General features: G+C 34.6%; 12 protein-coding genes, 2 long non-coding RNA genes and 1 other non-coding gene across 48 annotated transcripts in view; 12 read left to right on the forward strand and 3 right to left on the reverse strand.

Annotated features, from left to right (window-relative positions):
- Nucleotides 1-5,090: 5,090 nt before the first annotated feature.
- Nucleotides 5,091-5,531, forward strand: LOC107174335 (zinc finger BED domain-containing protein RICESLEEPER 3-like). Its single transcript, XM_015525131.1, has one exon. The coding sequence runs from the start codon at nt 5,091-5,093 to the stop codon at nt 5,529-5,531; it is 441 nt and encodes a 146-aa protein (XP_015380617.1).
- Nucleotides 5,532-7,043: 1,512 nt separating this feature from the next.
- LOC127900421 (uncharacterized) lies at nt 7,044-7,675 on the forward strand. Its single transcript, XR_008052525.1, has 3 exons — nt 7,044-7,192; nt 7,280-7,362; nt 7,462-7,675. It is a non-coding gene; the product is annotated as an uncharacterized LOC127900421 (long non-coding RNA).
- Nucleotides 7,676-10,646: 2,971 nt separating this feature from the next.
- Nucleotides 10,647-12,659, forward strand: LOC102631439 (heat stress transcription factor A-4b-like). Its single transcript, XM_006492194.4, has 2 exons — nt 10,647-11,166; nt 11,462-12,659. The coding sequence occupies exons 1-2, from the start codon at nt 10,945-10,947 to the stop codon at nt 12,476-12,478; spliced, it is 1,239 nt and encodes a 412-aa protein (XP_006492257.1). The 5' UTR covers nt 10,647-10,944; the 3' UTR covers nt 12,479-12,659.
- A 6,173-nt stretch (nt 12,660-18,832) lies between these two features.
- On the forward strand, nt 18,833-68,387 carry LOC102606833 (probable sugar phosphate/phosphate translocator At1g06470). Of its 20 annotated transcripts, none has more exons than XM_052434777.1 (13): nt 18,833-19,050; nt 19,357-19,981; nt 20,080-20,249; nt 21,040-21,125; nt 21,248-21,297; nt 22,950-23,017; nt 23,738-23,838; nt 23,980-23,992; nt 65,521-65,705; nt 65,837-65,923; nt 66,542-66,636; nt 67,669-67,830; nt 67,957-68,387. In XM_052434777.1, the coding sequence occupies exons 2-12, from the start codon at nt 19,716-19,718 to the stop codon at nt 67,787-67,789; spliced, it is 1,242 nt and encodes a 413-aa protein (XP_052290737.1). In that variant the 5' UTR covers nt 18,833-19,050; nt 19,357-19,715; the 3' UTR covers nt 67,790-67,830; nt 67,957-68,387. The 20 variants fall into 20 exon arrangements, 14 of the variants coding, with proteins under 14 accessions (XP_052290737.1, XP_052290736.1, XP_052290740.1 ...); XM_052434776.1 differs by lacking the exons at nt 65,521-65,705; nt 65,837-65,923 and adding exons at nt 46,681-46,865; nt 47,068-47,154 and having other exon boundaries at nt 18,834-19,050; XR_008052303.1 differs by lacking the exons at nt 65,521-65,705; nt 65,837-65,923; nt 66,542-66,636; nt 67,669-67,830; nt 67,957-68,387 and adding exons at nt 46,681-46,865; nt 47,068-47,154; nt 47,780-47,874; nt 48,904-49,134; nt 49,215-49,634 and having other exon boundaries at nt 18,835-19,050.
- On the forward strand, nt 29,829-33,071 carry LOC127900239 (uncharacterized). Its single transcript, XR_008052308.1, has 5 exons — nt 29,829-30,058; nt 31,621-31,714; nt 31,837-31,882; nt 32,037-32,245; nt 32,755-33,071. It is a non-coding gene; the product is annotated as an uncharacterized LOC127900239 (long non-coding RNA).
- Nucleotides 41,958-46,076, forward strand: LOC102609162 (G-type lectin S-receptor-like serine/threonine-protein kinase SD2-5). Of its 14 annotated transcripts, none has more exons than XR_008052294.1 (4): nt 41,958-44,685; nt 44,843-44,897; nt 44,987-45,308; nt 45,976-46,076. XR_008052294.1 is itself a non-coding variant. In XM_006492205.4 (2 exons), exon 1 carries the CDS (start codon nt 42,134-42,136, stop codon nt 44,669-44,671), a length of 2,538 nt encoding a protein of 845 aa, XP_006492268.2. In that variant the 5' UTR covers nt 41,958-42,133; the 3' UTR covers nt 44,672-44,685; nt 45,976-46,076. The 14 variants fall into 14 exon arrangements, 2 of the variants coding, with proteins under 2 accessions (XP_006492268.2, XP_052290725.1); XR_008052295.1 differs by having other exon boundaries at nt 45,031-45,308; XR_008052298.1 differs by having other exon boundaries at nt 45,092-45,308.
- On the forward strand, nt 50,103-52,816 carry LOC102608576 (G-type lectin S-receptor-like serine/threonine-protein kinase SD2-5). Its single transcript, XM_052434766.1, has 2 exons — nt 50,103-50,308; nt 50,486-52,816. Exons 1-2 carry the CDS (start codon nt 50,162-50,164, stop codon nt 52,697-52,699), a joined length of 2,361 nt encoding a protein of 786 aa, XP_052290726.1. The 5' UTR covers nt 50,103-50,161; the 3' UTR covers nt 52,700-52,816.
- A 124-nt stretch (nt 68,388-68,511) lies between the features above and the next one.
- LOC102607322 (G-type lectin S-receptor-like serine/threonine-protein kinase SD2-5) lies at nt 68,512-71,529 on the forward strand. Its single transcript, XM_052434767.1, has one exon. The coding sequence runs from the start codon at nt 68,938-68,940 to the stop codon at nt 71,473-71,475; it is 2,538 nt and encodes an 845-aa protein (XP_052290727.1). The 5' UTR covers nt 68,512-68,937; the 3' UTR covers nt 71,476-71,529.
- Nucleotides 71,530-80,276: 8,747 nt separating this feature from the next.
- LOC102610546 (EP1-like glycoprotein 2) lies at nt 80,277-81,909 on the forward strand. The gene has a single exon (XM_025092993.2). It carries the CDS (start codon nt 80,379-80,381, stop codon nt 81,750-81,752), a length of 1,374 nt encoding a protein of 457 aa, XP_024948761.1. The 5' UTR covers nt 80,277-80,378; the 3' UTR covers nt 81,753-81,909.
- Nucleotides 81,910-92,101: 10,192 nt separating this feature from the next.
- On the reverse strand, nt 92,102-96,028 carry LOC102610853 (NADH dehydrogenase [ubiquinone] 1 beta subcomplex subunit 7). Of its 2 annotated transcripts, none has more exons than XM_006492209.4 (2): nt 95,527-96,028; nt 92,102-92,257 (listed from the first exon to the last, which is right to left on the reverse strand). In XM_006492209.4, the coding sequence occupies exon 1, from the start codon at nt 95,869-95,871 to the stop codon at nt 95,560-95,562; it is 312 nt and encodes a 103-aa protein (XP_006492272.1). In that variant the 5' UTR covers nt 95,872-96,028; the 3' UTR covers nt 92,102-92,257; nt 95,527-95,559. The 2 variants fall into 2 exon arrangements, with proteins under 2 accessions (XP_006492272.1, XP_006492271.1); XM_006492208.4 differs by having other exon boundaries at nt 92,102-92,260; nt 95,527-96,026.
- A 270-nt stretch (nt 96,029-96,298) lies between these two features.
- LOC102611447 (short-chain dehydrogenase reductase ATA1) lies at nt 96,299-97,663 on the forward strand. The gene is made up of 2 exons (XM_025093033.2): nt 96,299-96,462; nt 96,546-97,663. The coding sequence occupies exons 1-2, from the start codon at nt 96,422-96,424 to the stop codon at nt 97,339-97,341; spliced, it is 837 nt and encodes a 278-aa protein (XP_024948801.2). The 5' UTR covers nt 96,299-96,421; the 3' UTR covers nt 97,342-97,663.
- Nucleotides 97,664-103,669: 6,006 nt separating this feature from the next.
- LOC107174342 (cell division control protein 2 homolog) lies at nt 103,670-107,357 on the reverse strand. Its single transcript, XM_052434412.1, has 8 exons — nt 107,093-107,357; nt 106,424-106,636; nt 105,959-106,076; nt 105,320-105,493; nt 104,715-104,875; nt 104,544-104,631; nt 104,404-104,457; nt 103,670-104,194 (listed from the first exon to the last, which is right to left on the reverse strand). Exons 2-8 carry the CDS (start codon nt 106,630-106,632, stop codon nt 103,985-103,987), a joined length of 1,014 nt encoding a protein of 337 aa, XP_052290372.1. The 5' UTR covers nt 106,633-106,636; nt 107,093-107,357; the 3' UTR covers nt 103,670-103,984.
- Nucleotides 107,358-107,577: 220 nt separating this feature from the next.
- LOC102611745 (protein NRT1/ PTR FAMILY 8.3) lies at nt 107,578-112,485 on the forward strand. Its single transcript, XM_006492211.4, has 5 exons — nt 107,578-107,745; nt 109,404-109,509; nt 109,584-109,801; nt 109,901-110,457; nt 111,481-112,485. The coding sequence occupies exons 1-5, from the start codon at nt 107,695-107,697 to the stop codon at nt 112,301-112,303; spliced, it is 1,755 nt and encodes a 584-aa protein (XP_006492274.1). The 5' UTR covers nt 107,578-107,694; the 3' UTR covers nt 112,304-112,485.
- Nucleotides 112,486-118,718: 6,233 nt separating this feature from the next.
- On the reverse strand, nt 118,719-118,822 carry LOC127900505 (small nucleolar RNA R71). The gene has a single exon (XR_008052688.1). It is a non-coding gene; the product is annotated as a small nucleolar RNA R71 (small nucleolar RNA).
- A 20,176-nt stretch (nt 118,823-138,998) lies between these two features.
- The window catches only part of LOC102612031 (eukaryotic translation initiation factor 3 subunit I), a 3,990-nt gene continuing 3 nt past the window's right edge, over nt 138,999-142,985 (forward strand). Inside the window, exons 1-8 of the mRNA XM_006492212.4 lie at nt 138,999-139,337; nt 139,469-139,684; nt 139,945-140,072; nt 140,255-140,374; nt 140,504-140,593; nt 141,876-141,962; nt 142,057-142,136; nt 142,763-142,985. The exon at nt 142,763-142,985 is cut by the window's right edge and continues 3 nt beyond it. Of these exons, the coding sequence (XP_006492275.1) occupies nt 139,154-139,337; nt 139,469-139,684; nt 139,945-140,072; nt 140,255-140,374; nt 140,504-140,593; nt 141,876-141,962; nt 142,057-142,136; nt 142,763-142,838 (981 nt within the window). The 5' untranslated portion in view covers nt 138,999-139,153 and the 3' untranslated portion in view covers nt 142,839-142,985. The remainder of the gene's footprint in view (nt 139,338-139,468; nt 139,685-139,944; nt 140,073-140,254; nt 140,375-140,503; nt 140,594-141,875; nt 141,963-142,056; nt 142,137-142,762) is intronic.

Consider the following 142,985-nt stretch of genomic DNA (forward strand, 5'->3'; position numbering starts at 1 on the left):
TTAAAAAATAAAATTAATAATAATAAATGTTAATAATGATAATATTAATAAAAATAATAATAACAATAATTAATAGTAACTAAAATAATAAAGTTAATAAAATTTAATAATAATAAATGTTAATAATGATAATATTTAATAAAATAATATTAACAGTAATTAATAATAGCTAAAATAATAAAGTTAATAAAATATTATAATAATACTAATATTAATAGTAATAATAATAAATGTTAATAATGATAATATTAATAAAAATAATTAATAATAATTAAAATAATAAAGTTAATAAAATTTAATAATAATATTAATAACAATAATAAATGTTAATAATGATAATATTAATAAAAATAATATTAAAAATAATTAATAATAACTAAAATAATAAATTTAATAAAATTTAATAATAATATTAATAACAATAATAAATGTTAATAATGATAATATTAATAAAAATAATATTAAAAATAATTAATAATAACTAAAATAATAAAGTTAATAAAATTTAATAATAATATTAATAACAATAATAAATGTTAATAATGATAATATTAATAAAAATAATATTAAAATAATTAATAATAACTAAAATAATAAAGTTAATAAAATTTAATAATAATAATAATAATAATAAATGTTAATAATGATAATATTAATAAAATTAATAATAACAATAATTAATAATAACTAACATAATAAACTTAACATTATTATTGTTCATATTATTTTTCTTAATGTTATTTTTATTAATATTATCATTATTAACATTTATTATTATTATTATTAAATTTATTATTTTAGTTATTATTAATTATTGTTAATATTATTTTTATTAATATTATCATTGTTAACATTTATTATTATTAACAATAATTAATAATAACTAAAATAATAAAGTTAATATTATTATTATTAAATTTTATTAACTTTATTATTTTAGTTATTATTAATTATTGTTATTATTATTTTTATTAATATTATCATTATTAACAATAAAAATAATGATAAAAATAATTAATTTATCATTATTATTAATATTATCATTGTTGTTGTTGTTATTATTATTATTAATGACATTTAAAATAATAAAATTAATTGTGATTTCAATAAGGGTAATTTAGGAAATATGAAAAAATTAGAGAGATATAAAAATAAACATATATTTCACTGACATTCTCTCATTTTCATTCCCAACCGCCCTATAGTAATGAGATTCTCATTCCTTATTTCCAAAGTGTGTGGGATCTATATATTTTATTCTCATTGCCAAATTACATTTTATTAAGTAAATATGAGTTTCATTCTCATTTCATAAACATTCAAGTAAACACATCATTAGTCATTTAGCGGATAATAATTAATTACTATACAGTTGTTCATTGCCCTGTCTAATTAATTTATAATTTAAATATTATTTATAAAAAAATTATAAATTTTACCACATGTCTAAGTGCTCAGTGTTCGATAAACATGGGTACTCGCTAAATCGTCTTTATAAATTATAAAATATGATTGTTTTCTCTTTGATGGAGTACGAACGCTTACATACTTGAAACTTTTGTTAATTTTGAAAAAAGCCAGCAATGCTGTGAGCATCAGAGCATGTTTCTCTTCCTTAATTACCTGAAAGTTGTTTTTATTTTTTTTATTTTTTAGCAAAGGTTTTTCTAGAAGGATAAGAGGTGGTCTTTTTAAATTAATATATAATCCTTCTAGAAATCTTTCTTTAAAAAATAAATAAAACAAACCAACTTTCAACAAATTAAGGTGGATGTTTGATTTTGTAGGACTTGGTGATAGTAATTTTGGCAAAAGAGACACATTGATTTCTTCTAAATATATAAAAGTTTTAAATCTATAGTTAATTCTATCATTAGTTGTATTAGGTGGTCGTTTAGAGTCCATTGATTCTGGAAGGCTCATTTCTTTTAGATTTATCAGTTAAAATTTTTAGGCATTGTTTGATTTGAGGTATGAAAATAATTTTAAAAATTTTGGATATTATCCAAAAATTTGAATTGTATTCTTAATATTTTCAATGTTTTACATTGCATTTGATATGGTGATATCCAAATACGATTTTTTGATTAAACAGTGTGTGAAAACATGTTTTTGATAATATTAAAAAGCTGGAAACAAAATAATCATATGAATTATTATTATACTTTAAGAAAATAATATTTAATGAAAAAGGTGAAATAATAATAATAGATAGAATAATATTGTGTTTACTTTTCAAATCAGGAAATCGGAATTATTATAGTGTTTCCTTCACAAAAAAAAAAAAAAATGAGAGTCAAAATCAAAATTGTGGAGTCTACCTCAAATTAGGAAAGAAAAATAGGAGACTGATTCCTGGGGGGTCTCCCATTCCCGAGACTGACAGTTTTGCTCCCATTAAAATTTTTGATATCCCGGAAATGCCCTTGTTTTAAATAAAATAAAAATAGCCAAAAAAAAAATCATTGCTAACAATTCCCTCATCGTTGTCGATCATCACTTGTGAAGCAGCGGCCAGTCACCGATTGTAACATCACAAAAGTCGAACCACTAGCAGTAGCTGCCATCTCGTTCCGATTTGATGATGATGTTGATAAGGATTATTATTATTATTATTATTAGAGTGATGATACAACCACAAACTCTTGTATAAATTTATTTTGTACAAACTGATGTGTCATTAATTCATTAGTTGAATAAAAATATAAAATAATAGAAATAAATCATGTAGGTCGAGAGATATTTAATTCAACTAATTTTATTATGCCACATTAGTTTGTACAAAATAAGTTGGTACAAGAATTTGTGGCTATATCATTATTCTTATCATCATCATCATCATCATCATTATTATTATTATTTGTAATATTAGTATTAATATATTAATAATGAAAAGTACTATAATTAATTAATATTAATGTTAACAATAATTATTATTAAAAATAATTATTAATAATAGTCATATTTGAATAACAATAATTACAATAATCAAAATACAAATAATAATTACGGCAATAATTAATTAAGAATTTTTTAGTAATTTGTAACAATCTAACTTATTTTGATTCAAATTCAAAGATAAAATAAATACATTTCATTTTGATTTAGATTTCTAAATTAAAATAAATAATTTATTCTGATTTTCATTACTTATTTTATTTTCAATTCATTCCGATTTTAACACATTCTTATTCTAATTTAATAAATACACCATAAATGTTTGGAAAATACCTTGGGAAGAAGTAATTTTCGACGGGACAAAATATAGTTCATATTGAAGACAGCAGACGAGATAAGTTGTGGGGAAAAAAAAATTACAAACAAAGCAAGAAACACTTTTGTCAATATACACACACAAACTACATGGCATCTACTTTCCTCAAATATGAACGACAAATCAAACATTTTTAAAATAGAGGACACGTCCTCTATATGATGAAGTGAAAAATGACGGGGCATACAAATTTTACTCTGAGTAAAACACGCACGCCATGTCGTCTGTTATTTGAAAATATAAATGAAGTGACATTCAATTTTTATAAATTGGACAACATATAATATGATGAAGGAAACGATGAGTAATACATTCTTTGCTGTAAAGTAAAAGTTGTAATACATGTCATACAAATTATGTACATTTTTATAATATTTTATTAATATGGTGGAATTATTTATGGCTGGTTATACATTAGTGGCTAAAGATATATCACTCTCTTTCAATTTCTTTTTTAATTTATTGAATATAAATTAGCAAACCACTCATTAGATGAGTGGTGAACAACTTCTAATTGTATTTTTTATTTTCTAATGACTTAATTCACCATTCATGAAATTTTTTTCCTTGGATCTATCCTTATATTCATTTATTAGGAATTTAGGTTGCAACAATTTTCACCTCTATGTCAAAGCTACTTCAAAGAAATTAATTTGTATTTGTAGGAATTAAACCATAAAAGGATAGGAAAATAAAAGAAGTAGAAAATACGTACTAAGATACCTACGAGTTTTACGGTGTTAGAACTTTTTCGGAGTACTTTTTTCGGTTCTTGAAGTTACTTTCACGTGCACACTTGGTTATGAATAGAGTTGGCAACAATACCTGCGGGACTCCAAACCCACGGGGCCCCAATTAATTCGGGCGGGTATGGAGCCCCGAAAAAGTCTGAAAATAAATTCGGGTCTATTTAGGTATGGGTCTAAAACCCTAAACCCTAAACCCAAAACATCTGGAAGTTTCGATGACTAATTCTATTTTAGTTTGCTAAAACATCCAAGAGGACATTTTACTGAACTTGGTTGTGGTTGCAACAATGGTCTGCCTTACCTCCTTAATAGCACTGTGCTGTGCGGACTGCGAACTGGGAATAAACTTTACTTGGATGAATTCCTCTACTTGGTAAGTGATGGACATTATTGATATATTTCACCTTTAATTATTTTGTTAGTATCTTTTTATTTATTATTTTAATTAATTAATTTACTTTTGTTGAGCAGAATAATAAATTGAGGTATTGACAAACTTGGGTAATAATATTTCTTTTCAAATCAACATGTGAATGTGATGATGACTAGACTTGATTGTGTCCATAGCCAACGGCACAATTATATGTGAAAGTGAAAGCAAAAAGTATAAACAAAAACTGAAAATGGCTGGCAACCTGTATCGAAGAGAATCCCCACTATAAAAGAGTATATAGCTTCTTAAGCGTTTGGCCTCTGGATCATATTTTTTAGGAGAAATTTAATAACTTCCAGAATTTAGTTTTTATATTACCTTTGGCATTCTATAAGTCAATTAAGCATCATTAACCATTAAATATAACTAGAAATTATAGATGCTTAATTAGTAAATGTTCGTTGCAGCCAAAGAATAAGCGAGTATTTGTATTTTATCTTTTAAATATCTTAGTACTAGTTGGTTTTAAATCCAGTACATGGTAAAATCAAATTTAATGTTTTGTATATGCATAGTTCTTAATTGTTTGCTTCTAGTAAAATGCTAGTTTTATTTTCATTTTAAAATTTTGCTTGTTGGCTTGATTGTAGGTTCGACATTTAATATGTCAAGTTCTTTGCCCACACCTTACTTAATGGATAATGAAGACAATCAAACTCAAGGTGAATCAGCCGCTAGTGTTACTCATGGTGGGTTGCGACGTAGAGGAAGGTTGAGGTCAATTGTGTGGGAGCATTTCGAGAAGAAAAAAATTAACGGGATTGATAAGGCTATTTGCAATTATTGTAAAAATGCATTGGTAGCAAGGAGTAGTGATGGAACAAAGCACTTGCACGATCATTTGAAGGCATGTCAAGTGAAAAAGGAAATAGAGGCCATAGAATTCCCACCGGCAAAGAAAGCTGCTGGTGAAAAAGGGAAGACTTTAGTAGAAACTCATTTTAATCCTGATGTTACGAGGAGAAAAATGGCACGTGCTATTGTCATGCATGAGTACCCTCTGAGCATTGTAGAGCATCAGGGTCTGAGGGATGTTATGTCTTCTCTAAATCAATTGTGGAAGCCGATGTCTTGAAATACTATCAAGAAGGAGGTTTTAGACATGTATGAGTGTGAAATGGCCAAATATATCAGTGTATTGGAGCAAACTCAAGGTAGAATTGCCATTACAACTGATATGTGGACTGCAAAAAATCAAACAAAAACATATATGGCAATCACTGCACACTTTATTGATGATGCTTGGGCATTACGGAGCATACTTTTGAAGTAAAATTCTTACTGTTATGATTTTTTTAATTATTAGTGATCAATCTAATTTTTTTAATTGTTAATGATCAATTTGATTTTTTTTAATTGTTAATGATCAATCTGGTTTTTTTTTTAATTATTAATGATCAATTTGATTTTTTTTAATTGTTAATAATCCTTTTTTTTTTAGTTTTTTGGAAGTGTCTGGTTCTCACACAGGCCAAGTGCTTTGTGATAAGCTGATGGGTTTGTTATTGGAGCTCAACATTGGCATAAGTTATCCTCCATAACTATTGACAATGCTGCTACTAATCATCGTATGATTGATTTTATGTTGTTGGCACTAGATAAAAATGATCTCATTTTGGGTGGACAAAAGTTTCATGTTCGTTGTTGTGCCCACATTCTAAATTTGATTGTAAATGATGGTTTAAGTGTGATTGGTGATCTAATTGCAAACATTCACGAGAGTGTTATTTTTTGGTCAGGATCAACTAAAAGGAAATCGACATTTGATGAGAATGCACGTAAATTAGGCATTACTTCTGGTAGAAAACTAGTACAAGACTGTCCAATTAGGTGGGATTCTACTTATCTCATGATATGTTCTGCATTACATTATAAGAACGTTTTTTTGTCGATTGAAGAATATTGATGGACAATATAAGTGTTTGCCTAGTGAGCATGATTGGCAATTGGCTAGTGCCTTAGAAAATGATTTGAAATGTTTTTATGATTGTACAACATTATTTTCTGGTACTAGTTATCCAACATCTAATCTATTTCTGTGCCATATGTGTGATATTAGATTGTGCCTGAATGAATGTGTTTCAACTCCTAGGTATGATGAATTTAGAATCATGGCACAGAAAATGATTGAAAAGTTCGATAAGTATTGGCATGACATGAGTGGAATATTGTCTATTGCATGTATCTTTGATCCTAGGTTCAAAATTAGGTTGGTTGAACATTACTTTTCCATGATTTATAGGGATGATGCTACTTCTCGTGTCCAGATAGTGTATGGTGATTGTCAAAGTATAGTGAAAGAGTACAAAGCTAGAGATGCATCAGCTGCTAGTTCTCCTGGATATAGTTCTAGTTCTTTAAGTACTTCTCATTCTATGCCGAGTTCGGGTTCCTATAAGGGTTCAACTGAATGGATTTTGCGGTTTACTAGTTTTGTTAATGTTGGTAATGAGGAAGTAAAAGATGAACTAGACACTTATTTGAGTGAAAAGTTAGTACCATTTAATGTTGAGGAAGAATTTGATGTTTTAGCTTGGTGGAAGGTGAATGGTGGTAACTATCCTATATTGTCTCAAATTGCAAGAGATATTTTGGCTATTCTAGTTACCATTGTTGCTTCTGAATCTGCTTTCAGCACTGGTGGTCAATTTGTAAGCCCATATCGCAATAGACTTCATCCAAGCACATTGGAGGCTTTGATGTGTAGTCAAAGTTGGATACGTGCTCTTTGTGGAGGTATATGGTTTGCATTTTAATTTTTGTATTTTTATTTATTTAAATTAACTAATAATTAACTTGATATTTATATTTATATTTTTTAAGTAGTTGTGGCATCGACCTCTCCAGCATATGCCAAGATTCTTGATGAGGAGTCAGAGATTGAAACAGATGTAGAGGCTATAGAGGTATATAGTTTTAGTTTATATTATCTTGTCAAGTATTTATTAAGTTGAATTGTTAAAACATGTTTTTATTAATTTTTTTTTTTGTTTATGTTGTTATAGGTTTATGAAGAATTTTAGAATGTGCATCAATGGTGATGGCTACAAGTTTATGTTGAAGACTTAAAATTATTTTGATTTGTCGTATAAAATTTAATCATTTGTAATCATGTTGAAGGCTTAAAATTATTATGTTTTTATTTATGTGGAGGTTGTTAAAATTTGATCACTTGTAATTTTATTTCTAATATAAAATTTGATTATTTGTAATTTTATTTCTAAATATGAAGGTTGTTAGAATTATTATTATTTTAAAAAAGGAAAACTGAAATATTTAGAAATTATTATTTAAAAAATGGAGATTGGGTCCCCGTTTTAATCCCCACTCAATTTGGAGATTTTCAAGAATATACCCAAACAATCTCCCATTACAATTTTTCGGGTACGGGACAGATTCGGGGGATTGCTTTGAAATTAGGTTCGAGTTCGGGGATCATGATCCTCACCCGAACCCGCCCCATTGACATCCCTAGTTATGAAGAAGAGTTTATAAATTACCGTTTTAGTTTAATTGTTTTTGCGATAATTAAGAAGAGGAGAAAGAACAATGGCCCTAAAATTATATTTATTTTTACATCATCTTTTGACCCTTGGATGGAGGATTAATCAATGGTTAGGATTAAATGTAATTAATTACGTTGACTATATAATTAATAATATTGATTTTTGAGCCGAAATTTTCTCTCTCCAATTTACTCATTCCTTAATTCATTTTATTTTATCTTTCTTTGTCATCTTCTTCGATGTTTCATATTATATCCAAAGCTTGTTAATGGAAGATATGAATTATTAGAGTAATCATTTAGTTATTTAGTGGACAATAGTTTACAATTTAAATAAAGTCACAAAATTTTGCCCCATATTCAAGTGCTTATTATATCCACTAGATTATCTTCATAAATTATTATATGATTTTTTTTTTCTCCTTGATGGAGTACGAATTCTTACTCAAAAACATTTTGTTGCTTTTGGAAGGAAGCTGACAAATGCGGTAGACGGGTTTCTCGTTAATTATTTGAAAGTTGTTTTATTTTTTAACCAAGATTTTTCTAGAAGGACGAATGGTTTTTTTATTTTTTTTAAAATCCTTCTAGAAATCTTTGTTTAAAAAATAAATAAAACAAACCAACTTTCAACAAATTAAGGGTGGGGATTTGAGCTTCTAATGGTAGTTACAGTGATCTTTGGCAAAGGAGACATGGTTTTTTTTTTTTTAATATTTAAAAATTTAAGTCTATGCTTGATTTTATCAGTAGTTAAATTTGGTGGTTGTTTAGAGTCCTATAATTTTGGAAGACCTATTATTCTTAGACATATCTCTAAGTAAAATTTTTAGAAATTGTTTAATTTGTGATATGAGAATAATTTTAAAAAATTGGATATTATCAAAAATTTGAATTATATCCTTAATATTTTCAATTTTTTACATTGCATTTGATATGATATCCAATTATGATTTTTTGATTAAACAGTGTGTGAAAGCATATTTTTGATAATATTAAACAGGTGAAAACGAAATAATCATATTATTTATTGTTATGTTTTAATAAAATAATATTTAATGAAGTACATAATTGGCTTTTGGTGACCCTATAGTTATGATGTGATGAGAAACTTTATTAAAATATTAATAATGAAAAAAAGTAAAATAATGAATGTTCGGAAATATATCTTGGGATAAAGACATAAAGTAACTTTCACCTGACAAAATACAGTTCTTACCGAAGACTGAAGAGGAGATAAGATATGAAAAAGAAGAAAAAGAAAAAGGGTGAAAACGAACAGAGCGAGAAACACGTGTGCCTGGTCTATACACACATACATGATACATCTACTTGCCTAAAATATAAACGATATCTCATACTTTTCTTAAACTAGATGACACGTCCTCTATATGGTGACGGGGCATACAAATTATACTAGGAGTTAAATATATACGCCATGTCGTCTATTATCTGAAAATATAAATGAAATGTTATTCAGTTTCTATATAATTGACGACATCTCATATGATGAAGGAAACGACAAGTAATACATTCTTTGCTGCAGAGTAAAAAAATTGTATTGCATGGCATATAAATTATGTATATCTCTATGATATGTCATTATTATGATGGGAATACATACATCAATGGCCAAAGATTTCTCTCTCTCTCTCTCTCTCTCTCTCTCTCTCTCTCTCTCTTTTCCCTTTTTGAATACAAATTAACAATCCACTTACTGGTTGTCTAATGAACACCTTTTCACTATATTTTCGATTTTCTAATAATTTGACTCCACCATTGATGAAATCTTTTTCCGTAGATCTATCTTCATGTTCATTTATTAGGAATTTAGTTTGCAACAATTTTCACCTCTATGTCAAACCTATTTAAAAGAAATTATTTTGTCATTGCAAAGACATTAAAGGATAAGAAAATAATGGAAGTAGAAAATAGGTAAATTAAGATAGCTACCAACTATACTATATTACTTTTTTTTTCCTTGTAGGATAATTAAAGTCTTTGAAGAGTCATTACATCTTTTCTTACAAAAAGAGATGTTCTTTTAGTACATTTGGATGTTTTATGAGAAGTGTTTTCTCGAAGAAGGCAACTTATATACATTTTTTTTTTCTATAAGAATATATGAGTCTTCAAAGAAGAGCTGTCACATTTTTTCTTGCAAATGGAGAATTTTATTTAAAATATATGAAAGTTATGAGAGAAGAGTTATCGAGAAGGAGCCATCACATTATTAAATATTTAGAAGTTTCGAAAGAAGAGTTTTCACGAAAGTGCCATCTTGTTTATCCTGTCAAAGTAAAAGAATTTTCGAGGAACTCTATTATGAAAGAGATATTATTATTATTATTATTATCTTTTAAAAATTTTGAGTTAAGATATTCTGATTGTGCCATCTCATTTGTTTTTTTTTTTAGAAGCATTGTTTCGAGAAGAAGCTAGCAATAGGACATATTTAGTTGTTGAAAGACTGAAACCTCATGGCTGCAATCAATTTACGGGAGAGCTATACTATATAGGGAGAGTTTTTAAAATTAAGAAAGATTTTAATAAAATGGTCAAAAGAGCCACGCTGAAGGCCTTAACGAGGAACCTTTGAATATTGAAAATGAAAAATCACAGTCATCCACGTTGAAAACTAATATATATATTAAAATACATACAATACCCTGAGAAATGAGAAGATTCAATATAATGGGATCCCAAAGTCAACAATGACAGCTATCAAGAAATTGACCAACTACTCTTCGCCTATTGCTTCCTTCCCAAGTCTGGAAATTACACATCAATTGGTGGTGCACGCAATTTCTCTTCCATCTTTTTCTTTCAATTTACTTTTAGCTCGCACTCAGATTCCTTATTGTTTGGATCTTTGGTTTTCTTGTCGCAGCTTAGCTTTGTGCTGTAAAAGTTGTCAATATTGGACTGTTTGTATATGTAGGCTCTTGAAAGTTTAAGAAATTTTCTTTCGTAGAATTTAGTAATGGATGAATCACAGGGACAGGGTAGTTCAAATTCGCCGGCACCTTTTCTCATCAAGACATATGAGATGGTGGATGATCCATTAACCAACTCATTGGTGTCTTGGAGTCAAAGTGGCGGTAGTTTCATTGTCTGGAATCCCCCGGATTTTGCTAAAGATTTGCTGCCTCAGTACTTCAAGCACAATAATTTCTCCAGTTTTGTGAGGCAGCTGAATACATATGTAAGTTCACTCTTCTTTTTCTTCTTTTTCCGCTTCGTTTTGAGCAACGTATGCTGCTGTTTGATTAAGAATTGATTGGATTTCAAGCCCCAGATTGGTTTTTCATTAGAAAATGATGCCTTTCTTTACAATATGATGTGTTGAAGCTCATTTTGACTTGAGATTGGTATGTCTCTATGTGTAATCTTTACTGTTTGTTTATGCTTGAGTCTGGTATACAACAACAACAACAAGACCATGCATATTATTAGCTTACGGTGAATATTTGCTGAAGCTTTGAATTTTATGTGAGTAGGGATTCAGGAAGATTGATCCTGATCAGTGGGAGTTTGCAAATGAGGAATTCATACGAGGACAGAGGCATCTCTTAAAGAACATTCACAGACGCAAGCCAGTTCACAGCCATTCCACGCAGTCTCCCACTCCACTAACCGAAACGGAAAGAAATGAATTCGAGGCCAAAATTGAGAGACTCAAAAAGGAGAATAGCTTACTTCAATTAGAGCTGCGGAGGCGTGAGGGTGGAAATCACGAGTTTGAGTATCATGTTCAATCAGTACGCGAGCGTCTAAGGTACTTGGAAAATCGACAGACGCAAATGATCGCCTGTTTAGCTAACCTGTTGAAGAAACCGGGATTTTCCTCGGCTCTTAATCAACAAGCAGAAGTTCACAGCAAAAAGAGAAGGCTGTTGAGGCCTACGACTATTGAATACTTTGATGATGTAAAATCCGCAAGCCTAAGTGTGAATGAACAGAAAGAGAACCCAGATGCTACTTCTGATCCATCTCCGGCGTTGAATTTGGAACAAATTGACAGGCTAGAATCCTCAGTGGACTTTTGGACATTTTTTTTGTACGGCCTTGGGGAAGCTTTTAATCAAGATGTGTACGATTTTGGGGTATTACGACCAGTGTCTGCTGTCACCGATGATGAAATTGAAGAGGGTGTGTCATCAGAAGAACACGATGTGTTATCAAATGTGTCATCTCCCAAGTCAATGGATGTTCATTCATCCCCCAAGCAGGTAGCTAGTTCAGAGAACCCCGTTGACGGTGCTAGTGCCACTGAGGATGAGACAGCAAATTCTTCAGTTAAAAATCGAGCAAATGATCAGTTCTGGGAACAGTTCCTGACCGAGACTCCTGCCGCAACAGCTTCATCCAGCGCACGGCCTGAAAGTACGGATCCTGAGAGCGGATCAGCTTATGTGAACAAGCCAGCTGAAGCTGACAGCAAAAAATTTTGGTGGCACAGTAACAATTTGGATACTCTTACAAGGCATTTTGGGAACCTTACTTCCGCTGGATGAAATTAAATTACTATTGTTTGATTATTGCATCAGGACTTTTATTTCTGTAAATTATAATTAAGTAGAGACTAGAGAGAGATACAATTACTTTTGATTTTGGATTGGACTTTTAAATTTTCTGAAATTTTATTTAATTGTTTCAGTGCATAATGGGAGTCAGCTATATGAATTTCTTCGGTCAGTTTTTGTGTCTATCTAAACTAATTCCTCGTAGAAAATCCTTGATACTCAGATCTTGTCTATGTGCTTTCAGGCTGTCCTGATATATATTATATTCATGCATTTTTGCTGCTTTATTTCTGATTATTAATGAATTTCATCGACGACAATAACCAGAAACTCCTGTCTTAACTTCAGTTTCATAGCGATATATAAAAGGCTGAATTTTTTAAACAAAAGTACCATCTTTTTTTTTTTTTTTTTGGGTCTAAACAAGAATAATGGCGAAACAAGATTTTTGGAAACTAATCAACAGAAGAAAACAAAAGAAAATGAGGCAAACTTTGCATAGAGAATAATCAACAGACATGGGACATTGCATCAGTAAAAGTGGGACCTCTATTTATTTATTTATTCCATTTTGCACAAGGCTAGAATCATTTGTCTTTTCCAAACAAAAATATCAAACAATTTATTGGGTAAGGCCGTTTAGTATGGTTAAAATAACTTGTAAGGAAATCCTTCATTCCCCTTGGAAACAAAGTTGAAAAATTAAAAAGAAATACGCGCTGGAGAGAGAGTGAGGGTTGCAAAAATGCTTCTAGATCTCATGGAATAAGGTAGTATCGTTTTTTAAACGGAGTTTTTGATTTTGAATTTGTTTTATGGAATAAGAATGATTAGTTTTTGTTGAAAATGAAAGTATGTTTGGTAGCTTGTTTAAAGATAGTGCTTGAAAATAAAGAAGTTGAAAAAATATTTGGTTGTTTGTTGTGGAAAAATAAAGATAGAAAAAGAGAGTAGAGAATTATTTAATGAAAGCTTTTCTTAGTAGTTGTATTATTTAATGAAACCTTTATCAAGGAATAATATAATACAATGAATATAGATATATATATTTTAGCTATTACATTATGATGTATTATTATATATTATTACAAATGAATATAGGTACATGGTTATTTTAATAATTTCTTTAAAACTTTTAATTATGTAAAAAAATTTGTATTTGTAAGATAATATTAATTGAGGAAATCTTCAATTACTTTATAATTATCATATATTTATTTTTATTAGTTGTGAAGATGTAACTTATTTTAATAATTTCTTAAAAACTTTTAATTATGTAAAAAAATTGTATTTATAAGATAATATTAATTAAGGAAATCTTAAATTACTTTATAATTATCATATATTTGTTTATATTAGTTGTGAAGATGTAACTTATTTTAATAATTTCTTAAAAACTTTTAATTATGTAAAAAAATTATATTTATAAGTTAATACTAATTGAGGAAATCTTAAATTACTTTATAATTATCATATATTTGTTTATATTAGTTGTGAAGATGTAACTTCTTTGTTGATATATTTTCATCAATATATAAGAGTTTTGCAATCCTTTTTAGATAACTACATACTGGTTGAACACTGTAATATTTACTATAATAATTATGTGATATTACTTTTTATTTAAAACAACTTATTTAATATATTAAGTGATTAGGTTGTAAGGTATAGAATAAATTTATGTTACTGTTTTCAACAGATTTTGGGGTAAGAAAAGCCGAAATCTATCTTGAACAATGAATTTATATTTTTGGGGGAGATGGGATACCTCACTAGTTTGTTGTGTGCGGTGCGGTGTATCTAAAATTCAGGGGAGCTGAGAAGGGGAGAAGGAGTGGTAACAATGATGAAAGGTCAAAACCAAGAGAGGTGTCCTTCAAAATGAGCTTCATGCCTGCAAAACAGTGAAATAGAGGTTAGAGGTGAAGCCGGGGTATCCCGGCGTTCACACTCCGACGCTCAAGTTAGCAAACTCAAGCTTTTATGGCAAAGAGAGCCGGCTAGCCCTCTGTAAATTAGGGTTTAAGGCTGATAAAAACCTATTTTTTGGAGTGTGAGTGTTAATGGTGAGTTAGAGACCTCCTGGAAAACGAAACATAGGCGCCTTTATATATGGAGTACCTCAGCTGCCACGTGGGGTACCCTTTTTGGCTAACGTCCTTTTTCCTTTTTATGATTTTGGGGCCGTTATGTGCATGTTCACGGCGTATCTCATCTTTTGGAAACGTGACGCGCGTTGGAGAGTGGTCCAGGGTACCTTTACAGCAGCTGTCGAGTAGGCGACTGAGGACCACTGTCCTTGAGACAATGTCCTTCACTTTTGGCAGAGGTGACAGGCGGCTGTCCCCCCTTTTAGCACGACATTTTTTATTCCTAATTCTGACAAAATCGAATAATATCTTTTGAGAGGTGGGAACGTTTCTCATGGCGGATATTTTCGGAGAATTCTCTTGCATCCGAACCGCCGAGTACCTCCAGTTGCGCGGGGTACCCCAATTTATGTGGGGTACCTCTATTTGTGCGGGGTACCTCTATTTGTGCGGAGTACCTCACATCATACCGGGTACCTCAGATTGTGCTGGAGTCATTCCATTTGTCGACACGTGGCGCTTTACTGCCTTTCTTATTTTTCCCTTAAACAGTTACTATTGTTAAATATTTGTTATAATAATTTTGTAGGTGCCATATTCCAAAAGGCACATAACCATGCCACGTGTCTGTCTTATCGGATAACAAAAGGTATTCCGGGGAAATAACACCTAACCTATTTCAGGATAAATAACACACAAACTATTCCGGGAGAATAACACCTAAGGAAAAATTCTAGCTAGAGAGGGGAACTAGTTCTACAATCCATTAGTTTAAGGAAATTACGTCTAAAGGTCATACGAGTAAAGAAATACACAGGGTCAGAATAATTCCTTAGATCATATTCACCTCTAAGTGTACAGAAATGATGGGTGACACATGTCCTTAGATTGAGGGTTCAAAGAAAAACCATAAATCTATATCACTCATCATCTATAAATAGAGATCCATCTCTAAGAGAAAGAAAGTCTTTGCCTCCAAAAGAAGCATTATTCATATATATATAGAGAGAAACTCATTTTCTTCATTTTTCTTCTTTCTTTAATCTTAATCAAACACTTACTTAGGCGTTGGAGTGCTTTTTTCAAATACTCACCCCTCCGATTTCGAGGTCAAAGATCATGACAAGTTCTCTACAAATTACAAATACGTATGAAGATAAAAAGTTCCAGCCCCTTCAAATTTATTTCTTCAATTATTTCTTTATTCATAGAGTTAGGAAATCTATTATACTATGTTATAAAGTCAAGATGGCGAAGCCCTTGGCTAAGAGCAAGAAGTGAAACAAAATAGACAACACATGTTCTTTTGTCTTCTTTGTAAGCATTGGAAAATGGAAATATTTTGTTTCCAATGACTAGAGAAATTTTCACCAAAATGAGCCCACCAAGTAAGGGTGTGTTTGATATGATTTTTTACTAATTGTTTTTTGTTTTATGATAATATAAAAGTGTAAAACATGTTTGGTGGATGCATTTTTGAACTATAAACAAAAAATACAAAAATAAAAAAGATTTTAGTTTCAATTTTTTCTTCATAAATGTAGAGAAAGCTAAATTGGCGTTCTTTACCTTTTTGTTTTCTATCATTGTGGATCCTACACTTGTAATGCAATAATTACCACTAAAATTTAGTAGGTCTCGCGTGTTTGTTAGATAAATGATTTATTTTAATATAGTAAATTTGTAATAAAAAATGCTATGCATACATTAATAAAAAAATTATATTATTAATAAAAATAAATTTAGCGTAATTAACATAAATAAATGTAACAATCAATAAATAAGTTTTGAAATTCTCATAAGACAAAATTAATTTCATTAAAAACTTAAGAAATTTACAAAATCAACAGGTGATATTTTTCTTAAATTTTGACTAAATTTTTATTTTGAAAACGTATTAGAATTAGATACATAAATTCTTATAATATAATTATTAAAATATAATTTTTTTTTAAAATAGATACCGACTAAATTTTCATTATTTTTATTTTTTCAGACAAACTACCAAACACATTTTTACAATTTTCATTTTCAGATATTAGTTTAAAAATAAGCTACCAAATATGTTTTTATTTTTATCAAAAACTAATCATTCTTGTTCTCTAAAACAAAATAAAAAACACTAAATAAAAAATAATTTCAAACGCACACTAAATTTTCCACATTTTTATTTTCACAAAATGAAAAACAATAGAGTGAAAATGGTACTAAACTCAGCTTTTCGCTGACTTCCTGAGTTAAACCCATATTTTAATGAAAACTTGTATTACAAAAATAGCCTTAGGCAAAATCACCAAAGAAGACAATTAAGGGACTGTTTTTTTTTTTTTTACTTAATAACTTAATTAACTTAATTTTAATTAGTTAAGTCATTAAGGGCCCGTTTGGGATTACTTTTAAGAGATTTAAAAGTGATTTTGAAAATCTAAAAGCTAGTTTTAGTGTTTGGTAAAAAAAAATCAAAATCACTTTTGTCAAAATCAGCACCTCTTACAGCTGATTTTGAAAAGCAGTGAAGGAGTAGCTTTTAGATTCTGATTTTGAGAATCAATTTTATCATTTAATACAATTCCATAAATATCCTTAAAATTATTACCTAAACCCAAAATTATCCTTATTCAAATTGGAAACAAAATAAATATTTTAATAAATTTGTATTATAATTAATCAATATAAATTTATTACTATCAATTTGTTGGTCGAATTATTATTAAATTTGTTTCACTATATTATTAATTTAATTATCAATTGTTTTAAGATAAAAAAATAAAAAAGTAAAACCAATATATTATAAATTTTATTTTTAATAAAAATTATTATAATACACAATTAAAAATATTATATGTACATATTTTTATATATATAAATAAATTTTATCTTATATTATGTATATTTTAGTCATTTATTTTCTCGTAACAGTTTAACAGTAAAATTTACCAAACGTCCATAATTACTTTCAAAACTCACAGTACTTCTTAAAACAAAATTTACCAAACACTTAACTGATTCTCTTCACAGCTGATTATTTCTACAGCACAGCTAACAGCAATTATTTTAAAAGCTACAGCATTCCCAAACTGGCCCTAAGTCTGTTAGTTTTTTCAACTTAATGAAAAATTTCAACCATTAAGTCATTAAATTATTAAGTTAATTTTTTTAGCTTTTTACTTAATCTAAAAAGTCTGAATGATATCATTAAAAGATATTCTCCAAAATACCCTTATCTAATTAATTAATTTTCATTCTTATCTGAATAAAATTTAATAATTAGCATTATTATCTATCTTTATATAACTTGTGGCAATATACAGTGTTAGACTATTATTATTTTCATCTTTTTATTTTCTTCAAATTAGTATTATTTTCTTCATAATTTTTTATGAATATTTTTCATATAAAAACATCATAAACTATAATAAAATTGATTAACATATATAATATAGAATATTAAAGAGTTGTATTCAATTGAATATGATTTATTTTATGACAATATATTATCTTATTCATACTCTTTGAGATGTTTATTATTTGTTTAACATTTATAATTTTACAGGTATAAATATAAAAATATTAATTTTTCAGATTTTTTAATTTAAAAAAAACTTAATATTTATTTTTTGTCAATTCAGAAAAAAAAACAAATAAACATATCATTCAGATTCAAACATTCAGCTCTATTAAGAATTCAAACTAATTTAGATCTATTTAGATTTCAGACAAAAAAAAAAAAGCCATCTAAGTTAGACTTAACTCTTTGGCCTTTGCATATTATGATGAACATATTTAATACTCATCTTAACAACTGATTAACTTAACTCCATTTCAGTACTTAACATTTTTCTTACTTTTTTTAAAAAGTTAATTTAGTGTAATAAATGGATGAAAAAATTTGAACCATGATATTTGTAATAGAGATTAAATATGCACAAAGAATATTTTTTACAAGTGAATTCTTTTCACACATAAAATTCACCTTCCATATAATTTCTAAACCCAGGCTTGCCTTTGGCAAAGGCAAAGAAAACATTAATAAGTTCCCTGTAAATATTGTAGTGCGTGCAGGGGTTTTGCATGGATCAAAAGGAAAGACTCGCATTAATATTGTGCTTTCTTTTTCCCAATTTTGTTAAAAAAATAAAAATAAAAAGATTTTCAATAAGTTGTCACGCCTCATTAGTTACTATTTTAATTACTTAAAACATTTTAAGGAAAAAAAAATGAAAATTAAGCCTTCAAATTAAAGCAAACGCATGTGGACAAAAACAGACAATAACCCCCGAACTAAACGAAGCCAAACCAAACATCTCCATTGAAGTAAGCTAAGTATTACAAAAGCCCGCACTCAGATCAGATCCCTTTCTCGTCAGAGCGAACGAACGAACGAACGGTCCAACCAACTAACAAAACAAACTCTCTCTCTCTCTCTCTCTCTCAAATGCTATTATAAATCTCTCTCTTTCTTCAACAGCGGAGGTAAATTTTCAAATCGTACTCGTGCGTAATTTGTGTGAAAATTTTAGTTTTGATGAGCTGAACCGTGTGAATATTCATTTGTTTTGCAGTATTTTTCATTTTGTTTCGCTTGCAATTTGTTTTGACCAAAAATTAATTGTTTAGTTATCGGTGTGGATTTGTATGTCAATGCTAAATACAAAGAACGAATCACACGTTCAGTTCTGCTTTTGGCTTTTAGTTTTTCTTGACAGAATGATTGTTTGGAGTTTGAATTCAAATTTTTAAGTAGTCATCTGATTTGTTATGGTGTTTTGGTTGGAACAGGTAGCAATTTCAATCTAAGCACAGCGTTGTGTGAGTTGTAAAAATTTGTTGTTTCTTCATGTTTGTGAAATTGGATTTTAATTAAGAGATTAGGAGATTGTAGAGAGCGTTTTGGATCCAGATGCAAGCCGAGTAACGCAGGAGTCAAATTCATTCATAGTGCAAACCAATCTTCATTTCTCGGGCTGGTGCAATGAATAAGGCATAGTGCATTTTGATTGCCAGTCAGAAGCATAGAACACTCCGATTTTAGGTTGCTTTTGCTTTTGCTTTGCTAGGGAGTTAGAAATAAAGAATCCTAGGAGTAGTACAGATCAGTGTTTTTTCCTTTTTTTTTTCTCCCTTTAAAAAGGGAAAGTATGCAGAATGGAGGTGATTCTCCGGATGTTGATTCCACACATGGTGAAAGAAATCGGGACGAAAAGTATGTGCCTTTTGACATTGAAAATGGGTCTGAAACAGATGTAAGCTTATCAAATATTGGTGTTGGTGGCCCGGGATCTTTTGGTAATGTTAACACATTGCCACCAAAGTCTAAGACTAAGAGTGTTGTTTCTGCTGCTGATGTGTTGAAGACTTTATTTCTCATTCTTATGTGGTACACTTTCAGCACATTTTTGACCTTGTAAGTTATTTTTATTCAATCAATTATACAACTTTTAATGGTTCTTATAAATTTTGTATTGTTCCTTTTTCATTTATATCTTTGGTTGGTTTGATTAGGTATAATAAAACTCTTTTAGGAGATGATATGGGAAAATTCCCAGCTCCTTTATTGATGAATACCGTCCACTTTTCGATGCAAGCTATTTTATCAAAGGCAATCATATGGTTTTGGTCCCATAGGTTTCAACATACTGTTTCTATGTCGTGGAGGGATTACTATGTCAGAGGTAACCTCACCAATTTATGCCCTTCTCTTTCTGATTTTGTATTTGAACAAGCAAGTTGGGCAATATCTTTTGCAAATTATTAAAATCTGTTGCTTATTATTTATTCATACTGCTGACCTAACAGAACAAATGTTTGAGAGGGGATGCTTCAATCTTGCACGTCTTCTTTTTAACTTTTTGACAACGCTATAATCCTCTTGTCCAATTAGTCTTTGTGTCTTGTCCTATCATGTATATTCTTAATCACTGAGGTCCATAAAATCTGTGTCATGGTTGCCTAATAAAATTGTGGATGATGTGGAGTAAAAAATTTGAAATTAACCACCACTTTTTTTTTTTTGGAGAAATTATTACTATTCAAATAATGATTTTGCACCGAATCCTGCACTGATTGAAAGGGGAAAGGTGCAATAAATTTCATCTTTTCCTATTATGGATTCAAATAGAGATTTTTTAAGGTGACTATAGAAAGGACGGGTCACCAATGCCATTGTGTAAGCAAGTATTGACACAAAGGTGTTAGAAATTGCATGTATGCTGATGGTTAACATTTTGAAAGTAATTTGATCTTATGTGGTAAATTATTTTTCATTCGCCTTATGTGGTAAATTATTTTTCATTCTTTCCTAATCTGAATGCTCATCATTTGAACTTTATAAGTGATCTAAATCTGCCCAAACTTTAGTCTTATTTTATAATCTTCTTTTTTCCATGCTTTTCATGATGAATTCTCTATGACTTATTCACTTTTCTATCGACTAATGCTACAGATGGACTTTGCCTTTCACAGTTGTACCAACAGGTCTAGCAACAGCACTGGATGTCAACTTGAGCAATGAATCACTTGTTTTCATCTCTGTTACATTTGCTACAATGGTTAGTTGTTTTCTCTTTTCTTTCTGTTTAGTCAACTTCCTCTATAAGTTTCATTATTCAAATATGAGTTTTTACCTGTATAGAGCCGTCTTATTAACTTTAATCTTTCTGTTCTTGTATAGTGTAAATCTGCTTCTCCTATATTCCTCCTTCTATTCGCTTTTGCATTCAGGTAAAGTTCTTGATAATTCAGCTTCAATCCACTTTCATCAATGTTGTTATATAAATATCTTATGCGAGTGCGGGACTATTTCTTATGTGTATTATCAATATATACACACACAAATGCAAGTTAAACTTGGGCGTGTGCTTTTCATGTCAGTATTTTTGTGTGTTGTTTCACTGTCTGTATCTATCCAAATTACAGTATACACCTTTTGGTGTCATGTTGTGTCAAGAAAATGAAATAGAAAACAAATATTAGTTTGGAGAGATAGCATTGATAGTCGACAAGATGAATGAAATCAGCTTGGTGGTATTCTATGCAAAACATGAATAGTTGACATCAGAGAAGAACGTTTGTGTATTGCCTGAGGTACTTGAGTAATTTTTAGAGCCTGCGGGGATAGAGTTTCAGAAATTTGACAAGCTGCTAGTATTCTGTCTAATTATTCATCCTGCTAGAGTGTCCTTCTCCTAGTCGATTATCATAATCACTAGTACTATATTTTCCTCTTTTAATGAATGAGAGCTCTTGATACAGCTATTTAAACAACCAGTTGGGACTTGTGCGACAGCAGTCTCAGGTTTCTTTCATTTTGTTGAAGTACATGTGCTGAGATATTTTCGTGATCAAGAAGCTATTTTCGACTTTTTTTTTTTTTAATTATGAACCATGGTTCTTCAGAAATATCTTTGCAACTTAACTGGAAAGATTGGTGCTTAAACCTGGAGAAGAGACCAAGTTGTGAGTGGTGTTACCTTCATTTTGTTAAAGTCCATGTGCTGAGATACTTTCCTGACCGATAAGCTATTTTCCACAATTTTTTTTTCCCCACAAAATGAACCATGCTACTTCAGAAATGTCTTTGCTTAACTGGAAAGATTGGTGCTTAAACCTGGAGAAGAATCCAAGTTCCAACTGGTGTTACCTTGCCCCTCTAATAAGATTCTGCTACAACTTTGGAGTGTTTCACAAAGATCCTATTTCATTGCCTTTGTCTCTGTTCAAGTATCTATCGATTTAGCATAATAATAGACACAGTATGAAACATAACCATTTACTTTTTCTAGTAGCAATAATGCTAGAGATCCCAATATTTGAGTCCCAATGCTATGTGTCACTCATTTATTGGATGATGAATGTAAAATTTCTTATTACTCTATTCGATCATCCAATAGATGAATGCTACATCAGTCGGGACCCAAATTGGGACTCAAATGGAGCCTTTACATGTCATAGAATTATTGGTGGAATGGCTCATCTAGAAGTCTGTTAATTGGAAAAAGCTTGCATAATTCTTGTTTCACTCAATTTGCTTTCTTGATGGCTGTTACGGGTTTGTGCTGGGATTGGAATAATATTTGTGTTTGCAAATGCCAATCTGATTGTAAAGTCTGAAATATTTATGGATAATTGTTGTGTTGATGCAACAAATCTGCTTCAAAAATTTATTTTTCTAATTGCTGGTTTATTCATTTATTTTTTAAAAATCTTATTTATCTACATATTAGTAAAATATCTTTTGTTTGCTTTCTGTAAAATTTTATGATTTTTTGTTGAACATATAAAATTTTATTTTGTTCATGATCAAACTTCAGAATTCAATTTCTACTTGTATTGTTCTACTATTTGATTTTGTATTTATCTTTTACCTTTTGAAGGTTGGAGTCTCCAAGCATTAAACTTTTAGGTATCATTATAATTATTTCTACTGGAGTGTTGTTTTCAGGTAAACGGCTTAATCATTTTCTTTTATTTATTTCTTCTAATAACAATAGCTCAGTAGCATTGTTTGCTTTCTGTATATTGTGTATGCATTTTTAGTATAAGAAAACTGTAGAAATTAAGTGACAATGAAGCAGCCTTTGGGTCTAAAATGTTGCTTAATAAAGAGCATTAAATAGTATCTTTATTATAATATTTACCTACTGGTTACTTGTTAGTGAAACAAGGAGTTGGGGAAATTTTGTTTTTTGGAAACAAAGAGATCCCACTATAATGAAGAGTATGCCAAAACTTAAGCTCTTGGGTCGAGTGGTAACAGAGCAATTTTAGTCTCACTTTTTATGACCTCTCTTGTTGTGCTAGGAGGGTATGGCTAATTTTTGGATGAATATAATTATCATGAGGACATATTGCAGAGGTTGAATATAATCCTCATGAAGACATATTGCACCTAAGATTAAGAATATAATGTAGGAAGCTTTTGCAAAGACTGTCCATAGCTTATATACTGCACCCTGAGTCCTTAAATAATCAAATCTCTAGTTAAACGCTCGTAAAAGTTTTGACTTCTATGTGGCAAGGCTTCAAGTGTATTCTATCTCACCCTTTTCTTTGATGTGGGATCTCTCTTTGATTAAACTTATTGCCATTTTCAAGGTTTTATAATTTCTCCAATATAAAACTTTTGTATTTTGTTGTGATCATATATCACTTCATATTCCAGTTGCGAAGGAGACAGAGTTTGAGTTTTGGGGATTTCTTTTTGTTATTCTTGCTGCTGTCATGTCTGGATTTCGTTGGTGCATGACTCAAATTCTTCTACAGGTATGGTTTAGTTGTATTCCTGATATACATGGTTTATGGAATTTGTGTAACTTAAACCCAATTTTTTTTTCCTACATGACTTTATTTTTTTGTTTGGATTTCAATACGATGGTCCATGGCGAAATAAAAATGGATGTAAAGAAAGAAACTTACGGTAGGTACTTATTCTTTTTCTTTTATTTCATTTGAATTTTAGCCAATCTCAACTGCTACTAGATTTTATCTACTGCCATAAGTATCTGCAAGCATACTTTGCACATATTAGATTTTCATGTACCGCTGTAAGCATCTGCAAGTGTGTGTAACATGTATGTTCCTCAGAATTTACTTTACATAATGATGATACATAGAAATACTGTTTATTGGACCTTTTCTTATGAGCTTGAGCTTTTGGAATTAATAGTCTTTTAATATGGTGTCATTCTGCTTTTTTCTAAGCTAGCCAGCACTTATTGATGAACAAATTTTGCTCTTGGTAAAAAGCTTGAGTCTCTGGTGAACAAACTTATACATTACATTTCTTTCCTAGATGCTTTGCCTTAGTTTTTATACCATTATTTCTAATCAGTCACTAAGAAGTGTTTTCTTTATTTTTTGTTTTTAGGTCTTAAAAATCCACTTACCTTGATGAGCTATGTGGCACCAATTATGGCGCTGGTGACTGCTCTTCTTTCTCTATTGCTGGATCCATGGCATGAATTCAAAAGGAATAATTATTTCAATAACTCATGGCATGTCACTCGGAGTTTGTTGCTGATGCTTTCCGGCGGAGCTTTGGCCTTTTTCATGGTAAGAATTGATGTCGAACAAAAGGATTGGGGGGAAGATACATTTACATGCTTTTCGTGTTGCATATTGAGTACGCTTGGTCTGAGTTTCATGGTCTCCAAAAGAAATTAATACATTTACATGCTTTTCATGTTGCATATTGAGTACACTTGATCTGAGTTTCATGGTCCCCAAAAGAACTAACTTGTTTCTCTTGTTACAGGTTTTGACGGAATTTGTACTTGTCTCGGTAACAAGTGCTGTCACTGTTCAAATTGCAGGTGTTGTCAAGGAGGCTGTTACCATATTGGTAAAACTTTTCTAGGGTAGTTCGGCTTTCTAGATTATTTTGGTAAAATGTTGGCCATTGTATGTGCTTTATTGTTTGTTCTATCTTACTTTCTAGTCGTTACCTTGTGAAATCCTTTAGTTACAATACCGTTCTGTTTGAAACATTAAATATTCAAACTCTCCTATTAGATAAGATAAATACCCCGTTTGTCATGAGCTGCAATTATTCATGATTATGGCTATTGTCTTAAAATATTTTTTATGGTCTGAGCCGTCTTTTGTAACTTTTAATTGTGATCTGTAATTACATTTAGATTTTTGTTTGAGGATGTTTAATGCATCTATAGATGTAAGAATCACACTTTGATTGTTTTACTAGTTTTATTGTCACAGTGTAGGCTGTGTAGCTCTCTCCTGCATAGACGGACACTGTGCTTTGATTGTTTTACTAGTTTTATTGTCGCAATGTAGCTGTCTCCTGCATAGACAGACACCGTATAGAATTAAACCCTAGTCTTATGTTTTCTTATTGTGTTTTTTCATTTGGTTAGTTATTTTATTAATAATTACAAATATAAAAAACATGAATGGCTACACAGTATAAGGACTCTCAAAGGATTCTACTTCAATATGTAAATGTACAGGTTGCAGTGTTTTACTTCCATGATGAGTTCACTTGGCTGAAGGGGTTTGGTCTCTTCACAATCCTGGTTGGTGTCAGTTTATTCAATTGGTACAAGTAAGTCATTAGTTATTGTAGTTTTGAACTATTATTATATGTTTCTTCTCTTTTTCTTTTTTCCTTTTTTTCCTGTGTTAACTGATTTTGTTGTTGTCTTTTTTTTTTCAACTATTATTTGGCTGTTAGATTATTGCTTAGTGTGTAGTGGCCAAATGTGGATTGTGTGATGCAGAATACATAAGTATCCAGTTCATTCCTAATAATCTTAAAACTTCCTCTCATCAAAGAGTCCAATTAAACGGGACAAAATGTAATTGTAGAACTTTTGGACTGGACAAATTTCCCATGACTAGCCTTTGCTTTTGGCTGTTTGCATGAGAAGGATGTTCCTTTAACTTGCATGTTTTCCATGTTAAATACCCTTCTATAACATTAAACACTAAAGCTTGGTTGATGTCCAACAGATGTTATATGTCAGATTTGCGAACATTCTGGTGGTGAGCTTTAATCTTATCTGTGAACGGTTAGCCTGCTGCACAAAATTGGATCATTATACAAAGGTTCCACATTATGTGCCCTAGTCATTGAAGTTTGATAAAATTTAAGAATATGATAATGACATTTCTCGAAATTCAAGAAAGCTTCCCAATGGTCATTATGTGTCATTATAAATGGGATCAACCAACTTATAATTGCCTTGTCCTGTTGCTATCAGTTAGCAATGAGAATTGATATTTTGCCAGCTCATCCAGCTAAATTTTGTCAGTCCTTTGCTCCTCACTTACCAAATTTGACATGTATTGATTGCATTTGTTTGTGGATCTCTTGAATAATATTTTGGTTTTTGATGTTTCTTCCTGACATATTAAAAATATTGGAATTTTAAGAGTCTCTCTAGTCTCTGAGATTATGGATCAGAAAAGCATCTGTATTCAACATTAGTTGTGGAACAATTTACGGGCAGAATGATAAAGCTCAACTTTAAGTTACCTAATCTTAACGCCTGATTTCTGCTGTGTGCTTCTTGTCAACTTTTTCCTAATCTGGGTTTTGATATTGATTGTTAATCTTTTTTATCCTTTTTCAGATACCAAAAGCTTCAGGCAGGTCATGCAAATGAAGATGGCATGCTGGGATCACGTGAAACAAATGCTTCTGCAAAATATGTTATTCTAGAGGAGATTGATGATCTAGATGAGGGCACTTGAAGTTTCTAGTAATCACATGATTTGAATTTTGATAATCTTGTGTAAGCCTCTTGCTGAACCTTCTCCCCTAAAAACATTGGACATCTATGCAGTTTGGGGTGGAACCTTAGGTTGATGCAATGGTTTGATTTGGTATTTATCAGTGGTCCAAGTTTGTGTAATGATCCATTGATTTACATTTGATTATCAGGTTATCAGCCAAAGAAATCCGTGGCATCAGTAGTAACTGGTCTCAAGTTTGCGGTACTTAGCAAATCTTATTTTTGGCTGAGCTTCGGCCTTGATTTTTTCTGCGCCCTCAAGCAGGTCAGTGGCAGAAACGTACAGGGTGTGTACAAAATCAGGGGTTTAGCAAATACATTTTGGCAAGCGGAATTGAGTGAAGACTGAAGAAGCCCGTTCATGTGGGAAGTTTACCTCAAGCTTTTTACTAGTGGGTCTTGTCTAAGATACATATTTCCGAAATGCATACTCTACGGTCATTTTGTCGGTCGTTGATTTGTTGTTTAGTTTAGACATTGAGAATGCAAGTGGCGAAGCAAGCTGTAATCGATTGAACGCTTTATTTTGACTTGTTCAATGCTTCAAATATATTATTTCACTTTTTGAGGACTTTTATGGTCATCTTTTGATAAATTTGTAGGCTCCCGCTAAGTTGCAGGTATTGTTGGTAACAGCCAACTGAGCTGAACTGTTAGATTTGATGATAGAAATCCAACGGTGATAATAGATTGTCAAAATAAAAGTGCAACCGGATGAAAAGGTTTTATAAAAAGAAATCAACTTGCTTCTTTTCTTCCTATCTCTCTCTCCACGCTAGCGGACTATTTTTTGATTTGCCACAGAAATGTAGCAAAAATTTGGAATTATGCACAAACTTTTCACACCCAAAATTATGTTTGAAAAATTCCCACAGGAAATTGTTAAGGTTATTAATGATGATGTCAAAATTTCTTTGTCCCGAAAGATTGTCCACTGTAAGCATAAGTTTGTGTTGAAGAATGATTGTTTATAATGAAATAATTATTTCATACGTACAAGAGTTAATAATAATTCCTATCCATCAGTTTGCACTGCTGGTATAACGAGCCATGTACAGGTTTCTCCTAGTCGAAATCTAGCATCGGTTTTTCTCTTTCCCTCTCTTTGGTATTAGAGCACCTCTTTTGTTCTTATTTTAAATATTTTTTATATGAGTAATTACAAGACATACTTCATTTGTTGCATGATATTTTTCTACAATTGCTAATTTTGACCAAAATCTTGACAGTTATTATAAAAATCCTTTTACTGTATTAGAAAAAAACACTGATAGTTGGATAGACAACAACCCTTTCTGAGAAATTTTAGAAAGTGCTTTACAAATTGTAGAAAACGAATTAAATAGAATTAGTATTGAACAAGTATTTTTAGACACTTTAATAGAAGAAAGATTAGGCAGTTTAAAGCTCCCAGTAGATTACACATCTCCTTTACCACCTAAAATAGAAAGAAAAATAAATATTACACATTACACTTTCACAAATTTACCAGTATTTAATTTTAGAAGAAATAATTTGCAATATTATAATATAAATGAAAAAATAGATTATTAGACAAATACGAGAATTTAGCATTAAAAATTAGGAATAAGTTAGAAGATCTAGAAAATTAGTTTATGAATTTTCAATGATTAGATTATTTAGACTTAGAAATTAGCCATCATAAAAAGTAAAAATTAAATTTGACAGAAGGAATAAAAATTAGTTGTAATATCGATTACTTAGAAAACCAATATAAACATATTCCACACACTAGTAATAGTCAACAAAATTTTATAGTAGATTTATTAATTAATTTAGGACAACATCTAGAAGTCAATATAGAAAGGCTAAAAGAGTTAGTACTAGGACTAGGCAAATTCTACGAGACAAGTAATATAAATACATTAAGAAGAAATTTAGATTTCATTAAAGATTTACTAAAAGATTTTAATAGTCAAGTTAAAAGATTCCCTAGCAAGAAAGAAATAGTAGATTTAATTCAATTATTAGACATAAAAACACTTAATCCCGTAGAATTAGAAATTAAACAAATAGTAGAAAGTTTAAAATTAGAGATAGAAAATATTAAATTTACACAATGAGACTTACAAATTCAATTAGATGCAATAAAAATAAGAGTTAGTGAATGAGTTTAGAAAAAATATTAATAGAATCGTTAGCAGAATTAAAAAGAGAAATTTCACATTTAAATCCAGTAGGTTATAGCTATAGAGAATTTAGTCAGGAGAGTAACAATATTCAACAAGCACAAGCTAGCACAATAGTCAAAATCAATAATAGACTAAAAGACTTAGACAATAGGTTTAATAGATTATAAAGTAATTTTCAAACCGTTAGAAAAAACAAAGAATCTGTATCTCACCTAGAACTTAGCAGCAATTTAGATAACATAGACAAAGAACTAGAAGCATTAACAAACCATGTACAAAAATTAAATTTAAGAGAACCAGTCTTAACATGTAGGACAATAGACATTAAAGATATTTTAGGACCAAAAGTAATATTAAAAAGTAATGGATCTAGTAAGAAACAGTAGAGTAGACGTACACATGACAGAAAGAATTAGAAGGTCGCTCTCATTTTCTAGTAAAGGTAAAGAAATAATAGAAAGAACCACTACTAGAAAAATGGTCTTTTGTGACACTTGTCTTCTGACACTTTATTATAAAGTATCAGTAATTACATGTATTTAGGGCATTTTCCGTGTTTAACAGATAAGTATCACAAATTATTAATACTACGGTGTCAATAAATCAAATATCACAGATTCGTGACACTAAAGTATTAGTAGTTAAAAAAATAAAATTTTAATTTTGTATCTACTAATAATCGAACTGAAGACCTCTAAGCCATAACCTTTTTATTTTAACCGCTATACCACTCGGCCACAAATTGCATTTTTGAACTTATAAATTAATAAATAAATAAATATTATAACTTAAAACCTAAAACCTAAAAATCTTTCATGTTCTGTGTGAAACCTAAAACCTAAAAATTTTTGTTAAAGTAAAAAATCTATCTCACGGCCGCCGAAGCTTTCTTCCTTCTCTCTCCTTCCCTCTCTCTCGCTCTCTTTCTCTCTCTAACAATGATCTACCTTGAAAGCCGCCTTTGTCAAAACCTTGAAACCCGTCGTCCTTAAGCTAAAATATCCCTGAAAAGAACCCAAAAAGTGCTGTGAAGAATTTGGGCAAAGCTAAGGTTTGAAAGTCCGAATCAGTGTTGTGGTAACTCTTTGTCTCATTCTCTATTCTCATTGTTTAAGTATTTATCTGTTAATTGATTGATGTTTATTGAGTGCAAATGAGAGCTTGCACTTGTTTGGAAATCTAGCCATCTAGGGTTTTTGTTGCTTATAATCTAATTTATTGTTTAATAAAATAAATAAAACGCAGCTTTATTATAGGTGGAATTCAGTTTATTAAGTGAAAGAATGATTACAATCGGTGATTATGGATTTAGGTTGAATGCAATTTGTTAATTAAAAGAATAATGGCAATCGACAATCATGGGTTTAGTATGTATTATATATTTCGTTTAATGGTGTGTATGAAAACCCAAACCTAAAATTTTCTTAAGTAAAAATCTCCATTCTCCCTAACGAAATTATGCTGAAAATTTGAGGATTGATAGACTGTTGTTGTGAACTTGGTTGTTTCCGAACTTGACTAAATGACTTTCAATTGATTTGAAAGTTTGATTAAACTAAGTTTAAATGAGAACATTTTAATTCTAGAAATTTTGGAATGAATTGGGTTTATATTTGATTTTGAATGGATTTCTCAATATGGTTGGTTGTTGTCCAATTTTATTAGAAATTACATATGTACCATGTTTGATATTGTAAACGTATAGTCTAACAGAGTTAGAATAAGCTGAAATTCGGATAAACTACACTTCTATTTGCATACTTCGAATATGGAAAATTTTATTTTGATTGAACTTGTAATTTATTTTTAATGATTTTTCAAACTCTGCTGTCTCTGCAGTAACTTCTTTTGACAGAACTGTTCATTAATTTTTGATCCTATCAAACACCAGTCTAATGATATCGGAATAGCCTCAAATTTTAATATATTGTTGACTTATATGTCCACTTAAAATCTGGAAAGTATTATTTTGATATATTTAGTATTTTAAATTTAATATATATTCAAACACCTGCTGCTACTTTTACAATTTCATATGCAATTTTGACAGAACTGTTCATTAATCTTTGATCCTATCAAACACCAGTCTAATGATATCGGAATAGCCTCAAATTTTAATATGTTGTTGAATTATATGTCCACTTAAAATCTGGAAAGTATTATTCTGATATATTTAGTATTTTAAATTTAATATATATTCAAACACCTGCTGCTACTTTTACAGTTTCATATGCAATTTGGACAGAATTATTCATTAATGTTTGATCCTATCAAACACCAGCCTAATGATATCAGAATAGCCTCAAATTTTAATATGTTGTTGACTTATATGTCCACTTAAAATCTGGAAAGTATCATTATGATATATTTAGTATTTTAAATTTAATATATATTCAAACATCTGCTGCTACTTTTACAGTTTCATATGCAATTTTAACTTATATAGTTTTATCATGTGAGAAGCAAATGTAGAGTTGTCCAAATGACTTGGAAATTTGATTTGTGGTGCATTGACATGTCTAATTATGTTTTGTTCATAGCATTCCAAATTAAATTAAAGAAAATCTTAAATTCAAGCTGTCAACGTTTCCTATTAAATCTGATTAGTGATAAATCTACTAACTTGCAGTGCTTTTCAGGGAAAAAAATGTGTCAACATTGTGAATTGCAACGAGAGAAGACAGTACCAAAGGCATAAATCTTTTTTCATTATATTTGGGACTATTCTTAAAGGTTAGTCTTTTCCTTTTTTTCTTTTTTATTTAAGGTAATCATATTCTTTTTAATTTTACTTACAATCAATTTGGCGTTGTTATACAACTCGCACCAACCAATCAATTTATTAATGTGACTAGATGGAAGATTGCCATATGTGGGGAATATATGAAGTCAAGACTAAAGGTACAGCCAATTGTCTCATTTTTCAGAGTTATAATTGTGCGGCTTATACACTTGCTTTTTTCTTTGCCATTTTGCTTTTGATATGAAATGAGTTTGTTTCTTTTCTTCTTTTCTTTACACTCTTATTATCTTCGTTGGGCATATATTTTAACAGACATGCTCTTGTGGAATGGCTTGCAATTTTATCCACTGTTTCCGCAACCCTGGCGGAGACTATGAATGGGCTGATTGGGATAAACCACCTCCAAGATATTGGGTGAAAAAGATGGCTGCGTTATTTGGTTATTCTGATGAATCTGGGACTTGGAATCAAGAACGCTAAGGACAAACGAGGAACAAGATAGATTCAACTAATGCCGACAGGTATGCTTTTATTACTAGTCATAGACACTAAAAACTGTACTTGGTATATATGAACTCTTGTTTATTTAATTCACTTTCTGTTATTTGAATTTTTTAGTTTAAACTTCCATGTTTGACCGATGATTTTGAGAGGTTTCTTCATAGTATCGTTCTCTTCATTTGTGTTTTCTTTAAGTCTCCTAACTCGGTTTTCTTAGAAGCAATGAATAATGAAAAGATGTTCTTTCAATGCAAGATTTAAAGAAAGTTCTTCTGTTGGTTTTTTGGTCTATTGTTCGAGTTTAAAACCCACTTTCAAAAATGTATGATTAGTATGTGGCGTAATGACCATGTTGCAAGCATGGCAAGAAAATAATTAGATTCAACAAGAAGCCTTTGGTGATGTAGCATTGCAATCTTATGTACAAGGGATGATGATCCAAACTATGATCAAATTTCATTATTTAATGTATTTACTACTGATGTTAGAAATCTTCTGGTTATTTATGGTTTTGTAATTTCTTATGCAGGCATCAATACAGAAGGTCTAGATCAAGGGAGGCTGATCGTGTGAAAAGTGGTTCTGGCAGAAGCCATGATGATGAACGTCAATTGTTCATGAAACAACTTGGAGTCGGAGGCGCTCCAATTATCACAGTGAAAGCAGAAGTGATGAGGCTAATTCTGATGGAAGTTGGTCAGATAGGGACAGAGACTAATTTTTATGTATTGAATTTGGATTATTTAGTTATGAGAGTAGGATATCTCATATTTTGGCTATTGAAGTTCAATTTGTAATATATACTAATAATATTTAAATGTGAAATGAAAGATTTTGTGATATAAATCAATTTCTTTTTGTTATTTTGTGGTGCTTTTAATTTTACAAATAAATCAATAGGCAATGATCCAATTTAATTTTTTATTTTTTTAAAAATAAATTAACTAGTGATACCATGGTAACAGTAATCATAGACACTAATAAAATATCAATAACTACTAATACTATGGTGTCATAATATCGGTGATACTGTAGTAATAGTAATCACTGACACCACTTACAAGTGTCACTATTTTTCTGACTCCCAGATTACTGACACAATTAACAAGTGTCAGTAAAAGTAATTTCTGACACTATTCTAAAGTCAGTAAAGACCATTTTTCTAGTAGTGAACATAAGATATAATTAACGAACAGGATTCCGATAAATTATTAGAAAAAGGTTTCGAGCAAATTAAACGGAAAAAAATTATATAATGAAGGTTTAAATTCAAAATTAAATAATAGTTTATATATTTACACAGATGAAACAAAATTATTAGTAGTAAATAGAGAAAAATTAACTTTAATTAGTCCAGTAGGAAGAGATTATCTTAGAAAGCAGAATTATACAAACATATACACATGGGAATAATAATCATAGGCATACTCAGTCAAGCTAGAGAGGGACTAGACACAAAAGCACATTTATATTTATATGATAGTAGATTTTATGATCACGAGCAAGCCCAAATAGCTAGTGCAGAAGTAGATTTAAAAAATAAAGTAGCAGTAGTAGGATGCATACCCAATATAGATATAGACATAAATGAATTTGGTAAACATATTAAATTAAGTGTACAAACTAAAGGATATAAAATGAATACAAAATATAAAAACCTTAGAATTAAAACATTTTTTTCTAGGAAAATTATACAATAAATATCATAAGAAATTAAGATTTGAAAGTAAAATATTGTAGATTGTTTTAAAAGTCAGTACATCAAAATTATAGTACCTAAAAAATTAACGTACCTAAAAAATTAACCAGTAGCAAATTAAATGGTTTAGAATGGATATTACCTAAATTAAAACAAGATGGAATGCTAGAAGTACCAGAGACTAGTTATACTTATATGAATAGACAAAATCAAGTTACACAAAGATTTAGTAATTATAGATAGAGAAGTAATCTAGAATTATAAGAAAATGAAGAAGAGATAGAAATTAATATGGCAATAATAGACAATTTAGACATAGATAAACAAAAAACATTAATTAGTAATAGAGATAAAATTATAGACTTAATATTTAGTGAACCTAAAAAATATTTAGATGAAGAATTATTTGAAGAACTATGTAATAATGATGAATTAACAGACAAAGATATAGACAGAGAATTAATAAAAAAAATTTAGATTTTAAAAATTTAGAAATAGATGAAATTTATTACTTAGAACATGCAGATGAAATATTAGTAGGAGAAGAAGACAAAAAACCAAAAGTAGGAAAAAGTAGCCATAAACCGGTATTAGAACCTATAGTAGAACCATCCAATGTAGAAACTTACTTAGACAAACGAGGAATCCCAGAAACTAATGAAAAATACACAGAAGCCGAAAGAGTATTTAAAACTAAAACAAAATTAGAAAATTGGAAAACTATGCCACAAGCTAGAGATTTATTAGTACTAGAATTAGAAGACCATAAACCTAGTCAATGGAAACAAGTATTTAACCCGTGGAAATGTAATTTACTTAGACATTCTATGGAAGCATTAGCAATAATAATAGACCCAAATTATAAATTAATATATTTAGAAAGTACTTTAGGAAGTAGAGAAAGACAAATATATTTAGGATGGAGAGAATGGATGAAGAAAAAAAATTAGAAGAATTAGACAATTTTGATACAAATATTACAGTAATTAGTTTGATTGATTTAATGAAAAAAATAGTACTAGGAGTAGATGAAAAAGACGATGTAATTAAACAGATTAAAGATATTAGAAATTTATAACAATTAAAAATTTGTGACTTAAGATATTTTGATGAATATGCTAATTATTTTTATAAATATTGGAGTGAAAGAGGTAGACCATTTGATGAAGACTTATTATTAAAATTCGTAGACAAATTACCAGGCAAGATAGGAGAAAAATTACACAACGAATTAATTAATTGGTTTAAAACTAAACAAACACAAAGAATTAATTATTATGCTATATGATTACCAGTAATAGAATACGTTAGAGGTAAAATTAGAGAATATTGTGAAGAAGAAAAACATAGACACCAGTTAAAATTACGATTTAGAAAAATGTATATAGATATGATAGAAGTACCAATGTTAGGATGTAATTATCCTAATTACTGTAAACATAAGAAATAGAGAAAGCATAGGAAGAAATATAGTCAAAATAAGTCACCTTATAGACATAATAGTATAAAATTTTATAAAAAGAAATTCTTTAAATATCATAATAATAAACAAAAAGTCAAGACGGCATTCAAAAAAGGTAAACGTATATACAAAAGGAATAAACTTGTAAATGTTCTTTATGTGGAAAAGGACACATTAAACAAAATTGCCTAGAAAACAAAAAAGTTAATCAATTAGAATTAGATAATTATAATATAGAAGAAGAAATTTTAGATATAGAAGAAATTCTTAATATAGATCAATTATCCGATAGCGACAGTAGATGTATAGTCAGTAATAGTGAATCTGACACTAGTAGTAATTCAAGCTTAGAATTAGAATCACACATAGAACCAGAAATAGACATTAATGTTCTAGAAACTTTTACTTCATTCTTTGGTAAAAATTCTACAAATTGTAATAAAAAATTTGAATTAGGATATAGAAACACAGACACAGGAAAAATCTTTTGTAATAGTTGTAAAGATAAATAACCTATAGAAGATGAAACAATAGAAATAAATAGAGTAGACATCGAATTAATAAATAGAGATGTAGAATTATTGTTTAAAAAAGAAATTGTTTATACTAAAGCACACAAGCGCAAATAAATGTATAATACATGATAGCTTGGTACCCAAAGAAAATAGAAACAAACTTAGAAACCCTGTAAACATTAGACAATTTAATTGAGAATTAATGCAAATTACATAATGTATAAATAACATACCAATAAGAATAAATGGTGAAACACATGTTTTGCCACAAACATTTATTTCAAACCAAAAAGTAGAATATAAATTTATTTTAGGATTAAATTTTATATTAGGAAATAATGGTAGTATACTAATAACTCCAAATGGAGTAAATTTCTTTAAAAAGTCAACATTCATTCAACCTAAATATGAAACACATATCTTACCATATGAAAAGAAAACTTTAGTAGTATAAAAAGAATTAGACATAGAATTTTTTTATTCTTTATTAGAAGAAGAAAAAGATGTAGCCAGCCGTAGTGGACTAGAATTAAACAATGATGAAGTAGAAACCTTAGACAATGAGGAAATAGACAACTATTTAGAAGACATATTAAATGTAGAAAAAGAAGTAGAGTGTTTAGAATGTCAAAAATGGCCGGAAGAAATTAGAAAAAATGTAGAAGAATTAGAAAAGTTAGAAATAATAGGAAACAACCCAATTAGAAAAGATAATAAAGAAATATATAAATTAGAAATCATTAATTCAGATATAACAGTAAAATCACAAGATTTAGCTTATAGTTTGGAAGATAGAAAAGAGTTTAAAATGCATATAGAGGAATTATTAGAATTAAAAGTTATTAGAAGTAGTACCAATAGACATAGGAGCCCTGCATTTATTGTAAATAACCATAGTGAACAAAAACGAGGAAGAAGTAGAATGGTAATAAACTATAAAAGATTAAATGATAATACTTCAGACAATAGTTATAAAATACCTAATAAAGATGAGCTAGTAAATTGTATACAGAATGCTAAATATTTTTCTAAATTTGATTGTAAAAGTTAAAGATGGCCAATGGGCCGAGCGGCATGTGGCACGGCACAGGCACGTGGGCCGTGCCGAGCGGCATGTGGCACGGCACAGGCACGTGGGCCGTGCCGAGCCTAGAATTTTAGGCACGTGGGCCTTAAAGCACGGCACGATTAGAGATGAGCCAAAGCACGGCACGCGAAAAAGCACGTAATAAGCACGGTTCGTTGGTGGGCTAGCATGTGGCCCGTGAGCCATTAATAGCACGTGGGCCAAAATATATCTAAGTAAATTTTTTTAACAAAAAGTAAATATAAAATGTTATGAAATTAAAGTAAAATATCTTGAAATTAAATGTTTTAATATATTTTTTAGCATAGACTTTTAAAAATTAATTTAAATCATTAAATCTTAGTTTAAATAAATATTCTAATTTTTTATGTTTATAATTTATTAAATGAATAAGTAAATATCATGATTTTAATAAATAAAATTATAAATATCATAATTTTATTTATGATATTTATTTAATTATTTATTTATGTTTATAATTTATTAAATGAATAAGTAAATAACTAAATATCATGATTTTAATAAATAAAATTATAAATATCATAAATTTATAAATTATAAATAAAAAATAAATTTTTTTAAAAAATTAATAATAAAATATTTTTCATATTAATATTAAATCATAACTTGTAAGTTGTGACCTATGATTTGTTATATTAATGTTTCGTAGTTATGACTTATTGTAATGATTATTCGAGGATTGTATTTTTAATTTTAATTAATTATTATTATGATCTATGGAATTAAATTTAATTAAATTTATGTATTGTTGTGTTATGAATTATGATTGATTATTGTGAAATAAAATATATAGTTGTGAAATTGTGATAAACTAATAATAAAATGTTAATTGCTCTCTTAATAAAAATTAATATGATTATGATTATGAATATTATTATTATTATTATTATTATTATTACTATTATTATTATGATGTTGGTGGGCTTAAAAAAGCACGTCAGACACGTGAGCTTGAATAAAGCACGCCAGACACGTGGACTTTTTTAAGCACGAAAAAAAAAAAGTTGGTGGGCTTTTTTCGGGCTCAACTAAAAAAAGGTAGGCACGACACAGCCCATTGACCATAGTTAGTAAAAGTGGATTTTGACAAATAAGAGTCCACGAAGAATCTGTTCAATTGACAACTTTTAATTGTTCAGAAGGACATTTTGAGTGGTTAGTTATACCGTTTGGACTTAAAAACGCTCCACAAGTATTTCAAGTTAGAATGGATAGAATATTAAAACCTTATTCAAAATTTTGTATAGTTTACATAGATGATATTTTAGTGTTTAACCAGAATAAATTTATGCATATTACCCATTTAAATAAAATTTTAGATTGCTTTAAAAATAATAATATAGTTTTCTAAAAAGAAAATAGAATTATTAAAACAAAAAATATATTTTTTAGGATTAACGATAGACAGAGGAACAATAGAATTACAACCACACATAGTCAGCAAAATATTAGAATTTCCAGACAAAATAGAAGATACAAAAGAATTACAAAAATTTTTAGGACTATTAAATTATAGTAGAAAATTTATGCCAAATCTCATTACATTAATAAGACCCTTATATAATAAATTCAGTAAAAATGGACAAAAATATTTTAATAGTGAAGATATAAAATTAATTCAAAAACTTAAAGAAATAGTTAAAAATCTCAAACCCTTAGCATTACCAATAGACGGTTATTATAAAATCATATAGACAGATGCCAGTAGTTTAGGATGGGCAGGAATATTAATACAAAAACCTAATAAAGATAGCTCTAAAGATAAGGAAGAAATAAAGATGTATACTAGCGGAAAATTTACAAAACAGAAGGTAGAAAATCTAGCACAAAATTAGAAATTTTATGAATAATAAATTCTTTAAATTCATTTCATTTGTATATACAAAATGATAAATTTACAATTAGAACTTATTGCAATAATATTATAGAATTCTATAAAAAGTACAAAAGAAAAACTTTGAAAAGAAAAATTCTTTTATTAGTAAGAGATGGATATATTTTTTAGAAGTAATAACAGGTAAATGATACAAAGCAAAATTTGAACATATAGTAGGTAAAGATAATACATTAGCAGACATTCTTTTATGACTAATAAATCAATGATTATTTTGTAGGAATGGACCGATATATGAATTTCGGTCCAATCAAGCTTAGACAATTCCCATCAGGAACAAATTTAAGTTTTAAAAGTAAATTTCAGTTATCAGATAGTCAACAATGCATATTAGATAATTTATGGTGTGCTAATAGCCCACAAGATAAACTAAAAGTAGCCAATGCACTCATGCATTATTTTAGACAAATTAATGAACGCGTAAACAGTAATCATTTGCATTTTTCGTATTAGTTAGCGGTAGACAACTAGGAATTTATAGTCAGTGGAGAGAGGTAGTTGATTTGAAGATCAATTATCCTGATCCATATGCTAAAGGTTTTTACACATTTCATGAAGCCATAGAATATGCTAGACGTGAAATAGGACCGAATTATCATGTTAGTCAGTTGATAAATCCTTTAAACAATGCATCAACAACTTCATCTAGACAGTCAAATAATCCCTTAGATAGTGCATCAATAGCCTCATCATCATCATCATCCATACAATTTTGTAATCATTGTGAAGTCATGGCACGAACAATTAAAAAGCTTAATGAGACTAGATATCATTTAGACAATATATTAGAAGGATGTAGACAAAAAATACTTGCATTGGAAAATGCTAAAGAAGAATTAATTAGACAAAATATTATATTACAAAATAAATATCAAATTTTGTTAGTAGACCATCAAAAAACCCAAAGCACCCATAAAACCCAAAAAATGCTTACACTAAAACAACCATTAAATAAATTATTCGATCATACCCCAGCCAGAATAAAATACAACAACTTTCATTTTTTCTTGGTGATGCAGTAGACACAGTAAAAGAAAAAGTTATAGAAAACCTGTGTACGTATTTGATTACTTTTGCCAATCAATTGTTTGATAGCCAGTTAAATTTCTTACTTGAATTTGGACCCAGCTGGTCAGAATTAAATAACATTATTGCACTTAGACATAATTTTCCTATAATTTCTTTTGATTACTCCCTAGCCAAAACCATAGACAATGAAGACATCTTGTACAAAGCCCTTAGCTTTGAAATGATACGAACCATTTATATTTTTAGCCAAGACAGGTTTAAATTCTTTCCACCAACCTTAAACAGAGCCTTAGCCATTATAAGCAAAGCACCATTAGTAATCAATTTTAATTCTACACCACCCAGACCTCAAATAATTAATAAAACCAAAACCAATGTCATATTACTAGCCTACCATGTCATTTTTATTTGCGAAGGAGCCAAGAAGTACAGACGAAGATTTTATCAAGACAGGCCCAATTTCTCTGCAAATGATTTATATCGAAGAACTCATGAAATGACATCCTTCTATGAATGGTTACATACTCATGACAGGATCATTGCTCAAGCAGAACACTACACAATCATCGCCCAAAAGCATGTTGTCTGTGAGTAGTTACTCATTCCTTCACTACAAATCAAAGTTGATAATCTACAGAAACGTGAAGAATACTTGGAGGCGCTAGATGAAATAAATGACATGTCATTATTGGGACATGAATCTGAAGCTATGAGTCATCAATCTTTGGATGAGGATATAGTTGAAGCCGTTGATGAAATGATGGAGCGATAGGAGACACCATTAAAAACAAAGTAGTCAGCAGTAGCCAAAGTCAGTGTAAAGTCAAAATAGCCAGAGTCACGTGATTTTATAGATAACCCTTACTCACTACTCGATAAAGGAAAAACTGTAAAAACACCTTTTTCATTTTGTCTTTTCTTACCGACAGTGAGTCATCACTAAAAATAGTAGCCAGTTACTATTTGTAGACAGTGAGTCACTATAAAAGTACTAGTTAGCCAGTTTGTACTTTTTAAATTAATCGTTGGCTTTTCGCCACATGTAAAGAGTCATTTTCTGCTTTTGTCTTTTGTAATCAAAATCAATAATAGTCCAAAAGTCTAGAGTTGTATATAAAGACTTTCAAGTCTATGTAAAGGTAGAGTCGGAAAAAAGAGTCGTGAATACGCTAACAAGCAAGCATTCAACTTGTACTCAAAATCAATATCAATAAAATTTTCTTTTTTAAACACTTTGCAATTTTTTTAGACAGCAACTAGCGAGCAAGCAAGTAAGTAGTTTTACTCTTTACTTTTATTTAACTTTCGGGTTCAAAAGTCTAGCCTAGTTAACAAAAGTAGAAATTATATTTAAAGCATTAACAAAAGGTTGTCCTTGTTATCATTCAGGAGCAAAGAATTTCTGGAGGGAAAGTTTTTAATGAAAATTAAGGTTTTTATTTTTGAAAAAAATAATAAGAACTTAGTAAAAGTTTTTGCTGATTTTCTAAAAGTTTCTTTTTAAACACTGTCTCCGTTGGCCCGTTTAGTCGTTAATGTGTTGAGAATGCATTTTTGGGTGTTAGTCAGGAGTTGAAAGTGTGTTTGATATGCATGTTTTCAGAAGCAGTTTAAATAAACTTTGAAAGGCCAGTTTTTGGCAAAGCAGCTTCCGCAATTTTCATAAAACTTTTTTGAGATTACTCTGTATATAGGTGGGAAACCAAAGAGACGAAAAGAGAAAAACGGACGCTAGGTTCCGACTAGGAGAAAGCTGTACGTGACTTGTTATACCAGTAGTGAAAACAAATCTAATTCTCATTCGAGTTGCCCATCAGAATAAATATCGCTGGTTCCCAGTGGGTGGATGGGTCATGAGTGTGTCGGTTAGGAGCGGAACAAACCAATCTTAACTGGAGGGGCTAAAGAATTTTTTCAAACTTATAAAATAAGTATTTTATTAATATATATTTACTTCAATAAAAAATATTAAATATTGATTTTTTTTTAAAGGGCCCATGTAATCCCTTAATAGATCCGCCCCTGGTGTTGGTGGTTGGACGGTACAGAATAGACCCAAGAAGAATGCAGGGTTGACTTCTGTCCCTTGAATAAATTTTTTGAATCGAGCTCTTATTTTATCATTGAAATACTCTGCAAGTGAAAAAAATCCTGCAGTCTCCTTTCCAAATCATTCCGCATTGCATTCTTCATTGTCGGCGATGAGTGTTAGCGGGAACTGGTGTTCTGTTCTTTTCTTTCTGATTTTCTCTACGCCATTTTCTTGCTTGGTTGATGCCCAAAGGTTTGATTATCCGACAGCGAACCTCTCTACTTCATGGACCAACCACCCGTCAGCTTCTCACTCGGTAGCTTTCAGTGACGGATCAGCGGTGACAGCCATCCTTCTTAGGGGAACCCTTGGCCCCAGATATGCATGTGGCTTCTTCTGCAATGGCACCTGTGACTCTTATCTATTTGCTGTTTTCATAGTTCAGACCAATAGTGTCTCCAATATCGTTTCTCCAGCTTTCGGATTTCCACATGTAGTCTGGTCTGCTAATCGTAACAATCCTGTTCGAATAAACGCAACCTTAGAACTCACTTCAGATGGGAACTTGGTCTTGCAAGATGCTGACGGAGCTATTGCTTGGTCGACGAATACCAGTGGTAAATCTGTTGTGGGCTTAAACTTGACAGACATGGGCAACCTCGTACTCTTCGACAAGAATAAAGCAGCCGTTTGGCAATCTTTCGATCATCCAACGGACTCGCTGGTTCCTGGCCAAAAATTGTTGGAAGGGAAGAAACTTACAGCTAGTGTTTCAACCACGAATTGGACGGATGGAGGTTTGCTTTCACTTTCTGTCACTAACGAAGGATTATTTGCTTTCATAGAGTCTAATAATACTTCAGTACCGTATTATAAATTACTCACAGCCTCAAAAACAAGTAAGGAACCAAGCCATGCTAGATATCTGAATCGAAGCTTAGCTTTGTTCATAAATACCTCCGAACCAAGGGAACCAGATGGGGAAGTTTTTCTTCATCCAGCATTATTATTCCCGGGACAGTACATGAGATTGTGGCCTGATGGACATTTAAGAGTTTACGAGTGGCAACAATATAATGGGTGGACAGTAGTGGGAGATCTATTGACAGGTATTTTTGGGGAATGCGGTTATCCTCTGGTTTGTGGCAAGTATAGCATCTGCTCTGGGGGGCAATGCAGTTGTCCTGCAACCTATTTCAAGCCATTAAATGAAAGACAGCCTGCCCTTGGGTGCTCCCAGATTACTCCCTTATCGTGTGAAGCTTCGCAAGATCATAGTTTTGTTGAACTCAATGATGTCACTTACTTCGCGTTTAGCTCATTTAGCTCAGACCTTACGAATACAGATCCGGAGACATGCAAACAAGCCTGTTTAAATAATTGCTCTTGCAAAGCTGCTCTTTTTCAGCGTGGTTTGAACTCTTCTGCTGGAGATTGCTACTTACCATCTGAAATCTTTTCAATGATGAATAATGAGAAGGAAAGGACTCATTATAACTCAACTGCTTACATTAAGGTTCAAAACTTGCCAGTGCCAGGTGCAAGTCCTGGAGGAAAGGAGACGAGCCACAGAAAAAGAATAATGGGGTTCATCCTTGGATCTTTCTTTGGTTTATTAGTTCTAATTGGTATCTTGATCTTTTTCTTTGGGAAGAAAAAGGGGGCTGATGAAATTGAGGAAGATTGTTTAGATCAAGTGCCAGGACTACCCAAAAGATTCTCATTTGAAGAGTTGAAAGTCATGACAGACAATTTCAGAAAGATACTGGGTAAGGGGGGTTTTGGCTCAGTCTTTGAGGGGACACAAACTGATGGCACAAAAGTTGCAGTGAAACGTCTCGAAGGAATTGGTGAAATCAATAAATCTTTCTTAGCAGAGGTGAAGACAATTGGAAGCATTCACCATCTGAACTTGTTGAGGTTGATAGGGTTTTGTGCTGAGAAATCTCAAAACCTTCTTGTTTATGAATACATGCCGAATGGATCTCTAGATAGGTGGCTTTTCCAGAGATCAGATGAGTTTATGCTTGACTGGCAGCAAAGAAAGAAGATCATCCTTGATATTGCCAAGGGACTAACCTATCTCCATGCAGATTGCAGGCAGAAGATACTCCACTTGGATATCAAGCCCCAAAATATTCTGCTAGATGACAACTTCAATGCCAAAGTTGCTGATTTTGGTTTGTCGAAATTGATTGACCGGGACCAGAGCCAAGTTGTGACAACCATGAGAGGAACTCCAGGCTATTTGGCTCCTGAATGGCTTAGCTCAGTAATTACAGAAAAAGTAGATATCTATAGCTTTGGAGTTGTGATGTTGGAGATATTGTGTGGCCGGAAAGTTTTTGACCGCTCTCAGCCTGAGGAGGAAGACATGTATTTGCTAAGCATATTCAATAAGAAGGCAGAGGAGGACAAATTGTCTGATCTGGTAGATAGACACAGTAACGATATGCAATCAAATGAAGAAGAAGTAGTGAATATGATGAAGGTAGCTGCATGGTGTCTGGAAAGTGATTTTGTAAAGAGACCTTCCATGTCAATGGTAGTTAAGGTTTTGGAGGATGTTACAGAGTTTGAGCATAACCTCCATTATAACTTGGTTCATCTACCAACTACAGCAGCATTAACAAACGTTGATCGTAGAGAAGAAAATGATAAACCCATTACTCAATTGTTGCCTTCAGTTTTGTCAGGGCCAAGATGACAGACGGCTAGCAGGTATACATACCATTTTTCCATTCTTGATTAGCATTAATAATGTTTACCAACAACTTTTGTTTTTGGACTTGAAAAAGAAATCCAATTGGGCTTTACCAGCAACTTTCAGCATCTTTCTTGAAAAAAATAAAAAACAATTGGCCCCAAATTTTTGTAGGGTTATTCGTGGATACAAACCGGAATAAAAGAAACTTTAAATCTTTGATAAGAATGTAAGTTTCATTATCGATTTATTATGCAAATTTAAATTCGTGGACCAATAACTGCAGGAACCTTCTAACGTACGTATGTGCTAATTCAGAAATTCGTGGCAAGTCTCAGTAGTAATTAATCTCAAATTTGCAGTATCTGGCGAATCTTATCATTGACTGATCTTTGGCCCTGATCTTTTCTGCTTCTCAAGCAGATGAGTGGCAGAAACAAGAAGAGGGTGCCTACAACATTAAACTTTTGCCAAGCAAAATTAAGCGAAGAAGTCCAATCTTATGGGAAGTTAACTCAAGCTTTTACTAGTGGATCTTCTGTAAGATAAATACTTCCGAAAAATGGATGTTCTACAGTGATTTTGTCGTCTACATTTGTTGTTTAGACGCTGAGAATGTCTGTCTTTAGATATTGCGAATGTAAGTGGGGGAGGCAAAGCAAGCTGCATTACATTGAACGCTTTATTTTGATTTGTTCAATGCTTCAATATATATATATATATAATAGGTCTAAAATGTTGCTTAATAAAGAGCATTAAATAGTATCTTTATTATAATATTTACCTACTGGTTATTTGTTAGTGAAACAAGGAGTTGGGGAAATTTTGTTTTTTGGAAACAAAGAGATCCCACTATAATGAAGAGTATGCCAAAACTTAAGCTCTTGGGTCGAGTGGTAACAGAGCAATTTTAGTCTCACTTTTTATGACCTCTCTTGTTGTGTTAGGAGGGTATGGCTAATTTTTGGATGAATATAATTATCATGAGGACATATTGCAGAGGTTGAATATAATCGTCATGAAGACATATTGCACCTAAGATTAAGAATATAATGTAGGAAGCTTTTGCAAAGACTGTCCATAGCTTATATACTGCACCCTGAGTCCTTAAATAATCAAATCTCTAGTTAAACGCTCGTAAAAGTTTGACTTCTATGTGGCAAGGCTTCAAGTGTATTCTATCTCACCCTTTTCTTTGATGTGGGATCTCTCTTTGATTAAACTTATTGCCATTTTCAAGGTTTTATAATTTCTCCAATATAAAACTTTTGTATTTTGTTGTGATCATATATCACTTCATATTCCAGTTGCGAAGTAGACAGAGTTTGAGTTTTGGGGATTTCTTTTTGTTATGCTTGCTGCTGTCATGTCTGGATTTCGTTGGTGCATGACTCAAATTCTTCTACAGGTATGGTTTAGTTGTATTCCTGATATACATGGTTTATGGAATTTGTGTAACTTAAACCCAATTTTTTTTTCGTACCTGACTTTATTTTTTTGTTTGGATTTCAATACGATGGTCCATGGCGAAATAAAAATGGATGTAAAGAAAGCAAATTACGGTAGGTACTTATTCTTTTTCTTTTATTTCATTTGAATTTTAGCCAATCTCAACTGCTACTAGATTTTATCTACTGCCATAAGTATCTGCAAGCATGCTTTGCACATATTAGATTTTCATGGACCGCTGTAAGCATCTGCAAGTGTGTGTAACATGTATGTTCCTCAGAATTTACTGTAGATAATGATGATACATAGAAATACTGTTTATTGGACCTTTTCTTATGAGCTTGAGCTTTTGGAATTAATAGTCTTTTAATATGGTATCATTCTGCTTTTTTCTAAGCTAGCCAGCACTTATTGATGAACAAATTTTGCTCTTGGTAAAAAGCTTGAGTCTCTGGTGAACAAACTTATACATTACATTTCTTTCCTAGATGCTTTGCCTTAGTTTTTATACCATTATTTCTAATCAATCACTAAGAAGTGTTTTCTTTATTTTTTGTTTTTAGGTCTTAAAAATCCACTTACCTTGATGAGCTATGTGGCACCAATTATGGCGCTGGTGACTGCTCTTCTTCCTCTATTGCTGGATCCATGGCATGAATTCAAAAGGAATAATTATTTCAATAACTCATGGCATGTCACTCGGAGTTTGTTGCTGATGCTTTCCGGCGGAGCTTTGGCCTTTTTCATGGTAAGAATTGATGTCGAACAAAAGGATTGGGGGGAAGATACATTTACATGCTTTTCGTGTTGCATATTGAGTATGCTTGGTCTGAGTTTCATGGTCTCCAAAAGAAATTAATACATTTACATGCTTTTCATGTTGCATATTGAGTACACTTGATCTGAGTTTCATGGTCCCCAAAAGAACTAACTTGTTTCTCTTGTTACAGGTTTTGACGGAATTTGTACTTGTCTCGGTAACAAGTGCTGTCACTGTTCAAATTGCAGGTGTTGTCAAGGAGGCTGTTACCATATTGGTAAAACTTTTCTAGGGTAGTTCGGCTTTCTAGATTATTTTGGTAAAATGTTGGCCATTGTATGTGCTTTATTGTTTGTTCTATCTTACTTTCTAGTCGTTACCTTGTGAAATCCTTTAGTTACAATACCGTTCTGTTTGAAACATTAAATATTCAAACTCTCCTATTAGATAAGATAAATACCCTGTTTGTCATGAGCTGCAATTATTCATGATTATGGCTATTGTCTTAAAATATTTTTTATGGTCTGAGCCGTCTTTTGTAACTTTTAATTGTGATCTGTAATTACATTTAGATTTTTGTTTGAGGATGTTTAATGCATCTATAGATGTAAGAATCACGCTTTGATTGTTTTACTAGTTTTATTGTCACAGTGTAGGCTGTGTAGCTCTCTCCTGCATAGACGGACACTGTGCTTTGATTGTTTTACTAGTTTTATTGTCGCAATGTAGCTGTCTCCTGCATAGACAGACACCGTATAGAATTAAACCCTAGTCTTATGTTTTCTTATTGTGTTTTTTCATTTGGTTAGTTATTTTATTAATAATTACAAATATAAAAAACATGAATGGCTACACAGTATAAGGACTCTCAAAGGATTCTACTTCAATATGTAAATGTACAGGTTGCAGTGTTTTACTTCCATGATGAGTTCAGTTGGCTGAAGGGGTTTGGTCTCTTCACAATCCTGGTTGGTGTCAGTTTATTCAATTGGTACAAGTAAGTCATTAGTTATTGTAGTTTTGAACTATTATTGTATGTTTCTTCTCTTTTTCTTTTTTCCTTTTTTTTCTGTGTTAACTGATTTTGTTGTTGTCTTTTTTTTTTCAACTATTATTTGGCTGTTAGATTATTGCTTAGTGTGTAGTGGCCAAATGTGGATTGTGTGATGCAGAATACATAAGTATCCAGTTCATTGCTAATAATCTTAAAACTTCCTCTCATCAAAGAGTCCAATTAAACGGGACAAAATGTAATTGTAGAACTTTTGGACTGGACAAATTTCCCATGACTAGCCTTTGCTTTTGGCTGTTTGCATGAGAAGGATGTTCCTTTAACTTGCATGTTTTCCATGTTAAATACCCTTCTATAACATTAAACACTAAAGCTTGGTTGATGTCCAACAGATGTTATATGTCAGATTTGCGAACATTCTGGTGGTGAGCTTTAATCTTATCTGTGAACGGTTAGCCTGCTGCACAAAATTGGATCATTATACAAAGGTTCCACATTATGTGCCCTAGTTATTGAAGTTTGATAAAATTTAAGAATATGATAATGACATTTCTCGAAATTCAAGAAAGCTTCCCAATGGTCATTATGTGTCATTATAAATGGGATCAACCAACTTATAATTGCCTTGTCCTGTTGCTATCAGTTAGCAATGAGAATTGATATTTTACCGGCTCATCCAGCTAAATTTTGTCAGTCCTTTGCTCCTCACTTACCAAATTTGACATGTATTGATTGCATTTGTTTGTGGATCTCTTGAATAATATTTTGGTTTTTGATGTTTCTTCCTGACATATTAAAAATATTGGAATTTTAGAGTCTCTCTAGTCTCTGAGATTATGGATCAGAAAAGCATCTGTATTCAACATTAGTTGTGGAACAATTTACGGGCAGAATGATAAAGCTCAACTTTAAGTTACCTAATCTTAACGCCTGATTTCTGCTGTGTGCTTCTTGTCAACTTTTTCCTAATCTGGGTTTTGTTATTGATTGTTACTCTGTTTTATCCTTTTTCAGATACCAAAAGCTTCAGGCAGGTCATGCAAATGAAGATGGCATGCTGGGATCACGTGAAACAAATGCTTCTGCAAAATATGTTATTCTAGAGGAGATTGATGATCTAGATGAGGGCACTTGAAGTTTCTAGTAATCACATGATTTGAATTTTGATAATCTTGTGAAAGCCTCTTGCTGAACCTTCTCCCCTAAAAACATTGGACATCTATGCAGTTTGGGGTGGAACCTTAGGTTGATGCAATGGTTTGATTTGGTATTTATCAGTGGTCCAAGTTTGTGTAATGATCCATTGATTTACATTTGATTATCAGGTTATCAGCCAAAGAAATCCGTGGCATCAGTAGTAACTGGTCTCAAGTTTGCGGTACTTAGCAAATCTTATTTTTGGCTGAGCTTCGGCTTGATTTTTTCTGCTCCTCAAGCAGGTCAGTGGCAGAAACGTACAGGGTGTGTACAAAATCAGGGGTTTAGCAAATACATTTTGGCAAGCGGAATTGAGTGAAGACTGAAGAAGCCCGTTCATGTGGGAAGTTTACCTCAAGCTTTTTACTAGTGGGTCTTGTGTCAGATACATATTTTCGAAATGCATACTCTACGGTCATTTTGTCGGTCTTTGATTTGTTGTTTAGTTTAGACATTGAGAATGCAAGTGGCGAAGCAAGCTGTAATCGATTGAACGCTTTATTTTGACTTGTTCAATGCTTCAAATATATTATTTCACTTTTTGAGGACTTTTATGGTCATCCTTTGATAAATTGTATTGTACTCCCTTCATTGGTTTTATGCTACCAGGCACCGACTCTGTGGACTTTTACGCTACCACGGGAAAACAGAAATGAAAAAACAAACTTTTTTGTAGAACATTAAAATATGAATACAAAAATGGTAAAGAGAGAGAAAGATAAAAAAAGGTGTATTGAACTGGAGCAAAATTTCCTCATCTTTCACTCGTTTCATTTTTCTCTGTCTTTAGCATCATCATTAATATAAATATCCTTTTTCTTATTCTTATGCCTATCTTTTAATAAAATACGTCAATGGGCCCTGGCCCAGTGGGTGGATGAGTCATAAGCGTGTCGGTGGGACCGGTGGGTGGATGATACAGAATAGAGCTAACGAGACTGCAGGGTTGACTTCTGTACCTTAAATAAGTTTTTTCAGTCAATCCTTATTTTATCATTGAAATTCTCTGCAAAGTGAAAAAAATCCTGCAGTCTCCTTTACAAATCATTCCGTATTGCACTCTTCGTTGTCGGCGATGAGTGTTAGCCGGAACCGGTGTTCTGTTCTTTTCTTTCTTATTTTCTCTGCACCATTTTCTTGCTTGGTTGATGCCCAAAGTTTTGATTATCCGACAGCGAACCTCTCTACTTCATGGACCAACGGCCCATCAGCTTCTGACTCGGTAGGTTTCACTGACGGATCAGCGGTGACAGCCATCCTTCTTAGGGGAACCCTTGGCCCCACATATGCATGTGGCTTCTTCTGCAACGGCACCTGTGACTCTTATCTATTTGCTGTTTTCATAGTTCAGGCCAATGATGCTTCCTTAATCGAATATGACAATATCGATTTTCCACAGGTTGTCTGGTCTGCTAATCGTAACAATCCTGTTCGAATAAACGCAACCTTAGAACTCACTTCAGATGGGAACTTGGTCTTGCAAGATGCTGACGGAGCTATTGCTTGGTCGACGAATACCAGTGGTAAATCTGTTGTGGGCTTAAACTTGACAGACATGGGCAACCTCGTACTTTTTGACAAGAATAATGGGGCCGTTTGGCAATCTTTCGATCATCCAACGGACTCGCTGGTTCCTGGCCAAAAATTGTTGGAAGGGAAGAAACTTACAGCTAGTGTTTCAACCACGAATTGGACGGATGGAGGATTGTTTTCACTTTCTGTCACTAACGAAGGATTATTTGCTTTCACAGAGTCTAATAATACTTCAATACGGTATTATGAATTAGTCAAAGCCACAAAAACAAGTAAGGAACCAAGCCTTGCTAGATATCTGAATGGAAGCTTAGCTTTCTTCATAAATTCCTCCGAACCAAGGGAACCAGATGGGGCAGTTCCTGTTCCTCCAGCATCGTCATCCCCGGGACAGTACATGAGATTGTGGCCTGATGGACATTTAAGAGTTTACGAGTGGCAAGCATCGATAGGGTGGACAGAAGTGGCCGATCTATTGACAGGTTATCTTGGGGAATGCGGTTATCCTCTGGTTTGCGGCAAGTATGGCATCTGCTCTCAGGGACAATGCAGTTGTCCTGAAACCTATTTCAAGGCATTAAATGATAGAAAGCCTGCCCTTGGGTGCTCCCCGATTACTCCCCTATCATGCGAAGCTTCGCAAGATCATAGTTTTGTTGAACTCAATGATGTCGCTTACTTCACGTTTAGCTCACCTAGCTCAGACCTTACGAATACAGATCCAGAGACATGCAAACAAGCCTGTTTAAAGAATTGCTCGTGCAAAGCTGCTCTTTTTCTGTATGGTTTGAACCCTTCTCGTGGAGATTGCTACTTACCATCTGAACTCTTTTCAATGATGAATAATGAGAAGGAAAAGACTCATTATAACTCAACTGTTTACATTAAGGTTCAAAACTTTTCAATGCCAGGTGCAAGTCCAGGAGGAAAGGAGACGAGCCACAGAAAAAGAATAATGGGGTTCATCCTTGGATCTTTCTTTGGTTTATTAGTTCTAATTGGTATCTTGATCTTTTTCTTTGGGAAGAAAAAGGGGGCTGATGAAATTGAGGAAGATTGTTTAGATCAAGTGCCAGGACTACCCAAAAGATTCTCATTTGAAGAGTTGAAAGTCATGACAGACAATTTCAGAAAGATACTGGGTAAGGGGGGTTTTGGCTCAGTCTTTGAGGGGACACAAACTGATGGCACAAAAGTTGCAGTGAAACGTCTCGAAGGAATTGGTGAAATCAATAAATCTTTCTTAGCAGAGGTGAAGACAATTGGAAGCATTCACCATCTGAACTTGTTGAGGTTGATAGGGTTTTGTGCTGAGAAATCTCAAAACCTTCTTGTTTATGAATACATGCCGAATGGATCTCTAGATAGGTGGCTTTTCCAGAGATCAGATGAGTTTATGCTTGACTGGCAGCAAAGAAAGAAGATCATCCTTGATATTGCCAAGGGACTAACCTATCTCCATGAAGATTGCAGGCAGAAGATACTCCACTTGGATATCAAGCCCCAAAATATTCTGCTAGATGACAACTTTAATGCCAAAGTTGCTGATTTTGGTTTGTCGAAATTGATTGACCGGGACCAGAGCCAAGTTGTGACAACCATGAAAGGAACTCCAGGCTATTTGGCTCCTGAATGGCTTAGCTCAGTAATTACAGAAAAAGTAGATATCTACAGCTTTGGAGTTGTGATGTTGGAGATATTGTGTGGCCGGAAAGTTTTTGACCGCTCTCAGCCTGAGGAGGAAGACATGTATTTGCTGAGCATATTCAAGAAGAAGGCAGAGGAGGACAAATTGTCTGATCTGGTGGATAAACACAGTAACGATATGCAATCAAATGGAGAAGAAGTAGTGAATATGATGAAGGTGGCTGCATGGTGTCTGGAAAGTGATTTTGCAAAGAGACCTTCCATGTCAATGGTAGTTAAGGTTTTGGAGGGCGTTACAGAGTTTGATCATAACCTCCATTATAACTCCGTTCGCCTGCCATCTACGGCAGCACTAGCAAACGTTGATCATAGGGAAGAAAATGACAAATCCACTACTCAATTGTTGCCTTCAATTTTGTCGGGGCCAAGGTGACAGACGATTAGCAAGTATACATACCACATATCCATTCATTATTAGCATTAATAATGCTTACCATCAACTTTTGTTTTTAGATTTGAAAAAGAAAACTAATTGGGCTTTACCGACGAACTCTCAGCATCTTTCTTAAAAAATTGGCGCCAAAGTTTTGTAGGGTTATTTGTGGATACAATCTGGAATGAAAGAAACTTCAAATCTTTGATAAGAATGTAAATCTCGTAATTGATTTATTATGCAAATTTTAAATTCGCGGATCAAATAACTGCAAGCAACCATCTAAGGTACATATGTGCAAATTCAGAAATCCGTGGCAAGTATCAGTAGTAATGGGTCTCAAATTTGCAGTATCTCGCGAATCTTATCATTGACTGAGCTTTGGCCCTGATCTTTTCTGCTTCTCAATCAGATCAGTGGCAGAAACAAGAAGAGGGTGCCTGCAACATTAGGGTTTACCAAATACATTTTGCCAAGCAAAATTGAGCGAAGAAGTCCAATCTTATGGGAAGTTACCTGAAGCTTTTACTAGTGGGTCTTCTGTAAGATGCACAGTTGCGAAATGCATGACTACACTGATTTCGTCAGTCTCTAATTTGTTGTTTAGACACTGAGAATATCAGTCTTTAGACATTGAGAATGTGAGTGGGGAGGCGAAGCAAGCTGCGTTGCATTGAACGCTTTATTTTGATTGGTTCAATGCTTTAAAAAAAAAACTTTTATTTTCCAAGACTTTTATGGTCATTTTTGATAACTTACTTTTTTATTACTTTTTTTTAATTACTAAAAAAATTTTGGGATTATGTAAATCAGGTCTATCATAACATAGTTTAAATATCTATTTCCACTGATATTAAAAAAACAAAAGAACTACTCCGCTGATATTGGTAGAGAAATATCTATCCCTAAATTTTATAATTAAAAAGTGAGAAAAATACCCAAAATAATTATTTAAGTGGAAGGTGAATAGAATTCCAAGTATATAATTAATGAAAGAGTAGAATCTTTGAGTGTGTGTCGGGACTCGAGTTGAGGTTGCCCTTAGGCCCTTAGGCGCTTTGATGGAAAGGGTTAGCAACGAGGGTAGCCCATTGGCCTACTCTTTTATTAAATTTAAACTGTGGATGGGTCTGAGTCTCTTTCTTCTCGAAGGTTTTGACCAAGGGAAAAACAAAGACATAACTTCTTAAACTTATCATTGCCTGTTTTTCAAAATTCATCTATGGGCAATGAACTTGTGGGTGGGGGAAGACACGCGTAGGACGAGACTAGAGGGTTTGACTTTTGTTCTATAAATAAGTTTTCCAATCAACCAATTGTTGCATACTTGAATCATTCTGCAGTTAAACCAAATCCTGCAATCATCCTGTTTAATCTGAATTGCACTGCACATTTTCGGCGATGAGTGTTAGCTGGAACTGGTGCTCTGTTCTTTTCTTTCTTATTTTCTCTACACCGTTTTCCTTGTTGGTTGATGCCCGAAGCCAAAGTTTTGATTATCCGACAGCAAAACTCTCAACTAAATGGGTCAACAGCCCGTCAACTCCTCATTCCGTAGCTTTCACGGACGGATCAACGGTGAGAGCCATCCTTCTCAGGGGAACCTTTGGCCCCAGATATGCATGTGGCTTCTTCTGTAACGGAGCCTGCGACACTTATCTATTTGCTGTTTTCATAGTTCAAACCAACAGTGCTTCCTCAATCGTTGCGCCAGCAATCGGATTCCCACAGGTCGTCTGGGCTGCTAACCGTAACAATCCTGTTCGAATAAATGCAACCTTAGAACTCACTTCACGTGGGAACTTGGTTTTGCGAGATGCCGACGGAACTGTAGCTTGGTCGACGAATACTAATGGCAAATCTGTTGTGGGCTTAAACTTGACAGACACGGGCAACCTTGTACTTTTCAACAAGAAAAATGCAGCAGTTTGGCAATCTTTCGATCATCCGACAGACTCGCTGGTTCCTGGGCAAAAATTGGTGGAAAGGGAAGAAACTTACAGCTAGTGTTTCAACCACGAATTGGATGGATGGGGGTTTGTTTTCACTTTCTGTCACTAAGAAAGGATTGTCTGCTTCCATAGAGTCTAATAATACTCCAGTACCGTACTACGAATATAGAGTCGGTGGCACGAAAACAAGAAAGCAACCAAGCTATGTTAGATATCTGAATGGAAGCTTAGCTTTATTCATAAATTTATCGGAACCAAGCGAGCCAGAAGGGGCACTTTCTGTTCCTCCGGCAGCATCATTACCGGGACAGTACATGAGATTGTGGCCTGACGGACATTTAAGAGTTTACCAGTGGCAAGCATCGAAAGGGTGGACACAAGTGGCGGATTTCTTGACTGGTTATTCTGGGGAATGCGGTTATCCTATGGTTTGCGGCAAGTACGGCATTTGCTCCGGCGGGCAATGCAGTTGTCCTCCAATCTATTTCAAGCCAATAAAGGATAGACAGCCTGCCCTTGGGTGCTCCCCGATTACTCCCTTATCATGTGAAGCTTCCCAAAATCATAGTTTTGTTGAACTTAATGATATCACTTACTTCACTTTTAGCTCAGACCTTACGAATACAGATTCGGAGACGTGTAAACAAGCCTGTTTAAAGAATTGCTCGTGCAAAGCTGCTCTATTTCGGTATGGTTGGAACCCTTCTGCTGGAGAGTGCTCCTTGCTGTCTGAAATCTTTTCGATGATTGATAATGACCAGGAAAAGACTCATTATAACTCAACTGCTTACATTAAGGTTCAGAACTTGGCAACGCTAAAGTGAGGAAATAAGACGAGTCATGATAGGGCCCGGCTCTAGAGTATCTCCGAAGCCTCAAGTGAAAGATTTAATTTATTAATGCATTTTGTACTTGCTGATGAAATAAATTACCTATGTGTAATATTCATATTTTATGTGACACTTTTTATCGTTTCTTCTAGACACGCAAAATGCTGGAATTTTAAATTTATTTTTGGTAAACAAACAGGAATGAATTAAAGAAATAAGTAAAATTAGTAACGAATTAAAGAAATAAGTAATTATTAACATTAATTTTTAGAGGAAAAATATATATGACGTCCTTTATAAGATTTTACATATAAATGAATTATATAAGATTTAGAAATATCTATTTCAAAAAAAAATTTGTATTAGCTCTATCATAAAGTTATATGATTTATTTCCAATCATCCTCTCATAAAACAACAATCTTCAAAATACTCCATTAGCTATTATAAAACCCAACTTACCTTCTATTTTTGTTAAAAGACAAAAAACTTTTCATCAAGATGCACCCCATTTTTCCAAAATTTTTTAAACAAAAATGAAGTAAATTAAAGTTATGGTATTTTGAAAATTGTTAATCCACGATGAATAATCCAAAATTAACTCTCATTTTTTCTACCTTATGAATTTGCTGATGCAGCCATCCTTCTGAGGAGAGCCTCAGGCTCCTGATATGCATGTGGCTACTTCTGTAACGGAACCTGTGACGCTTATCTTTTTGCTGTTTTCATAATTAGACAGCGTCGGTGGTAATTGCTCGTGCAAAGCTGCTCTATTTCGGTATGGTTGGAACCCTTCTGCTGGAGAGTGCTCCTTGATGTCTGAATCTTTTCGATGATTGATAATGACAAGGAAAAGACTCATTATAACTCAACTGCTTACATTAAGGTTCAGAACTTGGCAATGCCAAAGTGAGGAAATAAGACGAGTCATGATAGGGCGGGCTCTAGAGTATCTCTGAAGCCTCAAGTGAAAGATTTAATTAATTAATGCATTTTTTAGTTGCTGTTGAAATAAATTACCTGTAAATTAAAAGAAGCAAAAAATCTGTAAGGGAAGACTCCGAAGATGTCGGAAAGCTCCGAAAACCTTGAAACCCATGAAAACCCAAGGTTGTTGAAAACGATTCCACCACCGTCGCCTGAGGATCGTTCTACCAAAAAGGCTCGCTTTCGCAGCCATGGTATGGACGCGGATAATCCACCACCGTTATCTTTCAAGGATGCCCTCATGCCCCGTACTCAACAAAGAAGTTTTGATGATACTGAGATGGATGACGAGTGGGACTTTGAACCGGGAGATGTAACCGTGGGGGACGATGGTACCATGCCAACTATTAAATTCTCTCAACGAATCCATGAGAAACTAGTTAAACCTTGGCAAAATTTGGTGGTGGTGAAGTTGTTGGGGAGAAATATAGGTTATAAGGTTTTGTATAATCGGCTGAAGGTCATGTGGCATATGATTCCGGATTTTTCAGTAATCGACCTTGAAAATAATTACTTTTTAATTCGACTTAACTCACCAGAGGATGCTATTTATGCGTTAACTGAGGGACCATGGGTAATCTTTGGACACTATCTAACAGTCCAACCGTGGAGACCTAGTTTCGATAGCACCATTACAGAGATTGCTTCTGCAGTTGTGTGGGTTCGTTTGCCTGGAATGGTGTTCCACTTATATGACAAGCGTGCCCTAAGAAAGATTGGACAACTCGTGGGTAATTTCATTAAGATCGATTATCATACGGAATCGCGGGAAAGGGGCAAATTTGCTAGGGTTGCTGTTCGTGTCTCCTTTACTTAGCCGTTAGTGGCTCAGTTTAACTTGGAATGAAGGATTTAAAAGGTTGAGTATGAAGGGTTACCGATCATATGTTATCAATGTGGTAAGTATGGTCATAATAGCACGGCTTGTTTGAATAGATAACCTTCGAATATGATGAATGAGGCAAATTCTGAGAACAATACACTAATTAATAAATCCTTAGATAAGAGTGGTGTCCAGATTGTGGCAAACAACACCAGCGAAAGGTTTGGCCCATGGATGATTATGGAGCGAAAATGGAGAGCTAGACTAGTTGTGGATAAGGAGAACATTACGGATTCAGAAAGGAATCAGCGAAGGAATTTCAATAATACTTCTCGTTTTGCTATTTTATCTGACGACCAGGATGCACCAACTGCGGAGGAGCTTGTTGGTCAGAACCCCATACACATCCCTCCCTAGCAACCAACCACATCCATTACCGATCACTTCAACACTCGAAAAAACAATACTCTGAAAACCTATCGAATCCTAAAACCTCATAACCAGCTGTCCAAAGGAAAACAAGTGGCCAAATCATAGTTTCCAAAACCTAAGCCACTGCACCCTACTACATCCAGCTCCATGCATGAAACTCTACGGCCCCATGCCACCAAAATCCTCTCCCACAAAACTAATGAACCTAACCCGAGCCCCTTGAGACATACTCCTAGTGAACCGTTGAGTTTACTTTTAATTTGACAACTCTTGATCCCACAAAACATACGGCTGTCACCATACCGTATAGAAACCAGGCCACTGCAGGACAGCCATCAAGTGAAAAACCTGTTGCCCAACCTGAACAGCAAATTCTTCCAAAGCAGCTAGCGGAGCCTCCTGATGGCAAGGATGCAGGGGTTGTTGATATAATGGTGAATTATGAGGGGGTTTCTCAACCTGTTTTTGGACAAGAAGGTGAAGACACCATGTCTGATGATGAAGACACGGTTGTACAGGAGACTCCTGGAGTGCATGTTGGACTAATGGTGGAGCTTGATGCGTAAACCTTTTCTACTCACCCACTTTATCCATAATTGATTAATGACAATTTCAACTTTATTCTGGAACGTCCAAGGGGCGGGGTCCCCAGCTTTTAGACAAACTTTTGCTGCTTTAATTAAAAACTACAATCCTACAATTGTAGCGATTTTCGAGCCAAGAATAAGTGGGAAGAAAGCAAACGATTTTATTAAAAAAAATGGCTTTGACCGCTCTCATCGTGTGGAGGCTAGTGGTTTCTCTGGAGGTATTTGGGTGTTATGGCGTGATTTGTTTTACGTTGAGGTTGCTCTAAATCATAATCAGTTTATCCATTTAAAAATCAGTGTCCAGAATGTTACTCAAGCTTGGATCACAGCAGTCTATGCGAGCCCCAACTCAATTCGCCGTCGTGAGCTATAGTATCGGTTGAATGGCATTGCGAGATAGATGCATGACCCTTGGCTGGTGGGGGGTGATTTTAATTCAATTTTGTATGCTGGGGAAAAACATGGAGGGTCTCAAATGGGCACGGGTATTTGTCCAAGCTTTAATTCATGGTTGATTTGCCTTTCAGTGGCCCTCGTTTCACTTGGGCTCGTGGGAATCTATCAAAGAGACTCGATCGAGCTCTGAGTAATAAGGATTGGATTCTAAAGTTTGATAATTATTCGGTGACCAATCTCCTGCGAGTTGAATCTGATCACAGACCGATTTTGGTTCGTTTTGAGCACAATGGTAAAGGAATGAGGAGTATAAAGCCTTTCCGGTTTCTAGCTGCTTGGATGACAGATAATCGGTTTGGAGATTTTATGCAGGGCAATTGGCAGAGAAATATGCCTTATGCTCAAGCTGCTTCTAACTTCACAAGTAAGGTAGCTAATTGGAATAGGGAAGTTTTTGGTAATATTTTTAAAAGGAAAAAAGAATTGTTTGCTCGTCTTGGCGGGGTTCAAAAAGCCTTGGAAAGGCGGCCTCTCAGTAGCCTGTATCGTCTGGAGGTAAGGTTAAAAAAGAAGCTGGAAGAAGTTCTGTCTTAAGAGGATCTGTTATGGTATCAAAAATCTCGCAGAGAGTGGATTAAATATGGGGATCGGAATACATCATTTTTTCATCAAAAAACCATTACAAGGAGGGCTCATAATCGCATCACTGCGATCAGGGATGATGGAGGTAAGTGGCTTTATGAAGCTCCAGAAATTAAAACCCATGCTGTGACATTTTTCTCTACACCATATAAATCTGAACAGGATATATATCAGCCGTATCATATGCGAGGGTGTTTTCCTCAAATTGACCACACCCGATTGGCAAGTCTTGCTGTGCCGGTGGAGAATGAAGAAATTCATGAGGCAGTCTGTCAGATGAGTCCTCTCAAAGCTCCTGGAATCGATGGCTATCCTGCCGGGTTTTATCAGGCTCAATGGCATATTGTTGGTGAGTCTTTTAGTTCTGGTATACAGGAAGTCTTTAATTCGCACAGGATCCCCAGAGAGGTTAGTAAAACTCTCCTAGTCCTGATCCCAAAGACTGAGCGTCCCACATCCTTCAGGATGTATCGCCTTATAAGTTTATGCACAGTATTTTATAAAACAGTAACCAAGATTATTGTGAATAGACTCCAAGCTTTACTCCCTGATCTTGTTGGCCCTCACCAGACAAGTTTTGTCCCCGGCCGGCATATTACGGAGAATATCATCATCGCTCAAGAGGTTGTCCACTCCATGCGACGAAAGATGGGTAAAAAAGGTATAATGGATATTAAGATTGATTTAGAGAAAACATATGATAGATTGAACTGGAATTTTATTCATGAGACTTTAAGGGAGCTAGCTTTGCCGTTCGAGCTCGTCCAGTTAATAATGGAGTGCATTACTTCTAATAAGATGAACATTTTATGGAATGGGGAATTAACGGGGGATTTTGCCCCTAGTAGAGGTGTTCGGCAGGGTGATCAATTGTCTCCTTATATTTTTGTTCTCTGTATCGAGAGACTGAGTCATGCAATCTATTGCTCAATCCAGCAAGAACAATGGAAACCAATTCGTTTAGCTTGAATGGGTACCCCCCTAAGCCATTTATTTTTTGCTGATGACCTACTCCTTTTTGCCGAGGCTTCTAGTGCACAAGCCCTCTTCATAAATTCGGTCTTAGATGATTTTTGTTTGAGCTCTGGTGCAAAGGTGAACAAATCCAAGACTCAAGTCTATTTTTCTAAGAATATCTCCGAGGCTGTAGCTGGCCGATTAGGGCGTGAACTTGGGTATACAGTCACAAAAGATTTGGGCAATTACTTAGGCATGCCTCTGCTGCACCGCCGGGTTTCGAAACAGACTTATCAGGGAATTCTGGATAAAACGCAGCAAAGACTTTCGGGTTGGGCTGCCTCTCAACTGTCCTTTGCAGGGCGTATTACTCTCACCCAATCTGTCCTCCAAGCAATCCCTATATATGTTATGCAGACTACTAATTTATTCGCTAGTATCAAGACTAAAATTGATCAAGTTTGCAGAATATTCTTGTGGAGTGGAAATGATGAAATGCGTAAGATGAGTTTACTTAGTTGGCACACTATATGTCAACCAAAGCTGGCTGGTGGGCTAGGATTTAAGAGATTGGAGGTTATGAATGAAGCGTTATTGTTAAAGGTTGCTTGGAACTTGATCACCGAACCTGGTAAGCTTTGTGCCCAAGTACTAGCTACAAAATACAGAGTGTCTCTCTCGGATATCCCACAATTTCTTCCCACTCGGCATGGCTCTCATTTGTGGAAGTCTGTGTGTCGAGTTTGGGATCATGCCAAGCGGGGATTACTTTGGAATGTTGGTAATGGACTGAGAATTAAATTTTAGTGGGACTGTTGGGCTACGGCATCGTTTCCCCTTGCGGCTTTTATTTTGAAACCAATACCTCCTGAGCTTTGTGATTTGTATGTGGCTGACTTTATGATCGCAGACGGCACCTGGAACTGGTCGAAGTTCAGCCATCTTTTATCCCATAATGCAGTGATGCGCATTGCTTCAGTCCATTCCCCTTCGGCGCGAAATGGTGCTGATAAGGCTTACTGGGCAGCTGCAACTCATGGAAAGTTCACAGTGAAGTCAGCATATGATCACTTGGCTCAGCCATACTTACATCAAAGGGATATGATCTGGCGTTTGGCGTGGTCATAAAGGGACCACAAAGTATAAAAACTTTCATCTGGTTGGTGCTGCATAATCGTTTGAAGACGCGGGGAGAGTTAACTGCAGGACATTTAACAATTGAACCACATTGTGAGAGATGCGGGTATGAGTTGGAGACCACGATCCATGTGCTTCGTGACTGTCCTTACTCTAGAGCAGTATGGATTCGTCTTCTTCGGGACAATAATCATCATGATTTTTTCAACATTGATCTTGCGGGGTGGATGTCAAGAAACTTGCAAGCTTCAAACAAGTCTCTAGGTGGAAACCTTTGGCGTGTGCTGTTTGGAGTGGCTATTTTGGCGGATTTGGTTCTGGCGAAATCATTTTATTTTTACGACGGATTATTGGGATAGCAATAATATTGCAATGGACATCAAAGTCAAGGCTGCTGAAATTCTACGAAGTAATTCCTGCTCCTTTGCGGCTGGTATAACCCGTATCGAAAGATGGATTCGTTAGACTGCGCTTGTTTGGCCTTGGGTTAAGTTAAATACATATGGTGCCAAGAAATCTTCGGGGATTGCAGGAGCTGGTGGCTTAATCCGTGACTTCAGAGGTGTTTGGCAAGTAGGCTACAGTGCAAATTTAGGTGTTTGCTTGGTGACTTCAGCTGAGCTATGGGGATTATTTCATGGACTATCTATCGCTTGGCAATATGGGTTCCGCAGAGTGTACGTGGAAGTAGACAACATGTGCGTTATGAGGTTAATCTCTAATCCAAATCCTCGTATCAATGAGCATTTTACTCTCATTCAGGAAATCCAAACACTTCTCCGGCGTGATTGGCTGACCAAAGTGGAGCGTATCTATCGAGAAGCCAATGAAGCAGCTGATTTCCTGGCTTCGTACAGTTTTTCCTTCTCCTTGGGTTTACATTGTTTTCAATCGATTCCTCCAAATATGCTTAGCATATTGACTAACGATGTTCATGGGATTGTACACTCCCGCTTAGTGTTGCCTTAGTTCTCTTATGAGCCCTTTGATGATAAAAAAAAAATTACTTGTAAATTTGTAATATTCATTTTTTATGTCACTTTTTATCGTTTCTTCTAGACGCGCAAAATACGTGAATTTTAAATTTATTTTTCAAAAGAAAAAAATGTAACGGATTTTGTAATTGAGATGCAAACAATTTTTGTGTTGTTTTCATTCTCGTCCTCTGCATATAACAAACAATCTTATTTTTTTTAAACAAATAGGAATGAATTAAAGAAATAAGTAGAATTAGTGTTTAGGGTATATAACGACGCAACTAGCTACACTCGAACAAGGACTTCCTTCTTGTGAGTGAGAAGCTATATAGCATCCATGAGCAGGAGTTTTCTGTTTGACACTGAGGAGAGCTTCTGTTGGGGTCGAGGCATGAGCAGAAGTTTTCTGCTATATACCAAGGCAATTTTCTGCTGGGGCCAAGGCCAGAGACCTAGTCAATAGCAGTTGTCAGAACGTGTGCTACTTTCCAAAAATCCAAGAACGATACCCACTCAGCCACAATCACAATGCTCGAGCATCCACGACCGAGGATTCGGTAAAGTGGCGAACATGGGTCATGGAGACCGAATTCCCAGGAGAGCTATAAAAAGGGTCTCCAACGAAGGTAAATAGGTTGGATTTTTTGAGATTGAACATATTAAGAAGAAAATTCATTTTAATCTTTTCTCTAGGTTCTTAGTAGGGAGAATTCTTGGGATTTTAAAGGATAAACGTTATGGTGAAAAAGCCAAAAGGCCAGTGGCAACGTTTTTCCTAAATAAGCCCAGATTGCTGACTTGAGCAGTGGAGGGTTTACGCTGGGAAAACCCCGACATTCTCTGATTGGTTTTTGTACGTGTAGGAGTTCGCAGAGGAGAAGCAGCGAGCCTTAAAGTCTTGCTCATTAAAAAGGAGTAGTGTGAAGTTATCCCTGACCAACTAAAAATTAAAGTGTTGAGGAGAGATTCTGGTCGCGACCAAGTAGACCCTAAATCTTGTATCAACATTTTGGCGCTGTCTATGAGGAGCTAAACAAAAGATACCGTTAATGGAAAGAAGGAAAGGAATGAAGAAGGGAGTGATTTGGACGTAGGGGGAGTAGTGCTCAAGGGGGGAGCCGGGGCTCAGTGAGTCCGTGAAACTAAGGGAGATAGCAAATGAAGCATGAAAGAGGGCAATGCATGAGCGGATGGAGAAACAAATTTAGACTTTAACAACCATCTTGCACGAGCTAAGAAATGAGTAGAGAGGAATTCACGTAGGAGGAATGAGAAGCGACAGAATTATACCAAGGCTTGTTAATAGAAGGAGCCATGATGAAGAGATCGCCCCGATGAGAGGCCGAACTACCGGGACGTTTGGTGATGGTGTCGGTGACCAATCGTTAATGGGGGAAGTCATAAAGTAGGGGATCAACCTCAGGGCAGGTGTTGGTATAAATTTAAATGTTATTGATATCAATGTGCAAGTGTACATAACAAGTAATATAATGATGAGTATTCAAGATCGTCTCCACAGGGATTGATGTTATCAGACTTGCTACAACAATTTTAATAATGCAGATTTTGTTCTAAATTAAAATAAAACAATTAATGAAACTAATATACTAATTAAAATAAAAAACCAATAAGTAAAATGCAACAAAATAAATTATCACGTACCAATGGGAATATAGAGTAGTTGATTGAATAAACTTTTTTAATGGTTTTGACTATTTTTCTAATGTTTGGCTCGGTTGCTACAACACTAGGCAGAATCATTATATATCCACAATTATCGCATGTTGGATATCTTAAATCTATACGCAACCTAATAGTGATAAGCTGTTTTGTCAATAAAAGATATATCATTACACGATTAGGTTCTAATTATCCTACAAGGTGAATCTCTATGTCTAGTTTATCATTAATTTTAGATTAAGAATGACCCTTTTGGAATCAAGTTGAACTCAATCTAAAATCAAGTTGAACTCAATCTAAAATCAAGTATTTCTCTGATATGTTCTACTAAGATAGGTCATTTTGTGGCTCTTTCTTAGCTAATATCATTAAATGGGTGACCAGCCGAAATAATGAATAGAAATAAATACTATCAAAATAAAATACTATAGCAAATGTGCAGCAACACATATATTTAGTCAATAAACCATGAAGATTGTTTATCACTTAACCACAAATAAATTTAGGTCATGGTTTACAAAAAAATAAAAATAAAAAATAAAATTTCAGTCATCAAACACATCCTCATGACTAAAAAGTAAATAAGAAAACAAGAGAAGAATAAGAAAGACTGAGTTCCCGATTAATTTCAGCAAATTCTCCTCTTGTGTAGCCCTCAATCTCTCTCTTGAATTCTATTTTTCTTTTGTTTCTTTGTGATTTTTCTCTTTGGGTGACGGCTCTCCCTTTTCCTTATGATGTGTGCTCCTTTTATAGTTGAAAATTAGGGTAAATGGAAGCCTAGGGCGTGTATCTTCTAGATTAGGAAACTACGGATCGCAATATTCTGAGTATCTCGCGTAAAATTTTCTCTATTGTTGTTCCAGGATTGCCATAGCAATGACTCCAGCAACTGCACTGTTCCAGATTTGTTTCAATTTTTTTGTAATCGAGTTATTTTCTATCTTTTGCAAGCCTATTGCAGCAACATACATTTCTTAAAATTTGAGCTTTTAATCACTTACAATTATGCACACAATCTAAGCACACAAAATTATTATAAAACAACGCAATTTATTAAAAATAAACTAAAATAATTATTCATACAAAATAAAATTAAAATACAATAAAAAAATATGTCATTTACTCTCTAAATAATAATGATTTACTTTAGATAACGATGATACATAGAAATGCTGGACCTTTTCTTATGAGCTTAAGCTTTGGAGTTAATAGTTTTTTAATATGGTGTCATTCTGCGTTTTTTCTCTAAGGTAGCCAGCACTTATTGACGAACACATTTTGCTCTTGGTAAAAAGCTTGAGTCTCTGGTGAACAAACTTATACATTACATTTCTTTCCTAGATGCTTTGCCTTAGTTTTTATACCATTATTTCTAATCAATCACTGAGAAGTGTTTTCTTTATTTTTTGTTTTTAGGTCTTAAAAATCCACTTACCTTGATGAGCTCTGTGGCACCAATTATGGCGCTGGTGACTGCTCTTCTTTCTCTATTGCTGGATCCATGGCATGAATTCAAAAGGAATAATTATTTCAATAACTCATGGCATGTCACTTGGAGTTTGTTGTTGATGCTTTCCGGCGGAGCTTTGGCCTTTTTCATGGTAAGAATTGAGGTTGAACAAAAAGGATTGGGAGGAAGATACATTTACATGCTTTTCGTGTTGCATATTGAGTACACTTGATCTGAGTTTCATGGTCCCCAAAAGAAATTAACTTTTTTCTCTTGTTACAGGTTTTGACAGAATTTGTACTTGTCTTGGTAACAAGTGCTGCCAATGTTCAAATTGTAGGTGTTGTCAAGGAGGCTGTAACCATATTGGTAAAACTTTTCTATGGTAGTTAGTCTTTCTAGATTAATTTGGTAAAATGTTGGCTGTTGTATGTGCTTTATTGTTTGTTCTATCTTATTTTCTAGCCGTTACCTTGTGAAATCCTTTAGTTACAACACCGTTCTGTTTCAAACATTAAATATTCGAACTCTCCTATTAGATAAGATAAATACCCTGTTTGTCATGAGGTTGCAATTATTTATGATTATGGCTATTGTCTTAAAACATTTTGCATGGTCTGAGCCCTCTTTTGTAACTTTTGATTGTGATCTATACTTATATTTAGATTTTTGTTTGAGGATGCTTGATGCATCTATAAGATGTAAGAATCCCGCTTTGATTGTTTTACTAGTTTTGTTGTCACAGTGTAGCTATCTCCTGCATAGACGGACCCTGTGCTTTGATTGTTTTACTGGTTTTATTGTCACAATGTAGCTGTCTCCTGCATAGACAGACACTGTATAGAATTAAACCCTAGTCTTATGTTTTCTTATCGTGTTTTTTCATTTGGTTAATTATTTTATTAATAATTACAAATATAAAAAACATGAATGGCTACACAGTATAAAGACTCTCAAAGGATTCTACTTCAATATGTGAATGTACAGGTTGCAGTGTTTTACTTTCATGATGAGTTCACTTGGCTGAGGGGGTTTGGTCTCTTCACAATCCTGGTCGGTGTCAGTTTATTCAATTGGTACAAGTAAGTCATTAGTTATTGTAGTTTTGAACTATCATTGCATGTTTCTTCTCTTTTTCCTTTCCCCCCTCTTTTTTCTTCTTTGTTAACTGATTTTGTTGTTGTCTTTTTTTTTAAACTATTATTTGGCTGTTAGATTATTGCTTAGTGTGTAGTGGCCAAATATGGATTGTGTGATGCAGAATACATAAGTATCCAGTTCATTGCTAATAATCTTAAAACTTTCTCCCATCAAAGAGTCCAATTAAATGGGATAAAATGTAATTGTAGAACTTTGGACTGGACAAATTTTCCATGACTAGCTTTTGCTTTTGGCTGTTTGCATGAGAAGGATGTTCCTTTAACTTGCATGTTTTCCATGTTAAATGCCCTTCTGTAACATTAATCACTAAAGCTTGGTTGTTGTCCATCAGATGTTATGTGTCAGATTTGCGAGCATTCTGGTGGTGAGCTTTAATCTTTTCTGTGAACGGTTAGCCTGCTGCACAAAATTAGATCATTATACAAAAGTTCCACATAATGTGCCCTAGTCATTGAAGTTTGATAAAGTTTAAGAATATGATAATGACATTTCTCGAAACCCAAGAAAGCATCCCAATGGTCATTATGCGTCATTATAAATGGGATCAACCAAATTATAATTGCCTTGTCCTGTTGCTATCAGTTAGCAACGAGAATTGAGATTTTACCGGCTCATCCAGCTAAATTTTGTAAGTCCTTTGCTCCTTACTTACCAAATTTGACATGTATTGATTGCATTTGTTTGTGGATCTCTTGAAATAATATTTTGGTTTTTGATGTTTCTTCCTGACATATTAAAAATATTGGAATTTTAGAGTTTCTCTAGTATCTGAGCTTATGGATCAGAAAAGCATCAGTTTTCAACATTAGTTGTGGAACAATATAAGGGCAGAATGATAAAGCTTAACTTTAAGCTACCTAATCTTAACACCCGATTTCTACTGTGTGCTTCTTGTCAATTTTTTCCTAATCTGGTTTTTGTTCTTGATTGTTACTCTTTTTATCCTTTTTCAGATACCAAAAGCTACAGGCAGGTCATGCAAATGAAGATGGCATGTTGGGATCACCTGAAGCAAATGCTTCTGCAAAATATGTTATTCTAGAGGAGATTGATGATCTAGATGAGGGCACTTGAAATTTCTAGTAGCCACATGATTTGAATTTTCATAATCTTGTGTAAGCCTCTTGCTGAACCTTCTCCATTTGGGGTGGAACCTTAGGTTGATGCAATGGTTTGATTTGGTATTTATCACAGTGGTCCAAGTTTGTGTAATGATCCATTGATTTACATTTGATTATCAGGTTATCAGCCAAAGAAATCCGTGGCGTCAGTAGTAACTGGTCTCAAGTTTGCAGTATTTAGCAATTCTTATTGTTGGCTGAGCTTCGGCGTTGATATTTCTTCTGCTCCTCAAGCAGGTCAGTGGCAGAAACGTATAGGGTGTGTACAACATCAGGGGTTTGGCAAATACATTTTGGCAAGCGAAAATGCGAAATTGAGTGAAGACTGAAGAAGCCCATTCATGTGGAAAGTTCACCTCAAGCTTTTTACTAGTGGGTCCTGTATAGGATACATATTTCCTAAACGCATACTCTACGGTCATTTTGTCGGTCTTTAATTGGTTGTTTAGTTTAGACATTGAGAATGCAAGTGGCGAAGCAAGCTGTAGTAGGTTGAACGCTTTATTTTGACTTGTTCAATGCTTCAAATATATTATTGCACTTTTTGAGGACTTTTATGGGTCATCCCTTTTGATAAATTGTATTGTACTCCTTTATTGGTTTTACACTACGGTGCACCGACTCTGCTTCTTTGAGTGTTTGACTCACGGGAAAACTGAAATGAAAAAACAGAACCTTTTTATCGAACATTAAAACATGAATATCCTTTTTCTTATGTCTATCTTTTAATAAATACGCATAGAAAAATGCTAAGGGGAGAGAATGTTGAGAGAAAATTGAGAGAACAATGAAGAAAATGGTAGAGAAAGAATGGGTGGAGAGAGAGGGGGTGAATTTCCATCAGCTTTCTCTCTATCTTTCACTCCCCCTAGCACCACTCGTGTACGTATATGGGCTCTGGCCCAGTGGGTGGATGAGTCATTAGTGTGTGGGTGGGTGGACGATACAGAATAGAGATAAGGAGACGGCAGGGTTGACTTCTGTCCCTTGAATAAAATTTTTCAGTCGATCTCTCATTTTATCTTTGAAATACTCTGCAAGTGAAAAAAATCCTGCAGTCTCCTTTACAAATCATTCCGTATTGCACTTTTCTTGTCGGCGATGAGTGTTAGCGGGAACTGGTGTTCTGTTCTTTTCTTTCTTATTTTCTCTACGCCATTTTCTTGCTTGGTTGATGCCCAAAGTTTTGATTATCCGACAGCGAACCTCTCTACTTCATGGACCAACGGCCCATCAGCTTCTGACTCGGTAGGTTTCACTGACGGATCAGCGGTGAGAGCCATCCTTCTTAGGGGAACCTTTGGCCCAGCATATGCATGTGGCTTCTTCTGCAACGGCACCTGTGACTCTTATCTATTTGCTGTTTTCATAGTTCAGGCCTATAATGCTTCCTTAATCGATTATCAACATATCGAATTTCCACAGGTTGTCTGGTCCGCTAATCGTAACAATCCTGTTCGAATAAACGCAACCTTAGAACTCACTTCAGATGGGAACTTGGTCTTGCAAGATGCTGACGGAGCAATTGCTTGGTCGACGAATACCAGTGGTAAATCTGTTGTGGGCTTAAACTTGACAGACATGGGCAACCTCGTACTTTTTGACAAGAATAATGCAGCCGTTTGGCAATCTTTCGATCATCCAACGGACTCGCTGGTTCCTGGCCAAAAATTGTTGGAAGGGAAGAAACTTACAGCTAGTGTTTCAACCACGAATTGGACGGATGGAGGTTTGTTTTCACTTTCTGTCACTAACGAAGGATTATTTGCTTTCATAGAGTCTAATAATACTTCAATACGGTATTATGCATTAGTCAAAGCCACAAAAACAAGTAAGGAACCAAGCCATGCTAGATATCTGAATGGAAGCTTAGCTTTCTTCATAAATTCCTCCGAACCAAGGGAACCAGATGGGGCAGTTCCTGTTCCTCCAGCATCGTCATCCCCGGGACAGTACATGAGATTGTGGCCTGATGGACATTTAAGAGTTTACGAGTGGCAAGCATCGATAGGGTGGACAGAAGTGGCCGATCTATTGACAGGTTATCTTGGGGAATGCGGTTATCCTCTGGTTTGCGGCAAGTATGGCATCTGCTCTCAGGGGCAATGCAGTTGTCCTGCAACCTATTTCAAGGTATTAAATGATAGAAAGCCTGCCCTTGGGTGCTCCCCGATTACTCCCTTATCATGCGAAGCTTCGCAAGATCATAGTTTTGTTGAACTCAATGATGTCGCTTACTTCGCATTTAGCTCACCTAGCTCAGACCTTACGAATACAGATCCAGAGACATGCAAACAAGCCTGTTTAAAGAATTGCTCGTGCAAAGCTGCTCTTTTTCTGTATGGTTTGAACCCTTCTCCTGGAGATTGCTACTTACCATCTGAACTCTTTTCAATGATGAATAATGAGAAGGAAAAGACTCATTATAACTCAACTGCTTACATTAAGGTTCAAAACTTTTCAATGCCAGGTGCAAGTCCAGGAGGAAAGGAGACGAGCCACAGAAAAAGAATAATGGGGTTCATCCTTGGATCTTTCTTTGGTTTATTAGTTCTAATTGGTATCTTGATCTTTTTCTTTCGGAAGAAAAAGGGGGCTGATGAAATTGAGGAAGATTGTTTAGATCAAGTGCCAGGACTACCCAAAAGATTCTCATTTGAAGAGTTGAAAGTCATGACAGACAATTTCAGAAAGATACTGGGTAAGGGGGGCTTTGGCTCAGTCTTTGAGGGGGCACAAACTGATGGTACAAAAGTTGCAGTGAAACGTCTCGAAGGAATTGGTGAAATCAATAAATCTTTCTTAGCAGAGGTGAAGACAATTGGAAGCATTCACCATCTGAACTTGGTGAGATTGATAGGGTTTTGTGCTGAGAAATCTCATAGCCTTCTTGTTTATGAATACATGCCGAATGGATCTCTAGATAGGTGGCTTTTCCAGAGATCAGATGAGTTTATGCTTGACTGGCAGCAAAGAAAGAAGATCATCCTTGATATTGCCAAGGGACTAACCTATCTCCATGAAGATTGCAGGCAGAAGATACTCCACTTGGATATCAAGCCCCAAAATATTCTGCTAGATGACAACTTTAATGCCAAAGTTGCTGATTTTGGTTTGTCGAAATTGATTGACCGGGACCAGAGCCAAGTTGTGACAACCATGAAAGGAACTCCAGGCTATTTGGCTCCTGAATGGCTTAGCTCAGTAATTACAGAAAAAGTAGATATCTACAGCTTTGGAGTTGTGATGTTGGAGATATTGTGTGGCCGGAAAGTTTTTGACCGCTCTCAGCCTGAGGAGGAAGACATGTATTTGCTGAGCATATTCAAGAAGAAGGCAGAGGAGGACAAATTGTCTGATCTGGTGGATAAACACAGTAACGATATGCAATCAAATGAGAAAGAAGTAGTGAATATGATGAAGGTGGCTGCATGGTGTCTGGAAAGTGATTTTGCAAAGAGACCTTCCATGTCAATGGTAGTTAAGGTTTTGGAGGGCGTTACAGAGTTTGATCATAACCTCCATTATAACTCCGTTCACCTGCCATCTACAGCAGCACTAGCAAACGTTGATCATAGGGAAGAAAATGACAAATCCACTACTCAATTGTTGCCTTCAATTTTGTCGGGGCCAAGGTGACAGACGATTAGCAAGTATATATACCACATATCCATTCATTATTAGCATTAATAATGCTTTACCATCAACTTTTGTTTTTAGATTTGAAAAAGAAAACTAATTGGGCTTTACCGACAACTCTCAGCATCTTTCTTAAAAAATTGGCGCCAAATTTTTGTAGGGTTATTTGTGGATACAATCTGGAATGAAAGAAACTTCAAATCTTTGATAAGAATGTAAATCTCATAATTGATTTATTATGCAAATTTTAAATTCGCGGATCAAATAACTGCAAGCAACCATCTAAGGTACGTATGTGCAAATTCAGAAATCCGTGGCAAGTATCAGTAGTAATGGGTCTCAAATTTGCAGTATCTCGCGAATCTTATCATTGACTGAGCTTTGGCCCTGATCTTTTCTGCTTCTCAATCAGATCAGTGGCAGAAACAAGAAGAGGGTGCCTGCAACATTAGGGTTTACCAAATACATTTTGCCAAGCAAAATTGAGCGAAGAAGTCCAATCTCATCTATAGTTACCTGAAGCTTTTACTAGTGGGTCTTCTGTAAGATGCACAGTTGCGAAATGCATGTCTACACCGATTTCGTCAGTCTCTAATTTGTTGTTTAGACACTCAAAATATCAGTCTTTAGACATTGAGAATGCAAGTGGGGAGGCGAAGCAAGCTGCATTACATTGAACGCTTTATTTTGATTTGTTCAATGCTTTAAAAAAAAAAACTTTTATTTTCCAAGACTTTTATGGTCATTTTTGATAACTTACTTTTTTATTACTTTTTTTTAATTACTAAAAAAATTTTGGGATTATGTAAATCAGGTCTATCATAACATAGTTTAAATATCTACTTGCACTGATATTAAAAAAACAAAAAAACTACTCCGCTAATATTAGTAGAGAAATATCTATCCCTAAATTCCATAATTAAAAGGTGAGAAAAATACCCAAAACAATTATTTAAGTGGAAGGTGAATAGAATTCCAAATATATAATTAATTAAAGGAGTTCTTCTATTTACCCCGGGTCAAATCTCAGGTCAAACTCCAAAAGCTAAAACAAAACGACGTTGTTTCCTCTTCTTCATGAAACGCTACCGTTTCACCCTAACAAAAGCAAACGTTCCTCTCCTCTTCATTTTCGTCTTCCTCTCTTGACTCCTCTTCGTTTCATCAACAATATTTGGAGTAATTATTATTTTTTATTCGGTTGATTGGAAGCAAAACAAGTAATTAATTAGAACGGGATGAGCTTGACTTCACTTTGTTGACTTTGTGCAGCGAGTCTTGTCTCTAATCGCACCGTTTGCAGCTTCCACCACTCGTTTCTTCATTATATTTGATAAAATCTTGTCTCTCTCTAACATTAATAAAACGAAAGATAGAATAAAAAACAACAAAAAGGAAGAAGATAGAGGATTGTATTTGTAATCCACAGCAACAAAAACCTCGGATGCCGAATGCCGCCCTTGAAATTCTCCATGTTGTTTCTGTTTGTGATATATCTTTTAAGCTCCCAGTTCAGTTTTACGGCTGCAGCTGACCCAACATACGTTCATCATGTTTGCTCAGAAACAGCACCTTTGAATCAAACCTCAATCATCTCTTCACTTCTCTTCCCACTAACGCCAGCCGTGGGAATGGATTCTCCAAGGGTTTCTTCAACGCCACCGCTGGCCAAGACCCAAACAGGGTCTGCAGCCTCTTTCTCTGCCGCGGTGATCAAACTACCAACAGCTGCCAAAACTGTGTCACTTTTGCTACCAGAAATGTAACTCGGCGTTGCTCAGTTAGCAAAGACACCATAGTATGGTACGATGAGACATAAATTCGTAATCGAAACTTAAACTTAATTTAACAGCTGTTGTTAATGCCGATGAGGTTAGGAATCATGGACAATGTCGAGACTCTATCTTGTTCAAGCTTCTGCTTTTGCCTTGTCTGAGCCTAATCTTTCACTCGGGCGTGGTGAATCAAAGAGGAAGAGACTCTATCTTGTTCAAGATTCTGTGTTTTTCTCAGTTCATAAAGTAGTTGTTTCTCTGCGTTTTTTCTGCTTTAGTTCGTTTTGTTTTTACTATGCTCAAACGACTACGTTTCATGAAAGCAAAAAGGGTAAAAAAAAAAAAAAGAAACCAAAACGGCATCATTTTGGTTAAATTCAGGATTTGACCCGAGAAAAATAGCACTTTCCTAAGGGTAATTTTTAGGGACCTCCCCTGAGGTTTGAAGTATTAACACTTTGATAGAAAGTATTAATGTAATTACATATACCTCCCTCGCCGTTAGTATAAAAATACGTATGGTGTTAGTATAAAAGGGTAAATATGTAAAAGCTTATTTAAAATTCAAAATAATTTAAAATTAAAGCCTTAAGCTTCTTGATGTCTGGGAAATCTTACTTGCTTTACTCCATTATCCAGTGTGTAATGTCCAATCGACAAAATCAAAAAAAATCTTCACAAAATCAAGCCTGCACTTAGCTTTCTCTTTCATGAAAGCAACGCCCAGCACCATTTTCGTCTTCCTAAGGTTGTGAAGAAGCAGCTGCATTTGCCTGAAACATTTTCAAGATTAAAAAATATTTTATCTTCAATTACGAACAAGATGAGTTCTGATGATGGCCCAAGCCTTTCACGAAGCGAGCACCAGCGGCGAACGGCTTCATCCGCGACTGGAATTGGAGCGAGAAAGAGGTAATCCTCATTTATTATAGTTTAAATATGTGAATCACATGCAGTAGATGATTTTGTTGAACCTAGGTTAATTAAACTTGAAAATGAGTTCTTTGTATTTTGAATTTTTTTTGTGCATGCTGATTTCAGCAACTGTGAGTTTTGATTTTCTTCATTTTGAGCTAATTTGCATTCACTGAACTGAGCAATGTGATTGCTATCAATTGACAAGTTAATTAAATCCTCTGACAAGGAATAGTAATAATTTCTCATCTAATATTTTGGCATTAAATCGATAAAAAAAAAATTTCTTACTCGTTGTAATAATTGTGACTCTTATGGATTTTATAATCATGCAATTACACAAGTGTTGAGTCCAAATAATTATTCTAGTTTAATTTGTTTTTCATATGTAGCTGTCTGTTACATTTTATTTTCAAAATTTTACTAATTTTTTTAAACAAAAATTGATACAATAGATTTAAATGTAAATGGGTTCTTTGAATTTTATTGTATTGATTCTCTGCTCATTGAGTTGATGATTGTGTTGAGCTTGCTAATTTTACATTTTTCATATGTGGATTAAAATGGGTTATGATATTGTGTTTCGCAAATTTCATTTTTCTCTAACAGTTCAATACTTATACAAAAGGAATGAAAAGAGAGAAAAAAAAAAGAAAAATCCCTTCTCAGTATTTTTTCTTGTGTTATCCTTGTTTTGAATTCTTCCACATCATCATCGTCAGTAATTGATTAATTTGTTGCTGGAAACTGGAGAGACTCGAACAAAATTCTAGCTTATATGGCATCTCCTAGATGTTGAGATATAATGGTTTTATTTTAAACACTTTGGCATGTTTTCGGCAATTATTAGAATTTTCGACAATTTCGTGTTGGTTCCAAAATTTTTTTTTTCCTTTTTTCTTCGCTACTCCTATTGCATTCTCTTTTTTTGGTTTTTTTCTTTACTTATATATAGCCCCTACTGTTTTCTCTTCTTGTTTACCACTTTCAATTATTTAAAATTTTTTGGATTCTGTCTATAATTCTTTACAGTTCTTGTGCTTTCATTTGTCTAATCATTTAAGATGTCATCTTGACGTAGACAGGATATTGTAAGAACTATACATGTGAATTCTGTTATGATGGAATTTTTTTTGCACTTTTGCTTAAATTTTGGGTATGTTCTAAAAAACTAGCGAACAGTCTGGAAATTTATACAGCTGGTGTTTTTAGGAATTAGTGTATGTTAGCTAGATTTTTATATTTTATGGCAATTCATCAGCTGCTTGTAGACAATGATAATAGCAACCTGTCAGCCACTCTTGCTATGTTGTTTATATTTATTGTATAACGTTATTGTGTGATTTTTGTTACTTACAATATGCTATTGTTTATAATTTGTAGCCATGTTTACATGGAGATAGGGGCTGTGGTAGCTGGCGAAAAGATTGATGTAGCAACTGTAATTCCAGAGCAATACACCTTAAAGAAGTTGTGGCAAGATGTAAAGGATGTGTGCTTTGACAAGCCTATAAGACATGCTAACGAAGTGAGAGTTTATGTCATGTTGCCATGGGAAACATCTAATATGCATGTAAAAACTGACTTTGACCTTCAAGACGCATTAAAAAAGCTAAAGCAGAAGAGCTATTCTTGGGCATTATTTATTATTAGAACGGAGTTAGATGTAACACCTGTTTCTCTGGATCAGAATGAAAATGAAGAGACTCCCCCTGGCCAGTTTCCTGTTCCACAAGTTTTTGAGCTTGATTGGTTTGATTTTGCTGAAGTAAATGAATTTGCTTTGCCTGACTTGAATGCTGAAATCAGATCTGTCGTTGGATGTTCCGCTGCTGCTGCTGAAGTTAAAAATTCAGTTGAAGAGATTGAAGGCAACGAAGATGATGATAGCACAGCTGGTGGGTTTGTTAATATTGATGATAGTATACATGTTCCTGATCATGAAAATAATGCAGAGGAAGTGGAATCTGATGTAAGTGATGATGAATTTAATTTTAACAACGAAGATGAGTGGGATGTGAGATTGAATGCCTATGAGTCTAGAGATGACAGTGGGGCAGATTCAGACGGTGAAGATGAAAACGTTCAGGCTGCTGCTTGTAGGTATGAAGCAAATTCTGGTGGCTTCGAGTTCACTCCTGATGGTGACAATATTATACTTAGAATTGGACAACTGTTCAAGACAGTTGATGAGTTCAGAAATGTTGTCAAAGTTTTCGCAATAAAAAATGGCTTTAGACTTAAAAGGGTGAAAAATGAGAAGAGTAGGGTGACAATGAAGTGTTCGGCTTCAGGATGTACATGGAGAATACACGCGAGTCCAAATTGGAATAAGAAACATTTCCAAATTAAAACTCATATGCCCGAACATACTTGTGAAAGAAACAGCGAAAATTATAAAGCAAATTCAACATGGATTGCTGCTACATTCCTTCATTTATTCAGAGCTAACACATAAGTTCCTATTGATGTGCTCGGGTCAGAATTATTCAGAAATTATGGGATAAAATGCTGCAATCAAAGGCTTTACAGAGCCAAGAACAAAGCCTTAGAGCTGCTTGGTCAAGACCATAAGGCCAGTTTCACAAAGCTATTCAGGTACATGCATGCAATCTTAGCCTTAAATCCTAGTTCAACAGTGTCCCTAGAAAAAGATTGGCTTGGTGGTGGGGTGAATCCTCACTTTAAAAAATTTTTTGTATTCTTTGATGCATGTAGGAGGGGCTTTTTTTAGGGTTGTAGGCAGTTCATTGGTGTAGATGGTTGTCACTTAAAGGGTCTGTACAAAGGGGTTTTACTATCTGCTGTTAGTGTAGATGCCAACTACGGCATATATCCACTGGCCATGTGTGTTGTAGAAACTGAAAACACTAAGTCTTGGGTTTATTTTATGGAGAAACTTTATGATCAAGTAGGCTGTAACGATGGTGAGGGTTTTTGCTTCATGAGTGATAGACAAAAGGGTATATTGAATGCACTTGATAGGGTTTTTCCTCGGGCCATGAGAAGGTACTGTTGTAGGCACATATATGCAAACTTTAAGCTGAAATTTCCAGGAATTTTGCTTAGGAATGAATTTTGGGCAGTATGTAGAAGTGGAAACCAAGTGGAGTTCAACAATCACAAGGCTGAAATTAACAGCATCAACCATGCTGCCCATAGGTGGCTGTTACAAATTTCTGTGACATGTTGGGCCAAACATTGCTTTTCCACACAAACCAAATGCTCACATGTCACAAATAATATGACGGAGTCCTTTAATAATTGGATAAGTAGCTTTAGAGGCATGCCAATAGTAAGAATGCTTGAGGAGATTATGAGAAAGATTATGATCCTCATACATAAAAGACATGAGCTGGTCAATACTTGGCAAGATGAGCTGCCTCCACTTGTTAGGAGAAGAGTAATGGAAGCAAGGGTTGAATCTAGGGCATTATCTGTAATATTTGGGCACAATAAATCATTTGAAGTTATGGAAAATGTCTCCAAGAGGTGTGTTGTAGATCTAGGCAGCAAGCACTGTGATTGTGGGGAGTGGGATATATCAGGCTTGCCTTGCAAGCATGCTATGTGCTGCATTGATGCAATGAGGTATAATGTAAATGAATATGTCCATTCTTTGTTGAAAAAAAGTGCATTCATGAAGACCTATCAGCACCAATTATATCCAGTGCCAGATGAAAGTAGATGGCCATTACTCCCACATGATAACTTGCTGCCACCAACTATCACTAGAGCTGCTGGCAGGCCCCAAACTAAAAGAAGAAGAGAGAATGGTGAAAGACAACCATTTAAGAGGAGCACAAGTGTAAGATGCTCTAACTGCGATGAGTGGGGCCACAACGTGAGGAGTTGCAAGTCTATTACCAAAGCTGGAAAAAATAAAAAATTAGTGAAAAAGAATTTCTATCAGGTCTTAGTTACTTGTTTGTAATGAAGTTTTTATATTGCTTTTGTTAGTCTTTGCCTATTTAAATGATGAACTAAAATATTTATTAATTATTTAAATGTAGGATCGAGGAGCGACATCCAGCTGTAACAAAAAAGAAGTTGTCACATGTGGTCCAGCCATGAACACTCAGAACAGTGTCCATGAAAATGGTAAGCATTTCGTGTCTAGTTTATTTTTTTTTTTACACATATATACAAGTTTAATTTCACCACCTGTTTTGTTTTACTAATGTTGTAATTCCAAAATAATATGTTACATTTTAATTTTTGTACATTTTATTATGAAGGACAACTTACCCAAGAATGACCATTGCCAAGTTAAAGCATCCAGCAACATTACAAATACCTTTTTTGTAATTATGGAAAGAGCAACAGTGAAGCTAATCCCTTCTAACAAATTCTTTTGAGGGATCAGATGATGCATCACCTTAACTGTAAGCATTGCTATAAAGATGTCGTATCATCTTTTTGTCACTCAACCATAGATATAGGTTTGAGTTTTTGTACATTTTGTAGTTGTGTGGTACATACAAACACACACTTTTAATGGGGCAATATATGCCTTGCCTATTTTTGTCATTTCAAGTAGATATTATAGGTGCTAACTTCCTGTTATTCTAAACAGAGGGTATTGTTATTTGTATTGGCTAATAGGAATTCAGCCATTGATGACATGTGATACTCTTATTGTTGTTGGAATGCATACGTCTTTATAATCTAAATATAAAAAAATTATGTGCTTTATATTGTTTCAGTACTTCATTCCTTATTGATTTTAATTTGTTGATTAAGGATTGAATATTTTATGGCAGTCAAGGGTTAACTTCAGCAAAGGCTTATGTTCTTGTTATGTTTGACATTGTCAATTTGAACAGCAGCATTTCCTCTGCTTGTACATGTTATTATTAAATGAGACTTGCTTTGTTTGCAAGGAAAAATGGATATATAGTTTGTGCATATTGTTGTGTGTTATTAGATGTATGTTTCTTAAGAAATTAACTTGAACAATGTGCTATGTTTGTGCTTGGTGTTATGAAGCGAGTTGCTTGTATGTACTTGTTGAACTTACTAAAGGATGTAACTGCTCATGTGTGTTATTTATTGTGTGTGCTGGATATGTATAGATATGAACAGCAACATGTGTTGGGTTTGTGGTGGTTCTTATGAAATAAATTGCTGTGTGTCAGTGTGTGCTTGTTGTATTTTGAACAACAGCAGCTTCCCATTAACAAAGTTCTTCCAAGCTGGCTCATAAATTTGTTGCATGCTTGATTGGCTGGATGTGTTTGAGCTATCAGAATCCATTTAGTTGAGACAATGCAACATTTTCTTTATGTTGAATCCTGTTGTGGATGAGTTGAATGAATGATGAGTTTGAGACAAATGCAAAGATTTTTTATACCTTTGTTGAATGCTTCTGTTGATAAGAAGAAAATGAAGAATAAATTATACTTTGTGATTTGCTAAGCCTCCATTTATAGCAACTGCTGCTGCTCAAATTTTTACCATTTACTTACAACTGCTACTTTTATAAATTTATTTTAGTTTTACTTTTTTTTAATAAACAATGTCAATTACTTCATATAGTTGGACATTTTGGTCTTTTTCTGATTTTTTGTGATTCCCGCCATTTTTAATACCCATTGGTTCTCATCCATTTTATTTAATAATTTATTATTTTGGCGGGAAGGGTATTTTAGTAAATTTAATAGTCAACTAACGGTCAACTTAACTTATACTTAACGGCGAGGGAGGCATGTGTAATTACATTAATACTTTCTATCAAAGTATTAATACTTCAAACCTCAAGGGAGGTCCCTAAAAATTACCCATTTTCCTAATGAAAGAGTAGAATCTTTGAGTGTGTCGGGACTCGAGTTGAGGTTGCCCTTAGGCCCTTAGGCGCTTTGATGGAAAGGGTTAGCAACGAGGGTAGCCCATTGGCCTACTCTTTTATTAAATTTAAACTGTGGATGGGTCTGAGTCTCTTTCTTCTCGAAGGTTTTGACCAAGGGAAAAACAAAGACATAACTTCTTAAACTTATCATTGCCTGTTTTTCAAAATTCATCTATGGGCATTGAACTTGTGGGTGGGGGAAGACACGCGTAGAACGAGACTAGAGGGTTTGACTTTTGTTCTATAAATAAGTTTTCCAATCAACCAATTGCTGCATACTTGAATCATTCTGCAGTTAAACCAAATCCTGCAATCTCCCTTTCTAATCATCCTGTTTAATCTGAATTGCACTGCACATTTTCGGGATGAGTGTTAGCTGGAACTGGTGCTCTGTTCTTTTCTTTCTTATTTTCTCTACACCGTTTTCCTTCTTGGTTGATGCCCGAAGCCAAAGTTTTGATTATCCGACAGCAAAACTCTCAACTAAATGGGTCAATAGCCCGTCAGCTCCTCATTCCGTAGCTTTCACCGACGGATCAACGGTGAGAGCCATCCTTCTTAGGGGAACCTTTGGCCCCAGATATGCATGTGGCTTCTTCTGTAACGGAGCCTGCGACACTTATCTATTTGCTGTTTTCATAGTTCAAACCAACAGCGCTTCCTCAATCGTTGCGCCAGCAATCGGATTCCCACAGGTCGTCTGGGCTGCTAACCGTAACAATCCTGTTCGGATAAATGCAACCTTAGAACTCACTTCACGTGGGAACTTGGTTTTGCGAGATGCTGACGGGACTGTAGCTTGGTCGACGAATACTAATGGTAAATCTGTTGTGGGCTTAAACTTGACAGACACGGGCAACCTTGTACTTTTCAACAAGAAAAATGCAGCAGTTTGGCAATCTTTCGATCATCCGACAGACTCGCTGGTTCCTGGGCAAAAATTGGTGGAAGGGAAGAAACTTACAGCTAGTGTTTCAACCACGAATTGGATGGATGGGGGTTTGTTTTCACTTTCTGTTACTAAGGAAGGATTGTTTGCTTCCATAGGGTCTAATAATACTCCAGTACCGTACTATGAATATAGAGTCGGTGGCACGAAAACAAGAAAGCAACCAAGCTATGTTAGATATCTGAATGGAAGCTTAGCTTTATTCATAAATTTATCGGAACCAAGCGAGCCAGAAGGGGCACTTTCTGTTCCTCCGGCAGCATCATTACCGGGACAGTACATGAGATTGTGGCCTGACGGACATTTAAGAGTTTACCAGTGGCAAGCATCGAAAGGGTGGACACAAGTGGCGGATCTCTTGACTGGTTATTCTGGGGAATGCGGTTATCCTATGGTTTGCGGCAAGTACGGCATTTGCTCCGGCGGGCAATGCAGTTGTCCTCCAATCTATTTCAAGCCAATAAAGGATAGACAGCCTGCCCTTGGGTGCTCCCCGATTACTCCCTTATCATGTGAAGCTTCCCAAAATCATAGTTTTGTTGAACTTAATGATATCACTTACTTCACTTTTAGCTCAGACCTTACGAATACAGATTCGGAGACGTGTAAACAAGCCTGTTTAAAGAATTGCTCGTGCAAAGCTGCTCTATTTCGGTATGGTTGGAACCCTTCTGCTGGAGAGTGCTCCTTGCTGTCTGAAATCTTTTCGATGATTGATAATGACCAGGAAAAGACTCATTATAACTCAACTGCTTACATTAAGGTTCAGAACTTGGCAACGCTAAAGTGAGGAAATAAGACGAGTCATGATAGGGCCCGGCTCTAGAGTATCTCCGAAGCCTCAAGTGAAAGATTTAATTTATTAATGCATTTTGTACTTGCTGATGAAATAAATTACCTATGTGTAATATTCATATTTTATGTGACACTTTTTATCGTTTCTTCTAGACACGCAAAATGCTGGAATTTTAAATTTATTTTTGGTAAACAAACAGGAATGAATTAAAGAAATAAGTAAAATTAGTAACGAATTAAAGAAATAAGTAATTATTAACATTAATTTTTAGAGGAAAAATATATATGACGTCCTTTATAAGATTTTACATATAAATGAATTATATAAGATTTAGAAATATCTATTTCAAAAAAAAAATTGTATTAGCTCTATCATAAAGTTATATGATTTATTTCCAATCATCCTCTCATAAAACAACAATCTTCAAAATACTCCATTAGCTATTATAAAACCCAACTTACCTTCTATTTTTGTTAAAAGACAAAAAACTTTTCATCAAGATGCACCCCATTTTTCCAAAATTTTTTAAACAAAAATGAAGTAAATTAAAGTTATGGTATTTTGAAAATTGTTAATCCACGATGAATAATCCAAAATTAACTCTCATTTTTTCTACCTTATGAATTTGCTGATGCAGCCATCCTTCTGAGGAGAGCCTCAGGCTCCTGATATGCATGCGGCTACTTCTGTAACGGAACCTGTAACGCTTATCTTTTGTGCTGTTTTCATAATTAGACAGCGTCGGTGGTAATGGCTCCTGGGCAAAAATTGGCGGAAGGGAAGAAACTTACAGCTTGTGCTTGATGGAGGTTTTTCTGTCACTCATGAAGGAGTGTTTGCTTTGCTTTCATAGAGTCTAATAGTTCTTCATTACGCAGTGTATTACGAAAACAGAGCGAGAGGCATAAAAACAAGTAAGGAACCAGGCTATATGTATGTTCTTGGCACTATTGATTAGATCCCCCGAATCAAGTGATCCAGTTTCCATCACCAGCACATTACACGAGATTGTGGCCCTGATGGACATTTAAAACTTTTAATTAAAAAGTTTTAGAGTTGTCAAACACTCAAAGGGTAAGCAGAAGTGTGGGATCTCTTCACAAGTTATTTTAGGGAATTAATGCGGTTATCCTATGGTTTGCGGGGAAGTATGGCATCTGCCCTGGCGGCAGGCAAGGCAGTTGCCCTACGACCTGTTTCAAGCTAATGAATGATATAGACAGCCTGCCGTTGGGTGCTCCCGGATTACTACATTATCATGTGAAGCTCCGCAAGATCGCCGTTCTGTCGAGATTAATCGTGTCACTTTCTTCATCTTTAGCTCAGACCTTACGGATGTAGATTCGGAGACATGTAATTGTAAACATGCCTGCTTAGTGAATTGCGCGTGCAAAGCTGCTCTTTTTCGGAATGGTTGGAACTCTTCTGCTGGAAATTGCTACCCAATATCTGAAATCTTTAATTTTGAACAATGAATAATGAGGAGGAAAAGACTCATTATAACCCAACTGTTTACATTAAGGTTCAGAGCTTGCCGGTGCCATGTGCAAGTACAGGTGGAAAGAAACGGTTCAGGTAAATAAATATATTTCGGGTTCAGCCTTGGATCTTTCTTTGGCTTCTTAATTTTGATCAGTGTCTTGATCTATTTCTTTTGGAAGAAGAAAAACATTGCTGATGAAACTGATCAGGAAGATTATTTGGATCAAGTGGTGATTCTGGTTTGTCGAAAATGATCGACTGGGACCAGAATTGTGACTTGTGACGACCATGAGAGGAACTCCAGCCTAGCTATTTGGCTCCCGGATGGAATATCTGTAGCTTTCTTTAGAGTTGTTGTGTTGGAGATACTGGGGATGCGGAAAATCTTTGACCGATCTCAGGTTGAGGAGGTAGAGAAGTATAAGCTAAGCCTTTTCAAGAAGAAAGGCCAAAGCAGAGGAGAAAAAATAGTCGGACATGGTGGATAAACACAAAAAGGATATACACTCGAATGGAGAACAAGTACTGAATATCATGAAGGTGGCTTCAGGAAAGTGATGATGAAATAATTGCAGATCAACAGAAATATTAGCATAAGTTGATCGTTTGGAAGAAAATGATAAACCGACTACTGTCTTGTTGCCTCCAGTTTTGGACCCGAAACGCTGGCTGACTAAGAGCAGTTCTTTGTAATTGGCATTGAAGCCACCTAAAAGTTAAACAATGTTCAGATTCCAGAACCCGATCTTCTTATTTGTTTTTTTTTTATTAATAAGGGCTCTGTAAAAAGAGCTAAATCGGAACAATACGGGGTTTAGCAACCCCAATCATGTCCTGCAAAATAGCTGAATAAATGCCCACAGGCGGGCTAGTAAATAAATGCATCCCATTAGGGAGAGAAAGAGCCATATTGGCCATGAAATCTGCAACTGAATTCGCTTCACGATAGATGTGGGTTAGACCAACTTGCCAGTTCCTATTAAGAAGATCCCGTACTGCAACCACTAAAGCATAGGAAACATTAGGCACGACTACCTGCTTAGAAATCATTTGTGTAACACACAGACTATCCACTTCCACTAATAGCCATTTTATGCAAGCCTCCCATGCCAAGAGTAGCCCTTGATAAAGACCCCATAGCTCCGCCATAACCACCGTACACTCCCCAATATTCATACAAAATCCCGAAATCCAATTTCCAACATAGTCACGAATAACACCACCAGCTCCTGCATCACTTGAATTTCGAACGGAACCATCCGTATTTAATTTGCACCAAGGCCATGTAGGAACCTGCCAACTGACAAAGATCTCTCTTCTCCTCGGTTGCTGACTCATATGAGAAAAATTAATTCTATGAATTTCATTTGCTTTGGCCATAACATCCATAATGATTGCTGAGCTATCCACCAATTTTCCTTCGACCATGAAATGATTTCTCCAGAACCATAATCTCCAAACGGCCACCCCAAAAACACACTCCCAAGGAATGTGAGAAGCAGGCTTTGACTTGTTCTGAAGATTTGCTATAATCCAGTCTCGGAGATTATCGTGAAATAAAGAGTTATAGTCACCCTCTGAAACAAGACACAACCATACCCGTTTGATACACGGGCAATCTCTCAAAGCATGAAGAATATCTTCAACCGGAGCCCCACACCTATCACATGCCATTGACACGGGAATATGACGTCGAACTAATTCGCCATGAGTTTTTAAGCTGCCATGCATAATCTGCCAGAGGAAAAGCCGAACCGACTGTGGTCCCTTCCACGACCATGCAAGGCTCCACATTTCTTCTTTGATGGCAGGGTTATGGCTGCAGATGGAGTCATATGCTGAACGGACAGTAAAGATGCCTCTGTGATCAAAACTCCAAAAAATTTTATCAACACCTAGTTCAGGCGCGGGAGGCATAACTGATGCAATTTTCATAAGGATAAAGTTAGGTAGCAAGTGCTCAAAACTCGGCCAGTTCCAGCCCCCATTTTCAGTGACATACTCACTCACCGAATCATTGATGCGCTCGTGCGGGATTGGCAGGATGGCAAGATTTATCAAGGGTTCGTGCTTTGTTACCCAACAGTCAGACCAGAACCGAACTCTCTCCCCGTTACAAACTGACCAGCGAGCTCCATGCATGGTGTCTGCCCATGTTTTCCTTATAGCCATCCAAATTCGAGATCCTTGTTTCTCCGGAAGAGTAAGCGGTAAGTTTCCAAGATCCAAGCCATATTTAGAACAAAACACCTTTACCCATAATTTGTCCGAATTCGAAACAACTTCCCACGTTAGCTTCATCAACAACGCCTGATTCATCACATCCAACTTTTTAAATCCCAAACCTCCGTGAGTCTTTGGCTTACAAATTCTGTCCCAGCCCACCATACTAAGCTTATGCCTCTTCAATTTCCCATCCCAAATAAACCGGCGACATGTGTTAATTTTCTGGCGCACCGGGGGAGGGGGGAAGTAAAGCTGTTTGCATTGCATAAATAGGCATTGCCTGAACCACTGATTGCGCCAAAGTTACTCTTCCAGCAAAAGATAAATGTGCGGCATTCCATCCAGTAAGCCTCATGTCCACCTTATCCAAAATGGACTGATATGTAGCTTTATTCACCCGCGAGTAGATTAGAGGCATGCCAAGGTAAGAACCCAAATCCTTAGTAGCCGAAAAACCCAATGTGTCACCAATAAGCTGGCCATCTCTAATTGATACATTTTTAGAGAAAAAAACTTTGGTTTTCGATTTATTAACCTTTGCTTCAGAGCTTCGGCAATAATTCTCCAAAACTTCGTCAATGATATAGGCTTGATCAATTGAGGCTTCTGCAAATAAAAGTAAATCATCAGCGAAAAAAAGGTGAGTTAGGGGAGTGTTGAGTGTTAGAAAATGCATATTTATAAAGGAGAAAACCGTCATTTTACATTTCAAGTCTTACTAACAACCCTTACTTTTATGTATTTAACCTTCTTGTGATTTAATTACATGTGTTTTATTTTAATTAAGTATTTTATGTATTTTAGGGGCATTATAGTCATTTCACAATAAAGGAGAGATCAGACGGCAAAACGGACATCACTTTTGAACTCAGGACAGTCGAAAACCTTAGGAGGAGCATAAAAGGAAAAATGGCACTATTTATATGTACGGTACTATTCACGTGTACGGTACTAACTACGTTACTGTTCACAACACTGTTCACATAGACGGATCGATGACGTGGCATTGACCGATGATGTGGCATTGACTGATGAGGTGTCACGATCCTGTTGGGCTAAAATTCTTATGTACTGTTGATGGTGACGTGGCAGCATATCAGTGGATGAAAAATCTCGCGTACGGTACATGCATCACACAGGATTATTTTCAACCAAACCGCATTACTGTTCATCCAAGTCAAACCGCGTTACTATTCATCCGAGTCAAACCGTGTTACTGTTCATCCAAGTCAAACCGCGTTACTGTTCATCCGAGTCAAACCGTGTACTGTTCATCCGAGTCAAACCGTGTTACTGTTCATTCGCGTGGTCAAACCGTGGACTGTTGACTGATGACGTGGCGCAATCCTGAGCGTCCAAACTGTTTTTAATCCGATGGCCATGATTTACTCCATGTATCTATAAAAAGGGGGTCTCCCCCCCCTAATTTGATATCTCTGAATCCATTTTTGGGATCCATTTTCTGTAATTCCTTCTCCATCTTGTATTTTCTTCGTATTTTAATAAATTCTCATTTTGCCCCTAGTTCAATTATGAGTGGCTAATTTTCTTTCAAGCTTGGGTTGAAGGTGAAGTCTCAACATGTGTCATGGGCTTAATTTGGTAAATTTATTTTCTCTTCCCCTCTAATTTTTGTGGATGTTTTGACTTCTCGTCGACAAATAATACTAATCTTGTCTAGTACCGCCTTGGTTTCACCGGCCCTCTAGTATAAGGTTATTATTATTTGGCACGATAAGCCCTTAGCACCATATTGATTAGAGCGTGGTTCATGAGGTGTGGATTCCCCCCTCATGATTTAATTGGCATTAATACGGATTATTTAGCCCATGATGCATGTTGATACGGATCCAGATACCCAAGTACGTCAATTTAATAGATTTTCTCTTCAATTTATTCTCTCCATTGCAATTCCAATTTTAGAATTTATTCTCGCCATTTTAATTTAATTATTAGCATATTCCAAATCATTTCCACCATAAATCCAACTACCCTTTTACAAAATTAATTCTATATATGATTAAAATCCACCTCCTCGTGGGATCGACACTCGTCACCATTAGTCTATACTACAATAGATTCGTGCGCTTGCGAGTACATTAAAATTTGCACAACAGGGAGTTCCATGTTTGGCCAACCGGATCGGTTTCCAAAAGCCTTCCCTCACAGCTTGAGAAGTACCATGACTTAAACGCTCAATGCAAAGCACAAAAATGTATGGAGATAGAGGATCTCCCTATCGAATTCCTCTCCCTGGGGAAAATTCCTTTGTAGCCTCTCCATTCCACAAAATGCTCATTTTGACTGTAGTAACACACTCCATGATGAGCCTAGATAGCTTAATCGGAAGACCAGCCAGCTGAAGAGTTTCAAAGATAAACGACCAATTGAGCCGATCGTAAGCCTTCTCAAGATCGACCTTGATAGCCATAAGCCCTTGCTTGCCTGTCTTCCGACGCATAGAATGAACTACTTCTTGGGCAACAACAATATTATCGATAATGTGGCGGCCATGAACAAAACTGGTTTGATGGGGGCCTATAATTTCAGGCAGTACATCTTGCAAGCGGTTCGCAATTATTTTAGTCACAGTTTTATATGCTACTGTACATAAGCTGATAGGTCTAAACATTTTTAAACTAGTAGGATGCTCCACTTTAGGGATCAACACTAAAAGAGTAGTATTGACCTCTTTAGGGATCTTACTAGAGTTAAAAATGTCAACAATAAACTTGCAGAAGGAAGGCCCAACCACTGCCCACTGAGACTGATAGAAGATAGCTTGCAACCCGTCTGTACCTGGAGCCTTTCGCGGCTTCATACTAAAAACGACATTCTTGACCTCTTCTTCCAAAACTGGGTTAGCGACACAATCAATATCAAAAGCTACCAGATTAGGGAAATAATTTCGAACAAAATAAGTGCAGGGGTTTACCACCTCACTTGTGAATAATTCTAAAAAATACCCCATTCCATGATTTCGAATTTCTTCCTCATTATAAAGCCAATTTCCCGAACTTTCCTGGATGGCTTCAATTCTATTCCGTCGCTTACGAACAATAGTTTTTTGGTGGAAGAATCTAGTATTTCTGTCCCCATGCATAATCCAATCCTTCCTTGATTTTTGCCACCAAAGAATCTCCTCCTGCCCCATCACAATCTCCAAATCTTTCCGCAATTGTGCCTCTAAGTGCATTAATCCCCTCGAACTATACTTCTCCAAAGCTGCTTGAATTCCGTTAATTTGAGCCATTAAGACACGTTTTCGCTGAAAAATATTCCCAAAAGCCTCACGATTCCAAACTTTAACCTCTTTGACAAAAGTGGATGCCGCATCACTATAAGAAGCTTGAGGATCCCACGTCTGCTTAACAAAATTATTAAACTGATCATGTGTTAACCAAGAAGCCAAGAACCGAAACGGTCTATTACCATGATGTCCCCGTACAATTCTTCCAAAGCGAACTAGAACCGGTCTGTGATCCGAAGCAACTTTTGGCAGATGGAGTACTGAGTTATCTGTAAACTTTAAAAGCCACTCATTATTACATAAGGCTCTATCTAGCCTTTTAAGGAGAAAGCCACGAGACCATGTGAAGCGAGGGCCTTTGAACTTTAAATCATAAATTTGGTTGTCATCAAACCACTGCCGAAACAAGCCACACCCTCTCGATTGTAATGCAGCTCCCCCCTGCTTCTCTGATGCGTACAATATAGAGTTAAAGTCGCCACCAATCAGCCAAGGTTCTTTGACAGATAAAGCAAGGCTATCCAAGTGATTCCATAGCTGTTTCCTTACCATAGGATTTGGACTAGCATAGACAGCCGTTATCCACGACACAAAGTTCTTATTTTTGCTGATCTTGAAATGAATAAATTGCTTATGATTTAACCGCACCTCCACCTCTATAACATTCTGCCAAAGCAGCCAAATACCCCCAGCGAAACCTTCTGCCTCCACACGGTGGGAATATTCAAATCCACTATTCCTAATAAAATCATCTGCTTTTCTTCCACTGATACGAGGTTCCATCAACACCACCAGGGAAGGATTATAATTCTTAACAAACGTCTTAAAAGCACGGCGAAAAGTATTCGAAGCCGCCCCTTGAACATTCCAGAACATGATGCTATCTGACATAAAAAATTCCAGTAGGGGATGAAAGAACCTTAGTTTTGCTGATCTATAATATCAGCCATCAACGCCATGGGCGTTTCTTGAACCACCGTTTCCTCTCCCTCCAACATTGCAGCCTCATCGGTTCCACTCCTAGACTGCTCAGGGTGGATCCGGGCATTCTCAACAATATTAGCACATGTTGTGTTTCGAAAGTCTGGCGGATCAGAGGTATGCTGGGGGTCTGTTCCCTGCCGAGCTCTATGCTCAATGTCCACTTCCCTTCCATCCCCCGGGGGTAATGTTTGTGGCGAGCAATAAACTACAGTGTGCTTCGTTGAGTCCAAAGTGGAGGCAATGTGAGAGACTTGTTGGAGCTCAACTGCAAACCGAGACGTCACAAAAGGGGTATGATTTCGGTTTGCATGGGGTGTGTGATTTACGTCCTTCTCGCTTGTCGGAAAACCATTTAACTGGAACGGGTTCTGGAGAGGATTGCATGAGGTTTCCATGTTTTGCCCTTGAGGTTTTGTAATCACTACCTTGTTATGAGGCTTACGCCTTAATCCATGTCTTGCCATTGGCTCTTGATGAGAGGTAAAAATGGGATTCAGATCAGACATATTCATTCGGCGTGAAGTAAATGGGCCATCCTGATCCGCTGCATGGGCTGGATCCTCCTGCTCATCTGAATCTTGAGCCAAAACATGAAATCTTGAAGTGCTGACCCCAATCGGCTCTCGGTTACGGTTTAACTCACTATTTTTCTCCATGCCAACGTTTGTTCGCCTGCCCTTTCTCGTGGCAATCATCCAAGGGCCAAAGGGTTCCACATTGTTATAATCATGACAGCCAAACTTCTGACGAACATGGTCTTCCTGACGTTGCATAGCAGGCTGGGGGGGATTTCCATCATCATTCGCTACACCAGCTTCCTTGCAATTGTTGTTATTGTGTCCATATCTCCCACATTTAAAACAGATCACCGGCAAACCTTCATACTCCACCTTTTGAATCTTTCCATCCAAAACGAACTGAGACACCAGCGGCTTATCCAAAGAGATTGTGACTGCAACTCGAGCAAAACGTCCTCGTATGGAAGAGGCTGTATTCGCATCAATTTTAATCACCGTTCCCACCAAATCTCCAAGCTTTTGCAGAATTTTTCGATCATATAGATGGACAGCAAGACCAGGCAGTCGAATCCATACAGTGACTTGATTAATATCCGTTTTAGTGAAGTCGAAACTGAGTGTCCATGGCTGTACCGTTAAATAGTGCCCCATTATCAGCCAAGGCCCCTTGGTTAAATCATCGAGAGCATCATTACTTGAACGAAAACGAATCAAAAAATAGTTGTTTTCTAAATCAATCACTGAAAAACTCATGGTTGTTTTCCACATGACGTTCAATCTTGTGCAGAGAGCCCTATAGCCGATTGTCCGGCCAAGAAGTTTCACTACAACAGAATTCCTCCACGGTTCACTCAACTTCTCATGGATCCTAGCCGAGAATGCTATTGACGGCATAGGTCCATCATTCTCCTCAATCACATCTCCTTCCTCAAAATCCCAGTCCAGAGCTCCGTCTCCATATCCGTTCTCCATTGCTTGCGAAGAGTTTACTAAGGTTTCTTTGTACGAAACCTGCACGGGCTGATCACCAGCTCCTTCCTCATCCCGAAACCGTGCCTTTTTAGTCGTTCTAGCCTCCCTAAACGGCGGATGAAAAGTGCCTCCGAAACTAGGGTTTTTTCCACGTCCAATATTTTCGGAGGTTTCCTGCATGCTATTCCCAGACCCGATCTTCTTATTTAATTTGTCTTTGTTTCAAAAGTCTAAAACCACTTGACTATATTCTTCTTTTTTGTCTTTTTTTTAGTTAAACACTAACCTCTTCTAGCAATTCGATTTTCTTCCACGTTTTATTCACGCATTGGGTTTTATCACCTTTTTGCATCCCCGTTAAGAATAAAAAATAAATAAAAATAAATAAATAAATCAATCAATCAATCTCTTTTAGTCTTTACCGACAGCTTTCACTTTCAGCATCTTCCCGAAAAGATTTTCAATTAGTCTTCCAGTTCGAAAGGTGGCAAATTCATGAAGGGCTTATCATGCCTAAAACTAAAAGCCCAAATTACATTTGCGGATAACTTGAATTAAGGATAAAGCTTAATAAAACATCTATTTTACACCATTTTTAAAAACAAAGATTGACTGAACAACAGAAGTACATCGACCGAAGTGATTGATTACAGAGGGCCCAAAAAAAAAAAAAAAAAGAAGGAAAGATAGCGATTTCGAAAAAGGTTTGATTTGTGATCTAAAAAGAAAGATGTAATTTGAAATATTTACTATTAAGACATAAGTTGATTATGATAAGACAAAACAAAAATGGAAATATTTTGTATTGTGTCATGGTCAATGCACAAGGAATCTATCACATTACCATAGATTTGGCCATATCCAGTTTAATTTACTGAGTATTATCAGAGATCAAAATGACATTGGATGCGAAACATAAATCATGTCATCATATTTGAATAATTTTTATTCAATATAAAAGGTCACAGAACCAATAAAAAGGTTAAATAGTCCCAAACAAACAGTTCCAAATAACACTTATTAGACGGCAGCAACAAACATTGACGCATCCACATTGGGTTTAGAGCCTCCTGTCCAATATTCAAATCAAATGTTAATATGTGAGCAGAACTAGTGTAAAATTCCAGTCAACCAAAAGCAAAACAAGAACCATCAAATTCAACTGAACCCACTCATCATCTGATGCGCACTTGCAGTACGTGCACACTTATTTTTTAAGTAATAGAACTATAGTTGCATGCCTCACAAGTATTCAATGCATATCAGAAAAAGAGAACTCCCTCTGGGGGAAGCCATTCAAACTCAAAAAGCTAAATTAAAGAGAAAGGGGGGGGGGCGGGAGGGGGGGGGGGGGTTGTGCAGCCCGAAACTTCTTTTGCAATCGATCCAGAGCATAAGAAACAATTATCATCATCATGTTTGAGTTTCCCTAACATGATGTACCACTTCCATCATCCATACTGTATATACAAAAATCATGTCTGCAAAAGCTTCTCAATTCTCTCCACCAAATTACTACAATAACTGGAGAACCTCTAAAGCACTGTTGCAAGCACACAGACGATGAAAAATGCCACATCCAATCTAAAGAAGTTGGTCAAGAAAATACAAGTTATGCATGGAAATGAAAATCAATTCCATATAACCTTTTTTTGTCTTTTTTTCCAATCTTCTATATATATATATATATTGGATAGGAAACAAATTTTCAATCTTCTATCTAACAAGTCAAAAAAAATTTATTCTAGCTTTTCCAATAAAACTTAAGGCAAAGAAAGTGCCACCTGGCCCACAGGCAAAACAACAATTTGAGAACACCACATTCTAGTGGGAAGCATTTTAAGCCACAACTATCAGAAATGGACAATTCATTCAAGATGATAAGATCTAACAGTCAGAAGCTGAAAAAGGTTTTTGTTTTTGTTTTTGGTTAAGAACGCAACAATCATTTAGTAAATACTTAACGGCTGGGTTCAAATCTCTCTTATCTAAACAAGCTTGCATGGGACCTCAGCTATGGCCCGTGATATATGTCACAAGTAGCAATTTAGAAAGCCCTATTACCTTAAGCTTTGAAACCCTAAATCCTAGTAAAAGAACTTTCACCGTTCACAACCATGCAAAAAGATCTATTCACCGAAGATGAAGAATTTACCATAGTCAGAAGCAGTCGTTTACTTGTTATGAATTCTATAAACGGCAACTAATACTTTATCGAATGAAAGATCTTTTCTTATCTGTGGTCAAACACCAACAGAGCATGGTCTGAAATATCGCTACTGAGATGTAAGGCATCACATTTAAGAAAAGAAATATCACATATTGAAAACAATAATCAGACAAATGCATTAAAATGGGATGACATTCTTCAATTTTCATAAAATGGCAATTTGGGTATCTAGGATCTATCACATGATATGAACTTTGAGGTAATTTCTCTAATCAGAAAAATAAGGCACCGAAGCCCTTCTAAATAGAAATAAAACTGCAACGATAACTGCAGCATGTGTTAAGATGAAAAAGTTAATAGCAGTCTTATGATCAAGATATGGTACCAATAAATGTTGACGTGTAACACAGTAGGAAGGATTTTGGGGTTAAAAATGAATTCAAGGATTTATGACCAATTTGGTTTTCGGCAATAAGCAATATTCACATGGCAGGATGTCATGAACCAGAGACAAGCAGTATGTCTCTTCTTGTTCTAGGAAGTGAGATATCCAAAAATTTCAACATCTACAGAAAAATCCTATGCAAAATACTTAAGTAATAGGAATTAGAGAGTCAGTCAGTATTCATCAAAACATAATGTAATTATACCGCTAAAGGATAATAGTCTCCAGCAGTCTACATTTCTATTCAGAAAAGGAACCCAAAAAAACACAATGCGAACAAAAAAACTTTCTCATGAAGATTAAGGCATCTGATATTCAGATTCAATCTGCAATACAGGTGCTTTAATCTCCTCAAACCTACACATATCTCTCTCTTTCCAAGAGCTTCACATGAACCACGATCATCCTTCGTCAAAGCAGCCCTCGTCATTTCTAAAGTGTAAATTCCAGTGATAGGCCCAAAATACAGTCGAAATTCGCTGTATCAAATTCTACATATCCTAAGCCACTAAGCAACAGAGTAACAGATAACCCACTGATTTACCATTGCTTGTCACTCCTCAATTTCAGACAATATGATTGAAGCTAAGGAAGAATGGAGATTCCTTTTCATTAAACAAGGGCTAACGGATATGCTAGACTAATTTTAATATGTATTTGCAGTTTTTTGCAAGCATTTCTCCAATTACCACTTTGCTTTCCCCATAAAAGAAAAATCAATCAAAAGTTCTTAGTGCAAATGCGAAAAAGACCTCATCACGTTCACAGAAAAAGTTAGTAACATCAGTTTGGAAGGAATGAGTATTTCAAAATTTCAAGTGACAGACAAACACAACAAGACCTTTGATTTTATCAGTTTCTATTGACTGGTCTATTTGAGCATCCCATTCGACCACATTAAAGAAAGAATTTTAAAACATTCCCATCATGCTTGCAATGCTATGCATGAAACTTAAATGAATCTCCACATTCAAAACACAGCATTATGAAACTCAGTTTGGAAACTTAAAATAAAAAGTACCTTAAGTCTTCATGAAAGAAACATCAATTGTGCATCAATAAATTAACTAAAAGGCAATCATAAGGACCCAATATTTTGTACTCCTCATAACATATTACACAATATAGAAAGAACTCACCAATATGAACCCTTATACATTGATAGGAAAGCTCTTATGCGACTCTGACTTTGAGTGTGAAACACATCATTTGTAAACCACGCTATTCATAAACTACAAAATTTGCTGGACTTGTAGATTAAATAATAACCAAAAGGAAACCCAATAGTAAGAAGAATAAACCCCATCCCATGTCCTAACACAGGCTGATATATTTATTGAACACATAAATTAAAAAAAAAAGGAAAAAATGAGCCACCCACAAGATGCCCGAATTGTTCATAAACAGTGCAAAGCTAGTCAAACCCCAAACTAAAGCACAATCTCAGTTAAGCCAGAAGCCATAAACAATATCTCAGAAATTGCCTAAACAGCTCAAAACCCAGAATTTTGCACGGCATCCCATAATTTAATAACCCTAAAATACGATATCCATCCCGGATGAAATTCAAAAATTACAAAATGTTCAAAATCAAACCCTAGATTATGCAATATCACAAAATCTAATAATATCCAAAAAAAATTAAAATACCACGAACCCAAATAAGATCATGCATTAAACAACTCATGAATCAAAACCCAAATCAGCGAAAGAAAACTCACTATAAGGAAAAAAGGACAAGGAAGCTGAGATTACTAAGCATTGGCGGTCTTAGGAATAAGAGGGATGGGGGCGCCCTTCTGGGTCTGGGACTGCTTCAATTTGGCCTCCTCTTCACGGATCTTCTGCATCTGCAACATACGTTCCATAACGAGTTCGTACTCGCACTTCTCATAGGAATGGCGCTCGTTCTCGCACTTCCAGGGCAAGTAAAACTCCGCCTGCCTGCACTTGTTCAGTGGGATCAGCAAATGCGCGCACTGGTCTCTGTATGGAATCGGGACTCTTGCCTCCACCATCTCCTCTTGGGTTGCGATCATCTTCTTCGATGATCCCGGCACTTCCATGATTTTATGGACTTCTTTTTTATATTTGTTTGTTCGTGTTTCTTTTGTTACTCTCTTCAACGCTAACTCTAGCTCGCAGCTCTAAATGCTACGTTTGTTGTGGTCTGACTGGTGGTTCTGGCGTTCGTTTGTACGAGGCGAGCAATGAGCAATGGCTTTGTGGTGCGTACACGATGCCGTTTTTGTAATTGTTTACAAACTTAAGGGCACCTAAATATTAAATACTATTAGGCAATCTCAGCCGGCTCTATAGCACCACTGGAGGGCAAAAATGTCATTTGACTTGTAAGACTAATATTTAACAGGGGAATTATCACCTAGTCACTTGGTATTTGACATACATTCAATCAACACACTCTTTGTCCTTAGCAACTACTTTCAAACCATAAGCTAGCTGCAGACCATCTATCGGATTATCTAGAGTAATCAAACAGCAAGAAGCACAGAGATATTTTAGCAAACATCTTCTTTCTTCATCTTGGCATTTGAACTGTCCTCGCATAAATATCCAAATGCAGAAATACTAACAAACTTGGAACCAACGGACGAAATGGAGGCACGTGATGACACAAACAAGTTATCTTCAAAGAGGTTAGTTTCCACTGATCATCCAATTATATATAAGCAAAATTTTGTAACTTTTAAGTACATTCATGTTAAATTCTATGAATTAGATTGATGGGCAAAGTTGCTTTGATAACTGGCGGAGCAAGAGGGATTGGAGCAGCCACTGCTAAACTATTTGCGGAGAATGGTGCGCACATTGTCATAGCAGACATTCTTGATGAACTCGGCGCTGCTCTAGCCGACACAATAGGCGGCCGGTACATACATTGCGACGTGACAAAGGAAGAAGATGTTGAATCAGCTGTCCGGCTTGCAGTTTCCTGGAAAGGCCAGTTAGACATAATGTTCAACAATGCTGGAATTTCTGGCTCTGGAGGCAGCATCACAAGCCTTAACATGGAAGATGTGAAGTTTCTTCTCTCAGTTAATCTGAATGGCATATTACATGGAATCAAGCATGCGGCGAAGGCCATGATCGAAGGCCAGAGAAAAGGCAGTATTATCTGCAGTTCTAGCTCTGCAGCCATCATGGGCGGCCTTGCATCCCATGCCTATTCGTTGTCAAAAGAGGCAATCATTGGCTTGGCAAGAAGCACAGCCTGCGAGCTGGGCAAGCATGGAATTCGAGTGAACTGCATCTCGCCTCATGGAGTTCCTTCAGAGATGCTTGTGAATGCCTACAGAAAGTACCTGGGGAAAGCTGATATGAAACCTGAAGAAGTGAGCAAGATGGTGGGAGAGAGTGGAAGTTTGCTGCGTGGGAGGAGTGCAAGCATAGAAGATGTGGCACAAGCTGCGCTGTTTCTAGCAAGTGAAGAAGCTGGATTTATAACAGCACACAATCTTGTTATTGATGGAGGTTATACTACAGGTACCAGTAGCATGAGCTTTATCTACCAATAGTTCTTGAGTATGGGAACATAAAAAATGAGAGCAATGATTTTCTATTACCAGAAGATGTTTAAAAATTGACAATACATTTGTCTTACCAGAAATATTTCGTAAACGTAGTTGTGGCCATAGCTTGTGGCCATATTCTGTTTCTATGAAAATGGATGGTATGAATAACAAGGGGGAATCGAGTGCTGGGAATGCCACTCTTGGCAGTGATTCTTGTGGTTGGGTTTCAGACGGAGCATTCACTGCAGACAGCTTATTTTCCAAGAAAAAAGAACAGAGCATTAGTGAAAAGAAATGAAATAAAAAAAAGGAGTGTTCTTTGTCATTAGATCAACTAAACCCATATGTCAGTTCCAAGGTTAATAACTTAATCTTCATAAAGAGATGTTCAATATCACAAAGAACTAATTTTGTGATTAATGTTCTTTGGACAAAATTGTGGCATTATAAGTTGTTAAAAACTTTGCTGAATGTTCTTGTTTTGAAATATAACCGTACTCGGAGAAACATTCGGTCAGGACAATGATGTTTATAAGCCGAAATTGTTTCTATTGAACAGTTGAATTGGAGGTGTCCCAATAGTTTGCGATATATCATTTTTCAGAATTTTTTACTTAGAAAACAAAAAGAGAAGCGTAATTGAGTAAATTGAATAAAGAAGCAATTGGCATCGAAGTGTAAATACGTATAGAGTGGTGGGTAAAATATTATCAAATGATTTATTGAATGAATGAGACAACATATTTTAAGTGGAGTTATTTGAGCCCACTAATTTTCGATTTACACTTTCTTTTTAATTAAAAATTTTATTATTTAAATAATTTTTAATAAAATTACTTAATTAACTATTTCTTTTATTTTTCTTTTCAATTTCAAAAATTCTCATCAATTCTTACAAATATATTCTTTTAATTGTAAATAGTTTGTATCACTAACTAAGAGAAACAAAACTCATCATTTAAAATCAACAAAAGAAATTCTTATAAATAGAAAGTATGAAATAGCGATCATGATATACTAAGAAATGCCAAAAAATGAATTTAAAAGAGAGTGAAATTGAGTGTTTAATTTTCAGTTTTTGATAATAGAGAGAGTGATTATGGAAGGCTAATTTGAATATTTTTAAATTTAAATTTTTAAAATTAGGTGTAAAGAAGAATTTGATGGGTTCAAATATCCCTATCCAATTACTTTTTATGAGTTTCTGATAAAAATTGAAAATGGGCACATGTTCAATTTGAGGAAAGCTAGTGAGCGATTCCCTCATTTAAGCGACTAATAGGTTATGTTTGATATTGAAGTAATGTAACTTTTAAATTACAACTGTTATAAAAAAATATATAACTATGAAATAAAAGTTAATAGTATGTGGTAAATATAATTTTGACAAAATTATTAAAGATCTAATAGATTTTTCATCATAAAAATATAAAGTCAAATTAATTTAACTTCTAAGGTACAACAACTAATGCTTATTAAACACTTTAGTGCGATGACTTTTAAGTTACAGTTGTCCAATCTCAATCCTAAACATGGCCTAACTATAACCCTCTTCTTTCTCTTACTCCAAAGGTTTGGATGAGAGCTAAAATGTAAAAGTCGGTTTCTCTACCCTTGGACCAATCATACAAGGGAAATAATCAAATTTTATGAAATATGAAAAGTTGAGAGGCTTGTTAAAATCCATAAATGTAATTTCTTGCAACAATCGTACGAATAACATATGATTTTTTTTAGAGAAAAAACTAGGAATTCTTGAAATTAAAACAATTTATTTGATTATTTCCTATTATATTCTATTTTTTTATATAATTATTGCCTTGATTCTTGATGTAATAATTTGTTTCCTTTGATTTTATGTGCCTAATATAGACACATATAGGAGTATGAATCCTTTATATAGATTCAGTGATTAATTCATGGTTTTAAAAGAAGAAATTATTTTCTAGATTAATTAGCAAAAATGTAGCAGTTATCTTAAGCAAATGTTTTTTTTCCTCTATTTTTTTTCTTGATGTTAATTGTGTTGTGTACGTAATGCAGAATCAAGTACACTAAATAATCATTGAAAAATAAAGAACAAAAGAATTTAACGTGGTTCGGCAATTATGCCTACGTCCATGAGAGTAAGAGAAAATAATTGTATTACTAACAATTATTAGAGTATAATACTTGGGTAAAGAAACCTCACTTCTCAGAACCCATATATACATAGTACTCTCACATACACTTGAAAAAAAAGAAACTCTTAGTTGCTCACACTCTCTAATTATTGATCCTCTCAATAATTCTTCACTTGAATCGTTTCAGTAAATTTTTAGGATGATATGATTTAAAGAAACGCCCTCTATTTATAGGTAATATGGATGCACAATTGCACCAAGTCTTTTGATTATTTTTTAATAATTTCAGCCACCTCCAAATGCATATCAAAATTCATCTGTCATCCAATTACATATGAAAATTTTTGGCCATCGATTTCAATGCAATCCAGGTGTTTCTATTTGACTTTGTCAACAATTTTCTACTTTGGTAAAAATTTTACTAAAATCTGGGCTGACTGCTAGTGGTTCATGACACTTCATTTTCAAAAGTGATTGCATCTCTGTCACTGTCTACATACCTAAAATATGGGATCAAGCCAATCGTAATTCAAAATTTCACAAACTCAACACATTTGAAGGATTTGAATTAGTTTTAAAAAACGTTAAAACTTAATTTCAGAAATCACCTTTGTCAATATATCTGATAGGTTATCTTTAGTATCGATCTTTTTCAATAACACAACACCACTCTCGATAATCTCCCTCATATAAAGATATTTCATATGTATATGTTTTGTTCGAGCAAGAAATGTTTGATTCTTCAGAAGGAATGCAGTAGTTCGATTATCACAGAAGACATCACTGTTCTCCTAGATTACTTCTAAATCACCTAACAAGCCTTTCAACTAAATAAATTCTTTTACAATCTTTGTTGCTGCCATGCACTTTGTTCTATAGTGGAAAGAGCAATTATCGATTGTAGAATCGACCTCTAACTAATCGAATCTCCACCCAATATGAATACGTAACCCATTGCTAACCTTCATTTGTCCATGTCGCTGGCAAAACTAGAATCATAATACCCAATACATTATTGATCATAATCCTTCTTGAACAATAATCCAACATCGGCTGTCCCATACAGAAATCGAAGAATCCACTTTACAGTAAGCCAATGGTTTTTACCTGAATTGTGCATGTACCGACTTACCATACTCACGTCTTGAGATATATCGAGCTTTGTACACACTATAGTATACATAAAACTGCTATCATTTGGAACACGAGTCATGTAATCGCACTATTCTTAAGAAGAAAGACATGAAAAAAGCTTAATTTGAATGAAATGTTAGAGGAGTATAATCTGATTTAGTTTTGTTATTAATATCAAACTCATTCAAATGTTACCATAGCGAGTAGCAAGTCCTAAATCGTGGCGGTAAATTTATATTTGAAAATCACCAACTAGTAATGTTAGCTTACTAAGAACGAAAGGCATAGAGAAACTCTTAGAGAGGTCGCATCCAACCTTAATTATTGAATGCAGTGGAGTACAAAACTATGTACAAGAGAAAATACTATCAGCACACAACTATACATCTTGCTTTAGAAGGTTGTTAATCAAAGCATGGCGGTTTTGTTTAATTATATCGCTCAAAGTTGTATTCTTTTCAAAACACTAGCAAGAGATATAGCTAGATGGAGGCAATACCAAGGCACATTTTCAACCTCATGCTCAAGTGTATCCATAGTTGTAATTTTTTTTCTTTTGGATTCAAGCAAAGAATTTGTTGTAAACATACAGAAGCAGGCATGAGTCAAAAAAAGTGAAAATCTATAAATATAAATGCTAAAAATAGTTTAATTTTTCTCCTCATAGATGGTATCAATGAATATTTTGTGATTAATAAGTTGAATATAGTTTCATATATGAATGAACAGGGAAATTTTGGTAACCTCCACCATATAGTCTATAAATACATAAGTCAACTTAGGCCAAATTTCTTTAGTTGGTGTACCTAAAAGGTTTCATAAAGAAATTTGTTGTAAAAAGGATGATAGAAGGAAAGATATAACCAAGTTTGTCAAGTCTAGAAAATACCTAAAAATGAGAATAAGAATGAATTTAATGTTGATAAGGAGATCATTTGCCAAATATGTTTCATTCTTGGACATGGAGCATATAAGTGCCAAAGGTTCAATCAGAATTTTATTCATAGGCATGGCGGAGATGGTTTTAGGCCTAGAGATAGGACAAAACTATAAAGGTTTCTTCGATACTTCTAAGAATAACTATGGTAGAGGTTATGGATTCAACAATGATGCTAGTTTTAGTTATGTTGTTGGAAGATTGAATGGACTTCCTTTTTAAGGATATGTTACATATCAGAATCCAAGCTTCATTTTAACAAAGTTCATTCGATTTGCTTTTCCTTTCCTCTCCCTCGTGACTTCTTAATTATGCATACTAAAAAAAGTTGTCTAAGCGGTAAACTCTAAACAAAAAATCAACAAAACAAAAAGCCCTAAGTCAATCAAAGCACTTTAGCAATGATCTTTCAAGTTTAATGGACACTTTAGCAATGATCATCCAAACTTTCAAGTTTCAATTTTTATATTAACTTAATTCCATAATTTTAGTTAATTTTCATATATTGATTTAAACAAATCATTTTTTTGGGGCATCATAATTTGAAATTCGAATGCATTATTTTAGTTTTATTTAAATAATTTATTTATTTAAATATTGTTTAATTTTGAATTTGATCGATAGTAAAATTATTTTTATACTAATTTTTTTATTTAATTAGTTGTGGATCGAATATGATAAAAAATTTGTAATCCACAACCAATTAGATGATAGTTAGATGTGTATTATGTGAAATCTGCTATGTTTGCAGACGTATTGATTAAATTTGAATTAAATTTTAGTGACTTATAAATTGGATTGAATTAAAAATTTATAATTTACAAAATTATGAATCGAATATGAATTAATATCTAATATATAAAATCTGATCTATGAATACTCCTAAAAGAGCTACAAGGACATTCTTGTATATCATCACCCTCGTGAAATATCAAAAAGCCTCTAATTTAAATAAGGGTCTTCCTATTAGTCTATATTTGTCTTCACATTCACAGAGCATGGAAGTTAACAATTTACCTATAAATAAACAAGTGCACTTACGATCATTTTGTCATCCCACGTGGCATGTTCCCACCTTATCATTATTTAAACAAAGGTATCGTTTGTTTTTTTTTTTAAATAGTTTGAATAAAAAATATTTGAATGATATGTTTATTTTTGTTTTTCTTATATCTAAATATAAAGGGAAATTTTGTTTGTTTGTTTGTTTGTTTGTTTGTTTTTATAAATAAAAAAATACCTTAAATATAATTATTTGACATTTACATCCTTACTAGTCAAAATGAATAAAGGGATTGGATTTTATGGTTTAGGAAATATGTATATCAATAGAGATATTTTTAAGATATAATATTTACTTTTCATTAAGATAAAAGTTACAAAAATTTATTTTTCTACATGTAAATATCTAAAAAGTAAATATAAATTACAAAAAACAAACAAGAAAATTTTAAAATCGTTTGAAATTAATAACTTCAGAGGTTAAGAAACAAACCTGAAGTATCATCATTTAGATTTGAAAAGAATGATTCACTCTTTACCCTAAATATATAAAATTACGAATCACAGGAACTTGAATTTGAGTTTAGGACTCTCCTCTTCCTTCCAATGATATAGTCGGTAAGAGTTTATTTTTCTTCCACTAGTATTGATCCAAGGGAGTCCATTTGAATTCTGATCATAAATATTAGTTGAACTGTACCCTATAATAGAAAAAAAGAAAAAAGAACGGATAAACTTACAGATCATGGTTTCTATGTTCTATCGAGGAAGAAAGATTGCTCTTGGAAGAAGGAAACATTGAGGTTATTTAAATTATTACAAGTATCTTTATTCAGTTTTTAGTTTATTACTTATCTTTTAGTGAATTTAGGGATTTAGACTCCTTTAAGTCATATTTATAATTTTGTGAATTCCTGTACTCTGCTCGGACACAATGGAATTCCAATTTTCGCTGCTGGATTGTCTGAAAGCTTTGTTTGAAATTTTCTCTAAGTGACGATTTTCTAATTGGGCTATGCGTGTTCAATTTTATTGTACAAGCACAAATAATGTCATTGTGTAAAGCTGTTGTTGTTATTGATGCATCTATACGAAATTTGATGACTTAGATCAAAGCATCTTAAAATATAGTGAGACAAACGTTGAGTGCCAGCCCGACCGTTGTCCACTCCTAATTTTTTCTTACGGTTAATCAGCAAAATCACCTTTCCCAAAAGTAAAATAAAAATAAATCAGCAAAATCAGAATACTCATTCGAAGTTACCAAAGCAAGTAGCAAGTCCTAAAATTCTTGGCGGCTAACTTTACATTTGCAAATCACCAGCAAGTAACATCAGCTTCTTTTAAGGGGGGGAAAAAGGCACAAAGAAGCTCCTATAGAGGTCTCATCCGCCCTTGAATGCAGTTGAGTAGAAAACTATGTTCAAGGAAGAATACCAGCAGCAAACAACTATACATCTCGCTTCAGAAGGTTTTTAATCAACTCACGGCGGTTTTGTTCAATTATATCACTCAGGGTTGCATTCCTTTCACAGCACTGGTAAGAGATGCAGCTAGAAGAAGGCAATACCAAGGGAACATTTTCAACCCCGATAAGGTACTCGTGCTTAAGTGCATCCATAGCTGTAATTCTCTGTTTTGGATTCAAGCAGAGCATTTGCTGTAAGCACACAAGAGCAGGCCTGAGTTAAGAAAAGTGCAAATCTGTAAATACAATTGCTAAAAAATCAGTTTAATTTTTCCCCTCAGAAAGGATATCAATGAATATTTTATGATTATTAAGTTGAATACAGTTTCATATATGAATAGGGAAAATTTGGTAACCACCCTTACAGTGTGGTCTATAAATGCATTTTTATTGATACTTACAGACAGAAGATCAACCCCAGCAGGTTCTAAATTGGGAAACTTTTCAGCCAAATTCTGAACAGTAACAGACGACAACAATGTTAATCATAATTCCAAGGCTCTTGAGGCAAAGTAGAAAACCAATCCAGAAGATTTCTTACTGCAGGCTCAAAATGAGGATACAAAGGAAGGATTTCACTTATATAAGTTGATTCAGCCCAAGATTCATCAGTTGGTGTACCCAAAAGGCTTCATAAAAGAAATTTGTTGTAAGAAGGGTGACAGTCACAAAGAAAGATATAACCAGGTAGTTTGTCAAGTCCGTAAGATACCTAAAGATGAGTGACAAGTGATCGTGCTTTTTGCTAGGGAATAGAGGCTTCCCAGTTATCATCTCGGCAAATATACAGCCCACAGCCCACACGTCTATAGGAGTAGAGTATCCAGTGTAGCCAAGCAGTAGCTCAGGTGCCTTATACGGGGAATATACACACTGCAGAGAATGCATAAAAGAAAAGAAATAAGTCAAGGAGACCTGGTGCTTCTATTTTATAAAGTATAAAATCAGGATGTTAACTTGCGATTTTGTTGCTTTACAATAATATATATTTATTTGAGAATCAATGTCAGTCAATGCATTACTAACGAAAAAGATTACAAACATAAGATATTTATTTGAAGGTAAAAGTGTAAAGGAATAGATAACAATTTTGACACACAAACTCTACCAGCACACATCTAACCATGAAGCAATAAGTATCACTTTCTAAGATTTCCTAGGGTGAAACATGTATATGTGTTTTAGATGTCCTACATTTATAGCAGATTAGAGAGAAGCAAAACTTCTCAGTAATGAGCTCAAAGTAATGAAAATAGAATATTATGCTCTGGCTAAGGCTTAAAGCTAATCAGTAGAATGAAAGATAAATATGCATACATCACGAGAATATTCTTTCTGAGGAACTCCAATAGCTCTGGCAAGTCCAAAGTCAGCAAGTTTCACTGTGTTCCTTTTGAGATCTATCAACAGATTATTTGGTTTCAAATCTCTGTGCAGAATTTTGAGTGAATGACAATATGCCAAACCGAGAAGAATTTGCTTTAATATGGCCTGTTAAGGAACAGAGAGAAAGAAAATTTTGTTTACCGTCAAAAATATATTGATGGACCATTAAAAAGCCAAATGGACATTGAATCTTTAACATATTATTTGAAATCCATTCATTTCAATCTTCAACACAATAAGTGAAGTTTATATGCATTCCTGATGTTTTGTAATTGCAATTAAAAAAGAATGCATTTTGATCAAATTCTTCCTATAAAAAGATTCACATGTACTAATTAATATAATATCTCCACAAACAAAGCACATTCAAAAAAAAAAAAAACTATAATTTTATTTTTACAAAGAAATCATAAATCCATGTAAAATGTGCTTTCTGATTGAAAAACTAAGCTCTCCAACTGTATTAATCATATACCAATGTACCATGTGCTGTCTGATAGAAGAACTAATCTCATTCAAACAGTGAGCAAAAGGAGTACCGGACAGAATAAAGCAAACAATCTTGCTTACTTTTATAACGAGTAAATTCAAAGTGGTCTTGTGCCTGGTGATGAATGAATGCAGATCAAGGTCTAAGTACTCAAAGACAAGAAACACGTCTGTCCAACCACTCTGTACATCCAGCAACCTGCAGCCAAATTGTCACCAAAATTCAGGCAAAAAAGGTGCTGGAGTCTTAGTAGGATCTGTCCAGGCAGTCTTCCAATTATTAAGCATATATTTGAGAATAGAATCATACTCAACGAGCAGTAACAAAAGGGAATCATGTATATTTGGTCTCATGCCTTTGATTACCAAGCAAATTTACGCAACTGAAAAATATTTGTCTTCTAATTGGTTCCAAACATATATGCCAAGCCTCAAACACCAAAATATCAAGCAGCTAGTCCATTTCTTCATTATGCAAATTGTAATTATATAAGTTATTTTCTTCAATCACTATTGTATTCAATAAGTGAATATTAGTAAGAATACCTGACAATATTTTCATGTTCCAACTCCTTGAGAAGAGAGACTTCTCTAATAATATAGCTTGGGACACCTTCTTGCTCAGTCTGAATAGTCATCATCTTGATAGCTACCTTCTGGCCGGTTACTTTATTACGACACTTGTAAACCTCGCCGTAGCCGCCTGCTCCTATTTTCTTGATCTTTTTGTAGTTCAAATTCTTCAGCTTTCCCATTGATCTGATTCAAAATTGAGATACGAAACAGAAAAAAATGACAAAATAGAGCTTGACTGAGAAAATTATGTAAAATGCTAATACAGGATTAATAAAGGAATGTATCTCTCAGATGCATAAATACGAAAATGTGCTAAATTAAAATCATAGAAAGATACATGATTGATAGCTAAAAGAAATGAATTATTTGACAAGATAAAGATTAGAATCTTATGCAATGAAGCAGTTAAAGTAGAAGAACAAAGAATCAAGCATTCATGAACTTAAGATGAATTGCCAACTGAAAAATCATCAATTAAGAACCAAAAACAAGAATCCTGATTTCAAGAAATCCAAAATTGAAGATAAACCCAATACATTGATTACTGAAGAATCAATCACCCAATACATTGATTACTGAAGAATCAATCACTGGTTTTAATCGTAAATCTTGCTAGATATAGAGAGTAAGAGATGGTACCTGTTCTTCAATCACTGATTCTACAGAGAAGCCGTTTTTCTTTTCTTTCTTTTTTTGGGAAAATAAAATCAAACTGTTCGTTTTGGACAAAGGGGAGGGCAAAAATTCTGTTATTGACCCCTGAAATTCCCGCCAAAAAGTTTAAATGCATCTCAGCGGTCAATCCACCACTGCGTTTGGGATATTTCAATAATTTTGTGACAATTTGATCCTCTTCCATTTTTAACAATTTAATCATACAAAATTAACAACTTAATTGAATGTTAAAGAGAACCATAAGGATTTTTCCTGTAAACCACACCATCCTTGTGAATCAGTTGGCTGAAGACAATAGCAAAAAGGCCGCTAATTATAATGGGCCTTCCTTTTGGGCCCAACCTGGAGTGGTTTCTTCATTTACTCATCCTTGTCTTCACGCCCCGAAGTTAACAATTTCACCGGTCAGAAAACATGCGCGCTTAAGATTATACGTCATCCCCCATGGCCCACAACTTAATTAATATTTTATTTATACCTTGTTAGTATTTGAAAGAAAGGAAGTCTTTTCTTCATCTCTAATTTGCTTCGATCTTTCTTATCCTGAAAAGATAAAATTACAGACCATGGGCTCTATCGAGGAAGAAAGACTGCTCTTGGAAGAAGGAAACATTGAGGTTATTTTGATCAATACCAGTATCTTCATTCAAATTTAACTTTTAATTTTGAAATGAAAATTTTGACTTTATTACACATCTTTGAGTTTTAGTGAATTTAGGGATTTAGACATTCTGATTGTAAGTCAAATTGATATGGTTTATGCATTTAGTTATGGGGTGACATTATTTTTAGTAAATATAGCTTGCTTTATGATGAATCAATTGTATATATTTTGGTTTTGTCTCGTTATAAGTTATATTTATAATTTTGTGGATTTCTGTACTCGTTTTGAACACAAAGGAATTTTAATTTTAGCTGCTGGATTGTCTGAAAGCTGTGTGTGAAAGTGAAGTTTTCTCTAAGTGACTATTTTTTAATTGGGCGATGCGTGTTCAGTTTTATTGTACAAGCTCAAATAATGTGAATGTGTAAAGATCATACTATTATTGATGCGTCTATATGCTATTCTCTGACTTAGATCAACACATCTTGAAATATAGTGATCAAACATGATCTCAGGTTGCTTTTATTGTGGGTTGAGCATAGTCTAGTCAATTATTCGCTGGAGGACATCAGTTATAGGAAAATCATCACCTTGAATAGTTGTTAAAAATGAAAAATTTACTGTTTTTAGTATCATTCATGATTTTTATTCTTTCTTCGTCTGTTTGTTCTTCTAATCTCAAATTATTGAGCATATTAGAATTCTCTGAACTGATTGATGACATTTCATCACTCTCTGCTGAGACTTCAATTCTTTTGCCTCCGTTTGTTGTTTCAAAATCTTAAATCTTACGTGCTTATGCTTAAAATCGTCTTTCTTAGTTTGTAGTGGTATGTGCAGTATGATATAAATGCATCATCTCAACGAGCTGTGATGAGAGTTCTTAGATTATGTTCTGCCTCCAAGATTTTTTTTTGGGAGAGACAGATGGAAAATTGATGAAGTTGTTCAATTTTCTCCCTCAGTTGATGATGTCTAGGCTGCAAATAGTGGCTTACAAGGATCATCTTTGTTATTTATGAACTGCAAGGTTGGGTACGGTGGTACTGAATAAATGATTACCTTTAATGAATGAAAATTAGATTGGGTAATCCTTAAGTGATTACCTACCAATTTCACCCTTCCATGTGTGAAAGACAAATGAATAGAGGTTTTGCCTTCACTTTGTATATATTCATTTCTTTATTGGTGAGATGCAGATGACAAACTGTCATCAGTCATCATCTTGCCATAATCCTTCAAATGAAAGGTTCACTGGCATGTAATTACCTTGAGACAGATTTGTTATTATTTCAGTTCTGATTGCAAAATCTATCTGCATGTTTTTTCTTTAAGTGAAGGCTTCTTTCCCATGGGTAGTTAGAAGATTATTACTATTTGTAGTTGAAATGTACTAAGAAGTTATATATGACTTTTTAAGTTTTGTATTCGTGTCAACAAAAAGTAATGACAAAAAGTAAAACAACTTTTTATTCTTTTATTTTCGCTGAATAAATGCCTTTTCACTTTTCCTTTTCCTTTTTTATTGTTTGTTTATTTATTTCTTTTTTGTGCATCTATTTTCCTCAAAATTGTTCACTTTCTCCTCCACTTCTCTCTATCTCTCTTGATATACTGCCTTGGAGATTGGTATCTTTTTGTCTTATATGATCTTTTATGTTACTTCTTTAGAATAAAAGCAGTGGACTGTACACAGGAGATGGCTCTGTAGACATTAGTGGGAAGCCTGTTCTGAAGCAGAACACTGGAAATTGGAGAGCATGCCCCTTCATTTTGGGTAATTTAGGATTCTTTTCCCTTGTTCTTTTTATTAAATATTCTTATTTATGACGGTTGTAATCTGAAATGCAGGTACTGAGTGTTGTGAACGCTTGGCCTACTATGGAATCGCAACTAATCTTGTTTCTTATCTTACCCACAAACTACACGAAGGAAATGTGTCTGCTGCAAGAAATGTTACCACCTGGCAAGGCACTTGCTATCTTACACCTCTTATTGGAGCTGTCTTAGCTGATGCTTACTGGGGAAGATATTGGACAATTGCTGCTTTCTCCACAATTTACTTCATTGTAATTTATCTCTCTTTATTGGCAATGGTTTCTTTTCTCCTCATTTCCTTTCCACATTTGCTTGAGGCCGTCAGTGACATGAAGTTTTAATTGGTTTAGGGAATGTGCACATTGACTCTCTCAGCCTCAATTCCTGCTCTAAAGCCGGCTGAATGTGTGGGTGCTTTATGCCCTTCGGCTACTCCAGCTCAGTATGCTGTATTCTTCTTTGGGCTTTATCTGATTGCGCTAGGGACTGGTGGGATTAAACCATGTGTTTCATCCTTCGGGGCAGATCAGTTTGATGATACTGATTCCAACGAAAGAGTAAAGAAGGGATCCTTCTTCAACTGGTTTTATTTTTCTATCAACATTGGTGCCCTGATATCAAGTAGTCTTATTGTATGGATCCAAGACAATGCTGGGTGGGGACTAGGATTTGGAATTCCTGCATTGTTTATGGGCTTTGCCATTGCAAGTTTCTTTTCAGGAACTTCACTCTACAGATTTCAAAGGCCAGGGGGAAGCCCCATTACAAGAATGTGTCAGGTTTTGGTTGCTTCATTCCGTAAATGGAATTTGGAAGTACCTAATGACAGTACTCTTCTGTATGAAACTCAAGACAAAGCCTCAGCCATTGAAGGTAGCCGGAAGATAGAGCACAGCGATGAACTTAGGTAAAGTTTCTTTTTCTATACTTCTACATTCTGTGTGCTTCATTCCCCACCCCCACCTTTTTTGGGTTGAACCGTCAGCGGATAATTTTCTCTTCACAAAAGCTTATTAGCTAGTTTTGAAATGGAACATCACGATACTAAGTTTGGGGGGGTGTTATGACATCCACAAATTTAGTTCTTGGCATTTTGACACAAGATAGTCAAATTAATGGGGATAAGTAACTGACAAAGGAAAATTTTATGGATTCATTTGATGTAATGCTGAGTATATTGAATAAACTAATCGAATTTATGTGTGAAGATGACTGGGGCTATTGAATATCATCTGAAAGGATGATAGAACATTGAATTTCCTAACCATATTAAAATCGAGTTCCTACTCCAGGTTTTTCCCTTGGTTGCTTAAGCTTATATTTTGAGGGCAATTTGTCCACCTCATAGACATTGCCATGTTTAGATGAAAAATGTTAATTGCAGAATTTTCTCGTGTATATCCTCTTTTTGTTATGTATATCAACGCCTAATTATTATCTGGCCACTTCATGTCTAGCGTATCTTTGTGTCTGGGTATCCTCCTCACTCGTTCTTGTCTTAAACTGGAAGTCTTATTCTATGTTTGGGATTCTATCTCTGACATGTAGTTTTTTAGTATGGCAGTATTTATCACTGGCTGGATATGGATGCACAATGTGGTTTTCCATGCTCATTTTAGATAATGTTTTCCTAGGAATTATGCTAATTACAGTATGCAATTTGGGATTATGTTCTGTGTTTGTTGTCCCATGTTTCTTGGATGTTGGACTGAGGAAATATACAGTCTTCTTGCATCTTATCTTTTAGAATTTATCATTAATAAGAATTCCTTTTTTCTTTTCTGTTTGCATATGGTAATGCTATTTAATTCCTGTAATCACTTCAGTCTATAGGGGGGAAGTTTCAACTAACAGTTTCCTGAAATTTCGTATGCAATAAATCTTTGCTCCCAGAAAAAGAAGCAGAGTATCTAATAGCCACTTTTCGCAGGTGCCTTGACAAAGCTGCTGTAGTTTCAGATGCTGAGATCAAAAGTGGTGATTTCTCCAATCCTTGGATTCTTTGCACTGTAACTCAGGTGGAGGAACTAAAAATTTTGATCCGAATGTTTCCTATCTGGGCTACTGGAATTGTCTTTTCTGCTGTATATGCCCAAATGTCTACATTGTTTGTGGAACAAGGGATGGTGATGGACACGTCTATTGGTTCTTTCACCATTCCTCCTGCCTCTCTCTCAAGTTTTGATGTTATCAGTGTTATTTTCTGGGTACCTATATATGATAAGATCATTGTCCCAATAGCAAGGAAGTTCACAGGCAAGGAGAGGGGTTTCTCAGAGTTGCAGCGAATGGGAATTGGCCTCTTTCTGTCAGTTCTCTGCATGTCTGCTGCTGCTGTGGTTGAGATCAATAGATTGCGTCTTGCAAGAGAGCTTGAGCTTGTTGACCAAAATGTTTCTGTGCCAATTAGCATCTTTTGGCAAATACCACAGTATTTCTTGTTGGGTGCGGCAGAAGTATGTACATTCATTGGACAGCTTGAGTTCTTCTATGACCAATCTCCAGATGCGATGCGGAGCTTGTGCAGTGCGTTATCTCTTCTGACGACAGCGTTAGGCAATTACCTTAGTTCTTTCATTCTGACAGTGGTAACTTATTTCACAACTGCTGGAGGGAAAACTGGATGGATTCCAGATAACTTGAATAAGGGTCATCTTGATTATTTTTTCTGGCTTCTAGCTGGACTCAGCATTTTTAATATGTTGTTGTATGTTGTCTGTGCCAAAAAGTACAAGCAGAAGAAGGCCGGTTAATTTTATTACAAGAAGACGCAGTAGCCACTTCTCCAAATGGTTTTGTACATAAAATCTGCAGCTTCACAGCCACCAAATCTCCTTAAAGTTCCAAGAACAATGTTTGTAAAATAATATGAATTTATTTTCTTAATAATAACTGCTTGTATTTATTTATTAGGAATTTAAGTTCTCTTTTATCATTGGTTCTGATTTAGAGTTAGTATCATTTTCATGAAAGCAGCTGGTCATTTTTGTGATCTGAGTTTGCAGGATTAATTACGTCAGCATGAACCAGTCCCTCAAAACAGGGGTGGGCATTAATCGGCTCAGTTCGGTTTTGTTCAAAAATCAAACTGAATTGAACCTGATTGGATCAAGAAGTTATGAACCGGATATGAACCGAAGTGAGGAATAGAATTGAATTATTACAGTTCGGTTTGGTTTGGTTTTATATGATCTTTTGGTTTACGAAATTTAATCTTTTTTCTTTTATATTAGCTAAATTTTTATACCTTTCACCTAAATTTATTTATTTTTAGTCCAATCTAATTGTAATCTCCAATTTAATTGTAATCTCTAATCATTCATATTTTATACAAAAATATTAATGTATATAGAAATTGAACTCTTTTCAATTTTAATACTGAATCAATTGGTTTTTGGTTTAGTTTGGTTCAAATAAAAAACCAATCGGTTCACATTTTTTGTATCATTCTGTTCTTATAAAATTAATCCCAAAAATTATGTCCAATAACAAAATGTTTGTTGTGCTTAATATTTTAAGTTTCATGTATATTTGTCCTAATTCTGCCATTTATTCGAGTAGTCTTTTATTTGCTAAATTATGAGGCTTACGTTTTTTTAAATCCTATTGTAGATGTTATGCGAGTAATATTTGTTCTATTTTTTCTCTTACCCTTTGTTTGGCAAGCTATTGTAAGTTTTCAATTCGATCTTTAATATTGTGCTAGAAAAATTCATGATTTATTCAAGTGGAAAAAAAATTTAACAATTAATAAATAAGAGCATATGAGTTTACAATACGAACAAATCCCCACCTCAATTCAAACAATGAAATTCTTGGGAACCGCGATCCATTTTGATCCTCCTATTTGTTATTTGTTGATTATGATCTTTTTTCACCAAAATCATCTTATATTAGAGCCAAACAATGTTAAATTCTAATCGTGTGAATTTAATTTCTGAAAATAATTTTCTATTCGGAGAATCAAATTCCAACAATGCCCTACCCTCAACTATTCTCTACAATTTTGAATAAAGCTTAAAAATTAAAATATACATTACAACATTCAAACATGTACCTTTGGAGAATAGGATGTGGTTATGACTTATTGTTTACTTGTATTTTTATGTTTATTTACTAAACTTATAAATATTTGTTTAGTCTTTATATTTTAATTTAAGTGCTCATTTAGTCCTCATATTTAAAAAAAATCTCAAAACACCACTATAATTAAATATATTACATTCTTACTCTTATTTTTTTTCTTTCCTTTTATAATAATACATTTCCAATAATATTGACATTAATTTATTTATTTATAAAAAATTAATTAGCAAATTAAACAATAAATATCAATGTAAAGAACTAATATTTTTTGTACATATGCAACAATCTTACTAATAATTATTTTATAAAAAATTATTTAACATATTAATCAAAAAAGTAAAATATATGCAACAATCACAAAACTAATAATTATTTTATAAAAAATTATTTAACATACCAATCACGATTCAAATAATTGAATCGTGATTGGTTTATTTTAAATAAGCTTTACCAAATTTGGTTATAGAATTCTTTGGAGCATTCAATGATCAAACAAATTTGAACGCGGTTGGTCAATTTTATGTTTGATATGGTACTTTGCGTTGTTATCTAAGAAATCACTCCGGCTTAGCTATTTTAAAGCCGATATTTAATAGCGCTTTGGACCAGTAGTCCGCATCCTCGAGTGTCCAGCTTATATACCAAAATCAATTATCTCTTTACCAAATAGAATTAAGTTGCTTTAAACGTGATTGATTCTTTTTATTGGGCTATTACCAGATTTAGATTAGATACTTTTAAAGGCTTGGGTACATACACAGTACTAAATCCGGATCCCGAAAATGGTGCTCTGAAGGAATGGAGGGAGAAGAGAAGATTTACAACTGAGGATCGAGATCCGGTCTCTTTGCCTCAGAGGAACGTACAAATTTTATGGCAGATCTGATAAAGACCAGTCTGCAAGCATGCTTTGAAAAGAAAAGTGCTTTTAAAAATAAATTGCTGGAATTTAAATGTGCATAAAATTAAATTGCAGAAAAGTAAATTGCAGAAATTTAAAGTACATGGAATTGAAATGGCTTTAAATAAAATTATAAGTGCTTTAATGAAACTAAAAACGGAATGCTTACATTGATTGCTTTTCTTTGTAAAGAAGAAAGGGAAATTATGAGAAATTAATCTGAAGACAGGAGAAATTCCTTTTTGTCTTCGGATTCCAGATTCCTATTCCCAGAGAGAGAGAGAGAGTTTTAGAGAGAAGGAAGAGAAGTAGAGAGAGAAGCTCTGAAAAATGAGAAATGAAAAACCTGAGGAGTCTGAGTCTTCCTCTCGGTTTTTATACAAAAATCTTTAAACTGTTCACTGTAGCGGGATTTTAAGTGCACAGTAACATCTGAAAATCTGCACTGTTCACTGTAGCGGAATTTTAAGTGCACAGTGACAATTGGATCGTATCTTTGAATAGTAGATGCTTTGTACAAATACTGAAATACAGACTGACATATAATACGGGTGAAGAGACATGTGCGCTCTCACTTGTGTCCAGGGGACCACCCGAAACTAGAATAAAAATTATTTTACTTTTTTTTAAAGTAAATAATCAAATAATTATTTACAATGCTTTACTGGAGAGAAAATGCCGAAACAATCATCTTCGTTTTCGTCTCCAAGGGAAATGAATGGCTCTTCGTCTTCATCATCGTCTTCATCTTCAGTGGAATCTGCAACAGAGGATTTTGATCTTGAGGCGAGAAGCTGTTCCATGGCTTTAAAATATTCATCTTCAGTTTTGGCTCTTGCCAATAGAGACTGGGCTTTGGATTTTTGGGTCAGGAAGGTTTGTTGGGCTTTAAAGGCTTCTAGGGTTGGTTGTAGGAGGCTTTTAGAGGAGAGCCAATCTTTGATCATGTCAACAGTCAATTTGGACTGTTCATCAAATTTTGACCACCATTTGACTTTGAAGGTTCTTTGAAGGATGACTTGGGACTCATGGGTATGAAATCAGAGGTTCCACATCCAAACCCATGGTAGGAAGAAGTTTGTACAAAAACAGAGAAATTGGGGAAATCTTTTCTCTGAGTCAGAAGGATTATAATGGGTTTTAAAGAGGTTTAAACAATTTGTAGCATTTGGAGTTAGGATTTGAGATATTGGTCCGAAGAAGTTCCACCAATGATGAAACCAATTAGGTAGGCTTTGGACGGTTATTTTTGAATTAAAGAAAAATAACCAAGAATGAGATTTTTTAGGGTTTTGGATAAAAAAGGTGTTATACCAGGCTTGTTGGTAATCCCAGTAGGAAAAAGTCCGACAATGTGGTAAACGGGTCTCAAAATTTAAAGGAAAGGTTTTGAAATTGTGGAGTAGATCACCCTACTGGTTTGGGCTCAAAACTTTTAAGATTGTGGCCGTGGAATAAGCCGGCTCAAAATGGGTTTTATCAAGAAAGAAATGCTTGAATTTAACGGATTCAGTTATTTCTAAAATGCTTGGATAGTAAGACTGGGGTTTTGTCAAATACCATGGTTTGAAAAACCAGCCTTTGGGAAAAAACTTTGAAATGCTTTGAAAAGGATCAGTATGATAAAATCCATCTTCCATAGAAAGAATGTTTTGAAAATGGGTTTTATCGAACCAATCAGAGGTTTTCTTTGAAGGTGTTGGCTAGGAAAGCACAATTTGGGAAGATGAGCTTTCAGCAGACACAACAATATTTTGAGAAGAGGGTTTATTAATTTCTTTTTTAGGAGAAGTTTGGCTTTGAGAAAGGTTTTGTAGGGCGAGCATGAGCTCTGGAGATTTTGTAATGGAACTCATCCATTGCTTTACTTGGTCATCAGAAGAAATAGATTTGTATTGGGCTCCATGTTCTTCAACCATTTCTATCCAAGATTTAATGGGCATGGTGTTGAGTGTTAGAAAATGCATATTTATAAAGGAGAAAACCGTCATTTTACATTTCAAGTCTTACTAACAACCCTTACTTTTATGTATTTAACATTCTTATGATTTAATTACGTGTGTTTTATTTTAATTAAGTAATTTATGTATTTTAGGGGCATTATAGTCATTTCACAATAAAGGAGAGATCAGACGGCAAAACGGACATCACTTTTGAACTCAGGACGGTCGAAAACCTTAGGAGGAGCATAAAAGGAAAAATGGCACTATTCACATGTACGGTACTATTCACGTGTACGATACTGTATACGTTACTGTTCACGACACTGTTCACATAGACGGATGATGACGTGGCATTGACCGATGATGTGGCATTGACTGATGAGGTGTCACGATCCTGTTGGACTAAAATTCTTATGTACTGTTGATGGTGACGTGGCAGCATATCAGTGGACGAAAAATCTCGCGTACGGTGCATGCATCACACAGGATTATTTTCAACCAAACCGCGTTACTGTTCATCCGGGTCAAACCGCGTTACTGTTCAAAGTCGGGTCAAACCGTGTTACTGTTCATCCGCGTGGTCAAACCGTGGACTGTTGACTGATGACGTGGCGCAATCCTGAGCGTCCAAACTGTTTTTAATCCGATGGCCATGATTTACTCCATGTATCTATAAAAAGGGGGCCTCCCCCCCCTAATTGGATATCTCTGAATCCATTTTTGGGATCCATTTTCTGTAATTCCCTCTCCATCTTGTATTTTCTTCGTATTTTAATAAATTTCCATTTTGCCCCTAGTTCAATTATGAGTGGCTAATTTTCTTTCAAGCTTGGGTTGAAGGTGAAGTCTCAACATGTGTCATGGGCTTAATTTGGTAAATTTATTTTCTCTTCCCCTCTAGTTTTTGTGGATGTTTTGACTTCTCGTCGACAAATAATACTAATCTTGTCTAGTACCGCCTTGGTTACACCGGCCCTCTAGTACAAGGTTATTATTATTTGGCACGATAAGCCCTTAGCACCATATTGATTAGAGCGTGGTTCATGAGGTGTGGATTCCCCCCTCATGATTTAATTGGCATTAATACGGATTATTTAGCCCATGATGCATGTTGATACGGATCCAGATACCCAAGTACGTCATTTCAATAGAATTATCTTCAATTTATTCTCGCCATTGCAATTCCAATTTTAGAATTTATTCTCGCCATTTTAATTTAAGTTTTAGCATATACCAAATCATTTCCACCATAAATCCAACAACCCATTTACAAAATTAATTCTACACAATTAAAATCCACCTCCTCGTGGGATCGACACTCGTCACCATAGATCTATACTACAATAGATTCGTGCGCTTGCGAGTACATTAAAATTTGCACAACAAGTTTTTGGCGCCGTTGCCGGGGAGGTAAGTAATTTTAATTCATAGAATTAATTTTTGTGAATAATTTCTTTTATTTGTTTTCTTGTATTTTTTTTATTAAAAAAAAAAAAGAAAAAAGTGAATCTACATTTAAAGGTTAGTATTTCTTTTCTTTTTCTCTTTTTTAAAATTCTGTAATTTAATTTTCAATTGAATTTTTTTTGTTGTTGTTTAACTTATTAATTTATTTTTAGTTAATTTAATTTCACGTATTTGTTTTTGTGTATTTTTATAGAAAGGTTTTAATAGCGCAATAAGGTTAGTATCATAATTTCTCCCTCTTCTTTATTTTTATTTGTTTTGTTCCCATCTTTATTTTTATTTTATTTATTTTGCATGCATGGTCGTAGGTCATTATTACCTAATCTTGAACCTATAGACCTGGAATTAGAAAAAACACTTCGCACACACAAACACGTTAAAAATAAAATGGATTTACAAGCACCACAGGAGAGGCCATTTAAGGACTATTTTAGTCCCTTAGCTAATTTGAGCACGTCATGCATAAGATACCCAAATGTAGCTGCTAGGAGTTTTGAATTAAAACCTAGTGTGTTAAATTGTCTCCCTACATTTTATGGCCTAGAAAATGAGGATCCATATAATCATTTGAATGATTTTCATGCCATTTGTCAAACATTCAAATATGAGAATTTTTCAGATGATGATGTTAAACTTAGACTATTCCCATTTTCTTTAAAAGATAGAGCTCGTTCATGGTTAAATACTTTACCTGCTAATAGCATTTCATCATGGGAACAAATGGTAACGAAATTTTTGAATAAATATTTCCCAGTGCATAAAACCAACGCTATTCGCAGGGAAATCTCGGAGTTTACCCAGAGAGAGGACGAGCAATTTTTCGAAACATGGGAGCGATTCAATGGGCTACTCTTGAAGTGTCCACATCATGGGTACGAGAAATGGCATCAATGCCAATACTTTTTGGAGGGATTACTACCAAATGTGCAAGAATGGCTAATGGCAACAAGTGGAGGAGAGCTAATGTCAAAAAGTGCATCAGAAATTTGGGAGTTTTTCCAGCGACAAGCGGACAATTCCCAACAACGGAGTCGATCACTCAGGAATACTAGAAGGATTAAAGGAGTGAATGAGGTTCACATTGGTGAGTCAACTTCGGGAATCAAAGAAGTCAAGGAGATGGTTGAAGGTCTTGCTCGACAAATAGCATCCTTATCGACTGCTAAATCAACAGAATCACATGACCCTGACTCATATCCAGATCAAGCCAATGCCATAGGTGTAATGAGAAAGCCATCTAATTACAACCCATACTCCAACACATATAACTCTGGATGGAGAGACCACCCCAATTTTTCATGGTCTCAAGGATTCCAACAGAATGGACCAGCAGCTCCAGCTCCACCAATGCAACAAATTCCTCAAAATCCTCAAGCCTCTCAGCCCCCATTTAGACCATTCAATCAGAACCAGAACCACTCTCAACCTAGACCATGGGAGGATGCATTCCAGAATTTTAGGAATGTTACTCACTCCACGATTGAGCAACAGAACCGCACCATTGATGGACTACGAAATGAGTTGAGAGCGGGCTTCAACTCACAAGCCCAATCAGTTTCAAGCCTTGAGAAGATGGTGGGACAACTTGCTTCTTCAGTTCAGACCTTGGCAATGACTGTTGAGAAAGGCAAGTTTCCAAGTCAACCAGTGCCTAATCCTAAAGGAGTACATGAAGCAAGTACCAGTTCACCACAGCAGCATGGAGAGGTCAAAGCAGTTATGACCTTGCGAAAAGGAAAAGAAGTCGACAACAAAGTGGAGATGCCGGTAACCAAAGAAAATCAAATTGTACCTGTGAATGTTGAAGACTCATCACCGGAGGAGAAAGAAGAAACCAACCCACGAGAATACGTTCCGAAAGCTCCATTTCCTCAAAGGTTAGCGAAAGGAAAGAAGGGAAAATCCACAGGTGAGATTCTCGAAATCTTCAAACAGGTAAGTGTTAATATCCCTTTGCTTGATGCTATTAAACAAGTTCCATCTTATGCCAAGTTTCTTAAAGACCTTTGTACTAAAAAGAGAAATATGCATGTTCAAAAGAAGGCATTTTTAACAGAAAACGTTAGTTCTATACTCCAACATAAAATTCCTTTAAAATGCAAAGACCCTGGCTCCCCCACTATCTCATGTAGTATAGGGAACCACACAATTGAGAATGCTTTGTTGGATTTAGGAGCTAGTGTAAATTTGTTGCCTTACTCTGTGTTTGTGAAACTTGGACTGGGAGAATTACACCCAACTCCAGTGGTGTTACAGCTTGCAGATCGGTCCACGAAAATACCTCGTGGTATTGTGGAGGACGTGCTTATCCAGGTAGACAAGTTTTATTTTCCTGTTGATTTCATTGTAATTGACACTCAACCAATACAGGATTCAAGGAAGCACATCCCCATTATTCTAGGCCGACCTTTCTTGGCAACTGCAGATGCTCACATTCAATGCAGGACTGGAAATATGCAGTTGTCTTTCGGCAACATGACTATGGAGCTGAACATCTTCAATATTGCCAAACAACCTCACAATGCAGATGATGGAATTGTTGATGTGGATTTAATTGAAGCATTAGTTGATGATACTTTTGTTTCAAACCTTAGTGATGATCCTTTACAAACATGTTTAACTCACTTTGGTTTTGATTTTGATATTGACAGATCGGTTGATGAGGTCAACGCCCTGCTTGACTCAGCACCATCTATGGACACTAATAAATGGAAGTCAAGAGTTGAACAACTAGCACCATCAGAGAAGAAACTCATCCCATCATCAGAATCACCACCGAAACTCGAGCTCAAACCATTACCCAACACATTGGAATATGCATTTTTGGGAGAAGAAAGTACTCTACCGGTAATCATCTCATCATCCCTCAATGACGAACAAAAAGGTAAGTTGTTGGATGTTTTAAAAGAGCACAAAGGAGCATTAGGATGGACCATAGCAGACATCAAAGGTATAAATCCAGTAGACTGCATGCATTACATTCACCTTGATGAAAATGCTAAAACTACTAGGGAGATGCAACGTCGGTTAAATCCTAACATGAAAGAAGTTGTTAGAACTGAAGTCCTTAAGCTATTAGATGCAGGTATCATTTACCCCATTTCTGATAGTTCATGGGTCAGTCCTGTACAAGTTGTCCCCAAAAAGTCAGGAGTCACAGTAGTTACCAATGCTGATAATGAATTGATACCCACTAGAGTGACTACAGGATGGCGTGTATGCATTGATTATAGAAAATTGAATTCTGTCACACGTAAAGACCATTTTCCTTTACCATTTATTGATCAAATGCTTGATAGATTAGCAGGACATGAATTTTATTGCTTTCTAGATGGCTACTCAGGATATAATCAGATTCCCATAGCACCAAAAGATCAAGAGAAAACTACTTTCACTTGCCCTTTTGGCACATTTGCATATAGAAGAATGCCATTTGGATTATGTAATGCACCTGCTACATTTCAACGATGCATGCTAAGCATTTTTTCTGATATGGTTGAACGATTTCTTGAAGTCTTTATGGATGATTTTTCTGTCTTTGGTGACTCGTTTGATCAATGTTTACATCATCTAACACTAGTTTTGCAGAGATGTGTCGAGAAGAACTTGGTATTAAATTGGGAGAAATGCCATTTTATGGTAAAACAAGGTATTGTTCTCGGTCACATCATTTCGAGCAAAGGTATTGAGGTTGACAAAGCCAAGGTGGATCTCATTTCTAATCTTCCTCCACCCAGAACAGTCAGAGAAGTAAGATCTTTCCTTGGGCATGCTGGTTTCTATAGACGTTTCATTAAAGATTTTAGCAAAGTTTCTAGACCCTTATGCAATTTACTTGCTAAGGATGTACCTTTTATCTTTAATGATTCATGTCTTATGGCGTTTGAAAAATTAAAACGGTTGTTGACATCATCACCCATCATTCAGGCCCCAAACTGGAGCTTACCATTTGAGCTCATGTGTGATGCATCTGATTATGCAGTAGGAGCAGTATTAGGACAAAGAGTTGATCGAATTCCCCATGTTATTTACTATGCTAGTATGACATTGAATGATGCACAGTTGAACTATTCAACTACTGAAAAAGAAATGCTAGCAGTAGTGTTTGCATTGGAAAAATTTCGATCTTATCTCATTGGTTGTAAAATAATTGTGTTCACAGATCATGCTGCTCTTAAATATCTTCTCACAAAGAAAGATGCAAAAGCTAGACTAATTCGTTGGGTGTTACTTTTGCAGGAATTTGACTTGGAATTCAAAGATAAGAAAGGGTCAGAAAATGTTGTGGCGGACCATCTCTCTCGTCTTCACTTTGACACAATTACAGAGCCATTAATATTAAATGAGTCATTTCCAGATGAACAATTAATGAGTGTGGAAGTATTACCTTGGTATGCTGATATAGTTAATTATCTTGTTACAGGTAAACTTCCAGAGCATTGGACTAAGCAAGACAAGATCAAATTCTTTGCGGAAATAAAGAATTTCTTTTGGGATGACCCGTATTTGTTCAAGTATTGTGCAGACCAAATTGTTAGACGATGTGTCCCAGAAAATGAAATTCAGAATATCCTTTCATTCTGCCATGAACAAGCTTGTGGAGGCCATTTCAGTGCTAAGAAAACAGCGACTAAAGTTTTACAATGTGGTTTCTATTGGCCAACACTATTTCGAGACGCTTACACTTTTTGTTCTTCATGTGATAGGTGTCAACGAATGGGGAGCATTACACGAAGGAACATGATGCCACTAAATCCAATTTTAGTGGTTGAGATTTTTGACGTATGGGGTATCGACTTCATGGGACCCTTTCCCCCTTCTTTTGGCCATCAATACATATTGGTTGGTGTTGACTACGTCTCAAAATGGGTAGAAGCAATTCCATGTAGAACCAATGATCACAAGGTGGTGATAGGATTTTTGAAAAACAACATTGTCTCACGCTTTGGATTCCCTCGAGCAATAATCAGTGATGGTGGTGCCCACTTTTGTAACAAAGCATTCAAAGCACTTTTGACAAAGTATTCAATCACACACAAAGTGGCGACCCCGTATCATCCGCAAACCAGTGGCCAAGTTGAGATCTCCAATCGAGAAATAAAGCACATATTAGAAAAGACGGTGAGGCCGGACAGAAAAGATTGGTCATTAAGACTTGATGATGCCTTATGGGCATATAGAACGGCTTTCAAGACCCCGATTGGGATGTCACCCTACAGGCTAGTGTATGGAAAAGCTTGCCACCTACCTGTGGAACTCGAGCATCGTGCGTATTGGGCCATCAAGAAATTCAATTTTGACATGCAGCAAGCCAACTCAGAAAGAAGATTACAACTGGCAGAACTTGAAGAAATTCGCAATGATGCATACGAAAATGCCAAGATTTACAAGCAACGAATGAAAGTCTTCCATGACAAGCACGTTATGAGAAAATCGTTCACTCCAGGTCAGAAAGTGCTTTTATTCAATTCTCGCTTGCACCTATTCCCAGGTAAGTTACGCTCTCGTTGGTCTGGTCCCTTTATTGTTCATACTGTTTTTCCACATGGGGCAATTGAAATTAAGGACCCAAAGAACGGTGTCACGTTTAAAGTTAATGGTCAAAGATTAAAGCCATATCTAGAATACCAACCACGTGGAGAAGACACCGAAATAAATTTGAGTGACCCACCAGATTTGAATTGATTTTTTTTTTCTTTCTTTTCGTTGATTTGATTTTGTTTTCGTTCTTTATATTATTCTTTTGCTAATTGAAATTGTTTTTGCATAAGTGTGTTTATTTTACCATTAAGTTTTCTCTTATCATTGTTAATCATGAGTCTCATACTTAGACCGTTCCTCCTGAACATTCTTAAACCACTTCAACGTGTCAAAACTCATCTCAAAAGGCAGATTCAATTTTGTAAAACACAACGCATTTGGGCTCTACAACCACCAGAGTTAGTAGCCTATGTTGAGGGTTTAGAAAGCCAACTCAGAGACATTGAGAGAAGTGTTTACGACATCCAGTTGGAGCTTGAGGTAAATTCAATAAGAGGACGATTTTAATTTTCTTTGTGTGTTTTAATTTGTTTTTCTGTTTGTGTGCTTTAGTTTGTTACCCCGGTGAAGTGGCGGATAACGGTACTCCGTGACAATCAAGTCGGTTACTTCAGTTTCCCATAATAACTGATATTCTGAGGCGAAGGTATGGACAGAAATGAGATTCTAGCGAAGCTTCACAAGCGATTCCCTTCACTTCCTCGGAATGCCCTCCTTACGATCTATAAAGCTCGGTCCGAACGCATGCGATTACTCATGAGGAATAACATACCTGCTGACATCCGTTGGTTAATCGAGGCTAAAGTACGATCGGCAGGTGAGTTACCTCCAAAATTTATTGCATACATGCCTGGTTGTGGTAAAGGAAATTATGCAAGAAAACGACGAGCTCGAAGAATTTCTGTTGCTTGTCATAAGTGTGCCAGAATGAGTTGCAATAAAAACCCATGTTCTTTAGGAATGGTGTCTGATAACAGGGAAGATAAGATTCAATTCATTAGGGATGGCTTGAATAAGGAGTCATTGGATGATATCCTTTTGTCTCTTGAAACGCATCCCAGTGGATATGTGCAAGGAGCGATTCTCCAGTTATGGCCATTATTCCAGAGAGAGCATGCACGATATAGTCTCGGGAATCTGACTATAAACGACCCTGTTTGCCAGTTTATAAGAAAACTGGATAGGAAGCCTATCCTCGACCCATAGAGGGCGTTCAAGCCGTTTCTGGACGTAAAACCAGAGGAAGATGTGAGCCACAGTCACAACTACCTGTAAATATCCTTTTACTTTATTGTTATTTTATTTCACTATTGTCTTATTGTTTGCATTATTGTCTTTAATAATTTTATTACTGTTTGCTTTTTCCTTTTTACTGTTTTCTTTTTGACTTGCGAGCCACGTGCTTTACGCGTTATTTGACACTGACATATTACCTCATACACATCCATGACCCACTATCACCAAGACTCTTAAATGTGATTTCTTTTTTGTCAAGCACTCACAAATTGTTTTCGAGAAGTATCACAATGGCAGCTACTCCCAATAGACAATTCAAGAACATTTGTGTGCTTTCTGGATTTACCTATGGCAAACATAAAGAGTTCGTTGAGGCAGCCATAGATCTTGGTCGAAGCATAGCAGCGAGAAATTTACATTTGGTGTATGGAGGAGGTAACCGAGGGTTATCAAAAAATGGTCTCCGAAGCAGCTTTTATCAGAGGAAGTCAAGTGTTAGGCATCATCCCAAGAGTCCTAAAACCATTGGGCAGTTCGTCTGACTCATCAACTGGAGAAGAGTTAATCGTCTCAGGTATGCAAGAAAGAATAACTGAAATGCTTAATCATGCTGATGCTTTTGTTTTCCTTCCAGGAGATCTTGCAACACTAGAGGCACTTATGACACTAGCATCTTGGGCCCATCTGCACATCCACCAGAAACCCATCGGTTTGTTAAATGTCAATAACTTTTATGATGGCTTTATCGCATTTCTTAACCATGCAATAAAAAACTATTTCATTCCCTCTAATGTGAAAAAACTCTTTATTTGTGCTCACACTGCTAATGAGCTACTTGATATGTTACAAGCTTATCGACCGGAGCCAGACCCCTGGACCTTTGTGTTGGAGCGTCCAAATAATGATGGTAACAGTAGCCGCAGTAAGAAGTACAAATTAGATTTAACTCTCCGCCTGTAAATATTTTCTTCTGTGTTGCACCACCCAGGTGATGTCTTCTAAACTCTACTTCTTTCATTTCAAACATTGAGGACAATGTTTCATTCTGGTTGGGGGGAGGGAATAGTCGACAATTGTGGAATTTTGGTTAAGTTTTTACTAATTTTTTGTTGTAGAAACTAACTGTTGCTAACTTTTTGTGTTGAAGATGGCTGAATATGGAGTGTAGTTACTCTAGAAACGCATCTTCATTGTTTAAAAACAAGTTCAAAAAAAAAAATTCAAAAAAAAAAAAAAAAAATTAATTTCAGACATTTTCTTTTTCTTTATTATGTGTTTATGTTTATTTTTCTTCTTTAATTTCTCCTCTATAAATATACATTTTCCAACTTTTGAGTCAAAGATGGCTGAATATGGAGTGTAGTGCCTCTAGAAACGCATCTTCTTAGTTAAAAAAAAAAAAAAAAATTCTAATAAATTTTTCTACATCATTTTCACATTCCTGCATGCATATTTTTCTTTCATGTTTAGAATAGGTTGGGGGGTAGAATGTTGTTAAAAAAAAAATTTGTGTTATTTGTTTTAACATTGGATGACATGATTAATTTCAAATTTTATTATTTGTATTATCTTTGGTCTTAAGTGATGTTACGCTATGTTTGCTACTTTACATGTTGATGTCGGAGATAAATATGAGTTGCTTGAAGGAATGAACATGTCATAAATAAGTGTCAAGTGAGTTGTTGAGCCTATCATTTTCTTGGAGAGTAACCCTTTTGCCCATTCTCTATACAGCTTAGCAGTTTATTATTTTATACACGATCTCTACATTTCTTTTGAGTTAACCCTTTAAAAAAAAATGGTAAAAAAAAAAAAAAAGAAAAAAAAAAAAGAAAAAAAAAGAGTGTGTTGCTACATTTGGAGGCCCATCTAACTAGTAGATATGGAAAATTATTTAGAGCCCTAAAAGACGATGGAGAGGCCATCTTTGATCCGTTTGAGCCTTTCAAGCCATCCCTTTTATTTAATATCCATAGTTAACCCTTTTGAGCCTTTAAAAAAAAAAAAAAAAAAAAAAACATTTTCTTTGTCAACTTATCATCTTGACCCACTCCGATTTGGAGTATTACCTGATATCTTATAAGTTCCATCACCTATGTATGTTTGAGAAAATGTAAATAATTATTTTGTTCAGTGAAGTTATGCCAAAAAAAAGCAAAAAAAAAAAAAAACAAAAAAAAAACAAAAACAAAAACAAAAGTTGTTGTTTCAAAAGAATAAAAATAGGTGAAATCCACCTTGCAACTTCCAAAAAAAAAAAAAAAAAATCTCTGCATTTTTCTCAAACATACACTTTGTTTTCCTTATTTTCCTTCTTTGTTAGCCATGTCCCTAGCCTACGTTTCGTCCTAATAAAAGTCCTTCTTGATTTTAGGGAACTATAGTTTGAAGTAGAAGCTAGTTATATGGGCTAAAAAGATGTAGTGATGCATAATTAAAAAAAAAAAAGATAAATAAAGTGGGTTGACTAACATTTTATTTGACTTGAGATCGTATTATTTCTAAGCTGAGGGCATATTTATTTCATCTTGGTGAGAGCATGTGATATCACTTCTTTATTATTTTCTCTCTCAATTACCATTCATTGGAGTGACTATTTTTATTGGGATTAATTTATTTGTGAGAGTGTCACTACTTCCAGTGAGATTTTGGGGTTTGACATGTCATTCTTGAGAGTAGCTAAAACAAAGTCTACTGGGCTAATTCATGTGGATGGTTGATGTGGGTGTGATGTTGCTTTAGACTGGAGATAATGCTTATACTTTTATTTGATTGCTATCATTAATCTGATGGAATAAATACGAGTGTTTCTATTAAAACAAAAAAAAAAATTATTTTGAATTTGAATTTTGTTTTCGCTTTATTTGCTAGGGACTAGCAATAAGCTGGTTGGGGGGTGTGTTGAGTGTTAGAAAATGCATATTTATAAAGGAGAAAACCGTCATTTTACATTTCAAGTCTTACTAACAACCCTTACTTTTATGTATTTAACATTCTTATGATTTAATTACGTGTGTTTTATTTTAATTAAGTAATTTATGTATTTTAGGGGCATTATAGTCATTTCACAATAAAGGAGAGATCAGACGGCAAAACGGACATCACTTTTGAACTCAGGACGGTCGAAAACCTTAGGAGGAGCATAAAAGGAAAAATGGCACTATTCACATGTACGGTACTATTCACGTGTACGATACTGTATACGTTACTGTTCACGACACTGTTCACATAGACGGATGATGACGTGGCATTGACCGATGATGTGGCATTGACTGATGAGGTGTCACGATCCTGTTGGACTAAAATTCTTATGTACTGTTGATGGTGACGTGGCAGCATATCAGTGGACGAAAAATCTCGCGTACGGTGCATGCATCACACAGGATTATTTTCAACCAAACCGCGTTACTGTTCATCCGGGTCAAACCGCGTTACTGTTCAAAGTCGGGTCAAACCGTGTTACTGTTCATCCGCGTGGTCAAACCGTGGACTGTTGACTGATGACGTGGCGCAATCCTGAGCGTCCAAACTGTTTTTAATCCGATGGCCATGATTTACTCCATGTATCTATAAAAAGGGGGCCTCCCCCCCCTAATTGGATATCTCTGAATCCATTTTTGGGATCCATTTTCTGTAATTCCCTCTCCATCTTGTATTTTCTTCGTATTTTAATAAATTTCCATTTTGCCCCTAGTTCAATTATGAGTGGCTAATTTTCTTTCAAGCTTGGGTTGAAGGTGAAGTCTCAACATGTGTCATGGGCTTAATTTGGTAAATTTATTTTCTCTTCCCCTCTAGTTTTTGTGGATGTTTTGACTTCTCGTCGACAAATAATACTAATCTTGTCTAGTACCGCCTTGGTTACACCGGCCCTCTAGTACAAGGTTATTATTATTTGGCACGATAAGCCCTTAGCACCATATTGATTAGAGCGTGGTTCATGAGGTGTGGATTCCCCCCTCATGATTTAATTGGCATTAATACGGATTATTTAGCCCATGATGCATGTTGATACGGATCCAGATACCCAAGTACGTCATTTCAATAGAATTATCTTCAATTTATTCTCGCCATTGCAATTCCAATTTTAGAATTTATTCTCGCCATTTTAATTTAAGTTTTAGCATATACCAAATCATTTCCACCATAAATCCAACAACCCATTTACAAAATTAATTCTACACAATTAAAATCCACCTCCTCGTGGGATCGACACTCGTCACCATAGATCTATACTACAATAGATTCGTGCGCTTGCGAGTACATTAAAATTTGCACAACACATGGCAGAAGAAAGTAGTTTTTCTTTAGAAGGGGTTGACTGGGGTTCTTTAGAAGGTTTTTGAGGACCAGTAACTTTGAGAACTGCTTTACCTTTATCTTTCTTCTTTGGCGGCATTATCTGTTTTGAAGAAATTCTCTGGTTAGAAAATCAGGAACAGAATTTTTGTCACCTTTAATAAATTCAATATCAAAATCAAAAACACTTAAAATAGCTTGCCATCGTGCAAAAATCTGTTTTGATGCAATGTTTTGAACATCTTTTTCTAAAACATGTTTTGCAGCTTTGCAATCAATTCTAAGTAAAAATTTTTGATTTAGTAAATCACTTTGGAATTTAGATATGCATAAAACAATAGAAAGAATTTCTTTTTTGATAGTAGAATAATTTTTCTGGCAATCATTCCAATGTGCAGAAACATATTGTACTATCTGTTCTTTGTCATTTTCCTTTTGTTTTAATATACCTCCATAACCTATATCAGATGCATCAGTTTCAACAATTTTAGGTAATGCAGGATTTGCAAGAAATAAGCATGGAATATTTTTCACAGATTGCTTTATTAATCTAACAACTTTGGTATGTTCTTCTAACCATGCAACATGATTCTTTTTCAACCTATCATGCAAAGGTTTAGACATCCTATTGATATTAGGGCAAAAATCGAGAACATAATTTAAACTAACAAGAAATCTTTATAATTGCGTTTTGTCCAGAATTTTGTCTGGGAATTTATCTGCAAACAAAAGTGATCTCTCTATTGGAGTGATAGTCCCATTGGAAATATGATGACCAAGGAACCGGACTTTTGTTTGGAATAAAGAAATTTTTGAACTAGAAATGGCTAACCCAGCCTTTTTTGTAACAAGATAAAAAGTCTTTAAATGTTTGAAATGTTGATCAATACTTCGAGAAAAAATCAACACATCATCAATATAAACGATGCAAAACTCAGAATAGGGATTATAAATATCGTTCATGATTCTTTGAAATTCTGAGGGTGCATTTTTCAAACCAAAAGGCATTACTGTCCATTCGTATTGTCCAAAGGGAACATTAAAAGCTGTTTTATATCGATCTTTAGGGTGAATTTGTATTTGCCAAAAACCAGACTTCATATCAAATTTAGAAAAAATGAAAGCTGAACAAAGTTTTTGGAGCAAATCTTTTTTATTAGGTATTGGGTACCTAATCCATTTTAAAGCTTTATTCAAAGGTTTGTAGTTTATCACAAGTCTAGGTACGCCTCTTTCTATTTCAGAATTTTTATTAACATAAAAAGCGGCACAAGACCAAGGTGATCTGGATTTTACAATGAGTCCTTTAGTTTCAAGATCATTTATTTCATTTTTACAATGTTGTTCCAATTCCATATTCATTTGGATTGGACGCGCTTTGGTAGGTATTTGCTTTTCATCAAACGAATTTTCATAAGGCAAATCTACCAAATGTTGTTTTCTATTCCAAAAAGCAGATGGTAAATCGACACATATTTCTTTTTCAATAAGGCTTTTGAAATCGGAGATTTTTCTTTGTATAAAATCATTTTGTAATTGACTTCCAATTCTTTGGAAATTCAAATCTTTTTGTAAACAAAATAAATCATCTTGTTTGGACTTAAGAATGGCATTAATTTTGTTTTGGTAAACAGAACAAGCTTTGACAATGTTTAAATTCCTTGTTTTAGGTTTTTCAATAAAAGGGAAAACAAGTCTTTTGTTTGTTGCTTTGAAGGATATACTATCATAATTGACAGTATATGGAGTTATAAGATTTATAAAAGGAGTTCCCAAAATGATGGCATGATGAATATCATTTGTGAGGACAAAAGATGTTTTAAAATCAAAACCATTATTATGGATTGAGGCTTCAACCTTGGAACTGACATTCAGTTTTGAATTATTAGCGGCAGAAAGTCTTTCTTTTGTTTTTTCATGAAATCTTTTGGGGACGATGTCTTCTCTAATGCAATTTAAATCGGCGCCAGTATAAAAAAGGGCAATGGCGTCCATTGCAAAATCATCAGAAAAGATTAAAGTGACTTTAATCAAATACTTTCTTGTGGTGATTTACTTTAAAACAAATAGAAAATCATTGGGTACTGACTCAATGTTTTCTACTTTAATATCATCACCATCATCAGGATTAGATTCATTGTCTGAATTATCCTGCAATTATTTTTGTAAAAGAAGTTGGATAGTATCAGAATCACTTTTTTGTTTTTCTTTTAAATCTCTGATTTCACATTTGATTTCTTTTATCTCTTTCTGAAGATCTTGGATATTAGGAACCGTCTTCTTTGTTTTCTTTTTATCCAAAATTTGAGTAAGATCATAAGAATTCTTTTTAACAATTGGGACTTTAGAAGTCTCGGCTTTATTAAAATCCAAAGTTTTCAAAAGTTTATCAAGATATTCTTTTTGAAGGTTTGGATCAGAAATATGCTTTACAAGTTCAAGAAAAGTTTCTTGGTCTTTAGTCAAAACATTGATTTTCTTTAAATATGAATCAAATTCAGATTCACTACTGCTGGATACAGAGTCATCTGAGTCAAAAAGCTCATCAACTTGATATGGATCACTATCTCCCGACATGGAAGATTCGGAATCAGAAGATTCGACAAGAAGGGGGGCTAATTTGGAAAGGATCTCTTCATCGAGGTCAAGTTCATGAAGCTTTTTGTTCATCCTGCAATAATTTGCAGTATGACCTTTCATGCCACATTTATGACATATAGCTTCTTTGTAATTGAAAGGGGTCTTTGGTTTGGCTCTAAACTCTTTTCTTTAAGAGAATTTGGGTTTCTTATAAGGCCTCGAAGGTTTCTTATAAGGAAGTTCTCTAAAATTACGAAAGGGTTTCCTAGAATTTTTTGATTTGTAATGTTTCCTGCGGGGTTTAGTAGAACACTCGCCATTACAATCTTTGGAATAAGAAGTTTTAAAGGGGTCATAATTAAATTGTTTGCAGAAACCGCCTAATTCTTGTTTAGACTTCTTAAGCTCCCACTTAAGTCGTTTCTGTAATTTCAAATCTTGACAAATCTTTAAACCTTCTTTATTGACGAAACTGACAAGTTCACCATAGGTAAGCTCGTCATAAGGAATACGATTATCATAGAGGGCTTTGATGGAATTTCTTACTTTTTCACCTAGAAGGGTAGGTAATCCAGCAAGAAATTTTTCTTTCCAGGTTATATGATTTGCATCATCCCTTAGAAATAGTCTGGTGAAAAAAGAGGTTTTGTAACTCTGAAATTCACTAAGTTTTCTACATCTTAAATTATGCAGCAACTCAGCGTTTTTATCCTGTAGGTGTGAAGGATCACCAATGAAATGGAGGGAAATGGTCAAAATAAGAGTAGCAACAGCATCCTGAATAGGGTTGTTGAACTCATCAAAAATAGGGGCTCCATTTTCATCGACTTGAATGGAATTTAAAATGTCTAATTGTTGCTGATTAGAGAAAGATGACCAAACTTCTATAGCATCTTCGGACGTTGAAGCCTTCCAAGAGGAACCCACTCCTAAAACCAACAAAATCCATTGGGAATTAGCCCTTCCCACTGTCAGGACTCCACCGGATCTAGCAATAGATAATAGACCAAGTGCATTAAATCAATCCTGATATAATGCATCTTCTGTCTATGAGTGGAATATTGACGGCATGTCCGAATACAATATCCTAGGATTGTTGCAACAGATGACAATGGCAGCCAATGCCTATAAAACCCAAGCAGGAACCTCTGATCGTGCTATATCAGAAATCCTAATTGCTGGTTTTACTGGTCAACTAAAAGGTTGGTGGGATCATCTTCTCACTAATCAGCAACAATTAGACATTTTAAATTCCATTCAAGTCGATGAAAATGGAGCCCCTATTTTTGATGAGTTCAACAACCCTATTCAGGATGCTGTTGCTACTCTTATTTTGACCATTTCCCTCCATTTCATTGGTGATCCTTCACACCTACGGGATAAAAACGCTGAGTTGCTGCATAATTTAAGATGTAGAAAACTTAGTGAATTTCAGAGTTACAAAACCTCTTTTTTCACCAGACTATTTCTAAGGGATGATGCAAATCATATAACCTGGAAAGAAAAATTTCTTGCTGGATTACCTACCCTTCTAGGTGAAAAAGTAAGAAATTCCATCAAAGCCCTCTATGATAATCGTATTCCTTATGACGAGCTTACCTATGGTGAACTTGTCAGTTTCGTCAATAAAGAAGGTTTAAAGATTTGTCAAGATTTGAAATTACAGAAACGACTTAAGTGGGAGCTTAAGAAGTCTAAACAAGAATTAGGCGGTTTCTGCAAACAATTTAATTATGACCCCTTTAAAACTTCTTATTCCAAAGATTGTAATGGCGAGTGTTCTACTAAACCCCGCAGGAAACATTACAAATCAAAAAATTCTAGGAAACCCTTTCGTAATTTTAGAGAACTTCCTTATAAGAAACCTTCGAGGCCTTATAAGAAACCCAAATTCTCTTAAAGAAAAGAGTTTAGAGCCAAACCAAAGACCCCTTTCAATTACAAAGAAACTATATGTCATAAATGTGGCATGAAAGGTCATACTGCAAATTATTGCAGGATGAACAAAAAGCTTCATGAACTTGACCTCGATGAAGAGATCCTTTCCAAATTAGCCCCCCTTCTTGTCGAATCTTCTGATTCCGAATCTTCCATGTCGGGAGATAGTGATCCATATCAAGTTGATGAGCTTTTTGACTCAGATGACTCTGTATCCAGCAGTAGTGAATCTGAATTTGATTCATATTTAAAGAAAATCAATGTTTTGACTAAAGACCAAGAAACTTTTCTTGAACTTGTAAAGCATATTTCTGATCCAAACCTTCAAAAAGAATATCTTGATAAACTTTTGAAAACTTTGGATTTTAATAAAGCCGAGACTTCTAAAGTCCCAATTGTTAAAAAGAATTCTTATGATCTTACTCAAATTTTGGATAAAAAGAAAACAAAGAAGACGGTTCCTAATATCCAAGATCTTCAGAAAGAGATAAAAGAAATCAAATGTGAAATCAGAGATTTAAAAGAAAAACAAAAAAGTGATTCTGATACTATCCAACTTCTTTTACAAAAATAATTGCAGGATAATTCAGACAATGAATCTAATCCTGATGATGGTGATGATATTAAAGTAGAAAACATTGAGTCAGTACCCAATGATTTTCTATTTGTTTTAAAGCAAATCACCACAAGAAAGTATTTGATTAAAGTCACTTTAATCTTTTCTGATGATTTTGCAATGGACGCCATTGCCCTTTTTTATACTGGCGCCGATTTAAATTGCATTAGAGAAGACATCGTCCCCAAAAGATTTCATGAAAAAACAAAAGAAAGACTTTCTGCCGCTAATAATTCAAAACTGAATGTCAGTTCCAAGGTTGAAGCCTCAATCCATAATAATGGTTTTGATTTTAAAACTTCTTTTGTCCTCACAAATGATATTCATCATGCCATCATTTTGGGAACTCCTTTTATAAATCTTATAACTCCATATACTGTCAATTATGATAGTATATCCTTCAAAGCAACAAACAAAAGACTTGTTTTCCCTTTTATTGAAAAATCTAAAACAAGGAATTTAAACATTGTCAAAGCTTGTTCTGTTTACCAAAACAAAATTAATGCCATTCTTAAGTCCAAACAAGATGATTTATTTTGTTTACAAAGAGATTTGAATTTCCAAAGAATTGGAAGTCAATTACAAAATGATTTTATACAAAGAAAAATCTCCGATTTCAAAAGCCTTATTGAAAAAGAAATATGTGCCGATTTACCATTTGCTTTTTGGAATAGAAAACAACATTTGGTAGATTTGCCTTATGAAAATTCATTTGATGAAAGGCAAATACCTACCAAAGCGCGTCCAATCCAAATGAATATGGAATTGGAACAACATTGTAAAAATGAAATAAATGATCTTGAAACTAAAGGACTCATTGTAAAATTCAGATCACCTTGGTCTTGTGCCGCTTTTTATGTTAATAAAAATTCTGAAATAGAAAGAGGCGTACCTAGACTTGTGATAAACTACAAACCTTTGAATAAAGCTTTAAAATGGATTAGGTACCCAATACCTAATAAAAAAGATTTGCTCCAAAAACTTTGTTCAGCTTTCATTTTTTCTAAATTTGATATGAAGTCTGGTTTTTGGCAAATACAAATTCACCCTAAAGATCGATATAAAACAGCTTTTACTGTTCCCTTTGGACAATACGAATGGACAGTAATGTCTTTTGGTTTGAAAAATGCACCCTCAGAATTTCAAAGAATCATGAACGATATATATATATATAAGTTTGAGTAAATTTTTATAGTACTTTTAAGATTAATTTGTTAAATTATCAATTTTCTTTTAATTAACGTCTCAAAAATATTGTTGTAAGGGTATTATTATAAAAAAAAAAGAGTAAAAGTGTAAAGTTCCGTTAGGTATAACTTTTCAAATAGAGCTTATTTAAAAATAGAGTTTTTATTCAAAAAATTTTAGTTGTTTGCTTGTTCATGAGAGCTTTTATTAAAACTTATAAACTTATTTTAATAAGTTTTTTAATGAATAAAATTATTAAAAAGAGTAAAAGGTATTTTGGACATTATAACATTTAGAAAAACTTTTCAACATCTATTTCTAAAAGTGTAAAATTTGAGTTTTTACTAGTAAAGACAATATAACTTACTTAATTTTCAAAAACACTACTAAAAAAAAAGAAAAATAATATAAAAATAACAGCTTAAACAAATACTAACATATTTAACAATAGAGATGTCTTGAATTTTTTTTTAAAATATAAGAATTAAATAAATATTTAATTCAAAATAAAAAAACTAATTAAATATTTACCCACTTAAGGAGTTACAAGCGCGATTGTTAATCAAGAAAAATTAGAATAGAAAAATTTGTTTATTTATAGTATACTACGAGGGGGCTTGTTATGGTTGGCGGGATTTCAGTTCGACTGTAAAAGTGTGTGACCCAAAAAGGTGACGTGGCCCTTGATCGGCAACAAGAGTTACAAGACAATACGGAATGGGCTTCCTGGCCCCAAAAATTTGGCCTTTTTGATGTACTTTGTTTATGAGTTAAACTATTGGCACCTATTCCTCAATATTGTGACAGTTAATTTTATTATAATTATATTTATGAACAAATAAAAATAAAATTAATTCCACTTATGTGTTTTTTTTTTCTGTCTCGACGTTACTCTTTTTGTCGAATTGCAATTTCTTTCACTAAAAATTTAAATTTATCTCCTTTTTTCTCTTTTTCTTTTTCTCTTTGTTCGCTTAAATGCTCTTTATGGTTTCTCACTTTTTTTTGTTTTTTTTTAAATGTACATACTAATATAAACTTAGAAACAAAAGTCAGGACCGATTATAAAGTATTAGGGACATTAGGTAAAATTTGTTTGTGAGGCCTCTTTACATTTAGTAGCTTTAACGCTCAAAGTTCAAAATTTAATCAATTTTTAACTAAATATTGAATATTAACAATCAATAAGATAGTAAAAAATTTCAAAAAAGAAAAACAATTAAGATTTTTTTAAATTTCCTAGGACTATTATTTCAAGAATTTTTTTTTTACCTCAAAAGTAAAAAAAAAAATAAAAGCAATAATTTTCTTTATAGATAATTAAGTTTTTTTTAGATAGATAAATAATTTTTTTTATTTTTTTGGAAAAAACTAATAATGATTAATAGTTAATACTATTAATTATATCTCTTCAACATTAAAGTTATCAAATATAAAATTTGGGTAAAAAATTTTAATTGTAAGATAATTATCAATTAAAGAGAGGCCTAAAATTAGGCTTTCTCATTATAAGTAAGTTAAAAAAATTAATTTTAGTATATTAAGGAAATTAAAAAAAAGAACAATCTTCTAACATATGAGGACTAGGAGGCTACAATGAGGCCTTCTTAACATATGAGGTCATAGATGACTATTTAGTTCGCTTATACTTAAAGCCACTCTTGAATTACAAAAGCTTTCAATATTTAAAAGACTAGATGGGTTGGTGTTATAGATTTTAAGAATGAGCAACTTACTGAAAATTAGAACATTTACAAACGAAAAGAATTGATATTTAGAATAAAATGAAATTTTTAAGGGTCCAGTTATGGCGCAACTGTGGTACCATACCACAGCTGCACCCAGCTATTGGATCCATCTATAGTGATAATTGTGGGTTGAATCTAATGGTTGAGTGCAGCTGTAGTATGGTACTACAGTTGCACCATAGTTTTGCCCTATTTTTAATATTAAGTAGAGTGTAATTGCAAAAGGGATCCGCCTACCATACCACTGTGGTATGGTACCACGCTTTTTGTCTTCTTTTAAAACCACTGTTCGATGATTGAGAGAAAATCTAACGGTTGAGAAGAGCTAAAGGAAAATTATAGCAACCGGTTGCTCCAAGGCACTGTGGAAAACTTTAATCAATTAATAAAGATCCAGATATTGTGTGAAGGTTCTTATTTGATTAGCTTTGAATGGCCATCATACAAAACCCTTCCAGAACCGATTAATTGCTGAAATCATTTGCAGAGAAAAAATGTCGATAAACCTAATAATTTCCGATGGAATCGTAGTGGTATTCAGCCAAATTAGTTCGAAACGACGTCAGATAATATGAAGGCAAACAAAAATTTTGTGGCCGACAATTGCAGCACATGGTGGTTGGAGCTGAAACTTTAGGAATTAGGCACATCTGAGTAAAAAAAAAAAATACTGGAAAGATGTGTGTTTGATCGGTGATGATGCATTCAATCGAACGCAATAGGTAAGTCCTTATATTTTAATAAAAATTAAAAATTAGAATTAGAATATAAATATAAACAAAATCCATTCTTGTATCGTCCCCAAGCCTCTCATCTCCCAAAGATCTCTTAGTTCCCAAGCAGCAAGCTCTTCTCTCTCAACTCTCAAGCCAATCAACTCACCGCTGACGTTGATTGGTCATCACGCCAAGCCTTCAGCCTCCCCAGTAGCCATCGCACTACCAAGTCTCCGCCGCACCAACAGCCACGCAATTTCTCGTTGCTCAGTGCATGCTCCACCCACAAAACCAGAGTCTTGTCACCATCGCCAGCCATCAGCATTCTCCAACTACAATAAGCCGACAATTTTTCATGATTTTGTTATGTGTACTTGCGCTGGATGAAGCTCTGATAACTTGAATCCCTTGCCCCAAAGACGGATTGATTGCTTTTGTGTTGGCATAGCCTTAGAGGTAAGATAGAGGTAATAAAATAATTGTACATTGTTCGCTGCAATTTAGAACCCTATATGAATCACAAAAACAAACATTTCGTCAAAATATCACAACCATTCCTTCGCCACGGCCCAGATCTGCTTTTTTCTTCGACTATATAACTTACAAAAATTCTAGCATGACTATATCTAACGCAAAATTGTTACTGCAATTTGTTGGTTTGTTATTGTACTTACCGACCTGTAAACAGCACAAGTGTGACAACATCAAGTGAATAGTTCAGACCACGATGAGATGAGGAAGACAAGCACTGTAAATATTATATCCTGTATCCAGATAGATTACAGATGAAATCAGATCGATCTGAGATGAAATCAGATCACCCGTTGCCGTACTAGGAATTTCCCACGATTAAGAAGATTTCCTATCACTCAAGTTATATTATATTAATATATTACCGGCTCCAACAGTTGTCAGTTTTTGCTTCTAATTTCAAAAATTTATTTTAGCCATTAGATTTTCTCTCAATCATCGAATGGTGGTTTTAAAAGAAGACAAAAAGCATGGTACCATACCACAGTGGTATGGTAGGCGAGTCCTTGCAAAAGAGGCTTAAGAGGATTTTGGGATGCCAATACTAAGTACATCTATTTGTTCCGTTTGCGTGCTCTGGAGCAATGGTGCAAGAATTTGGGCCAGGAAAGCTCTATACAAGCCCAACTTGATCCATCGGGCTAGAGTACTGTTTCTTGTATTCATAGTTCCCCACCCGAAGGAAAACCCTAATTCTCTGTCATCTCTCCCACTAGCTTTTCTTTGCGATCCCAAGGCTTTCCAACGCTCCACCGGAAACTCCATTCGTCGCGGAATTCAGGAAAACAGAGAAAGAAGAAGAAAAAAGCAAGCATGAGACCAATTTTGATGAAAGGCCATGAGAGGCCTTTAACATATCTTAAATACAACAAAGACGGAGATCTGCTCTTTTCATGTGCCAAGGATCACACACCCACCGTTTGGTTCGCTGACAACGGCGAGCGTCTTGGCACATACCGTGGCCACAACGGCGCCGTTTGGTGCTGCGATGTTTCAAGCAAGTCATCTCTTATTACTTTTATTTTCCAATTTCAATTTTCTGCTGCTTCGCTCAAGCTACATGTTTTGCATTATATTGCTGTTTTAGACGGATAAAATATTGATGAAGATATTTGGATTGAATTACAGGAGATTCGATGACGCTAATAACCGGGAGTGCTGACCAGACGGCGAAGCTATGGAATGTTGAAACAGGGGCTCAGTTGTTCACATTCAATTTTGATTCTCCAGCTAGGTCTGTCGACTTTGCTGTTGGTGATAAGCTTGCTGTGATTACTACTGATCCTTTCATGGAATTAAACTCAGCCATTCATGTCAAACGCATTGCAAGAGATCCTGCTGATCGTATGTTTACTGCCTACCTTTCTTCAATTTTAATGACTTGTATATTTCTCCTGTATGATGAATTCTCACAACTCAGTTTCTTAAGTTATACTTATCTGTGTATTTTTCGATAAAACATGCCAAGCTTTTGATCTGTCATCATCTTCATGCCTTGACATTTAGGTCCATTGATGTTATACGCTTCTTTTTGTTTATGAATAGGCTTTGAAATTTACAAAGGATCATTTCTGCTGACTAATCTTGCCAATAACCTTTTGTAGAGGGTGGTGAATCTGTGCTTATTCTAAAAGGCCCTCAGGGAAGAATAAACAGAGCAGTTTGGGGACCGCTAAACAGGACTATCATTAGTGCTGGAGAAGATGCTATAGTTCGTATTTGGGATACTGAGGTACGGGTTATATTGCTTGTGGATCTTCTCTAATACTTGGTCAAATTATTTTATTTTTTGCCTTCATAACCTGAAACTCTGTTATCCTCTGGCTCTTTTTCAAATGACCCTAACTTTAGTTCTTATTTTGAATTTCATTAAATTTGTTTATGTTTTAGCTTACTTCTATATCAAATTTGCAGACAGGGAAACTGCTTAAAGAGTCGGACAAGGAAACTGGTCATAAAAAGACTATAACATCGCTTGCAAAAGCTGCTGATGGATCACATTTCCTCACTGGTTCCCTTGATAAATCTGCTAAGGTAGTGTTTCTTGAGAAAACATGATATTTTGGATCATGCTTTTTGAGATTGTGCATTCTGCTATTCTAGGTTTATCTGTTTAATTCTACTGCCTGATCTTTTCTTGCTTTTCTGCAAATGCTTTTTCAGCTTTGGGATGCCAGAACACTGGAGCTTATCAAGACCTATGTGACGGAGCGCCCGGTCAATGCTGTTACTATGTCTCCACTTCTTGATCATGTATGTATTGGTGGACTGCAAACTATTAAGTTTATGCTATTGGTCTATTTATTTGTGTTGTTCCTTGACAAACTATTTTACAACTTATACTGTTCCATATCAAGGAAATATATATATGATGATTTATTGAATTTTGATGCTGGTCCTCAACATTTCATATTTCATATTTTATTTTTTATTTTTTTAATTCTTTCCTCTGTAAGACTCTAGGTTCTGAAAAGACTTCAGATCAAATGCACACGTACTTCTAGCAATGAGATTTACTATACCTGCAGTTAGAAAATATTTACAATGGTAAAGCTAATCTCCTCTGCCTGATAGCAGTCTGCCAGTCAGTTCCAGCAAATGACAATTTGACTCTGCCCAGTATTTAAATGGAATTTGCATTTTTCAGTACATCCTATAATTATCACTGGATATTAAAGTATAATATAGGAAATGATCTGGTGGAATGTAGTTAAAATGTTTTCATGGTTAAGCTTGAACCGAAGATTGACATTGTTTTGTTAATAGTATATTACATTCTTTTATGAATTATACGGAACAGAATGGTACATAGAGGATAAAAACAGGAGGTTTTTGCACAATTGCTTCATCTGGAAACAGATATTTTTAATCATGCAATTCAGTGGAATTAGGCTATTTTAAACTTCTGATATTGTCATTAGGTGATTGGATCTTCTTTAACTTTGTAACTTACAGATGGGTTTATTGTTTTCCCTTTGTGAAGAGATTCTGAGCATTAATTTGACTTGTGTCTATTGTCAGATGCTAGACTACTTCGTTGTGAATTGTATAACTACTGGATACCAACTATGCAACAAAAGTTTGAGCAATATGATATTTAATTGAAAAGGTTGCTGAAGTTTTCATATAACAAGAGAAAATTATTAGTTTGGAGGTCTTATTTGTTTCTGATTGATTGTTGTGTGTTTGTATATGATAGTTGAACTAATCTTCTGCATGATTGGAGGGGACAGTAGCACTTTGGTGTTAGTAATGCTGTATAGTGTTTATGAAGGTTTGCTTGCCATAGTCCCTGTATATGCAGTGTCTATAGGTGCCATGTTCCATAATTAGCCTGGAGGAGTTGACTTTATTTATACTAAAATTGCTTACTCACTGGAATACAATTCATGTATAAATTATTATAGGTTTGATCATGTCTCATGCTAACTGAATAATGAAATGATGCATGCTGTTTTATCTGCTCTACCTTTATTTGATGCCCTTATAGCCCTTTCTTTAACCATCTGGATTTCAATGGTTTTGTCCTTCCTAGGTGGTCCTTGGAGGTGGTCAAGATGCTTCAGCTGTCACGACAACTGATCATCGTGCAGGGAAGTTCGAAGCTAAATTCTTTGACAAGGTTGATATTTTTTTGATTGATTACTTTGTATTTCACAAAAAACTGTGGTTGTGGAATTTCATTAATTTCTTATGTTATAATGTTGCTTGTGTAGATTCTCCAAGAAGAAATTGGAGGTGTTAAAGGACACTTTGGACCTATAAATGCCTTGGCTTTCAACCCTGATGGTAAAAGGTATGGCTTTCTGTTATTGCAGATACACGTCAGTTGATGTGGGAAAAGCTTTTAGTCAGTTATATATGATCATTGTCCAATGTCCTACTTTTGTTTTGTAGCTCAATTAGAAGCTATCTGTTTTTTGTTATCTGATGCATGTATATTTGTGATCATGTATGTTACATCATGTGCACTGTTCTCCATAGCAGGTGAACAAGATCATGCATCATTGCAGTGTACTTATGAATCTCTCACCAAGCAAAAAGATGCATGTGTGCATAATTAAGTTTTGATAATTGATGGCATTATAGTAATATTATTTATTTTTTATAAAAAAAAAAAAAATTCCCAAATAACGGATGGATTTATATAATAAAAACTGTTGCATATCATTTAGTATCCTTGGGGTTTTGTGCTTGGACATGCAAAAACCTATGCTATTTTGGTGATAACGATTTGAAAAACTGATGGTACGCCTGTGTCTTTATTAGGCGATAGTCTTTATCACCCCCTCCCCCCTGTCTTTTCCTTCTTTCCCTCTCCTAATCAATATGGTGATTACATGTTGAAGCCTTTAACTATGAAATATATTTAAATTTGATGTTTTTCACTAACGTTTTTTTAATGTAATTGATAATATATAGTTTCTCAAGTGGAGGTGAAGATGGTTATGTGAGGTTGCACCATTTCGACCCGGATTACTTCAACATCAAGATATAATTTTGGCGGATTTGAAGATTTTTTTTTTAATTTTGGCGGATTTGTGGACGTCAATTTTTATCCATATAAATCAGCCTCTGCTCGACTTCATTTTTGTATGTTTTAGGAATTGCATTGTATTTGCAATATCAAGGTTTCATTTTCGTG

Source organism: Citrus sinensis, chromosome 2 (genome assembly GCF_022201045.2).
Source record: "Citrus sinensis cultivar Valencia sweet orange chromosome 2, DVS_A1.0, whole genome shotgun sequence".
NCBI lineage: Eukaryota > Viridiplantae > Streptophyta > Magnoliopsida > Sapindales > Rutaceae > Citrus > Citrus sinensis.

Excerpts from the sequence above, each read along its gene's own strand:
- LOC102608576 (XM_052434766.1), top strand. The coding sequence starts at position 50,162 with ATGAGTGTTAGCCGGAACCGGTGTTCTGTTCTTTTCTTTCTTATTTTC. Across the intron at positions 50,309-50,485 it reads GCCCATCAGCTTCTGACTCG|GTTGTCTGGTCTGCTAATCG; the intron begins GTAGGTTTCACT and ends GATTTTCCACAG.
- LOC107174335 (XM_015525131.1), top strand. The coding sequence starts at position 5,091 with ATGGATAATGAAGACAATCAAACTCAAGGTGAATCAGCCGCTAGTGTT.
- LOC102610853 (XM_006492209.4), bottom strand. The coding sequence starts at position 95,871 with ATGGAAGTGCCGGGATCATCGAAGAAGATGATCGCAACCCAAGAGGAG.
- LOC102606833 (XM_052434777.1), top strand. The coding sequence starts at position 19,716 with ATGCAGAATGGAGGTGATTCTCCGGATGTTGATTCCACACATGGTGAA. Across the intron at positions 19,982-20,079 it reads TTCAGCACATTTTTGACCTT|GTATAATAAAACTCTTTTAG; the intron begins GTAAGTTATTTT and ends TGGTTTGATTAG. Across the intron at positions 20,250-21,039 it reads GAGGGATTACTATGTCAGAG|TTGTACCAACAGGTCTAGCA; the intron begins GTAACCTCACCA and ends TGCCTTTCACAG.
- LOC102610546 (XM_025092993.2), top strand. The coding sequence starts at position 80,379 with ATGAGTGTTAGCTGGAACTGGTGCTCTGTTCTTTTCTTTCTTATTTTC.
- LOC102631439 (XM_006492194.4), top strand. The coding sequence starts at position 10,945 with ATGGATGAATCACAGGGACAGGGTAGTTCAAATTCGCCGGCACCTTTT. Across the intron at positions 11,167-11,461 it reads TGAGGCAGCTGAATACATAT|GGATTCAGGAAGATTGATCC; the intron begins GTAAGTTCACTC and ends TTATGTGAGTAG.
- LOC102611447 (XM_025093033.2), top strand. The coding sequence starts at position 96,422 with ATGGAGGCACGTGATGACACAAACAAGTTATCTTCAAAGAG. Across the intron at positions 96,463-96,545 it reads AACAAGTTATCTTCAAAGAG|ATTGATGGGCAAAGTTGCTT; the intron begins GTTAGTTTCCAC and ends TCTATGAATTAG.
- LOC102607322 (XM_052434767.1), top strand. The coding sequence starts at position 68,938 with ATGAGTGTTAGCGGGAACTGGTGTTCTGTTCTTTTCTTTCTTATTTTC.
- LOC107174342 (XM_052434412.1), bottom strand. The coding sequence starts at position 106,632 with ATGGGAAAGCTGAAGAATTTGAACTACAAAAAGATCAAGAAAATAGGA. Across the intron at positions 106,077-106,423 it reads GAACATGAAAATATTGTCAG|GTTGCTGGATGTACAGAGTG; the intron begins GTATTCTTACTA and ends ATTTGGCTGCAG. Across the intron at positions 105,494-105,958 it reads TGAATTTACTCGTTATAAAA|GCCATATTAAAGCAAATTCT; the intron begins GTAAGCAAGATT and ends GTTCCTTAACAG.
- LOC102611745 (XM_006492211.4), top strand. The coding sequence starts at position 107,695 with ATGGGCTCTATCGAGGAAGAAAGACTGCTCTTGGAAGAAGGAAACATT. Across the intron at positions 109,802-109,900 it reads TCTCCACAATTTACTTCATT|GGAATGTGCACATTGACTCT; the intron begins GTAATTTATCTC and ends TAATTGGTTTAG. Across the intron at positions 110,458-111,480 it reads GAGCACAGCGATGAACTTAG|GTGCCTTGACAAAGCTGCTG; the intron begins GTAAAGTTTCTT and ends CACTTTTCGCAG.
- LOC102609162 (XM_006492205.4), top strand. The coding sequence starts at position 42,134 with ATGAGTGTTAGCGGGAACTGGTGTTCTGTTCTTTTCTTTCTGATTTTC.